Source organism: Battus philenor, unplaced genomic scaffold (genome assembly GCF_028537555.1).
Source record: "Battus philenor isolate CCGP_79_NKW_IND1 unplaced genomic scaffold, ilBatPhil1.0.hap1 SCAF_13, whole genome shotgun sequence".
Classification (NCBI taxonomy): Eukaryota; Metazoa; Arthropoda; class Insecta; order Lepidoptera; family Papilionidae; genus Battus; species Battus philenor.
Genome location: NW_027181675.1, coordinates 12,428,468 through 12,560,236, shown reverse-complemented (window position 1 = coordinate 12,560,236; position 131,769 = coordinate 12,428,468). Strand labels below are relative to the sequence as shown.

The following is a 131,769-nucleotide window of genomic DNA, read 5'->3' as shown; positions in this document are numbered from 1 at the left end:
ATCGTCAACTTAGTATTTATTAATTTATTCAATCTATTTTATTTTTGACCATATTCTACTTCACAATGTGTTATGGTTGTGAAGAAAAAGAAGAAAGAAAAACCACAACAAACACTGACAGATTCATATATATATTTATATATGTATATATCATCAGATACAATCAAAATGAAATAAAAATAATCAAAATATCATTGTCAAGGATTATTCGTTTATTAAATAATAAGCCTTTTCGGTCAATTTACTTTTAATATGCATTTGGAATATTATAAATAATAGTCCAAGAAGGTTTTGCAGAATTTTGTTTATAAAATTAATTCCGTTTATTACAAATAATTTAGAGACCTTATGCAATCGAAACTTTGGTACAACCAATTTTTCACGGATCCTAGTAAATACACATATGTAAAAATGGACGTCCAGTACTTTTATCAATTTATTATGATTATTGTAAATGCGCAAATTATTATCAAAAATATAATTTAAGGCCACAGTAAGAATATTGACCTCTTTAAACTGTTTTCTTAAAGAGATTCGCGGCCCTAAGTCGTAAGTAGCTCAAGACACAAGCTGTTTCAAGATACATCAAAATAAATTTTATTTTTCCGAATTATTTCTTACAAGTTATAAATAATTAATTTATTCTTACATGTTTTTCTGTAACACATATTTATAACAAATATTTCTCGTTTAATTTTAGATTAATTAATCACCAAACACAGTTGACAGATAACATTTACCGAAATGAGCACCTAGGGACCAATAGTTATAACAGATCAAAAGTCTTTCTTGCTGGAGCCTTAGTTGATCTAAAAACAGTTACTAGCTCAAATCACAAACAGTTGTGTATATCAATAAATCAGACTTCTGATGCAACAAAGATATGAAAACACCAAACGTCCACGCAACAGAAAATGGAGACGATAATTCATTTAAAAAAAATTGATTTAAAAATCACACTACTTATTGACATGTATGTTTACCACTTACGCCAGTGATTTGAAAACAGCACCCGTTCGATCTCCAGAACCGCGATGTTAAAGATTAAGATTGCGCTAATGGTCGCCGTCCTTCGTAAGATGGCACAGAAGAAAAAGAATGTTTACCAATGCAGTACATATCTCACTCAACAACGACAACAGATGGAAAAAAAAATAACTGCACTGTGGAAATAAATAATATCAGACAAAATAAACGTTGGAAGGCCTCATAAACGGTTTCCTGATGACATAGTCCAAACTGCAGGAAAATATTGGATAGAAACGTAATACATGAGAAGACAAAAAAAAACGCAAAAGCAGTTAAAGAAGACCTTTACCGAAAGTGAGATTCACATCGTAGAACAAAATTAACGAACGAAACGAATATTAGAAATAAGGTAGAGATACTAGCATCACTAACAACTTTTTAAATTTAAAAAATGGGCTAAGTGATCTGAAATAAACGTAGATTTATTATTACATTATTATTATATACAGCTTTATAAGAATAAAATGCTACGATCTAATGTAAACATTAAAACAGTTTCTTATTCTTCAACGTAAATTCATATTTTCACACCTAAAAATATATTGTAATTAATGATCCAAGTGCAGAGTTTGTTATAAAAAAATGCCAGCAATGTATTGTTATTTTGATCATATCGTGGAAAATTCTCTTGAAAATATATGGTCATCAAGAGATGAAAGAAAAGAAAGAAAAGATACAATAAGTTGAATTTAAGATTTACATACCGATAGGAGAAAAGTGGAGTAACTTTGTTACTACAGTTAACATTGTAACTTTAAATTTTTAATATATAATCTATAAAAAAATAAACATTGTTATAATCTGTACTTGGTATTACAACTCACGAACAGTATACGTGGTGATGACGTCATTGCCATAAGGCTATCAGCATTTTTTATTAATTAATTTGAAAAATAGCCAAACTAACATTATCGTCTGTTAGTATTTTTTTGTTATCTTTCGCGATGAATAAAGACAGTACAGAATATTGAAATTTTTTATGACAGATTGTTGGCATATACAGTTTGAAATGATTAAAGATGTCAGACGCTTGAATTTGGGGGCTTGAATTAGGCCCACTTGAGAGCCCGGACTCGGGCCGGTATACAGATGTTTCACACAACTAGGAGACCACGGAGCTTTCTGGTTACTTAGACGAACAGTCCATGACGCGTCCAAGCACAAAGGAACTCAATGGAGACCGTGGTAAAGGCTGGCTCGATATCCATTTAATAATCCGAGTCTAGGCCGCCCAAGAGAGTTGTACCTCGTCTTGTTCGGTTGCTATAGCCTGTTTAACATAACTACACTACCAGCAACTCTTCTATCGAGGTTGTCGGTGGTTGTCTTTTATTATACAGTCTTAACCGTCTTCATCGAGGAAAGCTTGAATTTGATTGGCTGCTAATTGCATTGTCATTTATCTGCCTTATTGTGATTCCGCCTTACGGATAATCGAGAACCTGTTTCGAACTCAGAACACGAAACATTTGAATGTCTCCGGAGAGATTAATTTGTAGGTAACGGCATCTATACTTACGAATTTAGATTAAAAGTTCCGTGCGTTGGTAGTTTCACATCTCATTTGATTAGTTCTGCATGACCTGGATTATAAATAGCCTGTATTTCTATTACGAAGTAGTAGTCGCATCTTTGGCGTAGGCCTCTTCTGAACCCCTCCATACATCATGCTCCCGTGCCTCAAGCATCCATAAGTGTCACCATCTCTGATTAAAGATTTCGTTCCATCTTTTACTTGATCATCCTGTTTTTCTTTTTTCTTTGACCTGAATTAAATTAAAAATAATAAACCACATAGGATCATTTATAGTAACCACAGTGTACGTGATAATAATGACAAAAGAGCTCAATTTTATAGAAAATAGTATTAGAATGAACTTCGCTATATCATCTTTCAATTTTAACCTCTTGTAACAGCGTGTGTAACCGCCTTAAAAAAACTCAAACAAAGTCTGACGGGTTTTGTTTAAGTCTATCTTACAACATTCTTAATTTCTATTAGAATAATTAATACCCAACCTTTTATAATACTTGAAAATCCTTTACAGTATAATACGATTTTTTACAAGTTTTCGTTAAATGAACTTGAATATATTACGAGATAATTCAGAGACATAGGAGTGTATGAACCCTGACGTAAACAATTGTCGATAAGAATTACCAATTTTATGAAGCCTTTAGAAAGGTGTATTTATTTTTAGAGACATCCTTATGTATACCGCTATCTTTCTTAAATTTAAATATCTACTATGTTCTATATGAGTAGGTGCCCACTTGGAGCATGCGAAGTCGCAGGATGTGAGCAAAATGAGACCGGTCATTGCGGCAATCCTTGTGAGAGGCCAATGCAGTGGGCATCTATCGACTGATACAAAATAGTCGTTATTGGGCCTCAGACAATTCACGTTTCAAACACCAAAAGCCTTTGCATTCGCCAAAAGTGACAGTTTGGGCGGCTATTTCAGCACACGGAATCATCGGACCCTTTTTCTTTAAAGACCAGAGAGGGAATTCTGTGACAGTAAATATTGAGCGATACATAGCCATGTTACGCCATTTCTTTTTCCCGCAGCTGTCAGAATTTCAAGGGTACAATAGTGCGACATGGTTTCAACAAGATGGCGCCACATGCCATACATCTAACGAAAGTTTGGCAGTCTTAAATGAGAAGTTCGCTGGAAAACTCGTTTCGCGCCGAGGTGACATTCCATGGCCACCTAGGAGTCCGGATTTAACCCCACTAGACTTTTACCTGTGGGGTTACATGAAAAGTAGAGTCTACAGTAATAATCCGACCTCAATTGCCCAGTTGATGGCCAATATCCACGGAGAAATGGCCGCAATTCCGCGCGCCATGTGCGAACGAGTTTTCGGCAATTTGAAGACAAGATTCGAAAAATGTTTGCAGCGGGATGGTGCGCATCTGGATGATGTTATTTTCAAAAAATGATTTTCCCAAATGTTTTCTTTTTTAATTTAATTTAAAAATAAATTTATTTTAGTATTACTTTTGTTTTGTTTTTTTATGAATTTTTCAAATTCGCAAAACTCCGAGGCCCACCCTGTATAATGATTATATATGATTATTATAATAATGATAATAAAACTTTTCTCTAAGAGACTCTTCTTTCACAGATAATGATTCAAGAGTGTCGGAACCTTGTGTTGTTTACTTCCCGTCATATTACATTATCACTACTCACAAATGGTAGAAAAAATATCATTACAGTTTTGTAACAGTTTTGTGTGTGACACATAGGCCAAAAATTTGTATGATATGTGACATCTACTTATACGCGATGACCTTATATACTTGTCTAAGAAGATGTTTGTAACCTAGCAGCGGAAACCTATCAATGTTATGTCGCTAGGATTAAAACAAATAAATTCAATTATGAACGGGGTTTTCGGTAAATATAGTTTTATTAATGACATCTTTTCCCGTTTATTACAATTGCACATATGCATTTACGCATTTAAAGTTCCCATAAGGAAATCTAGGATGCAATGTGAGAAAACATAAAACCTTCATATCTCATTGACGAACCCACAGCTGTCCAGGAAAATGACAAATGTTACAAACCTAACGACTTAGTTGGAATATTATTATTGGGTTTTTAATTCATGCGCTTGTTTCACGTCATAGACTATTATATTATTCATCATTAAATCTAGTTCATGGACTCTTCCGCTCCGCGAACTCAGTACCGATGAAGCTGTAAAAGTCTTAGGGCTAACAGCATTAACATCTTCAGAAACAATAAATGGAAGTATTTATGCTCACTTTTCCTCGACCCCCACCTCACCGCGCGTTCTTAAAGCGCGGTACATATGTTTCGGTAGCACTATAACAAAAACGAGTAATAAATTAAATTAAATAAGTTGCAAAGGATCGGATAAGAAAAAAAAGTATATACATCATTTTAAAGTGTTAATACTATGTTAAAAGACTAAAATTAAAGAAAAATATAAAAATATGTCAAAACATTTATACGGAAAAAAATAGACCAAAAGGAGGAAAATACCAAAGATAAAACTAAAAATTGTGCTGTGATATATATAAGCTACTGTAATATTGAAGATGCGAATGTTAGATATTGTGAGGGAAAATAGACAAAGAATGAAAGAAATTGTAAAGTGTGTAAGAAAAGAAAGAAAATAAAAATAAAATCGTGAAAAATTATTTAATACAATAAAAAGATCCTGTTCCTTCCTAGATAAGGGAGTACAAGAGGCCCCAAACAGTAGAAGCAAAAGAAACAGTTTAAGCTAAGCGTTGACTGAATTTTATCTTCTCAAACCCGTAAACTCTGTCAATGCCAATGCGGCTACAGAGAACATCTGTCAAGAAATTTGCTTTTAGGAATCGGGGTTTATATCAACACTACCACGCCCAATCAGGACTAGACAATACAGTATTAGTACAATTTTATTTTATGTTTATCGTAAATCGAACCTGGAACTTGCGATCATAATACATAGTGTTCAATCACAAGGCTATCTCTGCTCTTAGATATTAAGTTTAAATATCAAAGCATTTTATTTTTTTATAGCTTATGTTTATAGTATTTTTTTATACTTTCAATCGCTATTTAACTTTGAAATTATATTACAAGGATTACATTTTAGTAATTCATTTCTTAAAAACATTCGTCAGCTAAACAATCATCTATTCGTTAAGCAACGAGAAAGTTTCTGGTGGAGAGGAAAAACGGAAAAATAATAAAATAGTGAAATTAACACTTTTTTTCTCAATACAAATCACGTAATAAATTAAAATGCATGCGCCAAGCTATGAATAATTTGCTGACAATTATAACAAAAACGGAAATAGAATTAAGCCCGGCGGTGTAAGAAAAGAAAATTAAGTTTTGTTGACGTTGTTTATTAATAAGACAGATACAGACTTAAGACGAAGTAAGAAATCTGTCAGGGTCTTCTTTTCAACCGATGGATGCTCACTGCAAGGCACGAGCCTACCTCAAAAGTTACTTATTCATTCATTCATTTATTAATAGTAATATGAATAATCGACTGAGAATCATTAATAGCGATCACTTAGAATGACAAGTTTATTCAAAGCGTCAATAAAAGAGCAAGAGCCCGGGGTCATAAAATGACAAATCAAAAACAGAAAAGCTAGCACGGTTAATGCTAAATTCCACACACACACCACATAGGTTGATAGAAAGAAAAGAAAGATAGTGAACAGAAAATAATAGAACAGTTATAATGTATTCTGGATAAATCTCGGTAGGTGTTAAACTAGTTAAATTTTAATTTTGGTATACAACGTTAACTAAATATAAAAAATAAACTTTACGTGCATCTTTTAACTACGCTGCATAATATGGTGTTAATATTTTAGAACATCTATACTATGTTTGATCGGTGCTGGACGCTATTAGCCATTCTGTCTTTTACAGCTTCTACGGACTAAGGGCACGCGGATCTAAAATCCGAGCTAATGTATTAAAAAAAAATCTACATGTGATGCGTCGCTATTGTCAGACGTATTGTATTGACTAAAAAATTTCTACTTGATCATTTTCTCCGAAGACATTTGAGCTAAATCGATATCGTACACCGCAACGTGGATAATCTTTCGAATGTACACGAGTGACCAATTACTATGGCATGAACAAGTTTACTCGATTTCCTTATAAAAATAAGAAAATAATGGTTATTTTCAGCACTATATATTATATTTAATAGTATCCTCTCTGATATCTTTACAGAAATGATATTTTATTTAATCATTCCTAGCTTGCGCTTAACTAGAAGTCTACCTTATTACTATAATAAGGCTGTTCATCACTGTTTCTGTCGTCATAAGCCTTCTTCATAGATTTCCAACTATATCGGTTGAACCTCACAACAGCGTGCTATCATATCCTTAGCTTTATATTACAAGCATACAGGAAAAGTGTATTGACTATTTTGAAAAACAAGACGATGAATGTGACAAAATTTGGCATTGATTGGTTTTTTGAAATATTGTTATTGCGATTAGAAAAGTGAAGGCACAGATTATTTTCTTCTAATAATGTGTATTACCTCCACGTGTTTTTATTACACATTCTAATCGGTTCCGTATATATTTAATTATTTAATGGAATCAGGCGTTACTTCGCGGAAGTCCATCCTAAGTAAGAAAAGGACCAATATTTAGCCACTTCCGCACATGCAGTGGTAGTCCTACAACAAAGTGCACCGCCCGCTAGCCCGCTGATAAATGCGCACGCGGCAAACAATGCGAATTACACAACTGCCACCGTCAAATCACTCAACACGTGTTTCACCCCTCCACGGGCATCCTCAGGAGTTATGTTACACCGATTAGTGCCAAACACAGAGTAAAGTTCAATTTTTTTAATTTTGTTATTTTTTATGATTGACAGTTTCGGCTTTATTATTTAATCCAATCTAAAAAGTTTGCATACTTATCAAAAATATTACTTCGATAGTAATCCTAAACATTAATGCGATGTATAATGTTATGTATAGATTTTAAAATGTCTTCTTTAAAAATAGGTGACGATTGAAACGCCGATGCGACGAGTTCTTTTTAAAAATCACTTTTGCAGTTAATGTAACCCACACTAAACTAGCGAAGGGACCTCGGATTATTTTCGGGATCATATCGTATACGTTAGACAATTATTATCCAGTACATTCGTACTAGAGTCAAATCGCCGCATTGTGTTGGCGGCATTCAGCATTTAAAGAGGATGTAGCTAATTTTGCTGAGACGTATTGTGAACAGATCACACTGGTTCTTCGCTGACGGAATCTCGTAGAGTAGCGTGCATTATGTTTTGACAATGTATCTCATTGTTTTCTGCAATACATAAGACCATGTCTGCTTTTTTTAAGTAAGCAGTTTTGATCAACTGCTTTAACACCATCATGTTTTCTTCCCGACTAAGAACATCAGTAACCTTGATTCGCTTAAACTCCTTGACGGTGATAAACCACGAGGGATCTAGGGTCAAGATCTAAAGGTTTTGGCCTTTTGAACGCTGAAGCATTTCAAGAGGTCGGTAACGGTTTGTAATGTCTTTATGTTATGAAAATTTTTTTACATATTTATTTATTCAAACACTTATACAAAGCATAACAACGAACTTAATGCTGAAGGCATTATTTACTAGTTTACCGTTTAGGCGGTGCATAGATATATTAATCAAGGAAGGTGAAATAAATAAATAACTTAAAAGAGAAAAGAAATAAGTAAAATGAAAAAACTTAATACAAATCTACTAAAAAATATTATTAACTATAATATATGTCTTTTAATATAATACCGTAATCGCACCAATATGGGATATCGGTCTACCATCGTTTTTACCAATTTTTTTTTATAAAAAATAAATAACTTAGACATTAACCGTGATTCATTATCTTCATTTAAACAAAATGTTTAGAACTTCTTGATTATGCATTGCATTTTAACAATAATAAATAAATTTACATCTCGGATTCGTGTGTCATCAACTGTAACGCACATTGGTCAAAGACCTTCGTCTTTGGATATTATGGTATTTTCCATCAGATATTTTAGAGCTTCCCAAACGCTACCCTTCTCAGTTGGATTTTGCGACTGATCTCTATCTCTAACTTCGTCTTACGAAGCAAGAAAGGTATGCATAATCGTCTTCAACTTAGAACGTACACCTCCGATAGCTGCTTTAGGCGCAGCATGAACAGATGGTGGTTAGGGACAAAGGTCTCGAGCTGCGACCATGTGCCGGTAGACGTGTCGTAAGCCCCTGCTTAGTAGGGACTAGGTACAGTGTCCAGTGAGTCTATAGGAAGAAAAGAAGCAATAGCAAATAAGTAAATAATTAAATCGTCGTCGTTGCCCACAAAATCTGTCAGAGCCTTTTTCTTTTCACTCGAGGGTTACCCACTGTAAAGCATAGCCCCCCCCCCCCCCAAGTTATCTACGGGGGGATATATACCATAATCACCACTGATCAGTAGTCCAGCGGAAAGAACTGCGGCTAGCGGTCGTAGGTCGCGGATTCGATTCTCGGGAGACAATCTTATAAATTAACACTTTGTGCTGTAGTTACATAGCACTACTCACTAACTACTTTCCAAAGGATGGGCAGCAGCATCCTCAACGCACCATAATTTCACTCTGCGATCGCCAATCCGTCTGCCAATAATTTATGAGGAATAGATTTATTGTTGATCAGATTTTTATTTTCAAAAATATTTTTTTGTTAATCTAGCGCATGCTGTGGTAGCCTATCGTTAAATTTGCAAATGGACCTGTTTTTTTATTTTTTAATTAATATTGAAAAATACTAAAAGAAATAATAGTTTCACGATCTTTTCTGTTGCTTCTTTTGAGTATTCATATTCTTAATGAAATATTTATTTACTCTACAATAATATAATAAACCTATGTATGTCGTATATACATTAACTACCCATTATTTATATTCTACCTTTTTCATGCTATGGTTGTCTATAAGAGATTGCCTTGTGTGAAAATACCGCCCTTTGTACGATTCTTATATATTTTACTGAAACTATTTAAATGTGTTTAATGTGTACAATAAAGAATATTAAATAAATAATTAAGTTGATCGAAGGATGTAAATAATAACACGCTTCGAGTTGATTTACCTGTACTCTACGCATTGTCTTGTATTAATTTAAAATACAATATTAAATACGAAAAATTAAAATGAGTTTGCGAATGCTCGCACGCGTTAGGTCATTGCCGAGCAACACCTGCGGAGCGACCCGAGGTCACGCGAGCCCTGTACCAGATCACGCCAGAACTATTGTCATTTGATAATTTGGTCGTGAAACTATAAAAGAGGTTTAACATGCGCATGTTCCATATTTAAAATTGCGAAATTTGTTTACAATGTACACACAATGAATAGATCACCAATATTTATAAGATGGAATTGAATTTTTTTTTCGTTTCGGTTTAACCAGTCAATGGCCATTGTTGATTTTTTAATAGTTTTTTATTTCTTTATACGTATACTTTCCGGATTGGTTTTACGTGGTTTAGTCATCATAATGCAATTACAATTCATCCCATACAATTTTATAGCATCCGGTCTCTAACTTCCGATCTTTGGTCTCCAGTCTCTCTATCTTCTATCTCTTCTTTCTGGAGTGTCATCTTCTTTCTGGGGTTTCCTATCTTTATTTACGTTGCCGGTCGTCGATCTTTTGTCCTCTCCCATATCTGGTCTCCTACTTCCGGTGTTTTATATCCGGTCACCTGTCTTCATTTTTATTTCCATGACTCCATTCTTGACTTTAGCCACGAGTCATTGCGAAGGCTATATACGAGATTTCTGTTTTTCTCTATCCAATCGGATGAGAAGATCCATAAATGAACGAAAGTTGAAATGGCAGTAAGAAATCCACATAACCCGTAGAATAGATGGCTGTTTTTACTTAAGGTTTTGCATTGGAAACCACGAAACGTCACATATGGCATCGGTCGTCCACCCGTAAGTTAGATAGTCGGCCTTGTTACGATCAAAGACGCTATATGCTGTTTCTAACCGGTCCTATTGGAAATGGGAGATGCCTAGTTTCAGCAGTATCTTATAGTTGAAATGCTGATAATCAGTCTATTACATTCCATCGTTAAACTTCAGTCGCTGAACCATAGACGCAATAGTACCAGGTATCAACCAATTGTGTTTAAGTATATTTTATTACCTTTAAAGTAATGTAAAAGTTATAATAGTACGAAATAATAAATTACTTTTAACAGAAAAATAATCCTCTTATATAAAAATTTATAGTATAAAACGTCAGTCTTAATTAAAACAAACTCAATGTCTTTGTAAATATTACAACAGAAGACTGTCAAATATTTACATTGCAATTATTTTTTACAGTTCCATATCAAACAACGACTTACATGTCGTGATGAACGTGTGAATCTTGAGTGAAATAGCGCGTAAGGATTTTAAGCCAGGAAATAAAGATGGCGGGCCCGTGTAAACCACAGAGTAAACAAATCACTCGTTGAAGATTATCGTGGAGAATTAGTATTTATAATCTACGACCGAGAGATTAATCCCTTCAAGTGTAATGAGATTATAATTACTCATATATCTATATTAATGTATTTAGGTCATGTAACGTCTTTGAATATAAAATCATTGATAGTAAAATACGTAAGAAGTTGTTTATATTTATCTGAAATTAAAAAAAAAGGTTTATTAATTATTTATTTATCGTAAGAACACTATATTTCTTATCTATACTTCGTGATCGTGAACCTTTTTGGAAAGTTTTCACTATGTTTTGGAATCTGTGCTATCTTCGGCGGTGTACTGCCTCGGTTAATGTGGTATTGAGTCTGGTTCCGCCCTGACCTAGACCAGCGCATGGGGATGCGGCTTCATAGACACCGTTCGTCCACTTTTTTGTAGATCCAAAGTTTTAGTTGGTTTTTTTGATCTAAACATCATTTCAGCTATAGGAAGTTCACTGCTGAACATCTGCCTTTCCCTTCTTTCAATAGAACCTTTGTCATTGCGTTTGCCTGTCCATGCGTGTACTTTCAGGCTTTACATTTAAAGTCCCGAGCAACCGATCACGTATACTCAATATTGCAAGATAATCTTTCTTCAGTTTTGTTTTGTATTTATTAAATTTTAAGCCTATTCTTATCTTGTGATTGTCCAATATATGTCGCTTGTCAAATTTATCGTTTTCGTATCATGTTGACTTGCTTTTAACTTTGACAACGCAATCGTGATAACTTAATTTAATTAAATTCAAGTCGTACTTCACGTTACGTGTCGCTAAGTATGGAATAGATGTTTACGTCATAATTTATTTAAAAATAAGTTTGACCAATCTTAGGATTTTTTTAAATATTATGTTTGCTGCATTACATTCTGGTGATATGTAATAATTACCTAATATTTAATTATTAATAATCACTACTAAGCTATAATTCTGGAAAATGAGTTTACTTAAAAGTAAACTAACTTTATTATACATGAATAAATTATCAGCTAATTTCATTAAAATTTGCTTAATTATAAACTCAGTAATTTGAAGGTTATTTAATAATCTGTCTTCCTCTTCAGCCGATAGATGCCCACTGCATATCATAGGCTTCCCTAAAAGACATCTATAGGGGGATGTACCATAATCGCCACGTTTGGCAGACGAATTAGCGATCGCAGTGTGGCATTAGGTACACAGAGGATGTTGCAGCCCATCCTCTGGAAACTTGTTTATAAACAATGGCAATCCTAATTAATGCACTAATTGTGAATTATTTATAATTGCATCCCGGTAATCCAACACTCGACCTATATTCGTAAGCTGCAGTCATTTACCGCTTGACTGCCACTGCTCACTTAATAATAAACTTAATTGAAGTTTGCTGAATTAAAAACTAAATTAAACTGCAATAAATTATTAAAATTTAATTAACGTTATTTTATTATAATACTAAATTCCTTTTTCAACAGTTACAATAAATAAATAAAAATGTAAATAAATTTGTGCACTATTTTTAATATGATAAATAAGATGTTGAAACATTCTGTTGTGTACTGTTTTCGATACTGTCGGCAAAATGCGGAGAGAAACTTTCAGCTGTTATGAATTATTCAAAGTTTAGCGGACTCTTTCTTTCAATCTATAAACAGGGTAAGGTATTTTATACAAAGTGATTACTTATGGGTGTAAAATTTTAAAAGCTTTAAATGTAAAAATATATAGGTCAATAAATAAATGATACGTTCTATAAAAAAAACATGGGTTACAGAAATAATTAAAAAAATTAATAACGTAATAATAAAAAGCTTTTTCAAGATTGTGATTACTATCTGTTGCATACCGATAGAGTATCAGAGTGACAGAGTGGGAATAGTTTTTTACTAACAAATAAGCTACATTTACCCTGATGAAGCCTTTACACCTATTAAGAGTAATCCTATACACCAATACCTCGTTTTGCGTTTTTTCGAAGTTGCGTCGCTTCTTAATTAGTACTAATTTTCATTGTGTTTCGTTAGATTTTCGAGGTTGCGTTGTTTTGGGTTCGAGTCTTTTCTCTTTTTAGCCGATGGACAACCACAACAAAGCATATGCCTTCCCCCAAAGATCGCTACGATAGTTGGTCCTGCGCTACCCGCATTCAGCAACTTCCTTATTATGTTACTTATATAAACAAGTATATTTTCGCTAGTTTTAACCTAATATGCTGCTTTTAACAGATTAACAAACAAAGGAAATCGATAATAGATATAATCTGATGAAAGCCGTATAAGTAAGAAAAGGACCAATATTTAGCCACTTCCACACATGCAGTGGTAGTCGTGCAATGAAATGCACCGCCCGCCAGCCCGCTGATAAATGCGTATGCGGCAAACAATGCGAATCAGAGTAAACTCTCTGTGTTTGGCACTAATCTGTGTAACATAACTCCTGAAGATGCCCCGTGGAAGGGTGAAACACGTGTTGAGTGATTTGACGGTGGCAGTTGTGTAATTTGCATTGTTTGCCGCATACGTATTTATCAGCGGGCTTGCGGGCGGTGCACTTTGTTGCACGACTACCACTACATGTGCGGAAGTGGCTAAATATTGGTCCTTTTTTTACTTAATTTTCTTTTTAAAAAGAATTATTTTCGTGACCCTGAAACATGTCTACTATCTTTACACTGTTTGCTATAGAATATTTTAATTCACTTTACGACGTTTCAATTTGCGTCTTGTTTTTTTGGAACGTAACCACGACGCAAAGTGAGGTATTGGCGTATATTAAAATCAATCAAAACTTAAAAATATAATAATAAATTGTAACATATACAAAGATTCGTTTGGATATAATTGAATCTTATCATAATAAATGTAAACTTTATTACTACGAAGATCATTATTTATAAAGATTAAAACTTCAATGTGTATAATAAATCCGAGGTGTTTGTTATCTTTAGCTGTAATACCTAAACACAGATGATTAAAATTAACTCTTTGTACACCATAAACTTTATAATATTACTCTATTGTAATCTATTTCATTCAGTTCTTAAAAGATCCTAGATAATAGAACTATAGATGACCTGAATGTAAATAGAGTAAGGCTAGGTGGTATTTACGGGAGGACTTATCAATAGTTATTATGTTAACTGTTTATTATAGTACAGGAATCAAAAGACAGGCGATAAAAGTTGATCTTTTGGTACATGAATTAAAAAAATATATTGGTTTTGTTTATCTATGATATTGTTTATCCTTAGTTTGAAAATATTAAATACTACCGAATTATTTAAAACACAACTGTAAGTAAAGATTTTTTTTAGAATTATATTGAAACAATATACTGCCTCTACTTCAGGCTACTAGGGCGTACAAGGGCAAGTGGTAGACAGATAACTTTTTTAAAGCCGTTGGGAGACGCTTAACGCATGCAGCTTTCAACTGGTTCTATTGGAAATCCTTGAAGGAGGAAAAACATTTTTTTTTCCTCGTATACTTTTTTAAAAGCGTTCTGTAATAGCGCTGTTTTAGTACCTCCTTTTATAGTAGCGTTTGCTGTTGTTCAGGAATCTCTAGTAGGCTCTTTTGCACATTGTACAATTAAATTTACGTTGAATAAATGTATGTTAAGACTATTCTCTCTTTTAAGTCTGAAACAAACATCTTGATACTACTGCTACACATCTTTAACTCTTTTTGCAGGTCGCATTCCGTTAAATTCTTAGCAATTCTTAGTTGAACCCTACTTAGCAAAAAGTTATTCCTACAAAATTTCAAGTCTCTAAGACAAATTAATCTAGAAATATTGTAATGTCTCAGTACAGAGAAATCTTCTATGTACAGTATGATTGGTTATAAGTGCAAAGACTTTAAAAGTTTAAATAAATAGTTCATTTGTTTTTAATTAATACATGGTGTCCAAAAATCAATAACTTTATATATAAGAAAAAGCATTAACAAAATTCAAGCTACTACATATTAAAATGATTTATTATTTATTTTAAACCATTAACATCTATAAACAATCACCTCTAGATAGATATATTTTGCAATTATTGATATTACAGATATTTATTTATTTGTTATAAACCGCCAAGAAAAGCAAATTGTAAAATTGCCGTGAGTTACAAAATCCCTGTGTAAAATTAATCAATTTTAATTGTGATCTAAATTTGTAAAGTAGTTTAAATTGATTTGATGATTATAGTCAAATTTATCCTTGAAATTTACTTAGGACGGTATTTAAATCGGGACAAAAAAAGTGTAATGTCACTACAGATGGGTAAGCGAAAGATTTAAATACTCTACCATCAATAAATATTCACAAAGATCCGTGATAGCATATACATCATTACGTCAATGTTTCAAAGGTTATATCAATATATTTTATTTAAAACGATCCTATAATAAGTACATTTATATTGACTACAATAAATCAACAACCCTATGATGTTTCAAGTAACTAGTTTCACGGAAACTGGTATTAAATGTGAGTCCGTGTGACATATATACCAAGACGAGTTTTGAAATGTTTTAAATTGTCAAATAATAATAATAATAATATTATATTAATATATGACCTAATCTCCTTTATATATTACTTTTCGTAATGTTTGCTATTAGGGAACGAAATGCTTAGATTTTACTACTTTACTAACTGTCGTTGAATCGATGTTCCATTAGAAATGGAAGTGGACAGATAACATTGCTCACAGAAATGATAGCCACTTAAAACTTAAGGTTCTAGTATGGAGACCGTGTATCGGCAAGCGCAATGTAGATCGTACACCCACAAAATAGACAGACGACATAGTTAAAGTTGTAGAAAGGCGTTGGATGCAGGCTGCCTCTATCAGGTCCTGTTGGAAATTTATGGAGAGGCCTAAGCCCAGCTGTGGACGGCTGAAATTATGATAGTCATATATATTGGCAACGTAGAATAGAGATGAGATAAGTTTCTATCCAGCGTGGTAGACGGCGGAAAACTGCAGCAGGGAAAATCGAGCAAGGAGTTTCCCTGTCCGTATCGGTGATGCTGGTGGAGACGACGTAAATGACGTAAGACTACGTCCTGGTCCAGTCACGGTATTGGGTAGGAATAGCCATAGCCCTGTCCTCCAGGAGGACTAGCATTAAATTATATTTCTTTCATAAAAATAGTATGTCATTAATCAGATATACAGGGTGGTTACTGATACGTATGAAAGCTTCAACGTGATGAATGTGTAGTTCATTTTTCAGCTAAAAGTTTACAGGTTTTTTTTACACCTCTTTCCAATCAAACTGTTAAAAGTGATCACTCTGAAATATGATACCTTTTTTCTCTATTGGAACACTACAGACCAATAACTTCTAGCAGTACGAAGTGCCCAGGGACAGATAGTAAACAATAAATAATTTTAGCAAATCGAATTTTAAAATCGCTTTTTGTTTAGTATGTTATCATAACTTTATTTAAGCTTTTAATTTTTTATTAAGATTTTGATTTGATTAACAGGATATGAGGTAATATTTACTTATTTAAAGCCTTTACATCTATAACCAATTACCTGTATAATCAATTTAAAATATGGTAGCCGTGCCTAATCATTTTTATTTCAACTGTTTATATGTATACAAAACTAGATTATCTTCTATTACAGTTGCTAATAAACATTTATGAACAATTATGGCCTAGAGGTCAAGGTCTACTATTAGGTGTGGAGGTCGCGGGTTCATTAGATTAGATTCATAGAATTAAGATATATTATAAATACAAGATTTAAAAATCCTAATGATTGTGTTCTTTCTCACTCTATTTCTTCAGAAAAACGGGAGGCTTTTCTTTAAGCTCTAAAACATCATCTTTATCATTCCAATTCCGATTTTCATTAAGACCGATGTTCTTAAAAAAAATTCTTGATGCTGCATAGTTAATACCATATAAACCTAATATCCCAGGGTCAACTGTTCTGTACTATATGTGATCTTATCAGTGTATTATAAATTTCCAATTCGGAAATTATACCAGGAATATTTATTTTTCTTCTTATTCAAAATCAACATCGTACTGTTGTACATAGACCTCCTCAGAGATTTCTAATAAGATCGGTTACAAACAGTCTGCTACCGGCATCGTCACACGGAAGTTTTACGCGTTTTGTGCGTTTGCCAATTGATAAACTGCACTCAAAAGTCTAAAATATTTTTTATTTCTAGACAAAATAGGTTACTAGTGGTCAATGGTCTCTGTATACCCCGTTTATAATACAAGTCTCCATTTTATTCGTGCAACCCCGGCTATTATTGAGGATCTTTCGTTCACATATCTTATTTTAGGAACAGTATTGTCAATTGTTTTTTTTTTCATTTTGATTTTCACGCTCTCTCTTTCATCCTTCACAATTTGTCTCATTCTCACAGCATTCATTTACAGTTTATTTAAAGTCGCCTTCCATTCTTCGTCACATTTCTTAGACATTTTTATCTTTTACACTTACAATTTATTATTCTTATTTTTGTTTATTTACGTTTAATGCTTATTTTAATATAATTTTAAACAACACAATTTCTAGATTTTTCAAGGTTTAATATAACAATTCAGTCAGATCTTCCTACTCGGTTTTGTTTCGTTTTATTACGTTACTGACGGCCTTGTAACTAGGCCGCTGAAAAATATGGTCACTCTCTTCGTGTTCCAAAAGGGAAGCGATAGGACGATAAGAAAGTCTCTATTTGCAATAATTGTAAAATCATAAGTCCGTTATCGTGAATTAATAACTATTGTATTCACAAGGTAAACCGTACGGAACGGAGTTGATTGTCCGATTACAAGTCATTTGGACTTCAATTACTCGCACTATTTGTTTATGTACATTTCTACTAGTATGTTGAAATAATTACTTATGTAAACAAAAATCTTTTTCTCTCACAAATGTGTTACAAAAGCCGGACATCTTCAATCAATCAACCAAAAGGTATAGTATATGTATGTAGATGCGAAACTATTTTAAATACCAGCTTTATAAAAGGTAATACCACTTATTATGGTGGTACGTAAAGTCTACATTTTGCCCTCATTATTAATGAACACTCTATGAAATTATTTTTTCCGTTGTCACACTGTTGCCTTAAATGCATTTATATTTTTATCGCTGTTAACGATGCCTTTTTGAGGTCATCGGAAAACGTTGGATACAGGCCGCTTCCAATCGGTTCTTTTGGAGATCTCTGGGAGAGGTATTTGTCTAAAAATTGACGTCTTATGTCTGAAATTTTGAAAGATGTCTTAGCCTTTACCACGTTTACGAAACATAGCTGGAGCGCTCCCTCGAGATCCTAAATTCAGGCATATTACAAGGTACATGTAATATTATCAGATTTTGGAGTTCATTGAACTCTTCTCTGACCCTCAAGAGGGGAACGAGTTCCTTGAACAGCCACTCAGAACACATCTAGTATTCCGACTTAAACGAACGAGACTCAAAATGCGATCGTATGATTCATCGATGTGGCAAATACGGCAACAGCTGCACAGATACTGGCGCACTGCCTGAAGATGGTAATATGGAGTGAAGATGAGGAAGTGGTTGAAAAGAGCGTAATTTTAAGTGCTTGATATTTTTAGGGTGTCGTTAAAAACAAACAAGACACTAATGATTTAAAAAAAATAATCGTAATAATTAGTAGACAACTAAGTTTTAACCCTTAATAACATAGAGTTTCAATTTTGATACCAATCTTTTAAACCGAATGGCCACATTACTATTAGTTTTTTTTAAAGGTTGGGCTGTACGGATTTTACTGTTGTATAATATTCTTTCCAAGGAAATTAAAAAAAAAATCTATTTTTACCTTCATCTAGACTTGAGGGTCGAACACAGTAATATTTAAAAAAAATCACTTTCGCAAATCAGGCTACTAAGGGTTCAATAGCTTACGATTTAAGTTAATAAATAGTTTAGGAGACTTATAAACACTTTAATATTCATAAACAACTGACTTAAGGACACCTAAAAAAATGGAACCTCAACTTGCTTGGATTCTGTTACCTGGCTAACATTATTATCACTTCGAAAAGAGTTAGTAGTGGGAGAATCTAGGACGATCGAGATGTAAAAGTCTCAACATCCATCAGTTCAAGTTCTGCCATTAAAACAATGATTACGATGGCTCATTAGGTTAGGTTTAATATCTACAATTGGACTATACATAGACAGAATATTAAATCTATAATCAATTATTGATACAATAACTACTTTTAATAAAAAAATACGATTAAACATCAATCGTAAAAATTATCATGAATGTTTCACAAGTGGTTGTACTCAAAAAAATGTTATGTCCCGTTATCAGCGTTTGAAGAAGATAAAGTATTAACAAAATAAATGAGAGCATGTCAAAAGTAATATTAATGTAAATTAAGGAGTTATATGAAAATATGTATTTGTGCCTTCGGTGGACTAACTTTGTGTGGAAAATACATAACTATAACTACGTTATTTAATGGAATCAGGCGTTACCTTGCGGAATCCATCCTAAGTAAGAAAAGGACCAATATTTAGCCACTTCCGTACATGCAGTGGTAGTCGTGCAACAAAGTGCACCGCCCGCCAGCCCGCTGATAAATGCGTATGCGACAAACAATGCGAATTACACAACTGCCACCGTTAATTCACTCAACACGTGTTTCACCCTTCCACGGGGCATATTCAGGAGTTATGTTAAACCGATAAGTGCCAAACACAGAGTCTATTATATATATATACACAATCGACTAGAAGTAATATTTAAAAGCTTATGGAACAGCCATCTCATTATTCTTTTTTAGCTAATAGAGGCACACTGCAAGACATAGGCCTGTTCCAAAGGTCGCCACCATGATCTGTCTTAAGCTTTCTACATCCATCGACTTCCCCTGACCTCAACTATGTCATCTGTCCACCTAGTGGGATACCACCCCACGCCGCGTGTCCCGGCTCGTGCTGGCCAATAAAAAACCATTCGGCTTTAACAATCGTCGGCTACGACAGCGATGTGGACAGTCGTAATAGATAGTAATATAATTTGAAGAAATTAATGTGATAAAACGAATTTGCCTTCAAATGTTAATTTTATTAAAATGACTTTATTTCATACGAATCTTGTAAATTTATGTGTTATTAGTTAAAAAAGGAATCTATTATAAATGGATTTTTACAAACTAAAGATTTTCTAGGTTTTTTAACAGGATTTAATTTTCCAAGAATGGATTTTATGAAATAACACCCGCAAAAAGCAGTGAGCGGTTCGCGAAGCGAGAAGAGAACAGCTATAATGTAGTATACATATTGTACAAACGACGCCTTTGTTATTTTCTATGAGGCAACTATGAGCAACTAAAGTCCGACCGGAAGAGCTGTACCTAACGCGTATACAGGGATTCCGGTCCGGTTCGCAAGTCTTATTTTAGAAAGCGCGTTCTTAAAAAAATCGTCAGACAGGAGAAAAAGAAGACAGAAGTCGATTGGACTTCAAGCCTATGCTTACATAAATATGACAAATGTAAATATGTATTGTATATATATATATATATATATTATGTACATCTTCAATAATATATATATTTATTCAAATAGGCATTTATGCGCACGTTTAAATAGTCGACTATATTAATAGCTCCACCGGCTCAGAATGATGATCTGCTGATAACAGGCAACCAGAAACTTAAATATCTTAATAAGATTTATTTAATAATATACATTTAATTTTAGATATAAGAGTAAGAAAATTCAGGCATTAGATATCTCGTGGAACGTTCTTATATATGCGTACACTGAAACCCATGAAGAATTATTTTTTTGAACACGAAATTTAGCTGTTACGAGTTTATTTTTATATCTTGTGTTTATAACGAATAAACATGAAATAAACTAGAATTATTTTTATAAAGGAATTTACATTTTGTCGTATAAACTATATGTAATTAAATATGTATTGAGGAACAACCATTACAATATCAATTTATTTAGAAACATCTTTCAAAGAAACTCTAGATTTTAATAATTAAATAATTTTAGCGACTCTGTCTCGAAATAAAATACCAAAAGACGTAAATAAGTAAAATATACGATTCGAGCTGTATTCTTTATAATTATAGTGATACTTCGTATAAAACCATTGCTATTTAATTCCTAGTATTGTGTGGTGAACTAAGAAAGAAAAAAGTTTTTATTCAACATCTTGCAGATGGTTCCAGGAGAAAGATCATATTTTGTTAACGACATTATGGCATCTCGCAATCAAAATATACGATTTTTCGTGATATTTTTACTATAAGAATGTATTCGAAAACATTTGTTGACAGAAGTAGAGTCGATGCCGAAATTACATTACTATATATAAAGATATAGAATATTTTTATATGTTGAACATAACATAATAATAGCATATATGCGCATTTTAGACACAAAGGTTGAGCATTTCTCTCTATACTCACCCTTGATCCAGTCACACATGTAGAACAATATTGTCTTTTGATTTGTAGACTCCAGATGCGTATTAGGTTCAATGTAACAGTTACAATACAAATCATGATTATGTATTTCTGAATCATGTTTCTCTTGCTAATTGGCTTTACATCGTTGCCATTTACAGCTTCAAGGAATTGTTCACATCTCTGTAATCAATAGCGTCTAGGGATGATCCAAGGCTTCCAGCTTCCTACTTTATCGATCGTATAGATATACTTTTCATGTAGTGGCTGGAACCATGAAGCTGGACCTTCAGCCACCGAATCTCTCAATTCGTTCTTATTATTGGTTTTTTTGAAATCCTGGCTATCGTGTATTTATAATCAATAAAAACTATTTGGTAAACGCCCATATAGAATCGTCACATTGCAATATATAAGATAGATATAAACTGAACAAAACAATTACGTCATATAGATATGTTAATAATCAGACAATTACAGTCCCCGGTTGGCCGTCGGACGAATAATTTTATCTCGTACAACGATAACATTTGTTTCTCAGATTAATATTTGTCTTTGACGGGTAGTATCAGAGGAGCGGTGGGGCGTGTTCCGAGATAAAAACACACATTTTATACTTATTAAAGTTTAATCAATCTTATCTTTGTGGAGCGAAGACGAGCCTTCACACGAATTTTGCTCGGAATCACTAAATATGGAATTAGACTTATTATTTTTGTTAATTATTGCTATGTATAGTGACAATTAAGACGTTTGTAGCTGTAATAAAAAAATCTTCATCATTTCAATTCTTGAACGTCCACAACTGGAGTCATTTCTTCCTAATATATTTCCAACGGGAATGATTGTAACTGGCCTGCTTCTAGCGTCTTCAAACGTCGACATACGTACAAAATTGACGTTCTAGGCTGCATTAGTTGGCCTACGGTATCCATTCCAGAACCTCAAGGCTGCAGCAGATAGTTTTGCGTGCTATGTGGTAGTATAGCGGAAGTTATATCAAAAAAGCGAATTTTTCGCATGCGACCGTTATAGAAATTAAAATAATTAGGGCGTACAGTTTACCTATAAATTTAGTCAACAACAGGGTTAAACTATTAATTATTATTTAATACATCCTAGCAATGGTTACAGAAACAATAAATAACGAAAGACTAAAAAAGCGTTTCGTAATTCCTAATTATTTTTTGTTTATTTTCTGTTACTACAGACTGTATTGTCAGAAGCTATTGGCCTGTCGCATTTTAATAGAAAAAAAATGCAGGCAACAGGATGAATGGACATAGATGTAAAAACTTTTTATTCACAAATATGTATTCACTCTTTAAAACTTTTACACCTGTAAACAATCAAAATGTTGATTTTGTCTTGAATCGTCCTCTATTGAGACAGAGAATTTCTCTTTAAAAAAGATAACATGAATCATTACCATAATCTTTTTTATATCGCTCGTTTTTATCGTCCATCCCTACAAATGGGGAAAGGACTTTGTTTACAGGGGTGAATAATTGTTTCAGTTTTGATTTTTATTTTCCTCGTACTTCATATCTTATTTTGTTCAATTATTTTTAAAAAAAAACATAAAAGCTGATTCCATCTTGGCGAGCGCTGTCATGAGACAGGTGCGCGTCGCGTGACGGTCGAGTGGGTAAGGCGGCTCGTCGACCGCGCCACAGCAGGTTCAGCACGTGCTATACGACGTCACAACCAACAAACAATCCGTAACGTTCATTATAAAAAAACCGTACAGAAAAATAAACTTAATCTACACTCGATAAGTTTTGATTACTTTATTTGGTCGCTTTATCACTGTTTCACACTTCGGGTGGTATTCATTATTAAGGCTATAGTTATTTTTAAATCTTTATTTTACGATCACGTTTATCTAGATTTTATGCAATATCCGTTTTTACTAAAGGAAAAACGTGTTGTTTTTACAGTGTAACTTTAAACAAACTAATATGTAAACAGATAAAAGATTGTCATTTATGATTTACACGTGGAAATAGTACAGTATCTAATAGATTCAGGCGTTACTTTGCGGAAGTCCATCCTAAGTAAGAAAAGGACTAATATATAGCTACTTTCGCTATGTAGCAGTAGTCGTATAATAAAGTGTACCGCCCGCCAGCCCGCTGATAAATGCGCGTGCGGCAAACAATGCGAATTACACAACTGCCACCGTTAAATCACTCAACACGTGTTTCACCCCTCCACGTGGCATCCTCAAGAGTAATGTTACACCGATTACTGTTACTGTTAGACTCGGTGTTTGGCACTTCCATTGTTTGCCGCATGCGCATTTATCAGCGGGCTGGCGGGCGGTGCAATTTATTGCACGACTACTGCTACATAGCGGAAGTAGCTATATATTAGTCCTTTTCTTACATAGGAGAGTGTTTTGGAAAATAAATTCGGTGAAACTGTAGTATGTGGCGGCCCGAGCCAAGGCTCTCCGGGGAGTCATCCTTCACTACCTTTAACATAGGAATGAGTCTTATCACTCAACGCCCTGCCGTCTCAAACTCGCAATATCTGCAATTGCCACTTGGGGAGTAGTGTAAACAAGGTAAAAAAAATTAACTCGACACAGCTGACCTTTGGTAACAAATCCGTTCCTTAAGCTTCAGCTGTGTTTTAAATAAATAATTTATTCAATGAAGTAATTTTTAATGATGTTTATTTATACCATTTCCTAATTAAGGTCATTTATAGTTATCACTTACGACTGGAGAAGAATGCTAGAAGAACCCAATTGGAAATAAATTAATCTTTCTTATAAAATTTACAATAACCTTGTTAGAGTTCCTAACCTGCTATAGCAGTGATAGCAGTGGTATCACAGCGATAGAGGACTAAAGCTTGCGAGTTCGGTACCCTGGGTACAATTTTATATAATTCAACCTTTGTGCATTTTTTATATAGGATTGCCAGTGCTCATTAATAAGTTTCCAGAGAATGGGCAGCAGCGTCCTCTTCGTACCATAATACCACACTGCGATCACTAACTTGCCTATGGTGGCTATTATGGTATATCCTTTCATAGATATTTTGGGGGGAAGTCTATACCTTGCAATGGGCGTCTACGGGTTCAATCGATGACAAATGTTAACGATTTAGTTACCCAGCCTCCACTTTAGAAACAATATTCAGAGCTCTGGTTGCATGGATATGTTGTCCTATATTCTAAGTCTTTCTTTGTGGATCCTCAAAAGCATCTGCGTCAGTTCTTAACTTATCAGACCTGGACCGGATCAATCAATGCTTCTCAAATAGCATTTGCAGATTCTGCGGGGCATATTAAGGTGGCAAGTCGCAGAGTGCGCCTAACCTAAGACCTGGTTGGAAGGTCGCTGCGATAGGACCTCGGCTTAAACTGTCACTCGTCGACAGTAGTACCCACTTATCATTCGGACATAAGGGTGCTCGAACCTCTGCTTGGCCGGTGGCTAATACCCTGCTAATATTAATAATGCCACTTTGGATAACGTTAGCGCTGGAAGAAAGAAGTGGCAGAAGAAACTCCTGGTCGGCGTCCCTTGGAATATACGATCTGATCTCGTTTCCGGCAAGAACGGTTGATCAGGACGACACCTACATAGCGAGTTTCAGTCACCCACGATACTTAATCGTAACTTGAACTTATTTTACTTTACTGAATTTAGTGTACAGGTTTGAACATACTGCTTACAAAATTATTGAAATTATAAAATATATTATTGTAATCATGAAGCACAAAGGTATTGAGTTATAATTTCATTCTATTAAATCTTGTGTAAAATCTAAGCGATAAACATACATTACAGAACCTTCGATTGTTGACGAACAGGCATAATATTCAAATACTCTTTGGTCAGCAGAGAAAGTCCGTACCGAAAAATAAAAATCAATCCATTGTAGTCAATTTTAAATAAATTTGTTTTGCTATTGTACCACCATTATAAGTAATCTTCATAAATCACGTCGAAATATAACATAGTGTTTATGATATATTGATTTGTGAGTGAAACCGGATCCACTAGTTATATATGAGTCATTTTTAACACGTCTATCTCGCAAAGACTTCTGAAATCTTTTTGTAGGGTATCGTCTGGTACTCTTTATCAAAAATTTGTTGTTATGGGGAAAGTGTTAGTCACAGTGGTATGTTAGCAGTGAGACAGTAGAGGGCACTACTGTCAAGACACATACTAAAAAACCTAGTGACTAGTGAGGAATTTTCGTTTACATGAAAGTGATTAGCACTTAAGCGCATTACAGTGTAATTACAAGCTTAATTAAATGTACTGTACTGTAATCTTCAATCTTATCACGATTTATTAAAAAAAATACATGAGGTGATGTGGTGACTTTTCATTAAATAAGGCCTTCGAGTTCTGGAGCTACAAGGTTAGGGAAACTGTGATACCTCAGCTGGTACATTGCAAATATGATGAAAAAGTTTGTCCTCATGAGCGGTGTGGTTTTAGGTATAAAAGCGTTAATTGGATTCATATATAAATCATTTCCTATCAATTATTCTACTCAAAAACTTGTTAATGATTTTAGGAGCAATTAATATCGTAATGATAATGTAATAAGTAAAAGCGTTTTTAGAATTAAATTAATTTCATATTTAAATTAACTTTTATTTAACATCAGTCGATTTTGTGCTGCCTGAAGATTTGCTAGTCGCGTAAAGAAAGACGTAAAACCTTTTAAGCTTTTTGCTGTATTTAGATATAACACTGGATAGCATCAGCATGTAGCATGAAAGGTACTGTAGCGCATCTCAACGTACCGTAAATGTGGCACTGAAGAGTATTAGTTAAAATTATACACTTAAATCTGCTTAGAAATCCAAAAAAGTGACTACTATTTTTTATAAGTATCCTGATATTAAATAAAAAGTTTAAGTAAAATAAAGTAAAATCTATTAATAAATCTAAAAGGCAGTCATTGAATATTAAAAGCAGCAATCTTAAAAACATATTTTCACATAACCAATTGTATGCCGATTGTTAACGTGTTGGAAAAGTAATCATTGTTTGTTTACATAGTAGTAATCAGAACTAACAAAGTTGTATGTAATATTTTTTTAATTAAATGTTAATTATTTTTTTATGAGATTCAATTTAATTATTCATAGCTAGCACTGGTTTTCGTAGCGATTTCTAGCATAGCCCTATGCGTTGTTGTGGGCGTCTATCGGCTGACATGATGTTGAATACAATGTCGGGTCAGCTAATAATCAATACATCTCTTAAAACTTTGTTTACTGTAACATAAGTCATAGCAACAAGTGTTGTATTGCAGAATTGCTATTTTTTTTAACTGGCGCCTTCTCGTTGTTGAAGAATGATTCAAACATAAAGTTTTATCCGCGTGAGTTTCTTTGTATAAACTATGACGTTTGGAAGGTTTATTACTTTAAGTTGTAGGTATTAATTATAAGGGAGCTCAATCAAGTTTTAGTGTCTATCAAATTGGGCTCTTCAAGTATTCTTCTCAGGACATATATAAGTGGTCTCTAGTAAGGATTCAAAGTGAATACTAACATGAATAAATAAATATAACAATCGACTTTGTTACGTATTGATGAAATCATGTTCTTTTTGGTTATAAGTAGGCAAGTAATTAAGTGTTACTCGGACTCGGAAATCTTGTATCTACGTTCATCTCTCCAGCTAATCTAAGTTGGCTACCGTTGAAAAAACCTGAGAATCCGAATATAAGTTACATTTTTATTTATTAAAGCATCATTAAGTTCATATAAAATAAGTTTAAATAAACCACAGACTTAATTACAATCAATACGGACATTGAAATTCTTTACGGTGTGTAACTATATCAGTTGAGTAACTTTAACAAAATCATCTTGAGGAATAGAAGTAATAAAACACATTCGCCTTCACATATCAATTTTATTAAAATGTCTTTGTCTCATACGAAGCCTGTAAATTCATCTAATTACATCGAATTACTAATGCGTATTACATATTTAATGCTCTCATACAAATGCGTCTTCACAGAACAATCGACTACACACAGCGAACTAGTTTTCACCGTGGAGTTGTCAATAGTGATACACTACTGGAGGTTGCATGCTAATCAAGACATAAACTTAAATACAATCTAGTTTTACATTACTTTAAAAGGCAGTATAAAAATTAAAATAATATGATTATAAATCTAACAGTGACAAATTTTTGTAGAGCACATCGAAAAATTGAATCTTTAAAAAAAATTACAATTTATTGGTTCGTTTATGAAGTAAACCTACATGCTACACGAGACGAGGGAAATTTTAAGTTAACTCCAGGGTCCTTACTGCGCTTAACTTAAAACTTATTTTAAGATGACGAAGCATGCGGACTCTTTAGGAAGCTAGAGCAGCGTCATGCGACAGTTTTACCGGAATGGATGACCAAGTTCTTACAATACCTATGCGGACATTCCACGTGCAAACACTTCGGAAAGAAATCTTACGGTTTCCAAACAATACATTGTGATTTCTGCACGTTGTAAGAAAGAGCGGACTGGTAGAACACTTTTAAAAATGTCCCTAAAATACGAGCCTTTGTCATCAGTTTAGCAGAGAAGAATGTTAAAGAAGAAAGAAACATAAAGTTAAACAACGTACTTTGAGTAACAAAGTTAAGTAGTCATTTGTTGAATACTTTAGATCTTTTGACGAATGTTGTGATAAAAGTATACATGAACCACATATTTACTTCAAGAAGATCATCTTTATTTTAACTATATGACGTCTTCTGCTGGACATGGGCTTTCCTCTAAATTTCCAATAGAACTCCGATCAGTTCCTGACCTGACTGCATTCAGCGTCAACTTTAAGAAGTCCGCCTGTCTACCTTGTCTGGACGCCCTGCATTGGTTTTATTAATACAGATAAAAATGTAAACAACAATACACAAAAAAAATTCAAAATTCAACTTTTTAATTACCTCCAGTAGTTTAAGACCAGATTTGAAAAGCTCCACGGCTTACACAGTCGCTAATATAAAAGCCAATCACTACACGTCAACATGTATGTAAAACAATTTATAATCTATGCAAAATATTTATTCTCGCACATTTACTTTCCAATTGCCTCTTAATGCGTCTATATTCAGAATTCGAATTAATTTATTTTATTGTGCTCAAATGTTATATATTCCTTTCTTCTCTCTCTTTCTCATCTGTTCTCGTAAGAAATTGTTTCGAGTAACCATTTGAATTTCATATAAGTTATTATTATACTATGTTTTTATTTCGGGTGTACATATATTGACAATTTGGTCAAATCGCTCGAAAAGATCGAGGGACTTCGAGAAGTTTCTAGATACTGGTAATTTCGAAGGCTGTCCAGTGCTGGACAAACCAAATCCACGCCACGTCAGACAGCCAAGATGATATAAATATCAAGCAACCTCAATCCATGGTCCTCCATGACCCTTAGAAATAAAGTAAATAATACAAGAAACAAAAAAAATGAATTCAAAAGATTTAAGAACTGCACTGGTCACTTTTTAGTTTATAATTTTTTTTTAAATTCTTAGACCTTTCCATTTAATTTCAAAAGCTTCTTGCAATACCGACTCTTTGCATTTCTATGTTCAATTTGTCAATGTACAGACAAGTACACCAGTCATTTGTGACAGATTGTAAATAATAATTATAATTGTAATAACGGCATTGGCATTTGGCATCTGCCCAATGGCAACGTCCGAATTCTATTTAACGATTCGGACTGAAGCTAAGCGATGCAATTAAAAATTATTACATTCATATGAAATCTTCGGCATGACATAACTAATAAACTTTAAAACACACAAAAGCTTTATATTTAACACTGCTACTCCATATAAACTCTAAGAGACATTAAAAATAAGTAAACATTTTTTTAAACATCAAAATATTAACCTAACAGCACTCTTGTACTTTTTAATAATTCAACGAACAATTTTTAATTAAAACATATAAGGACGAAATTGATAACAATAAATGATATATTTATCACAATATACATATATGTTACATAATAATTTAAATGGCAGTAAATAATCTACGTATGTAAATATTTATAGAGCTTAAAACAAAAAAGTGTTTTTACTCTTTTGACAGTTTTCTTTTTTACTTTTAAAAACAATTATGAAAATAAATTTATTATTAAAATTAAATATTTTTTACGTCGACACAAACGATACATTATTTTTACTAATGTCAAAAAATTTAACCAACATTTAATAATTATCATTTGAAAATTCGCAGATTTTTTTCCTTTTATTATTTTAAATTATTTGGTTTTGACATACAATATTTATGATGGTTATCTGTGGCATTTTAAAAATAAGCTGTCGAAGTAAGCGTTATAAAACCGACATGTCAAAATATAAAACTTATATAATAACACTTTCACGTACTTGTAATAAATACAAGAAATTAATTAAAAATGTTTTTTTATATAAGTGTTTATAACATCCGTAGATAACTTAAATAGTTTAAAAACATTTTTAATTTATCAAATATAATTTTACCTATCTTTATTAACCACAAAAACCTTTTCCTCTTTTCTTTTAACACATCAATCTTTTATCCTAAAAAAAAAAAACATTCTTTCAAATTTGTACATGATATTTGTATCATAAAAGGCGTTCTCTATACTGATAACATTTCTTACACAGTTACTGATAATATTCCATCTTTTTTAAGTTAAATACAACATGATATAGACAATTCATCACATTTTAAAAAAATATTTTTAAAAATAATTTTTAATTTATTTACATTCACAAATATATTTATTATTTCTTGATAACTGTGTTAGAATAAAAAGTACCATTTTAAATAATAAATAATTCATTAATTTAAAACATATCAGAAATCTCTTAAACAAAATGTTACACTACACATATATAGAAGCACTTAAATAAATTTTATTTCATCTCTCTCTTTATCACTGCTTTTATATAACAATAAAGATTTATATCTATGATTATAATATAACTTCATTTTATTTGTATTATCCATAAATAAAAGAATAAAAAAATCTATATTTCAATAAATGTGAAAATAATTTGTTTAAATATAAATAAATATTAGGTAAATATATTTCTGTTCTTTAAAATAAATTAATTTGTAATATATGCATTTAATCGCTTATTGCTCTTGATATGCGTTCGTCGATAGATAACTTATAAAATTTCCATAAATATAACTCCATTAAATGTAAAATTGACGTAATTATATAAATTTAATTAATTTTATTGTCCTCAATTTTGTGTTAAATAAATAAATTTTCGACAATTTGGTTGAGGAAAAAAATATATATTTACAACGACAAAAGCTATGCCATAAAAAAGCCAAAACATTTAAATTTTAATTTCTTTTTAGCCAAATATTTTTCCATAGGGAAGCCCGTAACTTAGTTTTTTATTAATATCAAACGAAGATAGACTTTTTTAATAACCCAATATTTTTACGAACATTTTAAAAAAAGAAATACATCTTAAACATTTTTTAAAAAACTTAAATAAAATTTAAAAATCTCCGTTGACTATACATATAAGATTTTACGCATATCGCGATGTCCTTATAAATTGTTTTAGTACAATCATATTTCATCATTTTTCATTATCTCATAATATACATTTTACACTATCCGATAACGTAGAAGTGTTACGTCCAACTCACTACACTATAAATATTCGATCCATCGTAATGTTACATCCAAGTTATGTTACATTTGGCTTTATTACATACTTTCTCAGTCAACCGCGTTTCTGGAAGACTAAACGCAACACCGACTAACGAACACATAGACATCTAACTACACACACACGCGCTATTCTAACGTACAATTTGTAGATTACGCACACATGCAAAAACTGTCGACACAACCGAATTTGTCATAGAGATATTACATATAGAGGCGACAGATTAAATTTTTCTTTATTAATAAAATTAGTTGTCTCAATTTTTTAAAAAAAAATGTTTTACACCGCTGCCTTTTCATCAGAACATTTAACGGTAGATTTGCCCAGTTATTTTACCAACTATAGTGCCTTTAAACAGATATCTAATACTTATGCACTAAAATGTCAGCAGGGGCAGCTTAACCTATAGTGCAGGATGTGCAATGTAAACTTTACTTACTTATGAAGTAGATTGTTGGAATATTATAAAAATTTCTTGTTAAGACGGCAAACTTAATAATTATAGCTGCGCGGGGTGGGGGGGTCAGGCCTACGCGGCGCCAGGGTTTCCTTGCGAGCACGAGCGCTACACGAGCTAGGGCCGCCCCTGAATGTCAAATATTTAAACACCCCTTAGACATGTTCACGGCACGTGTTTTTAATCCCACAGGATACTAATATCCTTTGCGATAGACTACGAAAAATATAATTCTTCCATACTATGTTATATACGTAGAAAATTCAAAAAAGTAGACAAAAAGACACGGCTCGCCGAGGTACAGGCGCTGTATAGTTTCGCAGCCATTTATGTCCTCAAACACTGTCCATAGAAGGTTATCGGTTATAACCCTTAAAAAACCTCTGTGTATAACAGGCTTCTGAAAAATGTCATTTCTAGTAATATAAAGGTTTAACTGATTTAAAACATATACGTTAAAGTTACACAAACTTATCGACTTTTTTAGACAAATTAACAAATAACTTTTAAATTATCTTTAATTATCAAATAAAATTACTATTTATCATCTCTAAATGTAACATCTCTATGTTACAGCTAGGTGTACATATTTATAATATTAAAAGGTAAGTAGATAGATGCTACACATTATATTTATATTCAAACAGTTTATTTTTTCGTTTATAATGTTTTTTGTGTATATATATGTAGGATTTTGAGTGCTCTAAATAAAAATATTTTTATTTGTATCAAAATACAAGATTATTTTCGAAACGTCAAAATGAGAGTAAGGAAGTACCTGTCAAACATACATGACGTTGTCATTTGTTTCACCTTATAGAAAATTTAAGCCAGTATGCTAAGTTATTTCCGAAATGTCAAAATGACAGCTCGATAAAATGTGTCAAATGTACATGACGCAATATTATTCGCATTATAAGTTTTGTGTACTCAAAATAGTGAATGCATTTAAAATTCAAATGTGTTTTCATTTAAACTCAAACCTACATATATATATAACTATATTTTAAATAGATATAATATGAAAAGGAACCGTCTAAAATTGCATATAGAACAAACAGCATAGTACCTTTAAGATTGTGTTTCACAGTCTTGTTAGTCAGAGCTTATAGACGATAAGCGAAAATATCAGATTTAAACGATTCCTTGTTTTCAAATATCTATGGTTACTTTATAACAACACAATACATTTTCTTACCACAACGCTTAAAAACATTTACATCGCATTAAGCTAATAACATCGATTTAACTACCAGTCATTTTAATTATTATTACTGAGATTATTTAGTCTGTGAATAGGCGACATTTTAAGAACGATTGTTTTTTTTTTAATATGGATGTAGGAAAATGTATTGATCAATTCCTGTTGACTAATCTAACGTTGACAGCGGGAATGAATTACATGTTATGTGCAGATTACCCTGCCTTCCTCAAGTTAGATATCGATAGATTTTATAATTATATTATGAATGAAATATTTTATAAATACCGTTAGAAAAGAAAAACCAAAAAAATAAATTATTTATTTAAAAAAAAACATGTTATACAAAAACATCTCCAATAAACACTTTGAAAGCTAATATGTGTATATATCGATGACATATTGATGACATATACAATGTTTCGCTTCATAAACACACATCTAAACACACTGCCACGAAGCGCATCCTATAAAAAGATATTTATTTATTGTAACACATTCGTAAATGTTTCCACTTCATTACTCTTGTAAAACAAACGCGTATATACGTACACTTTTATTATAAGTAACGAAAGATGTCGTGAACGCGATCGTTTGCGTTAACACTTGAGTTTTGAGCGCCGTATCAACTATATAAGAGTTTCTTTCCCTCCGAACTTAAATAGGTCCACGTGGGGACACTGTTTCGGTGGGGGACGATCTCTCTTCGGCTGTTGCTCTGCATACTAGTTTTTCGAAGTCAATATTGTTACGAACTCTGTAATGAAATTCAATTAGAATTAATTCATATTTCTTAAAATAATATTTAATGGAATCAGGCGTTACTTTGCGAAAGTCCATCCTAAGTAAGAAAAGGACCAATATTTAGCCACTTTCGCGCATGCAGTGATAGTCGTGCAACAAAGTGCACCGCCCGACAGCCCGCTGATAAATGCGTATGCGGCAAACAATGCGAATCACACAACTGCCACCGCTAAATCACTCAACACGTATTTCATTAGTGCCTAACACAGAGTCTGTGTTTGGCGGGCGGTGCACTTTGTTGCACGATTACTACTGCGTGTGCGAAAGTAGCTAAATATTGGCCCTTTTCTTACTTAAAATAATATATTACTAGGATTAAAAACATCGTCATATTTAAAAACAATAGTGTCCCTACCCTGTTTATTAAATATTTAATATATTTTTATATGAAAATATTTCAAACTCAAATTCAAATTAATTTTTTTACAAAAATAAGCGTTTACACACGCTTTTGTTTAAATCAATTATTTTAAGTTTATGTTTTAAGAAAGCCACTACCGGGAATGCTGATCTCCTAAGGGCCATTCAAAAAACCAAGTTTCACATATTTCGATCAACTAAAACCCATTAATGCTACAATAACAATTATTGAATAGTGTAATTTTAATTTTAGATTTAAAACTATTAAAAGGAAGGTCTATGTTATGTTGTGGAACTCTTTATTCAATTGCGGCACGCAAAAAAATTAAATTTCGGAAAATGGCTGGCACTATCAAAGAGTTTGGCCACCCCTGTACTATATCGTATATTTAAAATATTATAATTTTGTTACATTTCGTGGTTGATAAAGCCACACTCTCAGAGAAAATTTGTGTCACATACCATCGTAGTTGACCATGCCATCTCCGTCAAGGTCGGCTTCGCGGATCATGTCGTCCACTTCCTCCTCGCTGAGCCGCTCCCCCAAGTTGGTCATCACATGGCGGAGTTCCACGGATGAGATCAAGCCGTCGTTGTTTTTGTCGAATACCCTGGAATTATTTGCTGCTATAAAAACCTAGCAGAAACCGGTAGTCCAGCGAATTAGGAGGTTGAACTGCCAGTGGGCAGATTACGCAGCACACAAAATATATATTCCCTGGGGCCAGATAGCACAGACTGGTAGGTAAGAAGGCACACAGTGTAAAAAATTAAGTCTACCTCTAAAACACTCGTTAATTTGTTAGGTTCGTCGAAAGATGCTGGATGTCTATGGTAACGGCCAATGTTCAGCAGTTGTCGACTTATGTATGAAATTATAATATCGATGTTTAAAACAAAGTTCGAAAAATATGGAATTAAATATTTAACAATTTTTATTTACGATTTAGTTAAATTTTTATGCAGACGAAACGCCGGGAACATGGAAATATATATTTAAACCGCGAAATAATCTTTTAAAAATTAGTAATTCCATGAGTAGCATTTGCATATATTTTAACGAAATAATTCGAAAGCACGGTGACTCCGTTTCACGCATACCGCTGCTTATAAGGTTGTACATATATACAATAATTTGATTGTTTATTAGTCACATTTAAAGACAAAATTATTTATTCAACATTGTAACTTTTAACAGAACTTTTATTGACTTATTATTTATTTATTTTTCCTAACTATTTTATTATTGAGTCTATTTTGATTCGTAAGGTGTTATAATTGTTGACAAGAAGCAAGAAGAAACTCCACAACTATACATTTATTAATATAGTTTGATACAGACATATACATATACACTTTATCGGATATAGCCTAAATGAAATCAAAATAATCAAGCGACTTCACTGCGAAGGATTCTTATGTTAAATATTCGTTTATTGAATAATAAGTTTTTTCCGACAATTTAGTTTAAATATGCGTTTCGAATTTTATAAATAGTAATTTATCTCTCACGGGCTTTTATTAAAAAGTCTGAATCCGTTTATTACAAATACATTTGTGACTTTTTGTAGTCGAAAATTTGGTCAGCCTGTTTTTCACGGTTTAACTTTTATACGATATATACTATACATATAGCATGTACTGTATACTTTATACTATACATAACTATAGTAAAATAATTAATTAAACACACATTCCACACGCACCCAATAATATGTTACGATTTTTTATACTTTTAAATTTATTTTCATAATTTAAATCGTATTGATAATAATATTTAGTGTATCTACCAACACTCGAGTAGTGAAACACGGAGTGGCTTTCCCCCACGGGTTGACAGACGTCATAATCAAGGTCGTGGCAAGTCGTGGCGATTTTTGGGCCTCCGCCTATGCCTCGTAGAGGACATCTGCCGGCTGTCATTATAATGATCTACTAATGTATGAATTGTCAGCTATGTAGGTAAACAAAAATATTTCCACTATGCACTGCTATCACAAAGGAATATACTTTAGGAATAAATAAAACTAGTGATATGTCAATGAATGGATTAGAATTGCTCTTGTCTTTACCTGAAAGCTTCCCTGAGCTCGTCCTCTCCATCAGCCCCGCGCATCTTTTTGGACATCATTTGGAGAAATTCGTTGAACTCAATAGTGCCGTTGCCATCCTGATCCACTTCCTTCACCATGTCTCTGAGCTCCGTCTCTGGAATCATATGTTCCACTTTGTAATTAATTATTTTCTTTAGGTCAGTATCACGATATTTTACATTGCCTAGTAAAACAAGTTAAAACTTTGAGTGAAGTGTGATAATGTTAGTGTGATATCTATGTATTATGATATTTTTTTTCTGGGACACATATTTTTCACGTTGAATTACGTGTATGTACGTGTAATTCAAGAACATCAAAGGTACGGCACCAAGGAAATGAAATTTATTTCCAAGGGTTCGACGTATCATCATCATGTCAGCTGTAGACCACAGCTGGACATAATCCATATACAGATTTGTAATAAGACCACTTGGAAGCGGCCTGAATCCAGTGATTTTTGATGACTAAGAAGCCTGTACCGTCGTTTGTCCACTTTTGGGCGGACTTCATACGCTACGCGTGCCGGTCTGTAACCACCACTCTAGAACTTTGTAGCCAGAACAGCTACCTATTGTACGCGTTATGTAGCCTGAAGGCTGCCAATTTAACTTGCCTATGTGCTGAGCTATATCGATTACTTTTGTTCATCTAATATATTTCAGAGAAACTACATTTAGAAGTTATTTCATCACTACCCTTTTTTAAGATGTTCACTACTGGACATTGACCTCTCCCATAGATTTCCAATAAGACCGGTAAGAAGCGACCAGCATTCTGCGTTTTCAATCTTAACATAGTCGCTTTCAAACTTTATACGAAATCTTATCTATATATAAAAAATTGTTTGTCTGTATGTCCCTTATAGAATCGTAAATAATGCATTTGATCATGTAATAATCTTTAGCAAAATTGTTATGCATGAACCCTAGAAGGTTTCTTAGTTAATTTGACCAATTTTAGACAGATGGCGCTATCGTAATTTCAATGAATTTCATATATTGGTGACGTAATAATGCGCGCAAGGTACAGTACTAGCATTATCATAAATAAGACCGCATTACAATAACTTCATAGCAATGTTACCACAGCTAAAACATAAGCCTCTTGAAATTTTAGTTCCAGAACGTATCTATCTCTCCCGAATATTAATAAACTTTATACAATACATTGCAATATACCCGTATGCGATCCAAATCGTCGCAAATATTAACGACGTATCTATTATCAATTCAATAACTTTGAACACAATAAATCTAAATGTAAAAACCATTTAATTTTAGATCCGCCGTAAATAAAATCGCACAGTGCAATGCAATTGTGTTCCGCTTAAATTGCCGGCGCGAAGCCCGCGAGGCGTTCCACGTAAGCGAAATTTGATGATTTATATGCAAACGCTACCCATTCGGATATATCTCATTGAAATACGGTCCCGTGTGTTTTCATTAAAAACTATTGTTTTAAATGGTATACTATAACATTTTTTTAATGAAATATATCAGGTCATGAATATGCTCGTTCATCGTTTATAGGTGTAAAAGTTTTAAAGAGATGAATGTATAGTATAATATAATTATATAATTAATATTTATATACATAAGATTGTATTCAGACAAACATACACATTTCATTGTTTTGAAAGCAAGTAAAGCGCTCGGTTTCATCATTAGTAGTTCTTCTAACTTTAAGCAATAATAACAATTAAAGCTTTATACTGTTCTTTCGTACGGGGTGTCGTAGTACTTTTGGTATGTCGATAGGATCGCACGACGCACGACTAACAAAATATCACATAGGTAGTGTAGAACAAAGATAATGCTCTACGAAGCCGAAGTTAGCCGATTGTCTCTTTCCAAAGGTCGATGTGCAAAAGCTCATGTAAATGCCTACTAGGAAAAAAAAGATATTTTCAATTTAAATGGTTCAAAATGGCATATATTTACCCAGGTCTCTAAGTAAGAATAGAAAAAGTAACTCCGGGAAATTTTTTGAGAATTTTTATATATAACATTAAGTGGGTACAAATTAAAAACAATTACAATGAATAGAGAAGTGGACCACACGTAAGGTTCGTATATCGAACTGATCATTTCTTAAACATAATTCACGTCTCGACGCACCGCGCTCACCCCTCGCGACCGTTGTTTGTTCTGCGCGACATCATTTATAATACGAAAAAAATATTGCTTTCGATAAATTTTGAGTATAAATAGAATATTTCGCCACTTACTTAGAATGTTATTACATATCATTCAATATGACATTTTGTTTACATCTTACAAAACTTCAGAATAAGTAATCCATTTTTTATTATCATCATCATCATCCCACATCACAGCTGACGCCCACTGCAAAGCATAAGCCTCTCCTAATTATTATATACATGGGAAATAAATATTTAGAAATAAAATAAACAAATAAATAAATATAATATAATAAATATAGTTAATAATTTACACACGTATCGAAAGACAAGTTAGTGAGAGTTTTATAAAAAAAAAAACAAGGTGTACCTGTTCAAGTGTTGCTGTGTTATATATCTAATTAAATTTCAACAAAAAGTAGTTTTAATACCTCAAACATAAAATGAAAAAAAAAAACAAGAAAAAAGCAAATTTTCTAAAATCTTTCCTCGATTATATATGGTATTTAAATCTATCAAGTACAGGCAGACACATGTTCATTTATATGTATGGATTTTGAATGAGCGTAATAATTTTGAATATAAGAGTGAGATAGCAAATGACACCCTAAAATAGTACCTTTTGTTAACACCGCGAAATTAAAAAACTTCTTTAGGATTAAAAAGCATTATGTGAATAGGCGAGTGAGATAGATATCAATATCAACTTGTGCGAGAGAGACAACATACAACATCTGCTTGCATGTATGCTTGCATATGTTCTAACAAAAGTAAACTTGTTAGAACATATGAATATTTACTTTTCTATTTGCTTGGCATTCATATACTAAATATAAATATAATATTTATTTTTTATTTACTTATTACTGTTCGATATATTACTTATAAACATGGCAGTTGTTTACAGGTGTTAAAGTTTTTAAGTGGTAAATGTGTATGTCATTTGCAATTATTGTATTTTACGACCTATCCAAAAATCAATGGTTTCAGAAAAAAAAATAATGTAATGCGAAAAAAGTTTTGATAATTCGGATTACTACATATCCAAAATTATACATTGTTTACATCTGTCCCTGCAGACTGTACTACGAAAAATTATTAACATGTCGCCTTTTCAAAGAGAAAATTAATTAACGTAACATGTTCTAGAATTTTCACTTATTTTTTGTTATTATTATTAAAATAGATTTAAAAGCTAACAAAATGAGCAATGTATATACCCCTTCAAATCTTTTACATCTAATTAATAATATCAAAAAGGTGTTCTCGCATGCAGGCCCCGACGAGATTCGAACTCGTGATCTCCTGTTTACTAGACAGGCGCTTTAACCAACTAAGCCACGGCGCCGGTGACATTAGAGGTAAAATTATTAATCTGATTTCTTTACCATTAGAATATCTTGCGTAAGTCGTGGATTTAATTCTTGGAATATAAATTTATATATAGTTCACACTGCGCATTGATTATATAAGATCGCCACTGCTCACATTCAAGCTTCTAGAGGAAAAATAATGGCGTCCTCTATGTACTACACTGAACTCCAATCGCCAACCCGCCTGCAAAACGTAGCAATTATGCTATATCCCCATAGGTATCTTTGGCAGTGGCGTAGCTATGGTATTTGGGGCCAGGGGCAGATTGGGGCTTGGTGCCCCCCCCCCCCTAAAGAGTCTAAATAATTTCAAAATTCAGAACAAATTTATCGGGAAAATTTAAAAACGAACATTCCTCGCTTTTTGCCCTGCACAGTCATTAATCACATTTTCAAAATCAATAGTATCGACTAGTTCATGTTCTATTGACATTATTGCAAGATTGTTTAATCTATTTATCATTACATAATCTTGCAATAATGTAATAATTTATTATTTTTGACATTTAGGGCCCTTTTAAAAACACTTTATGTGTTTTGCGAATGAAAGGCTTATTAAACACTGTGTATATTATATTTTTGTAACCGTTTACTTTTTTTAATGTTCATATTATTTAACAACTTTTTTAGCACAAAAATAGTAAAATTCGATATTGTTTTTATGTTTTATTCAGAAAAACTCCTCAAGAGCATTAAAATGGTACAATTAACCATAATAACATTTAAATATTCTGATGCACGTGTTTATTTAGATCAAAGTACATATTTAAAATAATAGTAAATTTATAAAAAACCAGGTGAAATTATATTACATTTACAATTGGTTTAAATTTGAATTTGAAATTGTATTATTAATTATTTAATTTTAAATGATGTAGTTCATTGTACATAATACGAATCATATTCAAATTTCATCGTTGAAGTTATCGGCGCCGTGGCTTAGTTGGTTAAAGCGCCTGTCTAGTAAACAGGAGATCACGAGTTCGAATCTCGTCGGGGCCTGCAAGCGAAACGTCTTTTTGTTCATTTTAAGTATAAAAATTTTATAAGGATAAATAATAGCGCATTTTTTTAAAAAAAGTTTTTGAATTTATTTTTAAATCAATTTTTATAAACTATCTACTTTATATATAGGATTTATTTTTTCTGTGTACGATAGCTTTTGTGAATTGATGGCAAAAAACCTCTACATGTACACATGACAGTGGGTGGCATAGATGGATGGCCGTTTGGACCTCAAGGTCCTTTTCTAGAGACCACGAGAAGGCATCGGTGGACACCCACTGGGCGGTTTTATATTTACTTTACAGAAAAGAGCTTTACCCGCTATTTATAACTTAAAATCTAAATTCCCTGAGAGATATTATTAATGAAACTGGTATATACACAAAATATCTTAGACATAAAATAGCTTATCTAAAATTTAATAATTTTTAATTTAAAATTAACTAATTCTTATTGGTTAATATAACATTTTTTATTGTGATAAATTTTTTATCTTACGTACTAGACAATACTGTGTTACTGCATAGTATTAAGGTATGCTATCTCCAGGAATAACAAGTATAATTAAAATAAATAAAAACGGAATGAGATTAAAATAATTTCTTGCATAAAATAAATTCATTGCACATACATACATACACATAAGCATATATTTAATATAGAAGATATATATTTAAATATTTTTTGTGCTTTCGTAATCCGAAGTACTTTATTTCTCGAATGTTTTTTTAAAGACAAGAGTTTTATTTCTTCACTACTGTTTGTATAAACGCGAGTTTATATGCCATTGTGGTAGCTATTCTAAAGGCTCATTGCAATAAGACCTTATAAAATAAATAGATAAATATATTTTACTACTATTTCTTTGTTATTAAAGCAACGGATGACAAGTTTGCTTGGGCAATTCTTTCGTCATAAACTTTATCTGTTAACGATCTTAGTGATTTCCTGGAATAGATTTGTTTAAGACAAATTCATTCATTACCTTATTATATATAATAATAATAATTCATACGAAATTATTATTACAATTAAAACCTCAAAGGAATATGTCTGCTTGCTATGACTCGTAATTATTACTGTCTGTTCTGCAAAATGCGCTGGATTATTGATCTCTGTTTGGTTGTTTTTGTTTTGTTTTTATTATTGATTGACTTTGATTCATTAAATGTTCTTAGTGAAATAGTTTGAGGTAACAGTTGTAACTAATTTTATATTTCTGAGTTTGTTATTTCTTTTTGCCTTTTATTTGTGTTTATCTACAATAATGTAATAAACGGTTTTGATTGGACCTTTGACTGTTTTGAAATAATTAATTTTCATTATTATTCAAATGTTATAATTTTTTTTAAATTCAAATATTGTTAAGTTATATTTTTATTGAGGCTTTATTATTATTAAACATTAATTTCACAAATAAGCAATGCTTAGCGGTAGATAACTGTAACTTGAGATTGTAGGTCGCGGGTTCGATCCAAGGGATACAGCCTTATATAATTCACACTTTGTTTGCCACTGCTCAAAAACAAGTTTCCAGAGGATGACCAGGAGCGCTTTTTACGTACCATAATACCACACTGCGATCGTCAGCCTACCAGGCTTAGCGATTATTGTATATCCCCCCATAAATATGGAGGGGGGCCAGTCTTGCAGTATTGAAGTATGCAGAATATTAAAAGTTCAGTAATCATTGTGCAATGTGCCCGTAAAAGTACAGTTTTATTTTGAGCTAACCTTGAAAGCAAAATGACAATTCTGTGTACTGCAATATCCCATGTATTTTAATATTATACTGGAAACGGTCAAAATGTATCGCTGACAAGAAAATAGTGATTTATATCTTTTCGATCTAGGGATATATATTACTTTTTTATATATTTAACTCATTTAGTACGGCATAGAACAAAGCAGCTAAGACTAAAATATATTCTTAATATCTTCAGCTATTTTAGCTCAGATTTAGAACTAGGCAAGGCGATTAAAACGTGTGAAATTGAAATAGAGGAATCTTGAAAATTATGGCAAATTAGTGAGCTTTTTTGGATGCTTTTGCTTCCTATTAAGGATTTTAAGTCTTTGTTATAGAGTACAAAAAAGCTAAATGCCCTCGCGTGTGATGCCGATACGAAACATTCAAAACATTCAATATCTATCCGTCTCTCTCTCTTTTACGTGTTAATGGATATATAATCCCATCTCTTGCTCTCTAAGTCTGAACGAGCCGTAACTCATCACGAAAAAATTGACTCTTAAGTATAAAGATATAGAGATATAATTGAAACACGCATGCTAGGGAGTGATTATATCTTTTTCAAAGATATATTTGTATATATATAAGACTTAATATATATATGTATATATTAAGTCGCGCGCTATCCTTGTCTGTGCCATATACAACTGCACGCAAGAGTTACTAATTTTGTGAAGCCTAGAGAAATGTATAAGAATTATAATTTTATTTCTTATAAAAATAAGTGTAATTTTACTCACATACACGTACGCATATATATATATATATATATATATATATATATATATATATATATATATATATATATATATATAGATAAATAGATAAAATTAAGTTTTCATATAATATTTAATGACCTTAATCCTATTAAATATGATTGATTTTTCTATTTTGTTCACACCTTATGCACAGGGATCCCAAAATAGTTTCTTTTGTTAATACCGCAAAAAGAATCTTACTGGAGCAGAGGTGTCAAACATGCGGCCCGCATTGAGAGATGAACATTTATTTTATTACGGCCCAATATATCCGATGCAAATGAAATATAGAATAGAATCTGAATCAGCATATAAAATTATAATAACTTTTGCACACATAAATTAAAATTGTACGCGCGAAAATGTAAAAATTATAATTAGCTGAAATGATGGCATAAATCTCCTCTCCGAAATTGTATTAATAACGCTCATATTGGATCAAATTTCACACCGGTCTCGACCCATAAAACTTCTTCCGAAAAATTAAACATAGTATGGTAGTATCGGTTTAAAATATCTGTGAACTGAATACAGAAAAAACTGAAATATTTTGTCTTCTATGTGTACGGCAAAGTAGTAATTAAAATTAAAATATATGTTTCTCATCGTTTCAGGTAATAGATTCCCTCTACAAGGCCTAGGACTCCCACAAAGATATTTATGGGAGGATATATCATAATCGCCACGCTTGGCAGGAGATATGAAGGATTGTATCACGTGAAACGTCACAGTCCTTTACCGTTGCTCGATTTGTTTCTCTGAATATTATTTTTTTCTCGCCTTAAGCATTTTGATAAGTTAGCTTTTAATTTTAATACACCTATAATAAAGCAAGGTTGAGCAACCTTTTTTATTAACTGGCCAATTGAAATTTAATTTTTTTTTGGCAGCCCGCATATAAAGTAACACTTATTCAGATAAAAAAATTTAAAATAAAAAGTAAAGATTTCATATTTAAATTTGCTATAGCTTTTCCGAAACAAGCTGATCGTTATCAGACGAATTGATGAGATAGTGACGTAAGCAGTTTACTAATCGTGCATCACACATATCGGTGGCCATTTTTAATTAATTATTTCGGTTCAATTTGTACTACCACATTATTACAAATAATTTTAAAACAATGTATTAATATCAATCTAAATTAAATTATAGAAATGGTTTGCGGGTTTCTTAAATGCATTTAACAGACCGTAAGCGGCCCGCGGGCCGCGTGTTGTTTATGCCTGAAGGGTTAAAAATCATTTCGTAAATGGGTGAGTGAAACGGATAGCTATACTTGTGCGAGTGAGATAAAACACAGCTGCTTGTTTTCTGTTGACTTTTTAATTGGAAGATTATTTATTTATATATACTTATATACTTGTTTCTATACATTCATCTATGTTTATTTATTCCAAATTTCAATCAATATTTTATTTATATTTTATAATCACGGTTCTATGATTTTATGGTCAAAATTTTTTTAAATATTCGTAATGTTATACAATTTTTAGTTATTTTATATGATGTGTTATTTGCTTTAGATATGAAATTACTTTCTTTATTATATTGACTTCCAAATATAACTATTTAAATTTCAACGTTTTTTAATGCGTTAAAAATGTCCAAGATACGATTTGTTTCCGCAAAAAAAATATTTTTGGACAGGACTTAATGCTGCAGTATGCCATTTGTAAACTCCGCGGGTTCTAAATTGCAGGGCGTCTTTTATGGTAGAGAAGCTCTAGCTCCTGGAGCCTCGCCTCGGGTCGCTTCATAACATACTTATACTTAGAACATACTTCACAACTTATCGAATTACACTTACATTTCATAAGGGTTTCGTGTAATTAATAATAAAATGATGAAAACAAATTATTATCATTTCGGCAAAGCTTCTTTATGCACGTCATAAAAGTCAAGACACTGGTATAATATACATTTAAATATGTATTAATACATAGTGTCATTGCAAATTCTCTCTATGTACTATTGTAAAGTTGAAATACAATAATAAAGAACATTAAGATAATATATTGTTTTTGATAAGTATTAAATAATATATATGTTGTGTTACAACACCTCAAATAATATAGGTAATCTATTTAGCAACTCAAAGGTTATTAATTATTTTCTTATTTATGTTTTTAACTTTAATTTTACGTCTGTAAGTAAATATCGTACGATTATTTCACCGCCACCAACAGCGGCGCCGTGGCTTAGTTGGTTAAAGCGCCTGTCTAGTAAACAGGAGATCGCGAGTTCGAATCTCGCCGGGGCCTGCATGCGAGTCACCTTTTTGTACATTTTTCCTGAGTTTTTATTACAACTACAATAAATGTTTGATGATATAAATTCGTTATTTTTTTTAACTTATTTAATCAATTTATATAATCTGTATTTGTGTAATCAATTGTACAAAAACATATATATAACTATATAATTTTTTAATTATCATTTAAGATACTATGCCAGTAGACTAAAGGGCTGGTAGATATCGATATAATTTTATACTATGATACATAAAGATTTCTTCAGAAAAAAGTCTGATGAGATAAATTGTACGATTGTATCGACTACACATATTGTTGTAAACATGTATATACCAGTTCGTTATATATGTGTAAATATGCATGTTTATATATATAACAATCTGTTGAATAAGCAAAAAAATATCAAAAAATTTAAAAAGTTCATTAAACTAAAACAAAAAATATTTTAAAGTAAAAATAAAGCTTGGGTACGAATTGTTCTACTACTGTAATAAAGATATTGCAAAAATAACCAGAAACATGCGTCTGAGTTTATTGTAGGCTCTTTTTAAAGTTAGGAGTACTATTCAATAATTATTTATAATTTTCATAACGATATTGGAAGGCCGTCGAGTTTTTAGATCGCTTAGATTGACCTGGGACAAAAGCCCTGGAACCTTGATTTGGTCTGTCACTATTTGTTTAGCATTCCGACACAGGGGCGGTCGGAAGGACCGAACCTCATACGGTGGTCGATTGCTATTTCCTTGTTAACATTACTAAAAATTTTAAAAAGCATTTGTGGTGGGAGATGAACTGTCGCAAGAACATAGCAACACTTCAATCTATAATAATTGTGTGTTGTCATCACCTGTAATTTATGAATCTATGTTTGTCTGGCTAGAAATAATTTATAACATAGTTTGCCCCTTTTTTTAGAGACTATCTCTATCTCTTTCTAGCGTTATAAGAAGTTGAATCACAAGCAAATAAGACCATATTGCTTACGATTTGTTTTTAATTTTGTATGTATCTTCCGGCGATACTGGCCATAAATATATAAGGCATTAATAAATGATAAAGAAAAAAAAATAAGGCAGATAAATAATAATTATTGCCTCAGTTTTATTATATAGAATATTACTTTCATAATACGGTGGCCGTATAGAACAATCAAGAATATTTAACATTAATATTGTGATAAAATAATTACTATAAACGCTTAAAAATGTAACTGCTCTGGAATTTAAAGGGCATGTAACTGGCCGAAAACAGAATTGCGAAGTCCAATTAAATATAAAAAAATAAGAGAGAAATACGTCAAAATAAAAAAGGGACATATTACACCTCGTTTGTATTCGGCATGAAGCACGCGGGAGACCGGCTTTTGTTCACCTTGCGACAGTCGAACGGGATATTGCAGATATTTATCTTTAAATATGAAACCAATTTATGGTCGGATAAATGAAATATAAAAATTAATTTTCTTTTATTTATTTCTACTGAAGTTAAATGATATACTTTTTAATCTCTGAAATATTACGATGGCAACATGGATTATTTCCGTTATTATTAAAAAGAGAAATAGTAATGGAACAAAGATATATGAAAATGTTAATTATAGATTTAATACATTACGTTTATCAGCTGTTTATTAGAGGAATAACATTGTTACTTTAGATAATCACAGCATCATTACTCTAACGATTGGTCGCTATTGAACAGTAGCCGGCGATAAATATTGCACATCGAACATTGGAAAGAGACAATCGACTAATTTCGGCAACTTCTTATAAAAACACTCCACTTATATACCCAACAATATTCTTATAAAAACACCCCACAAAACGAACATTAGCATTATAAAATAGATTCAAATTAAGAGTGTCTATTGGAGATCAAATTGACGAGTAGTAGGCTAACATAGGCTATCATGAGCTAAACCTACTAAAGCACTAAATTAGCTTTGCTTATGGTAACAATAAAAACTAACTTGATTCTTAAAAAATATATACGCAGAGATAAAATCCGGAGTCAAATTACATATATAAACTTTAACCAGCTATTTATTTTTAATACGATTTAATTGATCATAGAAGCTTGCTACAACAAAATATACATTAACAGCTTCAGCTCCTCATTTGTAACTTTAGTCTTTGAAATTAAAATAACATCGACGTCCTTGCTATGATTTTAACAAGTGTTTTATATTATTATGTCATATATTGTAGAATATGGATCTCAGGATTGGTAATATAAGTACTCTTGCTATGTAGGAAGGATCGAACGCATCCAACGCCGGTTCCTACGTTATCTTTAATATAAATGTGGTTTACATGACAGTGATTATCTCAATCAATGTAGGTGTCACTATCTACTCACCTTGGTAAAGCGCAAAGACAGGGAGTTGGCAGATATCATGTATCTAGCTAAAATTTTAAATGTCTCTGTCGATTGCCCCGAACTCGTTAGTTCTATATTTATATCTATTCCATTCTATATATATTCCATCTTATCAGCAGAGAAATCCGAAGTCACTCTCTGTTCCGAATGGTCGCAATAACAAAATAACTCATTGTTGCGTGCTCCGCGTAGGTTAAATGATTTGGTCGGAGAATTAGAATTTGACGTTTTTAGTGTCAATCCAAATGCCTTAAGGTGCAAATACATGAACGATTTATTTGGTTCTCGAATTTAAAATAATAATTTTTTTATTTATTTATACATTTTATGCATATATGTGTGTGCATGGTCATGCTTATATGTAAATATGCATGTGTATGTGAGTATATGTTTATATGTATCTTGTAAGACTTTGTTGCTCATCCTGTATGTGCTATAGAGTTTATTGAGTAACTTTATTTCATGTAGGATTATGATCCTTTTGCACGTCCTTACAATTTAAGTAATGCTAAAGGCAGAAACTTGTAACGATCCGTTGACGTGTAGGTCACCTGTTAAAATGTAACTAGTTTTAAATTTCCTGAACGCGTAAAAATAGGATAAAATAAAAAATACATAATCACACTCACAATCTGTTTCAACAAGAATATCAAGAACGTTGTATGTATCGTAAGCGTAACAAACTGAAATTAAAGGTATATTTTCAAATGTTATTAGTGAAATATATTTTATAGTAAACAAATTGGGGAATATCGTAACCACCCCTTTCCCTTTATACAAAAAAAAAAACTACCAGAGGCAATTAATAACGAACGAAATTTTTCATTTGAATCAAACCCGGCAGTTGTGTTAGACATATCTTAAGTATTTACTGATGCTAGCATTTTTGGTCCAGTCGGTAATAAATGTCCCCTCTTGTTATCAGGTAGCGAGGAACAGCCGGAAAATATTTTTTTATTTCTAATTTCAATTTGAATTTTTATACATTTTATATATGTGGACTGAATTTTCATAACATATTTATTTATTTATTTTTAAATGAATTTGTATTTGAATCAAAAATCCTTATGTAATATACTTCATTATTACTTCTTTTACACGCTTTTTTGGCACGCATCTTACACATATTACATTTTAAAATTGAGGAACAAATCCCCAAATTTATCATATGACGCTTGTATTTTCATAATATATTTTTGCACGCTTTCCCAAGGAAGGTTTCTACCGTGTAAAAAAAGAAATAGTGTGTCTCAATAAAATGAAATAAATCAAATAAAAATTAAAATTCGAAATATCTTTATTTAGGTAGGCATCTAGATGCAATTTCGAATCGACAATTATTTCAACATTATGAGTAGTAAACCACCACTAGCTCGGAATGCTGATCTGCTGGGAAGAGCTGACCAGCAAATTATCAGCTGTTCAAAAGCTAAATATTTGGTATGCTATAATAAGATTTGTTTAAAAATAAACCTTTAATTTTAGATTTAAAGCCAAGAAAAGGTATGTTTTAGATATTTCACAATCAATTTCAGATTGGCCAAATGAGAGATTTAAAAATTCTTATATTTCTTGAAAAAAAGTACATTGTTCATTGCTCACTCAGGAAGCTAATTATTGTCAAGAATTTTAAAAAACTATATTTGTAACGAGCTACTGTTGAATATCTCGCCTGCTCTTTTTAGCAGGACTGCCTTCCGAGCCAGTGGTAACTTCCTGTAGGGACAACAAACCTGATATTTTATATTGATTGACTAATCGAAAGTGATTTTAACAGCCTATCCAATAAAAAATATTTTGATGCCTTATGGAACTTTGATATATATATATATATATATATATATATATATATATATATATATATATATATGTGCAATAAGACTCGTAAAAGAATTGTTAACTTTTTGAAGACGTAATTAAGGCATTACCTATTCATTTATATTTCTTGTATTTATCATCTATCTGCCAATATTTTACATATTTTAAATTATGTCGCAAACATTTAGTTACTAAGTGAAAGAATAATATTTCTTTTTATTTTGTAAGCGTAAATAACGGAAGTATTCGATGCATTTTATGTAATTTTGTTGTGCTTGTTACTTATTTCAATCGGGGCCCCTTTTAGAAGGATAAGGATTTGAATAAGACCAATTATTCCATTCCTATAAAGGTAAAGCGTGGGCAGGTAATGGTGAACTATAAACCGAGTGATTTATCTTAATTGTTGATCTAGCTATAAATCCTTCGACTAAGGACACCGGTAAAAATGTTTCGAAATTTAAATATCAAAGACAATCTCTTATCCACCGATCTACATAAAAACTTCTTGATGTACAAATCTTTAAAATTCAAGAACTTTGATTACGTAACTTTTTAAAAGGAGGATAAAAATAAATATACAAGAAAAACCTTATTATATCAGAAGCATTTATTAGACACATGAGGAAGAACTTAGCGATGACGTCATCCAAACGGAACTTTTTCCTATATTCAAGGACAATGAATTGATAGTATCAGTAGAACTTACTGTTCCTTGGTAAATAAATATGCATTCACATATTGAAATAAATATCAAGGCATGTCTCGGGAGTCTTAAAGTTAAGAGTGAATAGGTTTCTTCTAGGCAAGAATGCAGCTTCGTTGACCTCGTCATCGTTTCACAGCAGGCGAGAGAGAAGTCGGATGCTTTGCATATAGTCGATAAAAAATATCTCTTTGTGTGTTTGGCACTAATCGGTGTAACATAGCTCCTGAAGATGCCCCGTGGAGGGGTGAAACACGTGTTGAGTGGTTTGGTGGTGGCGGTTGTGTGATTCGCATTGTTTGCCGCATGCGCATTTATCAGCGGGCTGGCGGGCGGTGCATTTCATTGCACGACTACCACTGCATGTGCGGAAGTGGCTCAATATTGGTCATTTTCTTACTTAGGATGGACTTCCGCGAAGTAACGCCTGATTCCATTAAATAAAAAATAATACATTTGTATGCGATGGAGGTAGGAGCGAGATGTATAACAACGAAATCTCCTATACATATGTTATAAAACTGACTGAAGGCCTTCGGACTATCAATAGCGATTAGCAGCTAAATTCTGAAACGACTTTTACAAGTGGGAAGGATTATTTGAAATTTGTTAGGTGGAGAGAGGAGTCTGGTAGGTGAAGGTGAAATCGAAAAAAAATGAGGATGAAGTTGGTGGTCAATGCATTACAACGCCACCTGAAAACGATACGAGACAGATGACATGACATGATCCCTAAGGATCCCTGTGGAGTTGCTTCTCGATATACTGGTATGTACAAGGTGATTGCATATAAGTATAAAAGCTTTAAAGGAGTCGATACTAAAGCTCATTGGTCACCAAAAAGCTTTGAGCCTTTTAAAGCCATTTCCAATTAACCTTGTATAAAGTTATCAATTTGATTTTCTTTCTATTAGAATAAGACAGAACGTTAAATTTCTGGCAATACATAGTACATATAAACAGATAGTTAACGCTTGGTTTATCTGGTACAGAATGCCTAGATGGTATAAACCTGCTATTACACTAATTGTACAATGTCTAAAATAAATGAATGAATAATAGTTAATTTTAATATGTAGAAAACCAAATTTTAATAACGCTTTTTGATAGTATAATATCGGTACGTTATCTATCATTTCTGAAACCATTGATTGGTCAGGTTACACCCTATGTAGTCCACCATACACAATTGTATTGTAAGTGTATTGTAATAGTAATATATCTTGTTTACCTTCTTTATAACGTACCAAAGGAAAATTAAACTTAAAAACGTAATTTCTCTATTTGCACAAATAATTATTTGAGATCAGTATCCTTTAAAGTTACGTAAGTCGCTACTTCTATTTATTGATTGAATTTAAATTATGTTAATAGCAAATAGATGCTATTAAATCCGATGTTAAAAATAACTTGGAACGAACACAAATGGACAGTTTATTGTCTCTGATATTTATAGTCATTCGTCGGCAGTTGGGAAGACATTTGGCAGAGGTCTTGGCACATCACATTATTGGTGCGGTTCGGGCTTAACGAAACCGATATCAATCACTTCCTGTTGTGTTTTGTGATCCGATACGTTGTTATAAAATTAAATCAATAATCGTTGAGTAATCTCGCAATTAAAGAGGTCGGTTTCTTATGGCTTACTTCGACTGGTCAATATGTACACAGCCTTCTAAGCAGTTCCGTTATATTACGCGACACGAGGCGAAAATTTTAAAAAAATAACTACACCATTTCAACAAAACATTTCACCGTACTATTACCCATATGAAAAATTCTAGAATTCCGTAAAAATTCAAGTTACGAGTATATAGTATAGTATTTGTTCCTCAATCTACAGATATCTTAATTAATTATTATATTTGATAGTATATCGTTATTAATAACACTTTTAAAATTAGAACATGGTGATCTTATATCATTGCTTATTGGAAGAGTTAGGTGGACTGAATGCATAGTAAAAGTCATGGAAAGTAGCTGGATTCGGACAGCGAAAGACCAGTCATTTTGGCAAGCATTTTACGAGCTGATGTGATGATGACGAGACTGTCTGATGACTATCTAGACCTCGATCATCATTGAATAAAGATTGACACTATAATAAGAGTTCGATGATAAAATGTGAAATCATGTTATAACGTTATTAATCAATTTGAGTGTGTACAACATCCGTACACATTTTCAAACTACCATTTTCCATTTCCGTTCCGTTATTATTATCTAATATTATTATTTAACTTGAATTATTAGTAATTGTATCAATTGATATTTATACTCTGTTACATGTTAATCAGAAAGATCGAGCAGTGAGCGCCCAGCGGTAGAGGAATGAAATTCCTGGGATAAAATCTTATGTATTACACTCTTTGGGCATTAATTATATAGGATTGCTGCTACTCACAAACAAGTTACCAGAGGACAAAATAGAGAATTTTTGTGTACTTGACTGAATTACGTACCTTTAAATCCAACCGGAATATTATCTTGATATCTACCTTGTATTTTCAATATCTCTTTTAACCCTTTTTATTTTGATTATCTACTGTTTACAATTAAATTATAATTGGCTAAGCAACTTGTTATAAATTACCGTGTAAGCTTTATATTTTTGTAAATTGTAACAAGTACAAGTGGACATGATTTGATTAAATAAATTTTAACATTATATGCATTTAAAAAGAATGCCATTTTGCAAAAAAAAAAATGAAATGTGTTCTAAATTTGAACATTTATAAATAAACACTGGTACGTAAATAAATAGCAAGTACCAGTGGATATCGCAGCGTATACTGCATGCGGTTTTGAGAAATACGAGCGACTCGTAGCGAAGTAACCGCTGTAACTTGTGACGGTGACCTCAATTCATTTTAAACTGGCAACATTTTAATAATAAATATACAACTAAACTATCTCGTTTTTACATATGTATATATAAAACAATTGATTTATTAAATAACCAACAGTCCCGAAACACTTTGTTTTGCCAAAGGTAGCCTGCCTGTCGCATTTTAATATAAAAAGTGTAACTTATTTCATAATGGACACTTTATTTATTTAGATGCGACATAAAGGGGACATTAAGCAATATGCTATTGACGCATTCTTATAGAAAAAAAAGTAATACATCTCATATTTAAGAATAATCACTTTATTTATTGATTAAATGTGGTGTAAATAAATTTTTTTATTGATTTACATATACCAATCAATGCAGAGGTTTAAATTCGCAGCAAGTGAACTGTCAAAAGCGCTAAGTTCACTGCGAATCGACGAACGCGCGAAGTTCAAAACTAACTGTCAAATACGGTTTCGATTGTCATTATATTTTCTGAAATCCTCTCTCTCTTTCTTCGCTATATATACAGTGCCTGGCGATAAATATTGCACATCGACATTTGGAAAGAGACAATCGGCTAAGATGGGCTTCGTAGATCGTTATCTCTGTCGCACGAAATACAAACAGCCCGGTATCTATTGTTATAATTGATATTGTATTGTTAAAATGAGACACTGTTATAAAACCTAACCTCTTTGAGAGCACAGGTAGTAGATTATTTTTATTTATGGTGTATATTATATATAGTTGTAATTTTCCTAAATATTTAAATACGTAAATATAATGTGAATATGTTTTTTTATTTTATTTTACCCCAACCTGAAGCCACCACATATACAAAAATTGGTGTATTTTATACAAAGAATAAAAATAATTATCAAAAGAAGCAAATGATACTTTTAACAGCTTCTAATAAATACCGAACTGTTGTCACATGACTCTAGTCAGTTTGTAGTCTCCCGACTCCATGGACATCAGCGTAAGATACACCAATACCTCACTTTGCGACGTGGTTACGTTCCAAAAAAACACGACGCAAAATGAAACGTCGCAAAGTGAATTAGGATTTTCTATAGTAAGCCATGTAAAGATCGAAGATAGGTTCCAGGGTTACGAAAATACAATTTTTTTAAAAGAAAATTGAACAAAATTGAAGGACTCGAACTCAAAAACAACGCAACCTCGAAAATTTGACGACGCACAGTGAAAATTAGTAGTAATTAAGCAGCGACGCAACTTTGAAAAAAATGCAAAACGAAACGACGCAAAGCGAGGTATTGGTGTATATCCTTACGTTTACCAATGGTCTCCACTCAAGAACCTTACTACCTCAGCAGATATCTTTTCTATGCGCTATATCGCCTGCCATTCAAGTGTAATGTAACTCGTTACCTCTACGATAGTAACCCTATGTTTAAACAGTAAAAATTATAAAACTTATTCTATATTAGAGAATCTCTTTATTTAATAAAATAACATTGCATTTACAAATTGCTCATAAGATGTAAACAGGATGATTGGTTAGATGTTAAAGTTAACATTTATACCAAAAAATGTTTAAAGTTTTTTCATCTATTTTTAATCATACTGTATAACGTGATCAATCTGAGATATGTTACACCGATTTATTTCTCCTATTGGAATCCGTCAGGACCTCAACTTATGGCAGATCAAAGTCTACAGGAACTGATGGTAAACAAAAATTAATTTTTATATGTAGTAATTCGTATTTAGTAAACGCTTTTTCTTACTAGATAATTATTACGTTATTATTTATCAAACAGAGAGCTCTAAAACAGAGTTTACTATATTAATTGAAAATAAATTAAATATACGTTAACCTCTATAAAGATTTTAGATCCTTAACTAAACATTTTATATAGCTTTATAGAGAATATAAATCATTCTTACCTGAAGGTCGCTGTCCGAGAGACCTCATCACCACGCCTAGCTCCGCCATCGTGATGGTGCCGTCTTCGTCCTTGTCGAATAACATGAACGCTTCCTTGAATTCTAGAAATCGTAAATCACCATATTTATCCATTTACATCAATACATCACTCACTACAGACAAATAACTAATATATGGTCAGATTTACACAAAATACAATATACGAGATTATTTGCAAAATATAAGATTATGTCTAATAATGCAGGGGTGACCAAGCCGCTAGGTAGTCAGAGCCAATTTTTCAAAATCAGTTAAATACGTATGAAAAGGCTATTAAAAGCACAGAAAGTATATGAAAAAACATAAATAAAATTATGAGGTATGTGTATTATTTTGAATATAAAAATTGTTGAATAATTAATGATCGCCTTCATCAGTCATTCCTCTAGGTGTTGGTTAGTTAATACGGTGTTTGAATTTCATATTAAAACAGGTTTAAAAACATAATTATGTTTTTAAAAATTATCGATATGAATAAAAAGAGAACTCGGATAAATATATAAAGAGCTATAAAAAATCCTTCAAAGAGCCGCAGGTTGGACACCCCTGCGTATACGTATATACATACGTAAAGTAACACCAATAAACTATTATAACAAAGGTCTCATGTTCATAGGTTTTTGATTCGATATTTGAATCTTTATATTTGGTTTAGTATATAAGCCTATGAAGTATGGTAGTTAAAAACTGTTACTTATGCGCAGGTTAGAATCCAAGTAAAGGCATATTTTACATGAAGTATATAGCACAGTCGATGCTCTTTGACGGTGAGGAAACATTGTGACACAACAAACTAAATTCAGAAGGATACGTAACTTACACCATAGACCGTGTGAAGAATGGCCAGGACACTACGAGGAAAATCTATCTCCTAACCGAAAAAATAAGTCTTTTTCTAAAACCTTGTTTTCCTATAGATAAAGAAGAATTAATAAATAATAAGAAGATTATAATTTGTTTCGAACAGGACAATGCTGCATGTCATACAGCAACAAAAATGTACGAATCATTGCAAACAAATTTACAGGTTCCTCTAATTTTACAAAGTTTAGCTATTTATAAGCCATCACACTATAAGGGTTATTACCTCTGGATTTTATTTTATTAATAATAAGAAGAATATATTTAAAAGAGTTCATATTTGCAGCCAATAAACTCAAAATCAGTGACCTGTTTTTCTTAATAAACCTGACATTTTATCAAAATATGATTGAACACAAAACCAGTAATATATCCAAACAATGTGGTGTTATTTTAGTCATGGAATATGTAATGGACATAAGGCTCCCACAAAAGATATCAAATAGAATAATCGGTTGGAAGCGACTAGCCTCCTGTGTCTTTCAACGACCTGAACAAGGTTGTTTGTCCACTTTGTACAATGCAATTTATGTCAAACTTCTTATTCAGAAAGAAATTATGTATATTTTTATTCTACATATGGCAAATATGGGAGACAATAAAAAAGGAATAAGATTTTAAAATGGCGCTAATAAATATGTCTGCTTAAAAAAAAGGATTGGGCCATTGTTCGCGGCCGCAAAGGCCATGCGAGGCCGCGAATTCCAGAGCGCGTTAACTCCATACAAGCGCACGTAATTGGAGTAAAAAATGACAGTGAAATAAATTGTATATAACTGGAATTCTCGGTGACAGAAATGACGATATGTTACCAGTATCAAGTCCAAAAATATTACTTACTCGCCTTACTTATTTAACATTGCAACATGTCGACACACTTATGAGTTCCTCTATTCCATACAGTCTTACTTTAAATCATATCATCAATTGTATGCAGCCGGTAACATAAAGTAACTGTGTTCGACAAAGTTGTAAAAGCCAGAAATGCTAACAACGGAAATAGTAGCTGTAAAAGTTCAAAAGCCTGAAAACCTCACAGCGACAGACAGCGATCGAATGCAAATCTAAACCGTGATGTTAAGAGATCCTCTCTCAACTTTTATATTGATACAACTGAACAACATAGGAGAAGAAGTTAACACCTCTCTCTGACAACAGAGTTGGTATCGCTTAGTCTATACAAAGACGTCAGGCGTCTGGTTGGACCTGGCACCAGGAATCCCTAAGCCTTTTTTGAGTCTGAGGTACTTTTACATTATTAGAACCTGCCAATAAACCTTTACTAGAAAATAATTTTACAATAATATTTTAAAAACTAGCTAAACAATTTGTCGCTATATTAATAAAAGTAACAGGAAACATTTACCATTGACCACGTTTAGCAACGTACCATACCATGATCATAACAGGATCGTAATAGAAACGTATCAGGCAAAAACGTATTCTTTATAAAGAGTTAGTTAGTCTGTGTCCATTAGACCTGCAACATGTCGACTACAATATTTTACCGCAGCTGATACGCTCCGTGCATGAAACGCGACGATGCTGGTCCGTGACTAAACGGTCTAGTGGGCATATTATCAAACATTTCTACACAATATATACATTACTCGAGTTGCATACGAGAACAGATCTGTTTTAATCCGTTTTAGTGGGCATATCAGAACGTGCCTGACACGTTACTAATACGGTCATGGTACGTTAGTGCGACGACTCCTTAAGAGTTTACAATCATCTAGTAATCGGGACTCACCGATTGTAAAACAATAATCTTTTTAACAGCAGAATTAAAACGCAAACCCAGATAAAAGATTAGATAAACATTTATTAGATTAGATAATGTCGTATATACGTTTCTGTACGTTAAAATAGTGTAAAATCAGGAGTTATTATAATTTTAAATTTGGAACTAAGTGAAACAAACACAAATATATAAAATATATAAAAGACCATGAATTTCTCACCTGCAACTTGTTCCTCCGTGAGGCCATATTCTGACTGAAATAAAAAAAAAACTTTAATATTATGATTATCTTAGCTGGATTAGCTTAGCTTATTTGGACTTAGCTTAGTGGATTCATAGTCAGGCTTGTATATATTATAATCTTAAATACACATAGATATTTTTTGTCATTTCTATCTTGAAGCATCGCTGATTCTCGAGGGTTGTTACCATTGCATTTTGAGGAAAAGATCGAAGTAAACGTTTTCTTTTATAGTCTAAAAAAAGGTTTTTAATAAAGTTAAATTAAAATAATTTGGTCCATTGAAAAGTACAAACATTTCTATAAAATAAATAGGGGAGACGGCTTCGTTAAGACCGCTGGGAGGCGCTGGATGCAGGTCAATTTCATCCGGTCCTATTGGAAGTCTACGAGGTAGGTCTATGTCAAGTACTGGACGCCCTATTATTACTATATTCAGTACCCTTTTTAAATGAAATTGAACGCAGTTTTTGTAACAATGACGTGTCATAAAATACTCAAATTGTTTATCTTGGAGCGTATAAGCTAACAATGATTTTTTTTAACAATAATCTAAAAGTTCGGCAGTTTTAAGATTTTATTTTAAAGCCATCATGTCCGCTGCGTTTTTACTTATTGTCGATTAATCAACTTAATTTGGGTAAATTAAGTGGGATATAACCGAAGCTGTCAACCCGAATTCCATGTGATACTAGTCTTTCTGATCGTCGTCATCGTTTCAGCATTACGAAGTCCACAGTTGGACACAAGCCTCACTTATAGATTTCCAATACGACAGGTTGGAAGCGCTCTGCATCGTCTTTGGACAACCTTAACAAGATCGTCTGTCTACCTCGTGTGTAGACATCCTATGTTGCTGTTGTCGGTCCTTGGTCACTTTAAGGCCCCAGAGGACTTGTATTCTGCGCTTCATGCGGTTTGTCCACACCTTAACTTACGAATACACTAGGCTAAGTGGGTTACGTTCGTTCTTTTTAAGATCTCTTCATTTCTCATTCGGTCTCGTAGAGAAATCCTGAGTGTTGTGGTCTCTTCATGGTCAATTGAGCGAATTTAAGCTTGCCAATGAGACACTTCTTCTTCTTTTTAAGGCACTCAGGTCTATCGTATATTAGAGTATTTTAATAAGCACAGAAAACCAAATGGAAGCACTGTTCTCGTACTTTGCAATACTCTTACATGTCTTAATTAATAATTACGAACTTATTTGCATTATCCTAAATTACTCAACCAGCCTATATGGTTCTATTTAATGTATAATTTATAAGTAAAAATTTAAAGATTTTATGTTTAAAAGATATATCATAAATACATCAATACAATAAAAAAGACAAACCACAAAAAAATTAACCATAATAATTATTAAATCCTTCGTTATAATTTATATGCAATATTGTTATTACAAAAACCTAAATAGTAAACCATGTGCGAGTTTTAACACGTGTATTCGTTAATATCTTGATACAATTGTAAATACGGAATGTAATAATAACAAACATACGCACTGAGATCTGTCGAATCGCCAAATCTTTAGTGATACGCCGTATTCTCCTGTACTCTTTATTATAAATTTCGTCTGTTGACTCCGTTTCTGCCATTTGTCCCGAATTTAGTTTTTCAACAGAAACACAACAATAATTACAAATTACACAGTTATTACACTAATTATAAAATAATTTCATCAAACAATCACACCAATTTTAAAGTTTTATAAAAGAATTCTTTCTCGTAACTCCGGTGCAACACAGTTATGATAATTAAATAAAACACTTTAATAAACTAGAAAAGTTATTTACGTAAATAAAAATAAATAAATTAATTCGTAAAAAATTGGTGCCAAATATTAATTTGATTTTAATTTCAACGCAACTGGATAAAGATCGCAGTGACACGGCCGGCGCGACATTGACAGCTGTTATATGTAGACTATATTTAAATTGGATTTTTGCACTATAACAACGCCTGGCGTTTGTTCTACAATGGCGTCAGATTAATAAGAAGTATTTTCATTAACTTTAAACTCTACCGAAGCGGCGGCGATCTTTTGTGTTAAGTTTTCAATTTATATAAGGTTTGTTTAAAACATTAAGATTTAAGATTAACCCTTACAAAATTGACGCCAATGTTGATAATTTATTATTAAAGCATCAGGTTATATATAAAATAATATATTGCTTATATTATTTTATTAATAGTTTATTTTATGTTTATTTAATGTTACGTATATTGTACATAACAGATACAAAATTTTATTTTGAGTAGTTTTAATTTAAATTCAATTAATAAAGGTATAAATTAACATGTGTTTTTACTTTAAGTTTTTAACACTAAACTTCACTACAGTTAGAAATTTACAGGAAATCAATATCAGGTAAGTAAGGGGTCTACCCAACACGGAAAAACATGGCAAGGGGTCTACGACACAAAAAAGTTTGGGGAACTCTGGCCTAGTCCTTAGTCCCTTGATGAATAGGTCTGTGTGCACACATACTCAATATATAACGCAACACATACATGCTTGTGTATGTGTTGCGTGCTATTTGTATAGACGTACACTGACACAATTCAGTTTGGATAAATTAAGAAATGTTTTCAAGTGTGTGTCTATTTATAATTCGTATATTATTTTTTTAATTATTGATGTTATTGTGTGTGTGTGTACACACACTTTTTAAATATGTAATAGCCAGGTTAATCGATTAGTTAAATGTGTTTATTTAAAATCACCACTCTACAATTGAACGGGCGACAATAATTTATTTTTACAGTTTCCAATCGGTCTTGAGGCGTTGTACGAAATATGCGTACACTGTGGAACAGATAAATATTTCCGCGATCTTGGCACAAACAAAATAGCTCGGAACGTTTTAGTTTTGGCGGGAAAATTATGGATACGTCAACAACGCGTTACATTTGTTGATTTTTTGTTTAATTTTCATCTTTTTCACAAAGACGTAAAGTTTATTATAAATAAAATGTTTTCAACGATATGTCGCATTTGAAAACATTTCACCTAGTTTAAATATTTTTTGAGGAAATAATTATTTTCATTAAAATTATTATAGGTATGTAAATTTTAATGCGCATTTTATTTGTGTTACGTCTATTTTTATTGTTTAAGTTTTTGAAACAGATTCAATTTATGCGTTCATAATTGTTAAATTTGATCAGCACTAAAGTATTCATTCGAATGCATTTTAAATAGCTTACATTACAATTCCTTTTCAATGACCTTTGTTTATAGTTTCATATATATATACATCAATTAAATACATTCTCAACATATGATTGAATGAGTCATGTTCAACGTTTTCATGTAATACAGCGTGTGTCGTGATATATGATAAGATCTTCCAATCAGTCGTGTTCCTATTTATATGTATATCCATGTTTCGTTTTTTTGTAATAAATATTTTTATTATTCATAAATTTTAGAAAAGCATATTTCTGAATATAAATGTTGGGTTCAAACTCATATTAGTGTTTTATTATATTGTTCCCATTTTTACAATGCCTATAAAGACTATATTAAACAACGCCATCTAGTACATATCAATTAAATTCAAATATTAGTGTTAGTTTTTAACAGTAAGTGACGCTGTAATAAATCAAAAAGTGTTTGTGTATAGAAATTGATAAATCTCTTTGGAATAGTTTTCTGCATCTTAATTAATTTATTGTTTACAGGAGTTCTAAACTACAAATTTACATGAATGAATACAATGCGTACCTATTTATTGACAATGACTGTAAGAAAACAACTAGAGTTGTTTATCACATTGTAGAAAGTAGTAAAACGAGTTTCTATGTTATAGGCACAGTTGCTAGTAAAATCACTAAACTGTATTCGTAAAAAGTGGTTAATAAAACATTTCTTCCATCCTTTTACAATTGACTTTATAGACTCAAATAACTATTTAATTACTTTTGATGTATGCCGAATACATGATTCACTGTCAGTTTCTAAGTTTTGTATTTCAAAAATAAAATTTTCGGTCATTAATTTCGTGTTTCCTTCACTAAATGTTTAAAAAAATCCGTCTAATAGCAGGCCATGTCTAAGGGTTTACAACAATTTACATGAGAGTGTAAATTGTTATGTAGTGAAAGTTTACTAACATTTTACCTTCGTGTAAATGCATCCTTAGCTGGTTTTCACGACCAATGAGAAATGTTGATCTTTTTCTAACATAAACTTCTATTGTACCTACTCACTTGAATACGTAGTCCTTAGGTATTTAATTTAACTTTAAATATTGATATAATAATGTTTAAATAATATAATAATAATCCTTAGATATTTAATTTAACTTTAAATATTTACGTTATTACCCTAAATTACTATTATTACCTCTTTACATTTATTCCGTATGAAGTCACCATTTTGAAATACGTTGCGTTGATTTTTTTTTGGAATGGGACTCGCTAATTATTTCTGGTAGTACAGTCTGCAGGAATAAAAAAAAATTTATGTTTTAAGTCCTACTTTTTAGAATGGTATTTTCATACTATATTATCATCTATGTTTATAGTTTATAAAACAATGGATCCTATGATAGGATGCCATATATTAATTGACAGCAAATGAACTACTCATGCCCTCCTTGCCTATAACCAATTACTTTGTATAATGTATTGTAATCAATCATTAAATGTTTAGTTGACGTCGTAGGTAATTGAATAAACTAGACCAGAACGACGTTATGCAAGACAGCGACACGATGCTGACAAGCCGTAAAACAGTTTCCCAGAGACGTTATTAATAAAGTCTGCCATCTGGTGCGGTTGGCTTTTAACGAGTTCTCTCACCGTGTGCTCAACTCTGATGATAATAAAGTGTTTTTTATGATACAAGTGTAATGAGCATGTCAGTTTCATCGGGGTATTTACACTTATTCACATAGTTTTAAAAAAAAAATTGTCACATCAATAATCACCCGATGTTTCTTGTTGATGCACATGTTTCTTCTTTTCAGTCGGTAGGCGACCATTGCAAGGCATAAGTCTCCTCTTCAATCGCAACGACGACCTATCCTGCGCTACCCACATCCAGCAACTCCTTGCGACCTTAATTATATCGTCGGTCCACAAACGGGGGGGAGGGGAAGGTGGCTACCCACGCTGCGCTGGCTCGTGGTCGAGTAACATATATTGTCCTGACAATTTCGCAAGTTGAAATAACAGTGGCCAGGCTAAATAGCTCGCAGAACAGAAGCCCGTTAGAGCCTTAAGGCTCTGGAATGATGCAGCTTAGGATAGTCCCCTTGTAAGGTCGGAACACCGTATTAAAGTCTACATAAAAGTACCTACTGAATATTCAATTTTCGAGCCATAAATGTAATGAAAAGATTAATTATTTATAAAGTTTATTAGCATAGTTTTGTGAAGCAGAAATTAATCTATTAAATAAACACTTACAAGCCTCAGTAAGCAGTATAAACCATGAAATGAAATAAATTTAAAATACGAACTTTTTCTCTTACCTATAATTTACCACGTTTTATGAGTAGAATAAAATTATGTGAAATCGAATTCATAATCGAAGACTGTAATTTCAAATGACTTACAATCTCAACACTTAGAGTAAAAATTATAATGCGATCGTATAAATTGTTCTTGGATTTTATAATTCGCTCTAGAGTTTACTCGACGCTCTAACACCGGACGGTGTTCGTCCATTTTATTTTTAACGACGTAGTCTCTGCGAACGGAATTTAAATTCTTTTTAATCACCGCAGCGCTCGGATCTTGTAGAATTACCTTCGTTATTTATCCGACGGGAATAAGCATTTGTTTTTATATCATTGTACGACTGGCGAGAAGGGAATTGTTTCTGAACGATAAACATTTCAGATTCGTTACGTATTTCGTTTGCAGTATCATAACAGCTTTACTCTAGCTTACGATGTTTATCTGTTCGGAACGTATATATTGTGTTAATGATATAAAATAAAATCTATTTACCAACAGTGGTCAAAGATGTCTAGAAAAAGCCGGCCTGTTAAGGGACAGAAATTTGAAAATGTGTTGCACACAGTCTCTTTAGTATGTACACGTGGTGAGAGTACAGTGATAGTCCACTGATGCATCATCATCTTTAGACAGACCTATTAGATAGACCTGTCAGGTATACGCACCATAAGGTCTGGACGAATAAGTCTCCCAGAGGCATCTGGTAGGGCTATTCAACCAAAGGTTATCCATGGTTATCCGAAAAGGCCATTGGTTACTAATTTCAGATTACATTGCATATCCGAGACGTCTAATAATTTTTATTAATACTAATAATTCCAAGGTTTTTAAGTAAATTCCTTGTTTAAAAATTTAAAGCTTTAGAGTCAAATTCATCAATCAAAGACAAAGAATCCTACTTGTAATATATTTTATTAATTTATTTTGTTTTCTGTTTAATGAAACCTTTTAATTACAAAGTTTCATTTTCAAAGTGTTGCTATGCTTCTCTTCTAAATAAAATAGTATTTAAAGCAACACCAGAAAATCAATTGTACATTGATGGTACAATGGTGTTTTTTATTTTATATAAATATTAAAAATGTCACTACTCAAATGCAATGCTTCAATCTTTCGACGGGTTTTTGTTTATTGATTGTTTTACCAATTTTGATCTATACTCAACACTTCAATAGGCCGCAAATATTGACGTGTGCACAATAAATGTTTTTTAGAATAAAAACAGTAAACCTTTGACAGTTGGTTTCAGAGAAAAAAAAAATAATAATGTATTTCAAGTATTACTTTGCTTCTATTGTGCACCGCAGAACTGGATACAAAAATATTTTTTTTAATTAAGAACATTGAAATACAGTAACTCTTTTCATATTTAGTTTTAGGAAAAGACTAAAGTATGATATTAATAATAGCAACAATATTGAAGGAGCCTAATGTATACTTAAGTATAAGGTCTTGTGTCATTTTTCTATGTTATTTTAAATATTTTTTTCTTTTCATCTATTTTCCCACTCTTGTTTCTTCTTATGACTTAATATCTACTAACACAATATCGTTTTTACTTTCTATGGGTTATTACTTTTAGCGTGTCCTGCAAATTCTGGACTTTATTGTAAAGACATCATCAGCTTAAGATTTTATATGGGTTTAGATTAATAAAAGACGTAAAACCTATTATTGAACGATCATATCATTTCAGCCATAAAACTTCTACCGAAGACAATAGAACCAGTTGAAAGCGACCTGCTTCCAGCTGTGTTGGTCCTGCAGTACGTTTGCAGGTCTGTGGTCTCCATCTCAGAATCTTTAAGCCCTAGTGGCTATTTAATCTGTACGCTTTTTTCACAAGAAATATTATCTGTGTATTAAATAAAAGAAACTTGTTATTTCTGTAGTAACACTTACCAAATTGATTGTTACTATCAATTCGTACTGCTGATGCTTGTGACCCTTCTTCTTCTTCCCCTGAGGGGTTTTGACGGCAGCTGCAGCCGCTTGCTTGGGCGGCGCAGTCTTTGCTGCACCTTTCTGTGCTGATGGTTTCACTGGTGTCTTGGGACCTCCTTTTGTCGAAGCCCCTGTCAAAATTTACAAGTGTATTTGTAAAAAGGTTAGATTCAAAGTTGAGTTATATACGATTCAAATTATTGCACTTAATAATAAATTCAAGATAAGATGGGTATGAGTAATGCATCCCTGTACATCCCAATAAATTTCCAATAAGACCTGTTGAAAGCCGCCTGCGTTCAGTCTCTTCCGACTACCTTAAAAAATTATTTGTCCGTCATGTAGGTGGACGTTCTGCAGCGTGCTTAGTCTATGGTCTCCACTTTAGAACCTTAAAGCAAGTAGCCATACAACCTGCCTACTATCTATTCAACTTGCCAACCCATTGGGCTATTTCGATTATTTTTAATAGTCTAGAGTTATCATTCCTGATTTATTTCGTAGAGAAGTTCGTTTCGTCGAAATGATTATGGTATATCCCCTCATGAATATCTTTGAGAAAGGCCATGCAATGGATATTATATGTGCTAAAATGACGAACACACGTTGGTGTCAAACTTTTATCTTAAGGCACTGAAGTATATATAATAAGAAGATGTGTAAGAATTTGTCAAAGATGTATTTAAATTGTTATTTTTAAACTTAACTTTATTGTTTAACAGAAATATAGAATATTAAAACTCAATATTACATCGTAGCAGTAGAACCAAAATATACAAACAAAAACATTGCGTGATGTTTTACTACTAAAACAGCGAACTTATTGACATACTTAATATTAAAAAAAAACTCGTATAACATTTGACTTGTAAAGTATAATTAGGAAGTGACTACGTCAAGTTTATTTTGAATAAGTCTTTAATAATTAGTACATCAATAGCACACTAAGATATTTTTTATAAAAGATTGAAATAACAGTAAACACGCTATTCTTACTCTAGAGTGCTTTGTTCCGAACGGTATAACGTGCGTATGTGTGCGTACGTGTTGACAGATCCGAGAAGAAGTAAGCGCATAATAAACTGAGGGGTACTCAAATATATATATATATATATATATATATATATATACATTCTTTGATAATTTTTTAAGAAAAAAAAAAGAAGATAAATATCTAAACATATAAGGAATCTTATTGTAAAAGCACTGTCTAGAAAAAAAATTCTCAACGAAGTCGAGTCTCAGGTAAACAGTGTTTATGATACTGCTATTTAAACTGTGCAGTGAATTCTCTATATCTTTGGACAGAGATGAAGCCTATGCCATTCAGTTGGCGTCTACGGGCAGAAACGTCCCCACAATAGTGTACCATACGCATAATGCGAGCTGTTTCAATATTCACTACTGATTGTATATTTTTTACCGTGAATACTCCTGAGCTGAATCTATTATCCTGCCCGGCAATATGAGTGTTCCACCGCATTTTAAAATCTATTGTTACATTCTGTGTATGTTTGAGTGCAAGCGAACCTATTCAACATGGGACCGTATACAAGCACGCAGGTATTCCATAGGCTAATTGTGTTGAGTGCGTAAATTTAGTTAAATTAAAGCTCATCACCTTTCTGGCAAGGCGGTGTCGCTTTTTGTCCGGCGACGTTTTTCTGATTGACGTGACCTCCACCATCCGCTGGTTTGTTTCGTGCCTGGAAGCAAATAGGATCAGTTAAAACGTGTCCGAATTTTAATTAAATAATAATACCAATGGTTAAGATAAATAATCAGGTATGAAAAGATCTATGGAAGAACGAATGTTATTTACACAGCGGATTTACAAATTAAAATGTCATAAGCCAGGCCGTATATATTCTGCGCACTATGAAGAAAATGACTACTTTCTTTTATGTATAGAGTGCACAGATAATACATATTTATATTTAAATATATTATCAGTTTTCTATTCAGCTATAGACAGGTCTCGTAGTAAGCAAAATAAATTGCCGCTTGAGTTTCAAAGTTCTGAAGTGAAGACCACGGACTGGAAGTGTGAACAGTGTAAGGCGATTAACATAACAAGTACAGATGTCCTTGTTAGGCTTGTCGGAAGACGATGGATGCAGGCCGCTTCGAACTTTTCTTATTTGAAATCTAAAGGATGCCGGGAATATGTCCAGCTCTGGACGCCCTACGACTGAAATTATGATCCATCATTATGACAGCCGATAGACGCCCACTGCAAAGCCTACTTCTCCCCCAAAGATCGCTACGACAGCTGGTTATGCTCTGTTCTCATCCAGCGACATCTTGTGACTATGAATTATGATGATAATAATCAAATTGTAGTTTTACAAACACTAAATTAGATATACATAATTTTATAAAACTGCTCCAAAAAGACCTCGCTTCTGTTTCGCGCCTACTTTAAAATTTGGAATACGGCCAGAGGTTTAAGCGTTTAAAATCAACAAGATAAGTTTTGTAGTCAAAGAAGACTCGACTAGGGAGTTTCACACAGTTCCCCCTTTATCTCGGCCGTGGAACAAAAGGCAGTTTCTCAAGCTAAATTTTTAAAAAGTTTGCAGATTTTTCATTGTTACCCTAATGTCAAATGTCATTGTTATTAAACAAAAGACGTAATTGTCGCGTTAGTACATAAGATAGTGTACATTCTCAAAGCCAGTACAAAAGAAGGTATACCATCTTAACGTTGTCTTCCCAAAGACGTAATTAAAAAAAATAAAAACTAAGGTCGAGTAAAGAAATAAACAGGTATATAAAATAACTGTGATATGGATAGAGAGCATATTCAAAAATTTGAATTATAAGTAAATGTTTTTAAACATAAATCAAATGAGAATTGTAAAAAAAAAACATAAATAAACACACAAAATAAAATGCATAAAAAATTTAATTTTGTAAAAAGTGTAGCGAAGGATGGACGGTGATACATAGAAGGTATATATAAAAGTAACGATGAAATTATGAAAGAATGAAAGAAAAGGTGAAGGAAGCAAGAAGATAGAATGCCAAGGAAAATACCATATATTGTTTCGGACGAAAGAGGAAAAATAAATAAAACTATTCTGAAAACCTCAATGAAATCAAAATATCTGTCCCAAAAAATGAAGGGGAACGACAGGTCCCTAAAAACGTGGGCCGTAAAGAAAGCGTTGTCTTCTCTGTTATGTCATATACCTCTTTGTCATCTGTCGTTACGACCTCATTAGTTTTAACCCTGTTTATCGACTTATGTACAGGTGTGCCAAAAATCGTTCAAATTTCAAAATTTAATCGACAGTAATGTTACGTAACTTTCTTTCTACAATTGCGTAATTTTTAAGCCCATTATACCAGGATCTAGTTTCAATAAGATGGCGTTATCCCATACATCCAAGTAGGCTTTAGAAGTGGTAAACAAAATGTTTAGTGATGAACTGATATCGCATTAAGAACATCATTCAGAAATATATAAGATACCTCTTAGTTTCAACTTTTTAATTAAACTAAGTCGATTTTAAAATTTACATGCAAGTAATCGAGCAAATGAGGTTATTGACAAATGTATGTTGCCAGTGATGACATACGGATCCGAGCGGGTTGTATAAGAAGGTTCAAGGTCATCTAGAAAGCAATTTCTTGCGAGATAGAATGAAAAATGGGTTGATCCGTAGGAGTACCAATGTCACGGATGTATATCAAAGTGGTAGTGTCAATCTTCTGAAGTGATAATGGGCAGGGCACATCGCCTGTGAAGCTGAAAGCCTGAGGGTCTGGAAGGTTCTCGAGTGATGACCACAAGCTGTTAGACGCAGAGTGGGTGGGACCCCCACTACGTGGACCGACGACATAGTTAAGATTGCGGGAAGTCACTGTATGCGTCATAGTATTGACTCTGTGTTTGGCACTAATCGGTGTAACATAACTCCTGAGGATGCCCCGTGGAGGGGTGAAACATGTGTTGAGTAATTTGGCGGTGGCGGTTGTGTGATTCGCATTGTTTGCCGCATGCGCATTTGTCAGCGGGCTGGCGGGTGGTGCACTTTGTTGCACGACTACCACTGCATTTGCGGAAGTGGCTAAATATTGGTCCTTTTCTTACTTCACTGTATGCGGGCAACGTAAGACTGCTGTTTGTGTTGATCTTTGGGACCTTTTGATTTCCTGTGAGAGCGTCTATCGATTAAAAAAAAAAAAGAAAAATAGCTACGAGCAAAGAGTAGTGGTAGCCTTGTAGTTATATTTAACTAGTTAGCGATTAAGTTTTTAAAAGTAGAGTCCACGTAACGGCACCAGAACAACGCCAAGCGCAGTCGTCCACCCAAAAGGTAAACAAGACAAAGTTAAACATTGTTAAGTTCGTCGAAAAAGGTTGGATGAAGGCCGCTTTCACCTGGTCCTATTCGGAATCTACGGGAGCGGCCTAAGTCCTGTTGCGGACCTCTTACGGCTAAAATGATGATGATATACAACAAAAAAAGTGGATTATATTTCATATCTTCTATATGAGATTTCTGTCCACGCAATGGTAATACGAAAGTAACACTGAAAGATTTTAGAACTAGTCAGTAAAAATAATATAAAAATTAATAGTTATAAAATTCAAAAACAGGTCTTTTTTAACGAATATTTTATTTTAATTAAAACTTTGTTGTTCAAACGTTTCATGATGCCGAAGAAGTGTTTGGGTTCGAAAACGATTTGAAAAAGATCGAAAAAGAGAATTGGACAAAGTATACATAGTTGTCATGTTGAGGGGACTATTTCAAAAAACTATAGTCATAAGTGTTTCTAAGTTTACAAGTTGAGACTTAGTTAATTTTTAATATATAAGAAAAGAATCTGGTAATAAAAAAAATTACACAGATCATATTGAGCACATGCTGTTCCTGCATGTCCATATAACGCTGCTGAAACATTCCGACCTAAGTTTAAATTTCGAACGCGATTCAAAATGGCCAGTCTGTGCAGGAGCTTGGTCCGCACCAACATCTAGCGCGCGCTTTTTGTCGATATAATACGTTTTTTTCAAAATGGTGCGTTATTATTTATAATTATATTTCAAAATTTATTTCGTAAATAATAATTGTTAGTTAAATGTAAATTTGTTTATTTACAGACTACTCAAATCGACGATGAGCAAATAACGAGTAAGTTTTTATTTTAAAGTTATTATAAAAAAAATTTTATGTGAAATTTTTTACGCGTATTTTAAAATTAAAAATTAATATTATTGGATTTTTATACCAAAATTTTATGACTATAAGAGGGATCGCAAAATGATGTCGCTTTCTTAAGTTAAATTCACACGACTACACTTTTAACAAGATTTTATTTTAATCAACAATATATTCACCTTCGTTATCAACGACCTTTTGACATCTAGTATACAAATTTTCAATGCCGGAACGGTAAAAATCAATCGATTTTTCAGTAAAATATAATAATAATACACATAGAATCCAAAGCAATACATATAAATTCAATGAAAAAGTATGAAATATATGTATGATCGAGGCACAATAACTTTCGTTAACTATCAAATGTGAAATGTTAGGAAATAGCATCTTTTCGTGTAAGTTATACAGTATAGCAATATCTCTCATTTAAACTTGAAATAATTTGATGAGATATATGTGTTGGATTCGGAACTAAAATAATTTAGTCCATTATTATTAAAAAGATGTAACTCTTTTTAAATATATTAATATAGAATAATACAAAAAACGTTAAAATTTTTTTATATATTAATATGGGAAACTACCTTAGTAATCATATTTTGGTATGCAAGTCCAATAAATTTTTTTTTTAAAAAATGGACTTCGAATTTCATATACACGGCCAGCTATGAGACTGCAAAAAATAAAAAAAATCTTTTGTCCTCACCTGCCTAGTTTTAAAAAGAGTCACAGAGGCAATAATTTATTTTAAAGAGCGTAAAATTCCGCACGTTACAGTTTTATTGCAGTTTTACATCTTTAGATTTACATACAATCAATGTTGGTCTATTTCGAGTTTAATTCTACGTTTTATAATGCCGCCCGTACTAAATGTTCAACGTATTTGCAATTAAAATTTTACTTCTCACTGTCCAAAGGTATTAATTTTCTTAAGTTTTTAATACATTTACACTACTGACATGAAATGCAATTGAGCATAGGTTTTTCTTAACAACGAGGTAAAATAAACAGTTTCTTTTTTCAATTGGATAGTTTTATTATAATACAGGATAGATTTTAATAAGTGTTAGTCATCGTTTCAGCCCAAAGATATCCACTGCAATGTATATTAGGCCTCTCCCAAAGATATCTATTGGGGAATACATCATAATCACCACGCTTAGCAGGAGGGTTGGCGATCGCAGTTTTATATTATGATACGCAGAGAACGCTGTTTTCCATTCTCTGGATACTTAATTGTGAATAGTGACAATCCTATATATTAATGACCAGTGTGAATTTTATAAGATTGTATTCCAGTAATCGAATCCGCAAACTATTATAGCAACTCACCCTCTACCGCTAGGAGATCACTGCCAATGCATAAAACAATATTTAACTACGTATTTAACAGGCTTGATATTAAAAGGAATTGTTAATGTATTTTATTATTTTTGCCTGTTTTGTTCTATGAAGCAGTAAAAATCTTAAAGTCAAACATCTTAGAATATTAATGAATTAATATATTTTATTTCAACTTCCTGCGATAGACCTAGTAGTACTTGAAAACGAACTCCGATACATTTTTATTGCAATACATGTATATTATTTATTTTTTAAAATATTTATGCTAGATAGAAGTGTTGCAGGAGCTTCTCATTTCAATCATTCTGCGCTTACGGTTTACGAAGTGACAGTAATATTAGTCAAGCCGAAATCGTATAAATTGATGTCTGGTCTTTCAAGGGCCTTGGTACCACAACTCTATGGAGCGTTCGCCTAAGCGATGTAAAACCTCTCTAGGCTCTCTATCGGGTGATATTACATGTAATATAACGACCAGATCCGAGATTCCAGACGTAGCCCAAAATCACGTTAATGTGGTTTAGTCTAAGCACCTTTTTCACTTTGCCTTCTAAAGTAAGCGAAAGCTTTAAATATCAATAAAACAACAGTGTTGATCGAAATAGAAAAATAACTTTCATGTGAAAGTTTACCCGAGTTCATTCTGATACAGAGTTTTAACAAAATTTTTTAATTCTTAATTTAATTTACTTTTTTAAAAAACTATGAGTACAGCCTAGAAGTTCGTTAAATGTATCTAATTGTGTAGAAAATTGAACTAATTATATCACTATTCTGCAGGGTGATAGATTATAGATAAAAATGAAAGTAGTTACAAAAGGCTCTTTTGTTACCTATTAATGTATGGTACACGCTACACCTAAATCAATGGTATTTATTTTCATCGTTACAGCCTATAGACGTTACAACCCACTGTATAGCATAAGCGTTCCCCAAAGATATATAAGAGGTCATATATCACAATCACCACTCTTGGTAAGCGTGTTGGCGATGTGTGGTTTTATGGTAAGCAGATCACGCTGCTGCCCATCTATTGGAAGATTGTTTGTGAGCAACGCACAAAATATGAATTATATGGGATTGTAACTCGGTAATCGAACCCGCAACCTACGGTCGAAAATTTCTGTTCCCCACCGCTGGGCTACCACTGTTCACTTCTTCTTTATTTATAATTCCCAATTATTAATTCCTACAGTACTTCTAGAAGGCTGTCAAATTACACAGGTGATCAGAATCAGGTGTAAAAGTTTTAAAGCTTTTAATGAAAATGAGATATAAATAGTCAATCGCTTTTAAACTTATAACCAATCACGCTGTATATTAGTTTTTTTTTGTGTAATTGTATATACACGTGGTAAAAGTGAATATGAAATCTCTTGAAACGGTGATTTTGTTACATATAAACTTTAAAATTATGAATACTAATCTACTAGAAGTTTAATTAACTAAAGAACAGATTAAAGAAGATTTAGTAAAACTTGTCCTAAGTGTTTCTAAGTTTACAAAGTAGCTTGAAGTAAGTTAGTCTCGTTGAATAGTAAAGTCAACCGTTGTACAGGCACTACTTGGTTAGTATCCATAGCCTCGCTTTTCCGACTTTTACAGTGTCACCGAAATTAAATACCTAGAATATGTGAACTTTTGGATCTTTCTGAAGACAATATTTATTTCTGCCCGAGATGATTAAATAATCGTTACATAGGTAACTAACAATGATTTTGAACTAGAAATGAGTTTGCGGGCTATTCTTTAAAATTAATAATGTTATTCATAACGCCATGTATTAACTCGAAAAGTAAACTAAAGCTATAAATATTTGTAATATTAACAGAAGAATAAAAAAGAAGTGTCATAAACTATAAATGTAAAAAGAGAAAAAAGTAGTAAAAGATATAACAGAAGAAAAATAAAAAAGAAAAGAGAAGTGTTTAGTAATGAAATATAAACAGTTAATTTATTATAGTCGCAACTAAAACATACAGATGCCTTAGGAGACAAAAAATTGGCTTTTGGAGGTCAAGAATCAGGCTGGTAGGAAATCACGAAGCATAATATGATGGGATGCAAACCCCATCACAACCTGGATTTTAAGTAAACACATAGTAATGCATAAATAAAAAATATTATAACGAAAAAAAATTATTAGAACTAATTTATTTCAATAAATTTTATTATTTATTGAATTTAAATATCTCGTACTTTTTGTTCCTTTTCATTTACATTGAAGTCGTTAAAATATTGAATAACACAATGAAAATAAAATAATATACCTTAGCATATGTGAAAATAATAAATAAAAACTGTTATACAGTAAAAGTAATGCAAAGAAAATATTTAAGTGAAAGTTTTAATTCGAAATATTTGAAAATAAGATAGTTCTAAAAAATCCATTAAATAAGAGACAAGACTTGTTTATACGTACGATACGTTCTAATTGCGTTCTATATTCAAATTACTATAATTTCCTCATTATTACTGAGTAGTAATTTGCTAGTAGACATTTTTATCTAGCGCAAAAGCGAATTTATTTTATATCTGTCATTAGAAACAATAAAATAGATTGCTTCTTTATCGTCCTATACTGTTTTGTGCCAAATAACTTGCGAAAAATGTTAGTTTGAAATTTTAAAATGTCACGTGATTCGTTCCTTTTATAAATATAACTGTCGTTAATTACGTTGGCGATAGTTTACGGAGGCAAGATCAATTTGTCGATACTTTTAACGTTTCTCGCGTTCCTTTTTTAAATCTCACTAGCTAATGTGTAAAACACATTTAAAAGAGTTATTGCGTGATATTTTTTTCTAATACGTAATATAAATTAAACACGGAGAAGTAAACCTTACTTTAACTTTTTTAACTTGAACCTACCATTTTGTGAAGATGTGATATATATTATTTGCATTTGTATTTCTGTTTATTTTCATATTATTTTTATACATATATATGACTATATTTTCTCTCCACAAAATCCCATTAATTGAGATTGCGAGTAGTAGCCACCGGATATATAAAAATAGATAATTAAATACCAGGGCATTTTACTGAAAATCCGCGACGTAAAAACGATTTAAACTATAAATAAAATATACAATTTACTTTCAATAATTATTAGCCAACCATAAATCCTCTTTCTTTTTTCTTCAATCAGTTTTTACATAAGACTTTAATTTATAAAATTAATAAATCTTTCTTTAAACAATATTTATATTTTCATAATAACCCCTGAAAACGTTCAGAAAGATTTCATTGCTAGATTTAAAAAAATATATATCGAAGAACGTATTTGTGCAAAAGGTTACTATATTGTAGATGATTTTATAGAAGATGCACACAGATTATATCAATGTTAATTGAGTTATAATTTAAAAGAATATATAGTCCCCTTGACTTCCCTCCTCCACATTTTCTTTTCAAGTCTAAGGCATTTTATCCGAACTAGTGGTAGACTCAACTTGATGTCAACAAGCGATATTATTTAATGAATGATGAATAAAGATTTTTTAATTTCAATTAGAATATGAAAAATAGGCACAGAGGTGTTTCAACCTCTGTTTTTATTTAATGTACATGACCAGATTGTATGTAACGTAGTAAATAGTACTATTTTCGAAATTCAAAAAATATTACAAATGTAATCTTTACTGGCCAGTTTTTACCTTTCAGTGTCACTCTCGTATATAGAATAAACAAGGTTGATTAAAAAAAAACCTTTTGTAAAACCGGGTTAATGTAGAAGATATAAAATCACAAATTTCCATCAGGCCGAAAGATAAAATAAACCATATATTTAGTCCCGCATATAAATGAAAACAAAGATAGTAATTTACTTTATCGACCTCGGCCATCATGTACACGCCGTAAATTTTATGAACATATGAAGTTGTAAGACCCTTCTCAAGGACTTTTTATTGCCAGCTGTTTTATATAAATTTTTATGCACGTTATTCTGATATTAGATAAGTGAATGTTTTAATTTTATTATAGAGACGTACACGGGATTTTGCAGAACAGTGGTAGCTAAGCGGTAAAGGAAGGAGGTAGAATACAATCTAGTATAATACATAATTTGTGTATTAATTATGTAAGATTGCCACAAACAAGTTTTACAGACGATGGTAGCAGCGTTCTCTACGTACCATAACAACACACTGCGATACCTAACCCGTCTGTCAAGCGTCGTGATTTTGGTAATTCCTCTCATAAATACTTCTGGAAAGCCTATATCTGGCAATAGGCTTCTATGGGCTGAAAAACCAGTCGTTGGAAATTATTAAGTACTAACTATTAAAATTCTTCTGGTAAATAGATATAAAAATGTACGATTCAATGGTCCAGTAATATTTCTATTGTCTAATATCCTAAAATATATTCTATGAATTACTTATCGCTATTCATTGGTAGGTTTTAGAAGATGTATAGAGCTACCAAAACCGTAGCGTTTACATAAATAAAGAGCGGTATTTATATTTCGGTAGCACTATAACGAATGAATATTATTGTCATAATAAATTAAATGTTTTCCCATGGACAATGAATAGTGAAAGTATGGATACAAATTTTATAAACCACCACCATCTAAAATATGCCAATCAAAGAGAAGAGAAGATTAAAAAGGAAAGCAATTTTAAACAAAATTTAAAATAATATAATCTATACTGAGATTTACACTTATTTATATATATATATATAAGTTTTTTCCTTTTCTCCTAGGTCATTTTTATAATATTACATTGCAGAAGGTAATTATGGAAACAGAAATGTATTTAAGAAAAAAAAATCCAGAACGCATTTCTCATTTCTTTCCGACTCATAGACGCCCACTTCAAGGCATAGGAATCCCTCAAATATATCTATGAGGGATATATAATAACCGCTACGCCTGGCAAGCGGGTTGGCGATTGCAGTGTGTTATTATTGTAAGCTGAGGACGCTGCTGTTTATTTTCTGAACATATGTGTGAGCAGTGTCAATCTTATATAATTAATGAACCAAGTGTGAATAAAATAAAATTGTATTTTGAGAATCGAACGCATAATTTACGATCGCATGTCTCAGTCCTCTACCGTTGGACTACCATTGCCCATTTTTCGTCATTTCACGCCCTTTCTAAATCTACCTATTTATTGTACTTATACAGTTATTTTGAATTGTATATAAATTAAGAAGTAAATACATTTATTTTGCATTTAATTAATAAATCAATTGAATACTTTGATGTTGAGTTAATTTATTTTTAGCAAGTATAAAATAAAAGTAATAACACAGAACGTTTCATGAACATGTTCGCAATGAAAAAGGCTTTCAGCGGATCAAGGAGTTCGACTATCGATTCGCCAAACATTGGGGGTATTACAACGAACGCTTTGCTTCAGTTAGAAAGGGTACAAATAGCGAGGATTTATAAGCAACTATTTCTCGCGAACTGACCTCGTGGTCAAAAGATGTTTAGTTGAATTCCCTTACCTATATTGTATTCTGTATTATGTAGGGTGATTGGTGATAGGTGTAAAAGTTTTGAAGGGGGAAATGCTTAGCTTATTTGCCAGCAAAAAGTTTCAAAGCTTTTATAATTCCATACATATTTCCGATCACCTTTGTATAGCGATCGCTCTGAAATAAGTTACATTAATATTTTTTTTTAGTACTGCAATGACAATTATTTAACAGTAACGAATTTTAATGTGTAATACAGAGTAATCTGAATTATGAAAAGGCTTTTTCTTTATTAATTATCATTAAGTTATTTATGATTTCTGAAACCTCTGAATTTTGTATAGTGTGTACCATACCTTAATTAACACCAAATGACCTATACATACATTCACTCTTTTAAAGCTTTTACATCTATATACAATCACCATGTATATAATTCGCCAAGCACAGTTTTTGTTTTAAAATAAGAATTTAAAAAATATATTTAAATTGTTCTCACATGCAGTAGACAATTGAAATTATTTGATTTATAATTAATTACATTATGATATTTATAGACAACTTTGTTATTTTGGAGGCAAATAAATTAATCAGAAATTTATATCAACGGAAATGTTAGCTGAATCTCTCAAAACAGGTATCAGACGTGAGAAAGCTTAGTATCATGTCTTTTAGAAAAAATCTTAATCAAAATTTAATACAACGAAGAATCGTCATGTTCTTATCAATGAAATTGCACGCTGACTAGTAGAGATGTATGTACATTTCAGCTTATCACAGTATATATGTACATGTTATAATTTAACTGTATTGTTTATGTATAATCGTATACATATAAATATATGTACTTAATACACAGTGAATTTTAACATTAAACTATATCAAATTTCCAAACCCTTTATTCTTGACCTAGGGTAATGATAATAAAAGAACTTCATTGTATCATAATAATAAATAATGTAATAAAGTAAAAGCACTTGTAAGAAACATTAAAATCTTAACTTCACCGTCTAATTTTAAAGAGCGTTTCCACTTTTTTAACGGCTCCGTTTTTAGGGATTCCCGTTAAACCTAACCCATGGATAGACAAGGTCCTTATTTACATAATATTTTTTTATTGCCTACTCATCTTTCATTCATTCCTCTAATTTCCTTCATAATATCTTTCACTTCTTTTCATACATTGCGTCACGTTCTTCTTCCATCCAGGGTTTCTAAAATTTCACATTTATTGTTTTTATTTTTTATTCTTTATTTTTTACTTTCGTATATTTGTTTAATGATTTATTTATTCTTTATTATTATTTATCTTCTTACTATCCATATCGCACTTAATTTTTAAATATATTACGACCACTCAGAGCATTTAATAACTACGTGTTAAAAATTCTCAAACCAAACACCTTGCAGTCCCTTGGCAAGTCATTTACTATACATGCTACTCGTTTGTGGAATGAGATACCTAGTTAGTAGTTAGTTTTATGGTAGCAGATTTTTATTCTTTGTCATTATATATATAATTTCTTATCCAAGCAAAAGTTGTATTTTAAAAAGCATGGAATACAAATAGACCGCCAATTATCGTTATTCTGAAAGTAGTAGCCAAGTTGTAGAGGACTGCCACTTACGATTGGAAGTCATCCGTTTCGAATATATATATATATATATATATATATATATATATATATATATATATATATATATATATATATATATACATACATATATATATATATATATATGTCTATATATATACATAATATATACACACATATAACATCGTAAATAATTCACGTTCTGTGCATTAATTTTCTTTATAATAGAATATATATTATGATTGCTAATGCCCACATGTTTCAAGATCACGATTAGTTGCGTCCTCTGCGTAGCGTAATATCACACTGCAATCGCCAACCCGCCTACAATGGCGATAATAGTTTAATGGCTTGCAGTGGGCGTCTGTGGTCAAAAACGGTGGTCATCTCAATGTTTATTTGTTATGTTTATAAGATGTATAATAAAATAAGATAAATTGCTTTTAAAACAACTAATCTATTCATTGTTTTCCAGTGTTAAGACGGGCGTTTAGCATGTTCGACTCGAGCAAGCAGGGGCGCATTGAAAAGGAGAAGGTTCGCACCATCTTAAACACCATGGTCCACAGTTACGACGACAACGAACTTGACCAGATACTGGACAACGAAGACGCTGATGGTAAGTTTCACTTATACCCTTTTAATTCTTTAATTTAATTTTTAATTTCTTACTTAAAGACCTAAAATGAAAGGTATATGCCACAATGATTAAGATATTATGAAGTAATATTTAAACAAATCACTCTGCAATGTATTAGACAGTTTTCATAACCGCCATCATTGCTGTTATGATTAATTTACTAAAAAAAAGACCCAGAGGAAAACCCTGGAAGAGGTTACTGGAATGTGTAGAAGAGGAGGAGTACCGGGAGGAAGACATCTTGACAAAGAACGGCGAATAGAAGGAGATGGAAGAGGATCTTGGAGGAAGCCAAGAGTCATAAAGAGTTGTAGCGCCATAGTAAAAAGACGAAGAAGATGAAAACTGGTTTATCAACCAAATCTAAACGTCGCGTCAACCGTCTCGTGGTGGCCACTCGAGAACCTTTCGGCTCAACTTTTACGCCTGATCAACTAAAGTAAATCGGTTACAAGAAAATATGGTACATTATTGTATATTATTTATTGAAATGCGACAAGTCAATAACTTCTTGCAGAACAAAATATGCGGGAAAGATAATAAACAGTAATTTATTTATGCATTAATGCACAAAGTGTGAATTATTTAAGATTGTGCCCCAGAAATCGAAACTGTGACTCACGATTGCAAGTTTTAATTTTCCACCACTGGCTAATAAAAAAATACTTCGAATTTTCAGCGTAAGATTTAACACAATATAATTATCAAAGGAAACGCGTAGTTGTCAAGCCGTGAGGTTGTTCACTTTAATACATCTGTTAATACTTCAGTAAATATCACTGACGGGCCATTAAAAATGGTAATATTTTCAAGCAGGCAGTGCGACGGAAATAGAGTCTTTAAATCTCCGACAACGATACACATTCCTAACATTTACAGTCTTTACGAGTTGACGATTTTGGATTTAAAGACATCGGTGCTTTGATCTTTCGTGACACAAAAGTGCGCTTACATTCTTTCTGAAACATCTGCGAACGAATCTCCAATATATTTTTATTGCGATGTAACAAGATGACAAAGGCTGTAAATGTTAAGTAAATCTTTCATCAATCACAATACTAAATCGTCTACTTGTCGTGATTAATGTAAGACGACATACCTCATTAACAGAAATAATCACACTACACTATATTTGTAATACATCGCTTTTTAAACTACACTTTTTTTAACGAGAGAAAGAGACAGAATTATTTTTCAATGGATAGACCAATATAAAGATGTAAAGATGCGCTTACACGCAAGTTATTTTCTAGTAATCTTGATGATTGGCTTTAGATGTAAAGACTTTAAAGGGAGTGAAGTTATAGCACATTTGTTGTCAATTAATTAATGATACACCCTTTACAAAAATCAATAGTTTCAGGAATAATAAATAACTTGATAATAATATAATATGAAAAAATCTGAACATAGTCTTGATAAACCTACGTGAAGGTTTTAATACACTATCTGTCATTCATTTTGTAAAAAAATACTTAAAATGATATTAAAACAAAACTGCACAAGAAAAAAACTAATTCTTTAAAAGAGTCCAGGGTAAATGTTTATCAAAATCAACAACAGTAAGTTTTGTCATCAATTCCGAACCTTATAATCATAAAAATAATTATCCAATTATTAATCACATTATTGAAATCAATGAAGTAATTTAATGCTTACACAACACAGAGAGATATAAGATTTACAAAAATCTACACAGTGTTTTGCCTTTATATCAGTAAAATATATATATTCGAAACGCCACCGCTTCAACTTATAAATTGTAACCTGTAAACGTCTGTGGCATGTGACCCGCGCCCGCTTCTCACTCAACCACTAATTGATGGGTTCGCGTCCCTGTTCAAATGAACGTAACCTTATAATTTACTCCGTCAGAAATGACGTCGTATGAAATTGAGGTTATTTTAATAATGTGCTCAAGCAATTTACTTTTACCACGCAAAGATATAATGTTACATAATTTACTTGTCAGTCAATATGACAAACGCTTGTTAAAAAAAAATGTTCTACTGTTATTTTAGAGAATACATAAAAAAACAACCAAGGTTCACGAATTGCACATATAAAGTGGCAGTGGGCGTGGCATGTCGTGAAACCGTTGGCCGTTGGGGCCTATAGGTTCTTAAATGGTGACACGAGCTGGTATGCTTGGGTATGCTGGTAGTAATCAAGGCTGCTGAATGCGAGCAGCGCAAGACTCGTCATCATGGAAATCTTTGAAGGAGGCCTATACCTTACTATAATCATCATCATTTATTGGATCACATGATGATGATACACTATTCTTTTTCTCAGTCGCCTTTTCATTTCTGAAGGTCGTGTCTATCTCGGAACATATTGACGTTTCTATGACAAGCTCTTTCCATACTATCTTTTAGTTTCCTCAAGGCAGTAGCAATGGAGAGTCTAGATATTCATTTGACTTGATTATACCAGCCGATGTGCGCCAACGTGGTCTTTTACTGTCTATTTTCATACAACTAGTAGTTTGTTTCTCTGGTTATCTGCAGACGATATGACCGTTATAGTTTAAGACTTGTTTGTAACATATTGTGGAGAGTCTGGTCTTAATTTTGAGTTTATCAATGGTGGACTTATTGCTACATCTTCCTGTCATGGTAACTATTATACTTTAAAGTAAACATAGAGACAGAAATATAAGGCATTTCAAATGGACCTACGTTGTCTAATATATGTGGATATCTAATTGTATGAAATTACTTAAAATCAAATCTTCCTATTGCACAATTGATATAAATCCGATTGTTAGTTGATCGTTTTAAAGATATGTTAGCTATTCAAAAATCTTGCAAATGCATTGAGTCACCATAGCGCTGGACAAATTTGGCTTTGAACTCGACCATATGCAGGATACTTTATTTCGCAATCTAATTACGAAATGATCCCGACCCAAATGGTAATGTAACAGTTCATTCGTTCATCATCATTATTATCACTTAGCTGCAGTATACCCACTACACATCATCGATTTTGAATAACCGATAGGAAGAGGCCTATGTACAAAATTAGACGCTCTGCGGTTGAAATGATAATGAAGGTATAATATTTTTATGACTATCGCTGGTGTACATAAATAAATTAAGAGCAACGTTAGCCCTGTAATATAGCCTTTATTTTATGTACTAATCGACACTTTAAACAAAAATCTTTTTAATACCCTAAGGTTGTATTTAAGAAAGCGCGGAATGCAATTAGAACGTCGATTGTACTTTCTTATGATTATTGTAACAGCGGTATGTCGCGGATTTGATACCCGGGATACAATCTTAAATAATTCACACTTTGTCTCTTGGTCACATAGGATTGCCACGACTCACTAACAAGATTCCAAAGGATGGACAGCAGCATCCTCTGCGTACCATAATATCACAGTGATTTCGCCAAACCGACTGCTAAGCATGGCGTTTATGGTATGTTCCCCCATAGATATCTTTGAGGGTGGCCTGTAATTTTCAGTGGGCGTCTATAGGTTGAAAAGACGACGAATCTGAATATTTTGCTTTCTATATCTAAAGTAGATAATCGTAATATATTATTAATTATAGTAAAGACTACAAACACCCTGATGAACGAAGTCTTCACTCCATCGTTTGTTTAAGTGCCTCTTTCAAATAAGCCTAATACACTTCAAAAGTCAATTAACTCGAAACCATTTAACTTCAACGACTATAATTTTCACATTAATGGCGTGTTTTAACGACTTTCTAAGTAATTAATATTTCTGATCATTACTCTTGATATCTACGTATCGATATTGATACATCTTCGCTGAGAAGTTAATTATGTTATTAATAATTTAAAAAGCTAAAATGCTTTTTCTATTAATTATGAATTAGTTTTATTTATGATATTACCCCAACAATTACATATATACAGGTGATTGGTTTTATAGGTTCAAAGAAGCGAATGTGTTACTCATTTATTTAGCACCCTTAAAAAAGTAATTACTAAATAATAATAATAATTTTTGTTTCGTATTGGAATGCGCCAGGCCTATAACTTTTAGCAGTATAAAGTTTGCAGGGACAGATAGTAAACATTAATTAATTTTAAAATGTAGTTACCAGTAATCCTAATAGAGAAACCGCTTTTTCTTATACTAAATTTGTATATTACCATTACATTATTTATTATTTCTAAAATTGATGACTTTTGGATGGGGTGTACCATACATTAATTGTATATTTGTAAAATAAATATTATTCTAAACTTTTTACATCTATTATCATATAATAACAAAAATAGATACACAGACGTTATAACAGGCTTTAGACAAAAATATAGTTAATCACTAGACGTGAGACAGAAATGACATTTCCGGAAATCCAGAACCTATCGAACATAACTTAAGTTTGTATATAAAATCCTTACATACTATTATTTTTTATTTGGATTGATCTATGGTAGCCTAGCGGTAGAGGACTAAGTCGCGGGTTCGATTCTCGGGATACAATCTTATATATCTCATATTTTGTGCGTTAATTACATAAGAGGAGCAGCAGCTTCCTCCGCGCACCATAATTTCACACTGCGATCGCCAATCTGCCTGCCAAGAGTGACAAAAGCGGTATATCCTCTATAAATATCTTTGGGGGAGGCCTGTGCCTTGTAGTGGGCTTCTATGGATTGAAACGATATCTTGATCTATATATAGTGTAAACAACGACAAGAGAAATCGGGTGATTTAGCTAGTCTATCGTGAAGTTACAATTTTAATTTTTCGAAGTGAAAAATCAGAATATTTGAAGTAACTATATAAATACGTGAAGAAGATTTTTCAAATAGTTTTCTAGGGTATACCAATGCCTACTCTACAACACGATTTCGACTTTAAGTTGATTTATGGAACATCTGTATAATAAAGGTATAAGAAGTAAAATTTACTAAAAAAGCTGTGATGTAAATTTTATAAATAAACTTAACTGCTGTAATTGGGGATAGATGAAAGGATATTAGAGCGGAAGAGAAAATAGACTGAATTATGGAATCAAAGATCATAATGATAGATTGTGAAGAATAGAAGAAGAGTATAAAAATAATAAAAAGGAAGTGAAAAATTTGAACTGTTCACAACAAAATAGGGCGTGGAACAAGAGGTCCCCAATAGCGAGGGCCAATAAATAAAAAAAAAACATCTGGATAATTATCTTGCGTCCGTCATAAAGTTTAAGAAACGACACGGAAATGATTTTTGAGTAGCTATAAATTTAACGTTACACCAAAGAAGAAAATTAAACCTTAAAAATTAGTACAATAATTTATAAAACATATTTACGACATATTTCTACATTTATAGAATTTATTTCGAATTTCACAAAATTCTATTCAGCGAACTTTGGCCTAAATACTTCCTATAGGAAAGTCGAAGTAATCAAGTTCCTGTCAGAAACGTTCCGGATTCCCGTCTGTGCGAAAATTATGAGGAAGTTTTGCTGAAACTGATTCCAACTCAAAAGTTTTGACGCATTCCGTTTTAAGCCATCCATAGCGCCATGAGAATAACCTGCTATCAAATAAATGGAAATGTATTGTTAAATAATAATTATTATCAAAAGATGTTAATACTAGAGATGTTAGACTAGTATTAGAAAGGGCGAATGGCTATAAGTATAAAAGTTTAACGGGGGTGAATGTACTGCTCATTTTGTGTAAAATATTGTACCATATACACTATCCAAAAATCAGTGGGATCAGAAATATAGAATAACTTATTGCGTAAGCGTTTTTTAAATTTTTATTACTAGATTTTAAAGTAAATTATTGTTTACTGTTTGTCCCGCAGATTATGTAAAAATAAAGAAAAAATTGTAAGAAAGAGAAACGATAGAAGAAATATAATGTTTCGGAATGATTACTTTATTCAGGTTGATTGTAAATACCCATCAAAGCTCTTAGTTAAGACAAATGAGCTATACATTCATGCTTTTAAATCTTTTACACCTAGATAAAAAAAAAGCTGTTCACAAGCAGGCCCCGACGAGATTCGAACTCGTGATCTCCTATTTACTAGACAGGCGCTTTATCCAACTAAGTCATGACGCCGATGACTTTAGTGGTAAAATAACCCAAACATTTTTAATAATAGAGGTAAATATATATTTAAATATGATATAGACGTTGGTTCAAATAACTTTTTGCTTATAAATGAGCTATTTATTGTTTTTGCATTAATAACTATTAACAACTTCGCAAATGCAATAAAATGGTATAATAAATAGATGCTTTTTTATTTTATTGTACCTTAGAATTCGTAATTCCGATTCTTTAAGTTCGAAGTAAAAAAATTAGAGATATGTGCCTTAATTTTTTATGCTTTCTACAATTGTCTTTATTTAATAGTATAATTCATTCTCTTTACATGTATCGACATTATATAGCTTGTTCTATGTACCTAAAAAGATACTCTTTAAAATTCTAACATTCCATGTTTTTGTTAATTAAAAACAATAAAGTACTTACCACTTTACACTTTTTTTACACGATTTTGAAATGAAGTTGATATTGGGGACAAATGAGTTATATATTCATCACTTTAAAGCATTTACCGTCACTATCAATCATCTTAAATATTTAATAAGCTATCTGTCGCTACTCTGATAAAGTAATTTAAGTGAAAAATAAGTAAAACAAGTTCGGTTCTTTTTTTGAATATTATTTTTTTTCTATATTTTAATTATTATAACCGTACAGTTGTAATGTTTAAATGTTTTGAAACAGGATCTTATAATAGTATGACTGTCGCTTAACGATAGTTTTTTCCATTACCTAGATACTTCTAGTTTACTTTGTACATGTTAAAACCTTCTTCTTATTCGCCTTTTCAGCTGATCAAGAGACGCCCACTGCGAGACATATATATATAGAGACCTTTCCCAAAAATCACCACGGAAACTCATCCTGGGCTGCTCGCATCCAGCGCCTTTCTGCTAACTTTATTATGTCGTCAGTCCACCCTGAGGGGGGCCTGCCCACGCCGCGTCTACTGGCTCATGGTCGCCACACGAGAACCTTTCGGTCTTAGCCGCGATTGGTTACACGAGCGAGGTGTCCAGCTCCCCGCCACATGAGACGAGCAATTCTTCTAGCTATGATGGTGAATTGTGTTCTTCTGCGGATTTCCTTATTTCTGATTAGATCTCGCAATGAAACTCCAAACAGAACTCTCTTTATTACTCTCTGGGTGACCTTGAGCCTTCTTAAGTCTTCTAATCCGTATGTCATCCCTGGTAACGCATTTTAGTCAAAAACCTTTGACTTGAAACATCATGGTATTTTAGATGGGAGAATGTTTAATAAGTTCCCGAACGCTCCGCATCCGCTTAGATTTGGCAAGTGATCTCTGTCACGAAGTTGGATTTAATAAACTAGACGGTTCATCTTTTATATATATATATATATATATATATACACACACACACACATATATATATATATATATTTATATAAATCATCTAGAACTTCGAGTAGCATAAATTAGACATTAAATATCACTTTCGTCTCACCCATATTAATAGGCCTTCTTGGCCGGAGGCTTTACTGAGATCATCGAGCATTATACCTAGGTTATGCATGGTTTCAGTCATTATGACTATATCATAAGTAAACCGAAGGTGAGTGATGTACTCGCAGTTGATGCCGAGCCCGCTCCAGTCCATGACCTTGAAGACATCTTCCAGTGCAGCGGTGAACAGTTTCGGAGAGATAACGTCTCCCTGTAAAACACCTCTCTGCAATTGAATTGGTTCCGAGCTCTAACTCTTTACTTTGACTTACATGATGGCGTTTTACAAGCACTTCAACGTCTGGATGTACCGATTGATATCTAAATCAAATAAACATATCAATTTCTCCCTAGAAAACTAAATATCCTAAAGAATAAAAATCTATTTAACACCATTCGGGTTGCAAATTTCAGTACGATTTTTTTAAATTAATCGTCCAAAATATCTACAAGCAATGTCTACATTAAGTAAAATAATGAAAATGTCAGTACAAAATTTTTTCATGAGCTCTTTATAAAATCAGCGAACTGACAAAATCCCTTTGGGGATAAAATTGGTAAGCAAAATGAATTGTCTCGCAGAAATAGGTACTCTTAGTGTCTTGAAATAAAAAGATCTAAAGTTCACAACGAATGCATGTATTGAGGTCAATGTGACAGTCATTGTGTCTCTACCTTAAAATCAATTCTCTACATTTTTAATGGTATTTCGTATGTTTGCTATTTAGATTGCTAGGCTATCCATCGGATTATTCTTAGCCTTATTATGTTTCTATTCTTAGGTCACAAATAATCTTACATAAAAAAAGACGAAAAGAGTATTAGTTGTAATCTACCTTACAGCCCTGGAACGCATGTCACATTATCCCCGGATTTTCGTTCGACGTTCGTTCGTAAGATACGACGGTTTTGTTGCCTGGAATCGAATCCACAACCGTAAGACAGTCTTGAACAACTAAGCTACTTCTGATCTATATCGTATACACACATCAATGTTATGTAATCGTATAGACAACCTAAGTAAAAGTTTAGGCCTCTCCGAAAGGTTTCCAAGATAAGCACTCTTTTCGCACTTATATACTCAAAGTAAAAAAACGGTTTTCTTATAATATGATTTATGTTATTACTAACATTGATTATATAAATGTAACAAAGAGAAAGGAACGTCCCAAAGTCGTAAATCAAACTCTGTAAAGTTGGTTTCGATTTGTAGAGTGAGGCAGTGTGTCCATATAAACTGTATAAAAACTATAGGGAATATGCCGGTGGCGGCGTTTTGTGACCCTTTACTATTACGATACAAGTGCTCGATTAAACTAAAACATTTGTTACACCCGAACTAACGTAATGGTGGTTTAAGTCAGATTTACTCAAACTTCAACAAAGTTCGATTTCACGAAAGTACATTGACGTGGTATCTTTTGGTAATACAAATTCAAATTTATGTTCAAAATATCTTATTTAAGTAGGAATTTACATACGATTTTGAATCGTTGATTTTTTAATGCTATAAGTAGGAAGCTACCATCTGCTCAGAATGCTGGTCTGTTGAGAATAGCCGGTCAGAAACTATATAATAGTTGCTCTTTTAAATGAAATTTAACAAAGTTTCGTGTGTAATCTATGTTATCAATTTTTCGTGTAATAACTACATGTTAAATACTCACTTAAATCTATTGTTTGACATTTTAATTTATTATAGAAAGAAATTTGTAAAGCTTTGGTATCAAAAGTCCGTAAATAAAATATAAGATTGCAGTCGACAGAAATGTCTTTGGAACGAATAGGTAATCGTATTTTTAATTTGTAGGAGGCACATTATAGAGAAATTTTATTTTATTTTAGTTTCTCTGAAATTGCTCTTTCGGCATTTTTAATTATTTTTAATTTTTTACATTAAATGTTTGTGAGAATGATAATAATAAAATTAAATTTATTTGTATTATTCCCCTTTTCAACCGATAGGCTTTTGCATTGCCGCATCCTTCAACTTCCCGCCTCAACAATATCGTCACTTCACCAAGAGAGGGGCTCACGCCGCGTCAGGTCGCCCCTCGAGAACCTTTCGATCCCAACGGCTATTCAGTTACCTAAAACATTGCATAATAATAAATATGATGGACTATATATACATTGGATTAATTTTCATAAGAAATAATAATATTCGTGAAGTTTAAGTAACCCATTATTTATATATATATGCGACGTCATATATCGGTTGGTATAATGATAACACTTTGGTGAACACTTGCGTACGGTTTTAACAATATACTATATATATATATATATACTGTATATATATAATATACTTCCGTGTGATGTTTCTGAATTATCATATAATAAATTCATAGAGTTTATTACACTAACACTTGTAAAAACATACAGTCCAAAAGATTTTTAAAGCGATAACAAAATTGAATCGCTCTAACTACTGCATGCAGTTGTGAAAGGGATCATTAAATGCTTTCTATAGTTTTTTTTTTCAGTGGCTTTACATTTAATGATACCTTTATAGGGCTGTTCGATTGGATTTTAGATTCTAATAAATTGAGCTCTTCAAGTATGTAATACGAATAAATAAATAAATAATTTAATAACGCAATATAAATAAGGATAGAATATCAATTTGTCTCAAAAACTATGGTTAGAATAAACTGTTTTAAATCGAATACATATGATAATGTTACTTATGTTAATGGCATAAGAACGTTTTCGATTTGCACCTTAGAATTAAAGATGTTCTTGGAAGTCAGCCCAGTGTACATTTTTACGATAACCAAGGAAGTACGACTCGCATAAAATTACCGCATCATTAGAAGATGTTTCGTTTTGCCAAGATGCGAAATAGGTATAGTCTAAAATATTAGTAATATTAACTTAATTTCGAAGAAAATGTAATAGATATAGATAGCAAATATATATTAAAGTTAACATAAATAAAACACCAGGAGAAAAATATAAGAGACGACAATCGAATCCAAAATAAAAGATGAAGGATGCAGAGTAACTTTCCTCAGCTAATGCAGGTGGGTTATTGAAAATGTAATTTAAAGGAATAAATGTTGGAATTAATATAGGGTCAAGTACTGCTTACTTGCTTTACATAAAGAATAAAAATAAAGCAAACTGTAAGTATCAAAATAGGATTACAAAATGTAAAGAAAAAGAATACAACGTATAGTGATAAATGTAACATCTGCGATAGTTATTATATACAATCAAAATTAAACCGTTAGAATAATAAATATTGTGATAAACTGTGATAAAAACCCTGTGTTGTGGTAATATAGGAGATGAGAGGCGATGGAAAAAAGTAACTTAAGAATAAATAAGAATGTAAAATTTTGTGATGTATGATAGAAAATGAATTAATGATATATAGAAGAGAATCACAAAAAAAAAGAAATGGGAAAAAATGGGAATTTAGCGAAAGAAGGAGAAAGAAATAATAACTTCCAATAATAGCTTTAAATTCATGTGATTATCGTATTTACGTAACGTTATCAGAATTAAAATGTAGTTGATAAAATAAAGCTGTCATTATATTATTTAACCTAAAGTGAGCAGAACGGTAATGTCTGTTTGATTGTACTCGTCTAGTGTTGTCCAGTCTTTTGTAATACAAAATTAACGCTATTGTACGCTTACAGTGACACACATATACTATATATATTTTGAGTTCATGTCTAGCGAAGTAAAGGTATTCTACGGTTTAAATGAATCTATTTCATTAAATCTACTGCCCACGTCATAATTTGCTAGTTTGGTTATCTAGTCTTTGAAGTATATATAATTAGTAAAACATTACCAAAGTGGTAAAATGAAGCAACTAAAACTCACAGCGGCCAAATTGACCACAGAAGCGCTGCGCCAATTTCGTATTTTCCTAAATGTTGTATACAATACAAACCGAGTACAGCTCGTTTTGCTTGGCCCGCTCTTCCTATTTGTGGGTGTAATTTCGTAAAATTATTCCTCGGTAATTTTTAATATGGTAAAAAATATTCTAGTCACGTTTTATCCATATAAAAGTTATAGTATTATTATAATACATTTTTTAAATGAACGCCACATGACTCTTTTGGGCGAAAAAGTCTCTCAACCTAATTGTGTCAGAGATACGAGTATCGTAATCAGTACATAGGTGCTCTTAGTGTAGTACAGGGTGATAAAGATAAAGTCTAAAAGGTTAAAAAAGATGTATATAAAGCTCATTTTCTCCCAACAGTATAGAACACCCTATCCAAGGGTTACAAAATTTGTGTACATTGAAATTAATTATTGCATTCTATCTTTCAGCAGACCTTGTACTGCTAAGTTATATACCTATCGCATTCAAATAGGAAAATGAATTATGTGACATATTTTAGAGCGTTAACTTTATACAGGTTGTTTGGAAATAGATTTGAAATCTTTAAAACTTTTTTATGACAAATGAGATGTAGATAAAGGTTTTTCGCTTTAAAGGTTTTTCGTTCGGAAGTCCTTTGTGAACATTTTTCGTACAATTTATTACAACTGTGATGATTTTTAAAGAATATTTTTAAACTTATTTATATAATATTACGTTATAATGATAACATTTTTAATTACAGGTTCGGGCAAGCTTAACTTCGATTCATTTGTGCGCGTTGCGACTCACTTCTTGGACGAAGACGATGAAGCCCTGCAGAAGGAGCTGAAAGAAGCTTTTAGGCTTTATGATAAAGAAGGTAATTTATATCTAATTTACTCCTTTATCGTCGTACTAGCCAAAGACGCCTAATGCATGGCATAGGCCCCCACCAAAAATGTCTATGGGGTATAAACCATAATCACCACGCTTAGCAGGCGAATTGACGATCGCAGTGCGGTATTATGGTACACAGAGGATGCTGCTGTCCATCCTCTGAAAACTTGTGAGTGAGCAGTAGCAATCCCATATAATTAATGCACAAAGTGTGAATTTTATAAAGTTATGTACCGGGAATTGAACTCGCGACTAGAATTGCAAGTCTCAGTCCGTACCGCCTTTAAAGGTATTTAGAGAGAAGAAAGGCTCCAAAGATGTGTATTGATGTATCGAGTAGAAACGATTCTTGAGACCTTCGGATAACAAAGTACAAAAAATGTTCAAGTATCAAGAACGAATGAAGACACTTCCATGTCAAATGGATAAATATGAAAACCCTGACTCTAGTTCACGGCAGCACTGCTGTTCCTGGCGAGGGTAGTAGCCTGAACAGCGCAGCGGTTGCCAAGAACCTGCGACAGACGCCCAGCTAGCCTTATCGATAACTAGCCATGGTAACACATAGCATATACGCGATCAGAACAGCCGAGAGGATTGTTGAGCTGAAAGAAGAACTAATCAGGTTATATTGAGATTTTTTGGGTAATCCGAAATATAAAATGAAAAGATGAAACCCTGAAGTTCGGAAATCTGCTCTACCACAGGGAGGGCTACCAACTGTTCCAAGTTTCTATCGTAGAATTGGTAATCTTGTTAAGATATGATGACAATTTTATTGACTCCAAAAGCAACTTAGTGTTTTGAACATCATATCTAGCGTATAAAATGTTTATTACCGCTTTACCGCTTTGAGCAATAACAACGAAGTAATAATGTATTACGAACCCCATGTCTAAGCTCCTTTCGCAGATGACTCCACACATTCTCCTAAAGGGTCTGTTTTATGGGTCGTACTGATAAGACGTAGAGTGTTTCTGGGCCGTTGATTCGCGACAAGGCGTTAGTTTCAGCAACGAATCGGAATAAATGGTAGAGATTACGGCTGTGTTCCGCTGTTAGCTTCAATCTACTTTTTGGGTAGTTGAAGATTTTATTTGTTGGATTGTGTAGGGTGACCACGGATGTCTTTGTTTTAATACGGATATGAATGTATTTTTAACAATAGGTATTAAATTTAATAGAGTAATTCGCAGTGTTTCATTTGACTTCAACTTTCAGACGCACACAGTCTTTTCGACTGTTGTCCATTTTTAAATCAGTATAGTTTGGTTTTGATACTTATTTCTGTAACCACGAGTTGAGTTTCCTAGACAGCTGTGGCGATTGAACTGAGCAATCAAGGCCAAGTATATTGTGTCCTAAAAAAACATACAATATAATAAAATCAATAACATTATAAATCTAAGATGGCCGCCGATACAAAATGGCGGATTACATATTTTTCCTTAACCCCTCAATATGGGTATCAAATGAAAGGGTTACATTATTAAAACACGATGATTATGTCAAAATTTAAAATTCAAGATGGACGCCGTTCCAATATGGCGGACTAGGTACATATTTTTCCACAACCACCACAATATGGGTATCAAAAAACTGTTTAACTAAGTTTTTTAAATGTATTTTTATTCTTTCTGTATTATAATTACTTTATATATTATTACCGAAACCTTTGATTTTTAGATATGTTATAGCACACATTAATTGACAGCAAATAATATTTACACTCACCCCTTTAAAGCCAATACACCTACAAACACCCTGTACAGTCAGAGAGAACCGTTTTAAAAACGAGTTCAATAAACCTATTCCAAGAGTCACATAACCAAAAATATCACTGCGAATACATCAGCTAATTTACACCGTCTTCTTCCTCGAGTGCATCGCTCCAAAGTCAAACGTCATGTACATCTCATGCTCTAATTTGAGCTGTCGTCACCGCCTCGATTATCCTATCTTAATTAGGACAGTCAGAGAATAAATCCATGCTTAGGCCCTGCTTAGGCCATCGAGGAAATTTCGCTTATACAATACCATCTGTTCCAAGTATTTATGGTTACTGTACTGCCAGAAGTGATTGGTCTATCATAATCCAATAGAAAAAATTAAAATAAATTAATGCGATATATTCCTGAGTAATCAATTTATACAGGGTGAATAAAAATATGCGTAAAAGCTTTAAGGTTTTTTCGTTCATATGAGTTATATTCACACTTTTAACACTTTTAAATCAATAACCAATCACCCTGTATTGTTTTCTGTTTGAAGTAATTTAGTTTGTATAAGCGTAAAGTTTTGTATTTGGATATATTTAGCTAGATTTTGAGTCTTACTTTATTTTGATGTAAAAATTTGTTCTAATAAAAAACCAAGTCTAAATACGGTACCATGCGATAAATATTGCATATCGACATTTGGAAAAATACAATCGCATAATTTCGGCCTCGTAGAGCGTTATCTCGGTCGCACGAAATACAAAGACTGACAAAACGTCACACAGGTAGTGTGGGACAGTGATAGTGCTCTACGAAGTTAGCCGTCTGTCTCTTTTCAAAGGTCGATGTGCAATATTTATCGCCGGGTACTATAACTACGGATATCTCTAGAAGCGGCATAGCTATAATGTACAATAAAAACAATAAACAACGTGTAATGGTTCGTTTTCATTTAAACAAATACCACAATTCAGTTTTGATTTTAACGCCAATATAAAACAATAAATTTTCGATAATATTTCGCAGCTAATGGAACCGATCGATTCGCTGCCAGAATCTACTACCATTTGTTACAATAACGAATAAATCTTTCTTCATTTAAAAAAGCAGTATCGTTTTTGATCGTGTATATGACTAAGCTAAAAATTTTTAAGATGGTAAAGTTTAATTCCTGTATATGATATTTATATATGGAAGCAAAGACAAGTTTATTTGATAAAAAACGTTCGATTCTCGCTGAAAACAAACAGTAGTAGTAAAATTTATTAAACAATGGACGTATCGTAGAGGCCATTTCTCCACATCCATCGACCGAATAACGTCGATTGCTTCCAATTGCCTAGCAGCTATGCAAACAGTTCGTTCACGTGGACAGCTGCCGTGCGAATCGGACATTAGCCTCTGTCAATATAAATTGACGTAATTATGCTTGAAACACAGACAAACATACATATATACACCTAAACATAACATGTTTTTAGTAATAGTTCGCAAGTTTTTAAACACGATAATCTCTTAAATACTTTTACCTAACTAAACATTATAACATAACCATTTTCACAATTTTTAAGTTTATGAATATTTAATATAAATATATAATATAATATAATATAATATAATATAATATAATATAATATAATATAATATAATATAATATAATATAATATAATATAATATAATATAATATAATATAATATAATATAATATAATATAATATAATATAATATAATATAATATAATTAAAAAAATCCGGACAGTTTTTGATTCTATACTGAAAACATTAAAGTACGATAGAGCTTTCGATAAGCAATGCTTAAAAGCGAGTGACGGTCGTATTTACGAAGTATAATATATTATAAATATTTCGCAGGATAATTTTTGTGGCCCAAATGGCATATGAGGTTGCGCATCATGCGCATCAGAATATTATTACCAGAATCACTTTAATCTATAGCAAAGTTCGAGGCTCTCAATAGGAGACAGCACAGCTTACAACTGTTTTACCAAATTGGATTGTAAAAGAGTCAACGTAGTGATGGTATCCACATAAATAAGTGTTTATTGAAGAGCCCCTTGTAAAAGTAAGTGATACATGGATTATCTATTCTACAAATTATTATCGGAACAAAATACAAGAGTGCAATATATATATTTCCAGATTTCAGTAGAGTACTTTTGGATTAGACAGTATTTCATCAATACATTTCAGCCGCAAGACAACTTTACATATATATTTCCGGGAGGACCGGTTGTGAGCCTGCATTCAAGTCAAGACCTTAAAAAGGTTATTTGTGCACCTTGTTGGTAGACTTCCAGCACTGCGTTTACCGTTCCATGGTCTTCACTTCAAAACCTTAAGAATGCGACGGCCATCTGATCTGCACACTATGTAGCAGTTAGCAGGGGTCCATCTTTTTATTATTCGTCTATGGATCTCTTCATTCTTGATTTAATCTCGTAGGGAAAAGAGCTCGTAGAGAAATCTCGAACAAAACTGTTTTTATACTTTGTATTACTTGCGATGGTACAATAATCCCGCATATCAGAGATAATTTGCAAGGTATATGTGATATCCATCTACCCATACTGAGCACTCTTAGTAGACTTCAACCTGAATCCTCTTTGTAAAAGGTAGCGTATATCTTAACGATAAGCTAATGAAATACAATGTTACAAGACAGTCGAAAAAAGAGTAAGACTTACAAAAGTGAAGAAAATAAATTAAAATAAAGTATATAAGACAAGGGATAGAGAATTTTTTTTTAATAAAGTAGAAAGACAGTGCCTGATAGTAAAATAACAAAAGAATCGTTAATAAATATTTAGAGTCTGTGAAAGAAATAATCTGTGATAATTAATGTAAAAAACTGTGATCTTGGAATGTAGATAAAGGAAGAAAGGAGATGCGAGAAAATCTACAAACGAAGAATAACAGATCTTGTGAAGCTTAAAACGAATGAATAAAAGATAATGTGAAAAACGAAAGAGATTATAGATTAAAAATTTAAAAACACATTTTACCCGAAATTGTCACGTTTCACACAAGGTAGGGGCAAAAATAAAAAATGCAATATAACAATAATTTTCATTTAAGGTAATGGATATATCCCAACATCAAGCCTGCGTGAGATTTTGGCCGCATTGGATGATCAACTGACTCCGGACCAGCTCAATGAAATGATTGCCGAAATTGACACAGATGCATCTGGAACCGTTGACTTTGATGGTAAGACTGGTAAAATATTTAAATTGTGCTTAACATTTATTATACCAACGCTGTGCTTGTAATTATTCTTCTATACGAAATTAAAAAAATTGTAAAAGAATATTTGATTGATCACCGTTAACGAAGATCAAGGTGTCATCAAGAAAAAAAAGAAGGAAGATCCTAATTTCATTTCTTCTTTTAAAAGAGTTTATGTTATGTAATATCTATAACATGTTTTAGAAGTAAACATTATTATTTATAGATTTATTATATTCTTATTTTTAATGAATAATTTAGAAATAGTTTCATTAAAAAACGAACGAATTAATTATTGTTCATACAGAAATTTATGATAAAAGTTTCGTTTTAATTTGTTAAATTCCAAACCCAGAAAAATAACATACCAACGGCGGGAAACTCTTTATTCTTTTTTTTTCCATGTTTGCTTTGAGCTGTCAGAAACGGACAGAAACATTACAGAAATTTCACTGGAACATTTTACCTTTAAAATGTGATAAGATTTGTTGAGCTACATTTTTATTCTCTCTGGTCTACATAATTGTAACTTCACTTCTTCCTCAATTTCTCTGCAAATATTTTAAACTGATTTTCTTCACATTGTTTCAGAATTTATGGAAATGATGACAGGCGACTGAAGATATTGTCTACCAGAAAAAATGTAGAGAAACGCAACAAACAAAACTGTAACATGAAAATAACAAACAAATCTAGTCACGTTATTAAACATTTTCATTAAATATTTAAAGGGTTTTAATTTTCGCCTTAACCTAAGATTGATTTGAAATTTACGTAGTTCTATTTAATTTAGTATTCAAGATATAATCGTCTAGAATAGACAATAAACGCTCACAAACTTGTATCTATTTTCCACCATATTATTATTTACCAAATTCAAATTCGAAAATTCTTTATTCAACATGTGATAGATTACATGTCTTGTTGACGACAAGTTGAGTCTACCACCTGTTCGGATGATAAATGCGTCAAACTTCAGAACGGGCAAAAGAAACAAGCATGTTTAGTAAATATTGAAAATAAAATACGTGTTATATACATTATAAAAAGAATTACTTATTTAATAGACATTGAAAAGGATTGTATGTGCTATTTATGAAGTCATTAACTTTAAATTTTTGTTTAACTTTAGCACACGAAATAAAAATAAAAATCTTCGAATAGTCATTACGGGCACTTTCGAGTCGTCATTCAACATAAAATGTCGGCGTTGTTGTCTCTACAGGAAGCTACCACCAGCTCGAATGGCAGCTCTGTTGAGAAGAGCCGGCTGGAAACTGAACAGTTGCTCTTTACAAATATAGTTTTATAAAGACTGCTTGTCAATAATCATCCTGAATAGGTATCAACAACATTTATTTCCACTCATTAACATCAGTATAGTATATTTGGATAGAATAACATAATTTTTTTACTAATATTTATTTAAGATTGGTTTTAAATCTCTCCAATGGTGAATCTGAAATTGATTATGGATTTTTTTGTACACCACGTTAACCACCGAGTCTTTCTTTGGACTCGGTGTTTGGCACTGGTCGGTCTAACATCTGAGAGTACCCCGTGGAGGAATGAAACATATGTAGAGTAGATTAACGGTCGTAGTTGTGTTTCGCATTATTTACAACGTATTTATCGTCAGGATGGCGGGCGGTGCACTTCATTGCACGACTACTGCTGCATAGCGGAAGTAGCTATATATGTCCCTTTCTTAGTTAGGATGAACTTCCGCAAAGTAACGCTTGAATCTATTAGATAGCATATACGTTGTCTATATTTATATATGCGTATATTTGTCAAATCGATAGTCTAAATTCAATTACACAAAACATGTTCCGTCTCACTTTGTCACACAATGTTCATGAGTACATTCTTACACATAATAATGAGCAACATTTTTTTCCTTTAAGACGTTTTAGAACATAAATTTTAAATAGCTTAAATAGCTCTTTCAAGGACCATCATCGTGTAAATTGCAGCAGCATTACTCTACAGTAGTATGCCTTGAGATACCTCTGAAGTTCATCGAATTGGATCTTCCTTGTCACTCTGGAGGGATAATAAAATATTTATTAACTTAATCATTTTCATTTTCAGTAATAACTGCCTACTGCAAGGCATAGGCCTCCCTCAAAGATATAGGGAGGGATATACCTTAACCGCCACGCTGGACAGGCGAGTTAGCGATCGCAGTGTGGTGTAATAAAAACTTGTTTGTGAGCAGTGACAGTCTTAAATAATTAATGCACAAAGTGTGAATTATATAAGATTTTAACCCGCCAATCGAACGCGCGATCTACAATCGCAAGCCCCAATCCGCTGGTTTAACACCGCCCATTGTAATCAGATTACATTAAGTATAGGCGTCAATATAAAAGTTTGTAAAAACAAAAGGTATAAGTTTTCACAGGATGGGCAGCAGCGTTCTCTGCGTACCATAATACCACACTGCAGTCGCTGGTCTGTCTGCCGTTGCGACCATGGTATTTCTCCCTAGATATCTTTAGCGAAAGCCTAAGATGACGATTAAGGTTTTAATTTTATTTAGTCCGTAAGGAACCTTTTGATACCTCTGAGTAAACTGTCACGGTTAGTTTGACCAAGGATATAAATATTCTTAACTATATGTTATTCATTTCTACTTTGGTTACGTTGTCGCTAATACACGCGGGGAGATGTGACTTTTCAGGTTGTCCTGTCGTCGTGATCGCGTTGTCAGATTACATATCGGATCAGATAATTGTTCTAAACTTATTATTATAAACACCAGATTATTAAAAAGGTATTACCAAGGTTAGACAGTTTAAAATAACTTATGTTTTCAGCGTTGTTAAAAACTAAAAAAAACCTACTAAGACTATTTCTCCGACATATATATCTTGAAAACTTAAGTGTTTTTAAATTTCTTCAATAACATTTTTTTATGTTATTAATATTTTTTGTTATATTACAAGAAAAAGAGGTTTTAAGATAACTCAACTAAAAATTTAAACTTATTGTCCCTAATGAGTATAGGCTTCATCTATAGATTTATAAGTTCTAATCAGAAGCCGCTTGCATCCAGGCTTTTTGTCAACGCACTTAACAAGTTAGTTTATCCACCTTGTCAGTGGACAATTATATCAATGTATGTATATTAGCAAATATCACTTTAAAAGTAAAAAAAATATATCCACAAACAGAAAGGATTTCATGATTAAATGGAAAAATGAAAATTCTGTTTCACTTGTTAAAATATTACAAACATTGCATCTTATTTCTTCGCTTACGCTGTAGTTGTAACCGGGGTGTTTACACTGAGGTAGAGAAATGGAAATTTACCGAGGCTAAGGATTACGGGTAAACATACGTGGGTCTACGTCTTTCTCTGAAAGCGAACCGTAGATTACGTATAATATATTACCTGATAACGTTTCCGCATGTACGTGTTATTTAATACGAAGGGCTTGTAATTATTGTTCACTATTCTTATTTAACTTCCAATGGACCACTGTAAAGGGTTATGCGTAAGCTTTCTCTGCGAAATCCAATAAAAGAAACAGATATGAGGAGATTATTAGACCAAAGAAATAAACTGGCTAATTTAAGTGGCACTTGACAGGCCACAAAGCGCGCAGAACTAAAAGGCCTTAAGGTTTTTAAGGTGGCAATCACGGACCAGCAAGGTGGACAATTTACTTTGTTAAGATCTTTGGAAGACGCAAGATGCAGGCTGTTTCTAACCGGTCCTATTAGAAATCTATGAAGAAGCCTATATCTAGTAGTGGACTTCCTATGGATAAAATAACAATGATGATTTTCGTTTATGTTATATACACCAATACCTCACTTTGCGTCGTGGTTGCGTTCCAAAAAAACACGACGCAAATTGAAACGCCGCAAAGTGAATTAAGATTTTCTATAGCGAACCATGTAAAGATCGAAGATTGTTTCCAGGGTTACGAAAATTCTACTTTTTAAAAAGAAATTTGAACAAAGTAAACATTTAAAAAACAAAAATAATATATAACATATAACTCTGCCAATAAATAAATTGGAATAATATATACCTTTTTTGTAACCAGAAACAACACGTTAAAATTTAAATAAATTTATTATTCTCTTTTAAAAAAAGCACAAGACACTAAATTACAACACACTACGTAATTGAAATTAAACTCCAAAAATTGCAAAAGAAAGTGAAAATAAAACTGTATTAAAATTGCGTTGATTTTTAGTTAGAAAGGGAATCCACGAGTTTTGATGGCATGGCGCAATTAGAAACAAAAGTGTTGCCATCTTTTGAAAAAAAAAGGAAATTTCCAAAAAATATTAAAGACTCGAACCCCAAATAACGCAACCTCGAAAATCTAACGACGCACAGTGAAAATTAGTACTAATCAAGCAGCGACGCATCTTCAAAAAAACTCTTAACGAAACGGCGCAAAGCGAGGTATAGGTGTATTAAGGTTTTTTGCCCTTTATCCATGACGTACAAGTCAGGGACCAAACTTTTGGTAGCTCATTTCTCATAACATTCGGAGACTATTTACTATCCTAAGGAATGAACATGTTTTTTTTAATAATTTTTATTATTTTATTTTTCTAATTAGTCAAAGATGATATGTCATCACAACGTCTCAGATTGTCTTTGATCACATAAATTCAATAGCAATGTGTGTTAGAAAATAATATACATATTTATTTTTGTTTATCATGTTATTCTCGACCGACGACACCCCTATGAATGTATGCAGCCCTGCTTACACGGATGGATTATACTTAAGCGGAATTCGGGCCGCCCAAATCCTAATCCAGCATTAATTATGTCTTTATCGAAAATTTGGAACGAAATATTATTTTTTAACTTTTCTGCCTTGTCCCGCATAACAGTACAGTCTATTTTTTACCAGATTTTGTAATACAACATCCTGTAACTATAGGTTGTTTGGTTATAGGTGTAAAACCTTTAAGAGAATCAATATACAGCACGTTTGTCGGCAAAAATCTTTTCAGCTTTAAGGCTTTTAAACATATTTTAATCATCCTGTATAAAGTGATTACTTTGACATTGGCTGAGTTTTTGTAAACATTTGCCGTTTATAGAATCAGCTCTTGTCAGTGCTCTTTTAAATCACGTTTCGTTGGTGAAATTTCTTTTCGAAATTTTCTTCACCGTTTAATATGGTCAACTAAAAGACGCATTTGTGTCATGTTATGCTTTATTGATTTAAAAAAGGCTCTTGTGCAAACGGGTATTTTAAGTCGTACTGATAGGACCGTCAGCAATTATTTAAAAAAAATTTCAAGAGCTGGCAATTTCGAGTTGAAATATAAAGACTGAGCAGCTTCTCAGTCGACACATACTAACAAAATGAAAAATGTGGGTGTGTGTGAGCTGTAACACCAATTTCCAATCACATAGCGCGTAGTATATATTAGGGGGACCGGAAAGTAATGTCATTTTCTTGAGTTAAATTCACACGACTACATTTTTAACAAGGTTTTATTTCCAATCAATAATGTATTCACCTTTGTTATCAACAACCTTTTGTCATCTAGTATACAAATTGTCAATGCCGGAGCTTTAAAAAGCAATTGTTTTTTCTGTAAAACATGTCAATAGAAATTGCATTACTTTCCGGTCCCCCTAATGTATTTTTGTTCTTTCCACTGAATCAATCTTCACACAGAATCACCTGTAATCACTAATAAAAAGGAAGTATCTTTAGGTCAAATAAAGCCGTCGGAGGTAAAACGTGTGAAAATTAGAGGAAAACGAATTTCACAAATGCGAAATAAGCACAGATCTGGATCCGTGAGACGGAGAAAAGGAAACAATTGCGTAGGCATTGTGAATAGTTAATCAGGTCCAACCTTTATACTGGAGAAAATTAAAGCTGCCTATTTGAGCGAACATTTTTCCAACAAAATCGTGTGCAAACTGGAATTTTAAATTAAAAATCAGATACATTAACTATCTCTGTAGTAATAATCATGCTTAAAAGAAAAATACTTAACTTCATTCATAGATTTTAGACTCCTGCACCGTAATTCGGGATTAGAAAACAAAATATAATATTTAAATGTATCAATTGCCATCAGATCAAACTGAGATAAAATACCATCTTAGACCCTTTCTCTTTTTTATGAGTAGATATAAATGAGGGCTTATTTTCATATACAATATATCTATATGAGACGTAACTTCTCATTATTAAACTTACCGTACGGATATCGGGTACATTGCATTGTAGGAAGAGGGGCCAGATATGGTGGTTGGGATTGAAGACCCACGTAGTAGGTGTAAGTAAGCCTCTTTGTGTGTTACAGTTCACCTATCAGACTCCTCTCGCTACCTAACCAAATTTTAAAAGTTACTAAAGATGCTTTGGAACTACTTCAATCAGTTGAAGTTAAAATCTTGAAAATGTTATGCAGGGATTTTTATTAGACCTCTCACTCTTACCACGGTCATATACAAATTCACTTCCTTACCTTCCTCAAAGATATCTATATGTGTCGAGGAGGCGATATACCATAAACGCCACCAAACGGGTAGGCTATCGCAGTGTGGTATTATGGTACGTAAAGAACGCCGCTGGCCATCCTATGGAAATTTGTTTATGAGCAGTGGCAATACTATATAATTAATGCACAAAGTGTGAATTATATAAGATTGTATCCCGGAAATCGAACTCACAACCTACGTTCGTTGAGCTACCACTGCCCAACCTAGACTTTATTTCTATTTGTTTCGTATTCGTGTACGTGTTCACTTTACTCGTGTGATCTGTAGGTATATTTCTTTCCCAGAATACTGTAAGGTCTCTCCATACTTTTTTTTAATGGAATTCGGCGTTATTTTACCGAAGTCCATCCTAAGTAAGAAAAGGACCAATATTTAGCCACTTCTGCACATGCAGTCGTAGTCGTGCAACAAAGTGCTTCGCCCGCCAGCCCGCTATTAATTTGGCATGCGGCAAACAATGCGAATCACACTACAACCACCGTTAAATCACTCAACGCGTATTTCACCCCTACACACGGCATCTTCAGGAGTTATGTTATACCGATTAGTGTTAAACACAGTCTCTCAGTACCATACGTTTCAAAGTTCTTCAAAATAAGAAAAGTTACCGTCTAGAAGACGTCACCGCTGTTTCATCATGGTACATCCGTATGACATCAGTAAAATGGTAATTATATAAATTTATCATAAACCATTGCTTTGGAAAATTTTTCCAATGTATTTAAAATAAACATGAATCGTAAAGTTAAAAATGAAGTTTATAGTCACTAGACTTTGTTAGGACCTTCATAGGTTGTTTAAACTTTTGGATGTATTTTAATAAATTATTAACAACATTATTTCAGCCGAAGGTCATCCACAGCTAGAGATAGGTTTTCTTTAGGGATTTCCAATGGGATCGGTTGGAAGCGGCCTGACCCCAGTATCTTGCGACTATCTTAATACAGTCATTGTTTTACCTTAAGGGTGGATGTCTTCTTTCTAGAACTTACGACTCTAAACGCTTTTGCCGCAATTTGTTCTGCGTGCTATATGGCCTGTTTACTGTCACTTCGACTTGTATGTATATAACTATGACAGTAACTTCCGTTAGTCTAATCTCCTCATTTCAAAGTCGTAGAAAAATCCCAAACAAAGCTCATCACCTCTATTAAGCGCGTTGACCGACTGAGTCTACCTATAAAGTCTAGACTAGTTACATATCTAAAATGGATTAATAATTAATAAAAGAATTTTAACAAAGATTTTATTTCATAATGAATCAAATACAAAGAAGATTAATATAATGACATAAATTAAATTAACTGTCAAGATATTTGACTTCTCTCGTTTACGAAAGCAGGTTTGTAGGTCAAAGGACGAAGTTTATATAAGTCCGTTACGTTTTACGCTTGGGAAGTTAAGATGGGATCGCAGTCTGTTGATTTTTATCAATATGATACCTTTACCTAATGGTAGCCGTGTCTTTCTTAGATTTTTAATGTTTACATATTTCATTACCAAAATCTTAGTTCAAATATTATACTTTTTATTGACTCCAAGTTCTAGTTATCTGTTCATAAGATAAATATCCCCGAATTGTAAATAGTTGAGATAAATTCAGCTGGTCTATATCTTTGAAAAGTATTTAAAATTGCATTTTTAATTAACACTCAGATAGCCTGGAGGCGAACACATAATTTTTTAGGCGTGCGTCCTCCTATAACGACATTTGCAGTGTAATCCGTAGCACACATTCGTATTTGACATTTTTTATAATCTAATATATGAAGAATTCTAATCATTATCTGCAATCCTATTGTAAAAGCCTTGTTAACATTCGATAATATTCCAAAGGTAAGATATCAAGATTCATGATATTAAATCCAATAAATATTTTCACTAATATTCGAACAATAAACCATAGATACACGTAATACATTAATCGGATGAAGAAATGATAATTTAATTTGCTACAGCGAAAGTTTTTTTGATGATTCTGGATCGATTTTGGCCGTTAATACCATAATATTAAGACAGTTTTTATAAACAAAAATGCCTTTGCTTCAAATATTTACTTTGTTCGTGAATATATATAACACAGAACTATAAAATAGTCTAATTCCTTATCAATTTTCGAAGACATTATAATAATGTGTATCGTTCACGTAATTACGTTTCATGTTACTGTCCACTACGGCCACAATACTTTTTAAAGTTTAATTATTTTTATGCATTCGAATTAAAATTCGAACATCGATTTGAATTTGAACGCCGTCAGTGAGACGGTCGTTACCGTTGCGTTCAGTTTAAAATTGAAAATACAACACGATTTCAAATAGAATCTATATATCTATAATATACACAACATCGATCACTCGTATCTATTATCTTCCCCGCGACAAAAGTAAGAAGAAAAACGTACACGGTTGGTAAGCCTTCAGCCTTCCTTCACCCGCTAAAGGCGGATAAACGTAATAAGTACAAAGAACATGTACTGTGATTGATGGGTAGATTTTTTTGTGAATATACGTATGCGAATTTGTGGATTTCTTTAATTATAACAGAGTAACAAAAAGCGATGGTTTTAATCTATATTACCACAGAACAATATAAATATAAATAATAAATAGTTGTTACCCCACTTTTAACTTAAGTTTTATTAGTTAATATGTAACCTTTAAAGTTACCGATATATATAAAGTATTCATTGCAGAACTTAAATACAGTTTATTACTAAAAAATCTTAAGTAATTATTATAAAGATTATCATGCAGCATCTAAAAATGGAACGGTTGAAATTTTTTCATCAACGTGAATGTATGTAATGTTGAAAAGAAAAACTACTTCTAATAAAGGTTAAAATTTTAACCCGCTTAAGAATAGGGTAAAAATAAATGTAATGTTAATCATGAATTTATGTGTTATCTTTATATGAGAGAATCTATTTATTACGGGCTATTTTTCTTCAGAAATATTCTGTATGAATAATTTAACATGTTTTAAATGTGTTAGATTTTTTAACATTATTTTTTCACATTAATAAATTAATTGATTTTCGTAGATTTTTTTTATTTGTTCGTTTTGAAGATTAAAGTCGTATATACGACCCAAATTCACATGTACCTTACCTTCTGCTAGTTGATCATCTACGGCTGATAATGATGCGTCTACTGCTAAAAAAACTACAATAAAAAACCGCAAATGACTCATGACAAAACCCTTTGGCAATGTTTTATGTCATTAGACAAATATATGTTCAAACTTTGGCGAAATTTTCGATAATTTCTCATTCTTCCAAGTAAATTATTTTATAAAAATCAGCTAAATAATACTCGCTTTTCATATTATTATAATGGTAACATAAATCATTGCCGACAAAACAACCAACCAAATCAAATAGACGATGGTAATGGTCTGGAGTGTAGAAGCATCTATACATACTCTCATTACCTGACTTACACTCCTAAAGCTACTGGTGCTAGCGCTCCGAGCCTGTAAGAAGAAACATTTGTTCCTATACACCAAGCACACATAGCTCAAGTCACAGCGACCAAGAAGATTGACATGCTGTTTGTGTTCATCTATACACATGTAATTCTGTTTAAATATGCTTATGTTTCTTTTGCATTCATTCGGAAATGCTTCGTGATAAAAGTCTTTATTGTTGTGCTATTATTTCTTTTCCGTTATTTTTTTAATTACTCTATTTATTAAAAAATTATTTGTGTCTAATTACTGATTTGATTTTGTTTTAATTTAATATAACCTTGTTGAGCACTCTTGTATCTGATGTTAACATCACATAAAAATATTTTTAATTAAAATTGTAAACTTTCCAGGTATAAGTATTAATATCGTTAAATAAAGAAAAAATATACAACTAAATACAATAATAATAATAATACAAGGAAATAGGTGAACATAGAAGGTACTATAATTGTCAAGAAAAAACGTTTTTGGATTACAAGATACAGATAATGTGAGTTGATTACTGTCCCATTTATGTCCCATAAATAATTCTTTTAACAAATTGTTTCTTGGTTTAAAATTAACTTTTATAGGTAAGGACTGCTCCATATTTCGGAATTAGTCGCACAGTTGTCATTGTATAAAGTTGTTATTAAACTCCGTTCCAAATTTTCGATATTATGCAAAATGAAGTATATATGTATATATATATGGTATTTGATAGCAAGAACATTATATGTCGTCTTAATGTAGCCTGGGCATAAAGTTATTAATTATGACATTCAGTAATATTTCAAAATTGCATATATAATAGTAGATTAGAAATTACAAATGCAGGTTGTTAACAAATTTATAACAAAAATTATTTATCTGAAAATAAATCAAAATAAAAGCTAAGAATGTGGACTACTGTGTGAGTTTATTCTATTTAATTGAATTAAATAGTGTACAGATAAAGAGTATAAGGTGCTTATAGACAGGAAGAATAGTTTGTGATCTATCCAGCATATCTACCTTGTTGGTCTGGTATACATAAAACAGTCAGTCATGTGATATATGCACATTTATTTGGAGTTATATACGAGTTGCTTTTTAATGTACGTAATTGTTTACAATAGGGTTGATAAAAAAAACAATTTCAAATTAAAAATATAGATTAAAAAAGAGTGAAAATGCAGATTTAATTCAGATTATACTTTTTACTCGGATGTAACTCCAATGTCACAAAAACAAAATCAATTAGGCAAGCATTTGTCCAAAGTGTTCTGAAATACGAAGAGATTGGGAAACAGTGAGTAAAATAACATTTACTTTGCCAGAGAAAAGCAATAGAGAAGTCTGCAACCATCGCAAGTGCGTCTTTACTTTGTATATTTTACACAAAAATAATAATTTAAAGTATTTGCAATAGCTATTGTAAAGAGCACTATGATTGCTTTCAAATAAGTTGACCAATAGAAATAGTTTTAATACGAAAGCATCAGTTAATTTTGAGTTCTAATTTCAAATTTGTTACGATCTAATTTCAAGATTAGTTCCGGATTCCTATTTCAAATTTGTTTTCAGATCATAAAATTTAAGAAGATCTAGTCACAATTGATTTCGGTATCCTTTTCAAATTTATTATCATGTAAGTACCTAGTATATTTCATATGTTTATTCCAAATGAATATTTTTTCGAATTCTTAATTCCAATTTGTGATCGTTTAAAGTTTAAGATAATTTCTTTATAATTTGTTGCCATCCAAACCTAATAGTCTGTTTCGTTTTCTTTAATATTCATTTAATTTTGAAAATTGGTTTTCTATTTCGAATTGCCCAAAATTCCTATTAATTTTAAATCCTTGTTGGAAAATCAGTCCAATTAATAAGACCGAAAGATTTTATACACATTCTCACCGTTCCAGCTGCTTTTGCTACGTGATTGTGTTTCAAACTTAAATGAAAGCAATCAGGTTAAACATTAAAAGCATATCCCAAGACATTCAGCCACACCGATCGTTTGCTAGAGGCACATGTTCACAGGGTAAGGACACACTGGCCTGTTGATTTCCTAGGATTTAATTATAAATTAGTGCTTATAATATCTTAAACACACTGCAACCTGAAAAGAACATTGAGTAAATGGACATAGATATCAGTATTGATTACAAAACATCTTTAGAACGAAGCCCGGAATATCACTAATACTTCACACCACTTACCATTACACAAACTCCTTCTTCGCCTTGTCTTTTTCCTGTTATTAAATGTTCATAAATTGTATGAAATTAAAATATAGTAAAAATAACTATACATTAGTTTCTGAGAAATATTTCTGTCAAAACTAATGCAAATTTGGGTATTTTTTTTAAAAAAGAGTCTATCAATTGTTTGCTTATTATCAAAAGTGAATTATCGCGCTAGAATCATAATTTCGCTTAACGTTTTAATATTTTGCAGTGCTACCATGATTTGATAAAGGTGATAATGTTTTATTCATGATTAAGAGCTTAAAATATGTGAGTAAATTATGATTGTATATATCTATACTATATATACGAGTCGTTAAATGGAAGAACTATTAATAATTGTAATAGGCTATGAAATTGTACCTAAAACATTCCAATCCCCTTTTTTGGTTAAAAATTAAGAAAAGTAGTTTTTGGTGTCAATAGATAGTTTACTTTCTTTTTAATTTGTTCTTTTTTTACACCTTTAATTGAGAAAGTAGTTTCGTCGTTTCGGCCTAAAGACGTCCACTGTCACACAAGGATTAATTCAAAGATATCTATGGGCGCATATAACAATTGCCAGGCTTTTCAGGCAGGTTAGCAATCGCATTATTATATTATGGCAAGCGAAAGACGTTGCTGCCCATCTTCTGAAAACTTGTTTGAAGGCTGTACAAATCCCTTATAATTAATGCAAAAATTATGAATTATTTAAAATTGTATCCCTGGAACCGAACCTGTGACCCACGATACAAAGTCTTCTACCGTTGGACTACCACTGCTCTGTTTATTTTAATTCATATTCTATTACCAACACTATATTGATGACGCCTAATTGATATCAATATTATACTTTCTGATATACTAACAATGCATTAGACATGTACTTTAAAAGGTTTTTTGAAATAATGTCAAATTTATAAAGCACAGGAATTTATAATTCCGATTTATGACGTCAAATAAACCTGAAGGTACCTATGATTTTCTGAATATAGATCCCATATGAAGGTATATACTCTATGCGATATTACACTGTTATCGAGTGTTCACAACGTACATTCAGGGACGTAGTGCGTTCAATATCCGAACAATTAAAAAGGGGAAATAAAGTTCTGCGTTGCCGTAGTCATCGCAAACAATAACCGCCACCGTTGAATACACTCGCCACATTTTATCCGGAAACGCAGCGAGCGCTATCGGAGCGGAGAGCGACAAAATCCAATGGGCTGAAAACTCGGATTGTATTCACACAGCGGAGATAAATTTTTTTCTACAAAGTTTTTGTTTTATATTAATACTCTTTTCTTCGAACAATACTTTAATTTTTTTTAATTTCAACAATGTATATATTTTATAAAAAAAATATTGAAAATTTCTTGTTGTATAATAGATATATTAACATACATATTTTGCCATGGTAGACGTGGTGTAGGTAGACTCTAGTTATATAAAGTCGCTGGATGTGGGGAGTGCAGGACTGATCGTTGTGGCGATATTTGTGGCTTCTATCAAATGAGACATATTTTGTAAACAACTGTCATTGTTAGAAACTAATTATTGAGGGTGGAGTAATAACAACGACTCTACTCATGAAACTTCACACTCATACGAATGCGGTGTTCTAAAGTCAAGCACCACATAGTTCGCAAACCGCTTCATTTTCGTTGACAGCGGATTTCGTCTGCGCCTCCTTCCTTGGCAAATGCGATCCAAGATAGGCACCGTATCTCATCTTTGATCGAAGAGTACTACTCACTCTCTTACATACTCATCTCCTCGCATCATACAAGTTCATTTCCTTGTACACCCATACGCGTATAGTCTCTCTTAGTGCAAACATTTCAACTGACGAAATCGGACTAGTTTCATTTTTTAATTTCTGGGACTCTTCAGTTTCGCGAACACATTTCAGATGAAAGTGCAAAAATCTCTGTGCTAGCAACATTAACATAAACAGATATAATACTGAATATAAGCAAGTTGGTTATTGATAGGAGTAAATAACGACAAACCATCGACCCAAAGTAAAGAAAGAGTCCTCAAGATAACGCTGTCGATCAAAGGAAGATCTTCAGAGACCGTGTTGTGTCCGAAGTGTGTAATAATCACCGAAATAATATTAGTAATATCATATATATCAACAATAGGCTTTAAAAGAAAATATATCAAAATAAGACCCACTTTTATTTAAAGAGTTTTCTTACTCTTTAAATCTGACTTTTGTGTTATAAAATTTTAATGTATTCGTAAACAGTGAGCATTATAAGGATGTTTTTTTTTTTTTTTAAATTTGTCATTTTAGTGTAAGCTGTTCATTTCGGTTCCTTATTTAAAATATGTCATCAGCCAATATTACACTTAAATTTTTAATCTTTTTCAAGTTTTAGTTATACTAAATTTTGCAGTGTCATTTTAAATTGATACCGTTTTACGTCATAAAAAACGTTGGATCCTTATGACAAAATTTGTTACAGTCTAAAGTTTTAATTAATATCGCATCTGTATTTCAAATGTTTTAGGTCTTAACTATTTTAGAATTTTTATTTTTATTTTAACATCGTCTAAATTCCCTGTTATTTTTAGATATTGATTATTTTAAAAATGCGAGTTAATTTCAGACATTTGTTAAATCTTTGTTATTTTCTAAATTTACAGTTGGTATCAGTTCACTGGACCCTACGTAAACCAAAAATTAATATGTTAACGGAAAATATTTTTATATAAGATTTAAAAAATTAAATAGTCCACATATCACTACACTATCTGATTACAGACCATGACGAATAATTATGAATTTAAAAGATATAAAAAGGAGTTAAAATGTTTTAAATATTGCCGGTGTTACTTTGTTAACTAATATATATGATTAATAAAGTTTAAGGAACTAATTTAACAAAAAATAGGCATTTTTTGTTGTTATTATTAGCAGAAGTTATTGAAATGAAACAGCAAATTTTCTTATGGCTTCTGTGAAGTTAGATTCCGTGTTAACTGCAATTTTTATTGATTACTTCTATGAAATTTTACAAAGGAAGATTGTTTACTTGCTTTAAATATCTGATTTGAGATACCTTAAAGGTAGAACGTATGAGTTAAAAGGGAATGTGTGGAAGACAACTTATGTAACCCACCTTCAGTTTGCAAGAGAAACACAATCGTGTTGTTCAAGTTTATCAAATAATATTATAAGTACAAAAAAATTAAACTTTATTTACAGATTTTTTTTAAAGTTATAAAAATATTCTCATGGACTTCGTAATGATTTAAATTATTTTAACTTAACAATGTATAATTAGAATGTACGAAAAGAAACTTGTATGATGGCGGCTCGAGCCTCGAGATTCTGGAGAGAAGACTACGGACAGCGGATATCTTACCACATGGTGGAAAGTCGACCATGGGAAGGTCTTCAGAAGATGTTGCTGGCCATTCTAAGCCTGTCCTATTGGAAATCTATAGTTGAGACCTGGATCCAGCTGTCGATAGTCTACAGCTGAATGAAAAAATATGGCTGAAAACAATTCTAAATTTAGTTTTGCATTTCATTTTACCAGTGATATTACCAATATCACCGATTAGACATAGCGTATTTTATTGTAACAATATTGGAAGATTAATACATAAGTTTATTTTATAGCGATACATAAGCTTGCTTTATAGAGACAAACACGAGTAAAGCAACGTAAATAAACATAATTTCCCGCCACATGCGTGTTCCAACACGACAGCCACGGCGATCGGAAGTACGGCCTTCAGCCGCCGGAAATTTGTCCAGCGCCACAACATAACAGATACACTGCGTAATTTGAACCCGGGACTTGGACGATGCAAATAATTACACAATGGAAACGAAATCATTATTGTATAATAATGATTTCGTTTCATTTATATTACGTGTCAAGGTTAATGGAATTTCAAAACTCTGGATATAACAACCGATGCTACACCTTCGGTAGAAAAAAAATTAAAATAGAAAGGTAATTAAAACCTAAGAAAAGAAGGAATTAAAAATATAAAAATGGTAGAAGTCACATGACAACGATTGTCTAGAAGAATGAAAGAAGCAAGAAAGAGAGCAATTCCGAGAGATGAAAGAGAAAGAGAGTGAAAACAGGAAAGATAATGAAAATATCCCATTCCTAAAAATAAGATAAGGGGACGAGACGCCCCCAGTAAAGGGGGCCATGAAAATGGACATCCAATAGAAAGTCTACGTGGAAGTTCTATGTCCAACTGTGGACATGGTTGCTGTGGCTTTAACATTAGTTACCTATCTATGCATAACATTTTAAATATGTAATGATTAATATTATAGATTTATGTTACAAAGCTAGTCATGTATAAAGAGGTTTTTAACAGTTTTATTGTAACGGTTGGACTGCTACGAAATTTGTGCAAGAACACACGAAAACTGCGGGACAAATGTTGTCAAAAAAAACTCCTACATTTAGATAAATATCAATTAATTATAATAAGTCTTTTTATACTATAAAGAAACAATATACACATGTTTTTTTAATTCTATGTAAATTAAAGTCATTTTTTTCTTAAATGAGTAATAATAGTGTTATCATTACTATTCCTGTCTGTTCTTTCACCTGAAACTTGCAACGTAAAAGCGCTGCGTCACGGTTTTCAAGTGAAAACAATGCAGCGCTTTAAGCTGCGTAGCATTCAAACAGGTAATAATGGCTCTAATGAGACCATTTTATAATTTTCCTATCTGTTATATATATAATATAACATATATAAATATGTGTACATATATATATATAAAACATATATATAACATTCATGAAACCTTACTTAAACTTGCTGTTGAACAAGGTTAAAATAAAAATAACTCATTTTCTTCTGACACTGTCATGCAACATAATGGAAGAACTATTAATTATTTTTGATGACTAATTTAGATGGACACGCACACAGGCTTAACCAACATGCATACACATATACTCTACACATAAACATCACAACAACACCATGACTAATTTTAACATTTGTACTGATTCGTAAATTAATTAGTAATTAATATGGATCGATAAAAAGATCTTACATGTCTTTTTAATTAACATATGTAGGAAATAAGATCTCTTTTTATAGAAATAATTTATTATTTGAAGGGAATTTTGTGACATGTAATACTTTTTCCACGTTAATATACATGTATTTTAAGTATATAGTATACATAAGTATTTTTGTATATATGTTTGTGTGTATAGTAATGTATGTATATACATTCTAGACTGCTCTCTCCTTAATGTCTTTTATCTCCATTCAAAGGTTCTTTGGTAGGAATCACCTCAAGCGATAAGTCCGCCTTTTGTACCTTTATATAAGTAGTTTCTTTTTTTGTGTTTATTTTCTATGTATGTGTACAATAAAGTAGAAATAAGTAAATAAATATGTCTCTTTATTATTATGCTTTACCATGAACTTTAATCTAAAATCCAAGTAATATGACTATGTGTGTATGTTAAACTGTTGGTTTTTTCATATGATTCGAAACCTTACTCATATTTTATTTTATTTTTCAATGTAAAAAGTTAAATGTAAAATTTAACTTTACGTAATATTAAAGTAGTTCGAATCTAAGTGTGATAGACAATAAACATTACAGTGAGGTTATTGCACAGTAACTTATTTTATTAGACACGTTATATAATCATAACTTGAACTCTTTTTGAATAGAGGTTTAAATTTTTTTTTTTTACTACAACTCGCCTGCTAAGTTTGGGTTGGTGGACATACAAATATGAAATTTTAATTATTTCAATAGTGGGAAGCGCACCTTGGATGCGCACTGATGAACAACCTTAACAAAGGTCACCGGAAAACACTGGATGAAGGGCGCTTCCAACCGGTCTTATTAGAAATCGTATTTCCTGGATGAGGCCTATCTCTAAAAGGACGTCATACGGCTGAATTATTGCAGGTAAATTCAAATTAAACTTTTTTTATTTTCCATAGATATCTACTTACCGCTATTACTTCAAATGTAAAACTTTCTCATTCTTTTACATTACAGGTAATAAAAAGGCGAAACTGGGCAATATTTCTTAAATATAGAATAAGCGTTAAGTTTAAAAATGAAGACATTATCAAACTTTACGGATTCATTCCAATTAAGTTCGTAGAAAGCCAAAAGCGGTCTCGGTATTTATGGAAAAACCCACAAAAACAATGAAAACCCATCAAAAGCAAAATTCGTTAACGCCTGCGATTATTTACTGCTAAAAAGCTCCTAGGGAACAAGCAAGTGAAGTTATGATGGATGACTATCACACCGACAGGATGCGTTCAAAATTTTAAAATATATTTTAGTGAAATTGGTTTAATTACGAGCAGCTTTTACAGTAAGATTTCCCAAGATTGGTACGAATTAATTGAATATGGTTGTTTGTTCGTACCGGTTAAGAAAACAATTCTCCTGGTTTATATGCGACCTGTTTTTTTTTCACACTACGATAAACAAATGACGTTTAACTAAACAACTTCAAAAAGTTAAAACGATAACGTTTCATGTGTTAAAACTCAATTAATTTAACAGAGGGATTGTAAGTCGTGTTTGTCTATTCTACAAAACTATATATATAATAATATAATCTTCACTATTAATTAAAACACACTAACGAAATAATAGAATATATAACAATAATCATTTTCAAATTTAATTTACCAAATTAACTTTTTCTTGCATTAAAGCTGTCGAGATCAGTTGTAGTTTCATTGTAGTTATAATATATGTAATGAATATTTTTTTCTATATTGATCATGGTAGCACTCTTAAAATATTTAACAAAAATACTTAAAGAAATTACTTTTTTAAAAATTTGTTTTAGTTAATAAATTTAGCCAGCGACGGTGTAACAGGCGGCCTTGACGTGGCTTAACGCAACTTAATGAGCAATTTCCGAACCAACGGATCGACCTGGAGGTCATTAAAATACACTTTCGTTCATAGTCATTTTTCTAACAATAATATTTTACAAAGAAATCTTTAAAGTAAATTGTTATTAATTTTCTAACTTGTAAATATAAATTCATATTCGTAAAAAAATTAAAATTATTATGAGATTTATACCTTGCTTCTATTCCTCGGGTCCCTGAAGTCTTCCTTCGAAGCCTTCCTTCTTTTATCCTTCAATATCATACGTGCTGCCGCGAACGCCATCTTAAGTCTCAAAAACGTTTTCCTCTCCGATGCCACTCTTATCACAACAGCGTGACTCACTTCAAAAAGCTTGAAGACACTTTGCACCTCGCTACTCCACAGCTTTATTGTTCAGCACTTATTATTTAATTATATAGACTCCACTGCAGCCAGTTTAGTCCAAATTATTTGATGATCACAGATTATATAGATAAAATTGACAAATTTAATTGCTTTTTGTTATGTTAATTGAATGTTTTATCACTTAATAACGATCACTTATTTCGACTTATTGCCTTTTTCGTTGCTCACTTGTTTCTAATTATCATATGATAACTTTTCCAGACTTGTGGTAGATTAAAAACATAACCGTTAAATGTTTATGTCTGTCTTAAATTGTTTAAGTCCATACTATTCAAATAAAAATAGATAAAAAGGAAGAATTATCTCTCAATAGACATTAACTTCGAACTTTAGTAGCTACGAGTATATAAATAAAATATAAATTAATGATCTCTAGAAAATAATAAACGCGTTTCATGCAACGATAACTGCTTCGTAAAATATTAAACCACGATATGCTTAGTTCTACATATGAAAATAAAATGATTAAGAAATACCTTTTTTTAAACAGACTGCATCAAGTAAATCACAGGATTCAGCCAACAAAAATCATCTTGTTTTCGGAATCCTTACCATAAATCCTTAACTAATGAATATAATGATTGATAATGTATTTTTAATGCAATGAATAGTAATTTTTTGTTATTGTGCACACATTTAACAGGACTAAAATATCATACGAAAGTTTAATTCAATGTGAAACGCTTAGTTATTTAATAGTACATGTAATATGCAACGATAAAAAAAAATAATTTTCATAACAACAGAATTACACAGAAAGACTTAACAAAACACCATACTGCCTGTTCGTAAAGCGAAATAATTATATAGAAATAACATTTTGTAAGTGTTATGCTGAAAGAAAAAGCTAAGCTAAGCTAAACGAAACAATTTGATATTCGCATGAAATACGTAGTATCGGTATATAAGTTATAAACGATGTGTATGTAGAACTTATTTAATGATTCTTTGAAAGTAATATTTTTAGTTTTACAATAGTTTAGATTGTAAATTTTATGAATAATTAAATTTATTGTATAAATATCATGACTAAATCGACGAACGAAAATTCTTCATTTTTGAATTGTTGACACTGAAATAAATATACGGTTTACCGCTATTCGTTTAAATATAGGAATAAAATAAACTCCTCTGTGACTTTCTAGAAGGTATCTAATAATAATATTCAAATGTTTAGAACCTGAAGTTCTCTAAGAATGAGGTATATGGAGAATCAGTTTTTTATTATTATAATATGATCTTCATGACTGTCCTCTGCTGTTCTTCCAAAACAGTACAGTACGAAATGATGGCACGAGGAAAAATAAATAATTAAATAAAAATTAAATAAGGCGAAACATTAGCTCTGAAATTAGTACTAAATATGTTAATTTATTAACGGGTTATTTTCAGATAAAAAAGGTTCTTGAATGATGACTTCGAGCCGGTAGACGCGGCGTGGATATGTGGACCGCCGAAATAGTTCAGGTCGCGAGAAGTTCCTGGATTTAGGCAGCGAAGGACCAGTCATTGTAGAGAACTATGGAGAAATGAGGAAGAAGATTCTGATAAATATTTATTTTTGTTTGATTGTACTGTTGTAGTATCATAAATTGCTTGATTGTAGTACCACAGAATATTTTATTAAAGATTCAAAATTATTTGCTAAAAGTGTTATAAAATATACAAATTGATAACATATATTTTATTCACGTATAAAAAATACGAATAAGACTTTTAATAACGAGACAACGTACAATAGGTAAAGAAAATTAATAATACAAGAGCTTGCCTCCTTAAAGAAATTGCTCGTGAAATTTAATCCACTCGCGAAGGGGCTTTCCTTAGACAATACAACCTATTCTCTACCTTACAAAACCGATTATGAACAAATTGCAATGTCGATCTCATTACGCGGGTCTCGAGGAACACGAAGGCGCTATAAGAAGCTTAGTACCGTAGTCGGACGGGCAATTCCCATCTCGTTAGCGTCAACAAGGGTGTACCTTAAATTGGAGGTCAAAGTATCAAAATATTTCTTACAAAGAAATGATAAAACGTTAAGAGAGCTGCATTGTTGAAATCGTCTTAATAAACCACTCAAGGAGTCAAAAAAGATTCATAACGAAATATGATTTGATTTATATTTAAGCAGTGATGAGTTGGAGATTTATTTGAAATCGAAAAGCTAGCACAAATACACACATGTAGTCACATGTATACGTACACATAGGGACATTAAAAAACACATCAAAAGCTACGAGTACAAGCAGAGGCAATAAAATGTAGTTTTTGAGATTTCCTTTACAATTTTTGAATTTAACATAATTTAATTATTTGTACTTTAAACCTAGGTTTAAATTATAATTTGTATAACACTGCCTGCTGTAATATAGCGAATATCAATTCAGAAATCTATTTTAAAAAATAAAAAATCTGTTATAGATAATATCGAGAAGGTCTAATGAAACAATAACTGGCACAAAAGAACTACTAAGAATTTTTTTTAATAATTTCTCATATTATAAAATCGCTCTTACCTATTCTCAAAAGAGTTATATGAGAAGGAAGATATAGAAAAATGAATGAAAGATTTTTTTACTTGTATCGCTTTCATCTTGCTGCAAGCCTTCGAAAAACTACCATATGATAACAGGTACAAATGAGAGGCTACACGAGGTTTTTTGACCTAAACATCATCTACATTTCCCGAAGGCAGGGCACTTATTATAGCCTCAGTACTTAAGTCTTTCGTAGCGCTTCCTTACAAACGTAATGGTTTTCGAATTTCTGTCCAATGTTCTGTATAATTATTAATGTACTATAGATCAACACGTAACCTGGCTTCACTATTTAGAATAAAAAATACAGAAATAAATTTGGTCAAAATACACCTGACGCATACACGTAAATTATGTAACAATGGGTCAGCAAATTAGTGGATCTGAAACAATTGACCAATAATTCTTCCGCATTTTTCAAACTCCTAGATATCATTATTATTATTTCAGCTGTATGTCTAGTGCCTGCCGATAGACACGAATATAAAACAACGTACACATTTAACCTATTATAAGATACAATTTACTCATATTGTATCCATCAGTAATATCAAAGTATATGTACTCATCTAAACTTATGTATATTTATATTTCATATTCTATTATTTATCCATAAATATTAAATAAAATAAGTGGTTAACAATGCAGTGAAATGTGTGTTTCATATGTATGAACATAATTTATAGACAAATACACACATTAGTCATGAGTACAGTCATGTACATGATATATGTGTGCGTTACTTGCGCAAACTAAATTTCTATTGTACATCATCGTCGTCGTTTCTGTCTATAGATGCCTAATGCAAAGCGTTGGACTCCCTCAAATATATCCATGAGCAGATATAACATAATCGCCACGGATGGCGGGATGGTTGACGATCGCAGTGTGGTATTATGGTACGCAGAAAACGCTGCCGCCCATATTTTAGAAACTTTTTTATGAGCTTTGGCAATCCTTAATTATTGCACAAAGTGTCAGTTATATAACATTGCATCCTGGGAATCTAACTCGCGACCTGTGATCGGAAATATCAGTCCTCTACCACTAGGCTACTAATTCTCGTACCCTACTGTATGTAAGTAAAGCTTGTCCTATTATTGAAAAAGATTTGTTCTAAATATACAGACATAATTTAGAGCCAGATACATACATTAGTCATAAGTACAGTCATACGCATAACATATTTGTGTGGTACTTCCGCAGAGAGAAGTCCAATCGTATGTATTATAGAAACGCTCGTCCTATTCCTGGCGCTGTGCCAGCATCGCTTCGCAGCTCGAAAACCACCCAAGGCGATACTTAAAAGGATTAGTTTTTCACAATCCCATTTACGCGTGCCTCGGAACCAATCCCTTAAAGTGAAATGCATTTGTCGGGTTTCATTAGCGCAGCGCTGCGTGCCTCGGCGCGTTAAAGTATTAAATTGGATTGCTTTCATAAATCACGTTATAAACAGTGTTATTTTATAGCATTGTAATTAGCATTGCTATAAAATATACGTTAAGTTTAGATGTAAACAAAATGTAATCAATTACCGCTTCATAGAAATCCGTATACGTTTAAAATACAAGTAATATCTTTCCTTATTGTGTTACATATAAGACTGATATTAATAATTAATAACTCATTAAATATTGAGAAATCGAGAATTTACGGTTAACGTTCTTTATTTTTGTAGTAAATCTAAAAAACAAGCTTGAACTCTTTTTTCAAACACAAAAATCGAGGGAGCATAAATGATGATAATCAATTGCACTCATTACTGCGACATTTATGTTTATAATTAAAGAATAACATTTTGTTTTACTAATTTTAATTGAAATTTACAATTTAACCGTTGCGGTAACTATGCATTAAATGCCTTTAGTTTAAATGTTTTGTCATGTAGTTAAGCTACCACGGCGGCTTCGATGTCGTGGACATCAGAGAGGAGTTGGATCGGTTGGAAGAGGCTTGCATCCAGCGGCCATCCTTTAAAAGGTCGTCTGTCCACCTTGTGGAAGAATGTCCTGCTCTTGCCTGGTCTACACTTCACAACCTCAAGGTCACAGCGATCATATGTTTTGCGCACTTTACAGTATTCAGACTGCTACTTCAATTGCTTTTTGTATAGTAAATTTACAAGATCAAGCTAGAACTCTTACTGGAGTACTTTCTGGTGAAGACATACATCCCGTATGTCCAACAATGGAATACATTTACGAAAAAATATAAGCTCTTAGACCAGTGGCGTAGCTAGGGGCGGCCGCACCAGGCACCACAAGCAGGGGGGGCACCAAAGTTGAAAATATTTTTTTTTTAATTTTTTTTTAATGATGAATAATGAAATGTTAAAAGAAAAATAAAAACCATAATTTAAAGTAAATAATATAAAAAGAATATCGAATTTTACTATTTTTGTGCTAAAAAAGTTGTTAAATAATATGAATATTAAAAAAAAGTAAACGGTTGCAAATTATAACATACACAGTGTTTAAGCCTTTCATTCGTAAAACACAAAGTGTTTTTTAAAAGGGCCCTAAATCACAAAACATGTATATCTGTGTTCATGAAATGTACAAAAGAAGATATATATGTGTTCGACATTTAAGGACATGATCCTCTCCCTTAATGTATAAACAACAAAGATGGGTTCATAAAGGGTTCAAAAACTTCTGGAAACAAATTTTTGTATACAAAAAGGGTGAGGATCATGTCCCTTTATGAAAAAAAATAATTTGATTCCTTGAATATTTTAAAGAAAAAAACAAAATAAAGCTTCGGATTTTTTACTATTTTTATGGACAAAAAATAAAAAGTTGTACCAAAATGTAAAAAATATATAAATAAAGAATTTACTCTTTGTTCATCTGCCCCGAGCCCCAAATACCATAGCTACGCCACTGTCTTAGACTTTCTATGTTTAAATTTTTTATATAATTTTATTGAGAATACTTTTGTATTGTATCTTTTTGATAATGCACTTTATTAGAAAGCAAACGCTAACTGGACAAAGCTTGTGTTTGATAGATAAAAAAATGGTCAATATAATGTATACATATTTTACCCAGGTCACACTGCTTGTTTATGGCGCAGGCAATCATGATAATTCTAGACACATTAAGCACTGGACGCGATCGATAAAATTTCACTCCATCAATGTTTACGATAAAATCAATATGGATGGTGTTATGCGGAATGTGTCTACTAGTCGATTCAATAAAATATTAATAAATGAATTAGAAAATCATTACCATTATAAAGAATACAAAAGAAACATTGTCTGGAACCCAGGCTGTCTTTAAAATCACATTTCAAAAATATTCAAATCCTCGCTATCGACTAAGATCAGTACTCCTTTTGCTTTTGTCCCACAGTGGAAACATTGTAGCATCCACAAGAGTAAAGCACACATTTCTTACATATAGGTAATGTTCATTTTATCTATTACGAAAATTGTAGATGAAACTATTTTTTTCTTAGGTTTATCTAAGACGCGAAATTTACAACAGGCACTATTGTCAAATCGTGATATATATAGTTATATAGGTCTTTGTCTACGTTTTGAGGTATGCCTATAAATTATCAAACAGTAAAAGTATATTAATAAAAAACTCGTTAAAATACTTTTCTTGTAGTTCTTAAATGACTGAATGTAATTAAAAAAGACTTGAATGAATTTGTTGTGAGTTTTTCTTAAATTAGGGTGTTAACAACACACGTAGACATATTTTAAGTTGAAGAATGCCATTAGAGACTAATTTTATGTGATTGCTATCAAAAGGTGGCATTTTTCATCTTCTAGCATTCATCTCATGACGAAAAGTATTCATTATATATGATATTAAATGGAGATATATATATATATATATATATATATATATATATATATAAATGAATTAATATCATATGAAAGTTACAGTATTAAATTACCTAAATCTAAGGAATAAATTACCTATGACTAGGAACAAGTGGGAGCCATCCTTAAAAGCAATATTATATTCTATAGAAAACTAAACGTTTATCACCTCAATCTCGGTGAATTTATAAATTTCAACGTGCAAACAACATTTGTAAATGGCAAAGATATACTGAAAAACGAAGTCTAAAATCGACACACCAAAATGATTATTCACTTCACGTTTGATTGAATGTCTGTGAAAACATATCAGATGGACATCAATTCTATGTTTGTCACGATAATTATTCCAAGTCTACTATAGCTTTAATATGCGTAAAAGCAATTCTGACCTATGAAGTATCATCATCATAGCGGCTATAGGAAGTCCACTGTTGGACATAGGCTTCCCACGATGTTTTCAAAATGAACAGTTGGAAGTAGCAGGCATTTAACATTTTACGATGACCATAATAAGGTCTTCTGTCGTCTACACGTTGTATGTGGACATTCTATGTTGCGTTTACCAGTCTGTGGTCTCTACCTCAAAACCTCTAGATCCCACTGGAACTTAAATTAAAAATTCTAATTCTAAATTCGGTGATTAATTCTTCTAATTTAAAAGACAGATTTAAAAAAAGGAATGTAATAAAAAATATTACAAAACAATGTATATTTAAAAATGGAATCGCGCTTACGTGACACGCGATGAACTTTGTTAAAAGACACACATCGATTTTAAACAAGGGACTGAAAATCGATTTCATGCAGCCAGTGCCAATTAAACGAAATAACAAACGTACGGAACACACGAGTGTTTATAATTCATGGAATATGACATTAAAATTAATTGTTTTAGATACTGATATGATAATGTGTTATATGGGAAAGTCGTGTGAGGTTTTTTATTACTTTTATCAGAATTTCTATGACTCATTTTTGATTTAATATACAGAATATGAATAGTACACAGTTTAAAAATATTTCAAATAAAACGAATTAAAGCATATATTTGTGCTTCTTAACAAATTATCTACTGTTCTATTATTATTCTACTGTTCAGGTTGCATGTTTGTGAAGGAGTATCTTAAGCTAGTAAAGCATGTTACTGTAGTATTTTGTATACTTCTGTTTCTTACTGGCAAATTCTTATATTTAATTTTACTGAACATTTTGTGTTTTATAACAGTATAGCTATTAGCATATGCCATAATATGTTTTATTAAGTCAATCGACGTCGATTCAGTCATTAGATACCTACTGTAAGGCATAGATTTCTTTGGGAGAGCCAAATATATCTATGGGGGATATACGTTAATCTTTACGCTTGGTAGATGGAACGGCGATCGCGGTGTGGTAATACGGTACTTAGAGACATTGCTCCCCATCCTCTGGTAACTTCTTTGTGAGGAATGGCAATCCTACCTAATTAATACACAAAGTGTGAATTATATAAGATTGTTTCTCGGGAATTGAACCCGCTACCTACGGGCATATGTCTCGGTCTTCCACCACTGGTAAACCACTGATTTTGCTGCTATAAATAAATAAATAAATTGAGTAAGAAAAGACCAATATTTAGCTACTTCCGCACATGCAGTCGTAGTCGTGCAACAAAGTGCACCGCCCGCCAGTGGTAGTGGCTAAATATTGGTACTTTTCTTACTTAGGATGGACTTCCGCAAAATATCGCCTGATTCCATTAAAATAAATTGAGCACAAGTAACATTTTTCTTTTAAAAAACGTAAATATATAGATCTCTCTCCGTAAAGAATAATAAACAAAAGAAACATAACAAACATGCGTAAGTGAAGTAAATTTTAAGCAACCAATTTTACGCAATTACAAATACGTTTATAAATAATTTAAACCGTAAAACTACAGAACGTAATTTGTTTAGACAATCCTTTCCAGGGAATTTCTCCCCCGGAATGTTCCGAACCCGTCCCGGATCCGAAACGTAAGCTGCTATCTTATAACTTTTCCAATTAGGATACATACGTGGTGAGATTGCGGTGTTTTGAATAATTTAAAAGGATTATTCATTACTCAAAGCTCTATTATTTCAATGAAATACTGTTCGAATGTTTAACATATAATAATATTACTACTTTACTGTATTTTTTCCTTAATATACTGTATTATGGCTTGTATAATATGTTATATACAATATAGTATGAGTTAAGTCCGATCTGTTTTATTCACTTCTTTTACGGGGACACGCTATCTCTCGAAAGTTGCAAATCCATTATTTTTTTACCCCCTTGGCATTGTGTACTGAGGAAACAAAAGAATTATAAATAATAATATAATAGTTATGTTTTGAAACAATTAATTAATAATTTATTATAGGTTTAAAGACGTACTTGTCTCTGGTAACAATATTAAATAATATTGATCAGTAAGAATTTTTGTTAGTAACAATTTTTTTTCAGTTTTTATTGCAATTTCCGAGAGATTTGAACGCCCCACGAACTAGTAAATGAAATAAGGAGGAATAAATTAATGAATAATTTGTTTAAAATAGACGCAAGAGGTATACCAGCCATCTGTCATTTATCTTTAGGAAAATAGAGGCCAAGGGGTCCGTAGCGAAAATTAAGTCATTTGATGAACAGGCTTCTGAATCAAAGTGGTTAATTTATTTAAAATTTTGTTAGGAAGGGTGAGAAGTCTAATGCATTGCAAATAGGCTTTCTTAAACCTGTCGGCAAACCCGAGCACCGTATCAGCCTTCTTTCTCTCCAACGCGACAGATCTGGCACTGTCACGAAAAATCCATGAATGGTTAAGAATTAAAAATTTGATTGTATAATTGTTTTAATGAAATTTGTGTCGCTCTTCCCCAAGTTACGACTACAACGTATACTTAATAATGTTAGCACACCGCTTAGATGCATTTCCACGCTGCGACGGCAGACTCGTTCGCTATCAAGCGACACAACTGGAATATTGCCAGTAAATTAATTTCTACAACTTATCTGTAGATAACAAACGGTGTTTTGATGAGAGATGTTATTTACAGCTACAATATTGCCAAAAATAAATATTTATCTTAATTTCTTTTATATACTAAGAAGGTTAGTCAGAACGTTACCGCGAATAACAACTAAACTGTGACCCCTTATAACACGTATGTTATTAGTGTGTTGTACGAGTATTTGTATACAAACCGCTAATATGGCCCCGTGCACAATAAGAAACAATGTAATTAGAAATGTAGGTGATAAAAGAAATGCGGAGTATAAAATAAAATCAGAAGCTGAAGAATGTCAGAAAAAGAGAGAAAGAATCTGTGAGGAAAGTAAGTAGAAAAGCAATAAAAATTAAAAAATTATGTACATCCGCATTGTAACGTCCCTACCTCAAATAAACCAGAGAACACGAAACAAATATAAGAACTCGTACAAAGCTGGAGACAATACATGTATATCATAATACCATACTGTCACCAACAAGAGTTAGTAATTTTCTGAAGTCTAGATAAAGGTACAAAAAATTAAGAAGCGTATATCGTTACTAAAAATGAAATTTGTTTAATCCTTTAAGATATTTAAACATTCAATTTTGTAGGAAAATTTTATTAAATTTCAGAAAAATTAAACACTAGTTACATTTTAACAGGCGACTGTCATCAAGGCATCATTACAAGGTTCCGCCTTTAGCATTATTGACATTGTGTGTATAAGACAAACTATATAAATCATATTAAAACCATTTGACTAAGGAGAATGGGGAGATCAGTAAACATAAAATTGCGACTATCGTGCGCTATCTGTTGTCAATTCAATTTGATAATTTAAGCGGTATTAGGCATGCCATATAGCGCGAAGAACTGATGGCAGATGGAGCATCAATTAGGTTCTAGAGAGGACATCATTGACTAGCATGCAGCGAAGGATGTCAACCTACAAGTCTGCGGAAGACTTTTGATGTCTTCCTGGTAACCTACGTCCAGCATTGTACGTGCTAACGTTAAAATGATGATGATTAAAATGAATGATTTATTCAACTCGTTACTTTTGTCACTAAAATTGACACAATTTTAACGCTGCGTCTTTTACTAAAGATTCTTGGATTGAGAAATTGAAATTCCATATATGAGACATGTCTTTATCTGTTTTCCCGTAAAAAAATGATGTACGGAACTCGTATTAATTACGCAACTAGGTCGTGGATACTTTAAAAGTCTTGGCTTTAGAATTTTCAATGGGCCATCGGGGAATATGTCATTCGTATCTGTATACATTGGGGTCATTTATTTTGATGGATTTTCTAACCATTTCAAGTTGTGCAATACGCGATTTACTCTGAGAATTCTACAGTTGAATTCTCTAAAAATTCTACAGATTTTTTAAATTCCACTAATATAATAAAACATAAATTGCTTTGTGTGAAATTCAAAAACTTCTAAACTAATTCCGTTATTTTATGTACGTTCTCATGATAGCACAAGGGTGGTTTTTAAAGCAGTAAAAACACTTTTTTTTAACGAATACAGATCTTATAGTATGTTAAAACCTGCACAAATGCTGTCAAATATTTAAAGCCAATCATATATAATAAAGGTTTGCAAGGATGTTTCCAAACTAAAAATATGGTGTGATAACAACCTTATTTTGTTAGTGAATGCTATGAAGAGCCGGTTAGAAACTCAACGGTTGCTATTTTAAATGAAATTCAACAATTTTTGATGTGTACATTATAATGTTAAGCATAAAAATGAGTCAACAAACCAAGTTCCGCAAATTTCGATTAACCAAAAAGTCTTAAATGCTGTAATAAGATTTATTTTATAATACACCTTCATTTTTATATTTAAAACCATGAAAAGGTAGTCTTGAATCTTGTGTAACATATGAAGATCATATAAGAGTAATATTTGAATACAAAATTAATGATCAATTTTAACCGTTGGATATTTTCAATGCTGGTCACAACCACTCTGCCACAGACGTCTAATATAATTAGTTGTGAGCTGTTTGCATCCGGTGTTTTGAAAGAGGTTTATGTCCAATAGTGGACATCCTGCTGCTAAATTATCATGATTAGAATGATGATATAAGCTTAAGGCTTGTATGGTAAAATAAAGTTTTGCATTTCCGATAGTCGCAAACTTTGTTTACTTAATTAGATTGTAACATCGGAAGTTTTGTCGGTGGAGGAAGTAATCAAAAATAAGACAAAACTTTGCAAAGTTAAGAGATATAGAAAACTAATTAAAGAATACACTCGGAATCCGCAGTCAAGTTACAAGTTTATATTTGTAACTTCAACTTTATAGACTTCTTTATCTGAGAGCTTTATATGCCGAAACGTGATAGGCCCGCGGTAGAAGTCTAAGCCTTGCGATCTTAGATCACAGGTTCCATTCCCGGGATACAATCTTATATAATTTTTACTTTCTGCATTGAATATGTAAGATTGTCACTGTATACCAACAAATTTTCAGAGGATTCATTGGCAGCAAGGTTTTCTGCTTACCATACCACATTACGTTCGCTTATTCGCCTGCTAAGCGTGTCGATTATGGTATATAATTACCTTCAGTAGATATCTTTGGGAGTGGCCTATACCTTACAGTGGGCGAGTTGGAACGACGACATGACAAAATTGGTTTGTTTTTCTAGTCTGCAAAGGCTACAGTATTTCAATAATATTTTTATATTTAAAGAAAAAAAAAGGTTAATGTTTTATTTTAAATATTATTAAGGTTGACAAAATTTAAGGCTATTGAATATCAAATACAGGCAATTCATCTTCACCATTCAATATTGGTAATAAATATTTTTTAAATTTATTTTGTTATGGCCAGAAAGTGTTTTTAAGTTTAAATAATTTTTTGAGTCGGTGCATATACATGTTATAATACTATTTACTAATTATAAAATTTACTCTGAGATACACAATACACCTTCATCACCAACGAATATCTTATGGTTTTCGAAATAAAATCGATAACTCATTTTCAGTTAGCAAGAGAGACGGCAAGGGATTGCGCAATCCGCACTACAGGGACATTCGAATTGAGAGTCCGTGCGCGCATTTGCCGGCTTGACTTGAAATTATTGAAAGCTGGTATTAAATTTATTGTGGCACAAGTGATGAGCGTGTGGCGTGTATACAAAGGTTATTAACATATTGTTGACCGGCAATTTTACTGAAAATTTATCTCGTGTCACCGGCCGGGTACCGCATTTTATGTAACTTTTTCATTTGAGAATGGTGCGAATTGATGTGCATAACGACTAAATCAAAAACAATAGTTTAAAAAAATAAAGCGTAAGGGCTATATTTTTATACGTTCCACTCTTCTTTCAAATCGTCGTTTTGATCATTTATTATTTGATGCATATTTCTTTTTTGATATTTTGGTGGCCTAATATCAGAGGCGCTATCTTCTGATACGGTAACTCGGACAGTCAGATAAAGCATCTGCATATAATTCATTGAAAGATTCTTCATTAAGTTCCGGCATTATTTTTTAATTCTTTATTAATTATTAAATATTTTTTACTACAAAAGATTTGGCGGCTCTTATAAGCAAGTGAAACAGCTTATATTATACTGACCAACAATTGCACTGCATGGTGGCTATCAGAGATAACAACAGTGATGTAAAAAAAACCCATCACGAATTTACTCGCGGCCGGTCAGCAACGTTCGTTAAAAACACGAGTTGACTTGTGACCGGTCAATAATGTGTTAATTACATGTGTTACTGTGGAATGGAGATTGAATGGAAATTAATCAAGATTGATACGAGGTCGAATAGAGAACGAGGAGATCTGTAGACGATTGAAAATAACCGATACAGCCTAGATTAGGAAGGTGAAGTGGCAGCGCGATGAACTGATGGTCAATGAGGCTTTATGGTGCTGGGCTATGGAATAGTGACTATAAACCAAGCGCAGAGTAGGTGCTCACATGGTGGAAAGATGACTTTGTTAACCTCGTCGGGAGGCTCTAGATGCAGACCACTTCCAACAAGTTTTTTTTTAAAACTTAGGGTATACGTCATCCAACACCTTAAATGATGATTATGATTTAGTTATTCTTTCCCATGTTACAATCTACAACATGTAAATCAGTCGAAAATGCTTGGTCGATTTGTAATTGTGAATCTTATTTTTATAGTTTTTAGGTAAATTTTTAGACACAAGCATTGTAGCAGTGCATTTGTATTTACAACTATATTTATCATTTCCGCATTTATTTATTACTCATGTTTTTGCATGTCATAGTGTTTAGTAAGCTAAGTAACTTTAGTAAGAGACTAAATCCTTACTATTTTGAGCTATATTTAAGTGAACAAATTGTTTTTTTTTAAAATCAATTGAATCACATAATCAATGGTGTCTTGTTTGTTTTTCACAACGCCTTAACAATATCCTATCCTCTCCTTCATGTCTCTCATAAGACCGTTTCTTGTATCTCTATGTAAATTATTCCTTTCTTTTTAATCATTCTTTAAGGTGTATAATTAAGTGTAAATGAAAAAAAAATATGTCCAGAATTCAACATTACGGGGCGTGCGACAAAGACTTTTATTAATAGAAAAGACATCACCGCCATATCTGTGAAGATACTTCATTTGTTCTCATGCGTGTCTGTCATAAGTATCAAATCAAAGGTTTCCTCTAGGACAGAAAAAGGTTTTTATTTTATTTTTGAACAGGAAATAGAAGGAGCTGGATGTGAGCATCGCAACAGCGGTCATCGTCGTGATTTTTGGGAGAGACCTATGCTATGTAGACAATGTTCTTTCCATCAAATACCGCTATATGGCGACGTTTGGTGAGAGCTGCAGGAGGAACCAGAACCGACCGGTGCTTTACCACAACCACTGACAAGAGTGCACGAATGCATCGAACAAATGCATGAACTATCTACTTTATAATGAAGGGCTTAAAAACCAGACCATCGGATGTTATAAATAGATTTAATTAACATCAAATTTATGATAATAAATTCTTTTTCTTTGAACCCAATAATTATGCCAAGTATTTTCAAAAGGCGTCTTCATGGTGTCATGTGCTTCAGTAATAATATATAATCGTTTTTTAAACGACAATTCTGCATCTAATGATCTGTAGTGGACTTTTTAAATCTGCTGAATTCAATGTAATATTTATCGACTTATAAGACAAAACAATAATTTTTTTAAAAGGAAAATAACACAAGTTAAACATTACTATATCTTCATTCCTTATTCATTAATAGGATCAGAAAGTCATATACAAACTCGTAATATACTACATCATGACCATTACTATCGTTTTAATCGAATAAAGCCCACTGCTGGACATAGGCATCCCCAGAAGATTATAAATGGGATCAATTGGAAGCGGTTTGCATCCAAATTTTTCAATACGCTTAAATCCACATTTTTATTGTCGTACATGCGATGTTTAAGACATCTACTTAATATACGAGTACCTTACGGTATTTTTGACTCCAAAATCGTTACAAGAAATGACTTTTTTATCCTAACGCTATCGCAAATGATGAAATCAAATTTCAATATGAATTCCAATTTAATTTCCGTTTGACAATCTCGTATAATCTAAAAGGGGCTCTTTGTCAAATACTGTGCCTACTAAAAAGATGAAATTTCAACATTCACATGATTCAAATCGGAATTGAACCCTATGATTTAGGAACAAAAGTTCAAATCTACATGCATTTACAATATAGATACGATCATTCGTGAATTTCGAATCGGTACGTATTACTTCTAGCTAGCTCCTTCAAACAAAGAATACGTAGATTGCTTTCCTTACCGCACCTGACGCATTGCGATTTCCTGCGATCTGCAGTTTATCTTTGGTACATTTAATCGGGTTCGATTCCAAATTCAAATTCAAAATATTTTTATTTAAGAATGGATGCTCACGCACGCACGCACGATCAACTAAAAGTCTTGGATGATATAATAAGACTTACTTAATAATACAATTTTAATTTTAGATAAAAAACTAATAAAAGGAAGGTCTAAGGTCTAAGTGTTCACTGAATATTTTTTCTTTACTTTTTATTTAATTTTATGTTTAAGCTCTCCAAAAAAAATTACACAAGAATTAATTACAATCTGACGTTTAAAGTATAAAACAAATTAATGTGTATCTTTAATCTAAGGAGAT

At 32.2% G+C, this 131,769-nt stretch overlaps 2 protein-coding genes and 3 non-coding genes across 8 annotated transcripts; 3 read left to right on the top strand and 2 right to left on the bottom strand.

Moving 5' to 3' along the window:
* Positions 1-33,195: 33,195 nt before the first annotated feature.
* On the bottom strand, positions 33,196-116,082 carry LOC137933226 (calmodulin-like). Of its 4 annotated transcripts, none has more exons than XM_068777081.1 (9): positions 115,993-116,082; positions 106,678-106,719; positions 66,954-67,038; positions 65,291-65,463; positions 57,896-57,929; positions 55,031-55,132; positions 36,070-36,205; positions 34,460-34,608; positions 33,196-33,590 (listed from the first exon to the last, which is right to left on the bottom strand). In XM_068777081.1, the coding sequence occupies exons 1-9, from the start codon at positions 116,080-116,082 to the stop codon at positions 33,559-33,561; spliced, it is 843 nt and encodes a 280-aa protein (XP_068633182.1). In that variant the 3' UTR covers positions 33,196-33,558. The 4 variants fall into 4 exon arrangements, with proteins under 4 accessions (XP_068633182.1, XP_068633185.1, XP_068633184.1 ...); XM_068777084.1 differs by having other exon boundaries at positions 66,963-67,038; XM_068777083.1 differs by lacking the exon at positions 106,678-106,719.
* TRNAT-AGU (transfer RNA threonine (anticodon AGU)) lies at positions 39,508-39,581 on the bottom strand. Its single transcript has one exon. It is a non-coding gene; the product is annotated as a tRNA-Thr (tRNA).
* Positions 40,535-40,608, top strand: TRNAT-AGU (transfer RNA threonine (anticodon AGU)). The gene has a single exon. It is a non-coding gene; the product is annotated as a tRNA-Thr (tRNA).
* On the top strand, positions 45,310-45,383 carry TRNAT-AGU (transfer RNA threonine (anticodon AGU)). The gene has a single exon. It is a non-coding gene; the product is annotated as a tRNA-Thr (tRNA).
* LOC137933148 (troponin C-like) lies at positions 70,297-97,432 on the top strand. Its single transcript, XM_068776956.1, has 6 exons — positions 70,297-70,365; positions 70,449-70,479; positions 79,360-79,503; positions 91,642-91,758; positions 96,588-96,719; positions 97,329-97,432. The coding sequence occupies exons 1-6, from the start codon at positions 70,363-70,365 to the stop codon at positions 97,355-97,357; spliced, it is 456 nt and encodes a 151-aa protein (XP_068633057.1). The 5' UTR covers positions 70,297-70,362; the 3' UTR covers positions 97,358-97,432.
* Positions 116,083-131,769: the final 15,687 nt, after the last annotated feature.

Excerpts from the sequence above, each read along its gene's own strand:
- LOC137933148 (XM_068776956.1), top strand. Across the intron at positions 70,480-79,359 it reads CGACGATGAGCAAATAACGA|TGTTAAGACGGGCGTTTAGC; the intron begins GTAAGTTTTTAT and ends ATTGTTTTCCAG. Across the intron at positions 91,759-96,587 it reads TAGGCTTTATGATAAAGAAG|GTAATGGATATATCCCAACA; the intron begins GTAATTTATATC and ends TTTTCATTTAAG.
- LOC137933226 (XM_068777081.1), bottom strand. The coding sequence starts at position 116,082 with ATGGCGTTCGCGGCAGCACGTATGATATTGAAGGATAAAAGAAGGAAG. Across the intron at positions 57,930-65,290 it reads TGATAGTAACAATCAATTTG|TCAGAATATGGCCTCACGGA; the intron begins GTAAGTGTTACT and ends TTTTTATTTCAG. Across the intron at positions 55,133-57,895 it reads CACGGAGGAACAAGTTGCAG|AATTCAAGGAAGCGTTCATG; the intron begins GTGAGAAATTCA and ends TACGATTTCTAG.